The sequence below is a fragment of the Halichoerus grypus genome, chromosome 5 (assembly GCF_964656455.1).
Source record: "Halichoerus grypus chromosome 5, mHalGry1.hap1.1, whole genome shotgun sequence".
Classification (NCBI taxonomy): Eukaryota; Metazoa; Chordata; class Mammalia; order Carnivora; family Phocidae; genus Halichoerus; species Halichoerus grypus.
In genome coordinates, this window is record NC_135716.1 from 158,660,796 (window position 1) to 158,801,930 (window position 141,135).

The 141,135-nt window shown below is 51.4% G+C and overlaps 5 protein-coding genes across 7 annotated transcripts in view; 3 read left to right on the forward strand and 2 right to left on the reverse strand.

Moving 5' to 3' along the window:
• Nucleotides 1-8,218: 8,218 nt before the first annotated feature.
• On the reverse strand, nt 8,219-73,612 carry LOC118552537 (uncharacterized). The gene is made up of 14 exons (XM_078071785.1): nt 73,567-73,612; nt 72,760-73,466; nt 32,587-32,667; nt 32,066-32,191; nt 29,664-30,921; nt 24,845-24,951; nt 22,787-22,908; nt 21,178-21,572; nt 19,192-19,331; nt 16,352-16,502; nt 15,630-15,732; nt 14,219-14,456; nt 10,373-10,790; nt 8,219-9,212 (listed from the first exon to the last, which is right to left on the reverse strand). Exons 1-5 carry the CDS (start codon nt 73,610-73,612, stop codon nt 30,853-30,855), a joined length of 1,029 nt encoding a protein of 342 aa, XP_077927911.1. The 3' UTR covers nt 8,219-9,212; nt 10,373-10,790; nt 14,219-14,456; nt 15,630-15,732; nt 16,352-16,502; nt 19,192-19,331; nt 21,178-21,572; nt 22,787-22,908; nt 24,845-24,951; nt 29,664-30,852.
• On the forward strand, nt 73,549-76,475 carry POU3F1 (POU class 3 homeobox 1). Its single transcript, XM_078073391.1, has one exon. It carries the CDS (start codon nt 73,611-73,613, stop codon nt 74,967-74,969), a length of 1,359 nt encoding a protein of 452 aa, XP_077929517.1. The 5' UTR covers nt 73,549-73,610; the 3' UTR covers nt 74,970-76,475.
• Nucleotides 76,476-93,710: 17,235 nt separating this feature from the next.
• UTP11 (UTP11 small subunit processome component) lies at nt 93,711-103,114 on the reverse strand. Its single transcript, XM_036119033.2, has 8 exons — nt 102,943-103,114; nt 99,497-99,558; nt 98,187-98,289; nt 97,677-97,790; nt 97,087-97,180; nt 96,865-96,995; nt 94,695-94,805; nt 93,711-93,972 (listed from the first exon to the last, which is right to left on the reverse strand). The coding sequence occupies exons 1-8, from the start codon at nt 103,003-103,005 to the stop codon at nt 93,889-93,891; spliced, it is 762 nt and encodes a 253-aa protein (XP_035974926.1). The 5' UTR covers nt 103,006-103,114; the 3' UTR covers nt 93,711-93,888.
• Nucleotides 103,115-107,448: 4,334 nt separating this feature from the next.
• FHL3 (four and a half LIM domains 3) lies at nt 107,449-114,966 on the forward strand. 3 transcript variants are annotated; one of them, XM_036119031.2, is made up of 6 exons: nt 107,449-107,594; nt 112,218-112,391; nt 112,480-112,654; nt 113,612-113,781; nt 113,877-114,063; nt 114,191-114,966. In XM_036119031.2, the coding sequence occupies exons 2-6, from the start codon at nt 112,236-112,238 to the stop codon at nt 114,343-114,345; spliced, it is 843 nt and encodes a 280-aa protein (XP_035974924.1). In that variant the 5' UTR covers nt 107,449-107,594; nt 112,218-112,235; the 3' UTR covers nt 114,346-114,966. The 3 variants fall into 3 exon arrangements, with proteins under 3 accessions (XP_035974924.1, XP_035974923.1, XP_035974925.1); XM_036119030.2 differs by having other exon boundaries at nt 107,451-107,594; nt 112,039-112,391; XM_036119032.2 differs by having other exon boundaries at nt 107,455-107,594; nt 112,151-112,391.
• Nucleotides 114,967-118,743: 3,777 nt separating this feature from the next.
• The window catches only part of SF3A3 (splicing factor 3a subunit 3), a 23,955-nt gene continuing 1,563 nt past the window's right edge, over nt 118,744-141,135 (forward strand). The window contains exons 1-15 of the mRNA XM_036119029.2: nt 118,744-118,952; nt 119,239-119,286; nt 121,448-121,500; nt 121,597-121,702; nt 124,538-124,610; nt 124,971-125,062; nt 126,495-126,577; nt 127,642-127,780; nt 128,485-128,553; nt 128,992-129,059; nt 129,218-129,325; nt 130,295-130,364; nt 132,814-132,978; nt 133,074-133,184; nt 134,301-134,391. Coding sequence (XP_035974922.1) covers nt 118,857-118,952; nt 119,239-119,286; nt 121,448-121,500; nt 121,597-121,702; nt 124,538-124,610; nt 124,971-125,062; nt 126,495-126,577; nt 127,642-127,780; nt 128,485-128,553; nt 128,992-129,059; nt 129,218-129,325; nt 130,295-130,364; nt 132,814-132,978; nt 133,074-133,184; nt 134,301-134,391 — 1,372 coding nt within the window. The 5' untranslated portion in view covers nt 118,744-118,856. The remainder of the gene's footprint in view (nt 118,953-119,238; nt 119,287-121,447; nt 121,501-121,596; nt 121,703-124,537; nt 124,611-124,970; nt 125,063-126,494; nt 126,578-127,641; nt 127,781-128,484; nt 128,554-128,991; nt 129,060-129,217; nt 129,326-130,294; nt 130,365-132,813; nt 132,979-133,073; nt 133,185-134,300; nt 134,392-141,135) is intronic.

Consider the following 141,135-nt stretch of genomic DNA (forward strand, 5'->3'; position numbering starts at 1 on the left):
GCCTTTCTAAGGCCTGCTCCAGGGCTACGCCGTGTGGACAACATCCCAGCATGCACCGAGAAAGACCCAAGTCCACCCTTCAGAGAAGAGGGTGATTTTGTTAGAAGTGCTTGGTGACCAGGTCAGAATCTCCTTCTGTTGGTCTGTCTGTCCCTGTTGCTTTTCTCAGTCTCTGTGACTTTCTTTAATGCCCGCTTGTCTCTGCGTCCTCTCTCCCTTCCCCTCCTCTCTTCTCTCTCCCTCTCGTTCTTTCCTGTATCCACTTCCCACCATGCTATGGGCCCCGAGAAGCCCAAGAGCCTTACCCAAAACCCAGTGGGGACACCCCACCGTCACCCCCCCCACCCCTGCAACCCCCGCGGGTTCTGCCTAGCTCTGCATCGCCCAGAGCACTTTCCAAAGCTGGAAAGTGAGGGAGGGGAGATGCTAGGGAGGAATGTGAGCCTCCTCACAACACTCCTGACGCTGCCCCAGAACCAAGAAAGTGATGTCATGCCAGTGTGAAGGAGGAAAACAAGGGGGTGCAAGAGAATGACAGGGAGGAGGAGGGTGGCTGTCATGTGGCAGAGAAAAGTGTGTGTGAGGGCAGATGGGAGTGAACAGGTGGGGGAGGGTCCGGGGAGGATGTAATCCCAGGACAGACTGGGAGCCAGCCTGAGGGTCTTGTTAAGCCCCAGATGTTCTTTGAAAGTGGTGAGTTATTCTCCTTGTCTCTGGGCCCCAGAGCTTAGCAGAGAGGCCAGGCACATGGAAAGCCCAGGAAACATTTGCTGAGCTGGATCCATAACTCAGAGAACAATACGAACTACGATACAGCCCTGTCCCTTATCAGCACGTGGAGGAAAGGGGCTCCGGACTCTGGACGGCAGCTCTATCCAGGAGGCTGGGGAAGGCAGCCACCAGGAGGCACTGTGGGGAGCACGGTTGTGGCCTTTGGCACCGGGACAAATGCGGTCTGCCCTGCTGGGTTTGGGGCTCTGAGCCCACAGACACCCAGCGTGCCCGGAAAAGGCCAGCAGCTCACAGGTGGATCCATTCATTCGTTATGCAAAGGTATCTCAAGGTGGCTGTTTGTGCAATGCTCTTGGGTGAGGTCTGCTTGCCTCCCTGTGAATGTGGGTGTGGGTGTGGGGTGTGCATGGAGGTAGTGGGCACCAGTGTAGGTCAGTCGGGAGTGGGTGCGGCTGTAGCCCGAGTGGGATGATGAGCATGTGTGGGAAGGACCTGCGCATGCTTGCAGGCTTAAATGGGAACAGCCCAGAGACAGGACAGAGCCGGGACAGTGGGAGGGGGTCCAAGGGCACCCCCCAACACCAAGACTCAGGGCCAGCTCCCACGGCTGCTGCTTCGCTCACTTTCTGCTTTAGCCCAGAGGTGGGGGCATTTTCTCCTAGGGACCACCACCAAGGATTTTGCAGGGCCCCCACAGCTCCTCACGGGGAGGGGCCCCTCCTATCTGAGCCCACGGTTAACCACTTGGCATGAACCACCTGCTTTACCACATGGGCTCAATCCGAAGTTACCAAAAGGTGTTTTAATACATCTGGGTCCGTTAGTACTTCCCACAGTCTCTTCTGGGCTTTTTCGGCTTTGATTTCCAAATCGGTTCTGGCCAACCAGCTGCCCGATGCACAGTAGGCCCCCTGCTAGCCGCACTGCGGGGCACGGTCTCTTCCTGATCTGCACCTCCTGCCCCAAGCTGAGACACGTCTCTAAGCTCCCTCGGCCACTGGGCAGTAACAACTTCCCTTCTTTCCTGACCACATTTCAGTCCTGAATAGCACTCTCCAGCCTCAGGCCTCCCTCCCTGCTTCTCCAAATGCCCCAGCCCCAGGGAGCCGGGGAAGGGCCCCCCCACCCCGATCCCCTAAGAGACCACAGCATTGGCCCCCAGACAGCCTAGAGGAGGCTCCCAGAGAGGTCCCTGGCCTGAGCCCTGGCTGGGACCCAGCCCGGCGCGTAGGGACGCCCCTGCTGTGGCTGGCTGAAGCTTGTTGTCGAAGCCGGCCTGGGGGTGCCTGAGAGCGGGCGGGGAGGGTGGCCTGACAAGGCTCCGAGAGCAGGCACACCCTGGGTGAGGTCATGCCTGCCTCACACCTCTGGTATTCCGGTTGATCGCTATCTCCTCCCGCCGCTGCCTCTGCCCAGATGCGGCCCAAAGAGGTGCTGAGAGCGCACAGCCCCGCTGGAAGCAAGAGGGAGCCGTGGACGCTGAGCCTGGCCTGCTGGTCTGTGGTTCCCACCGCCGCCCCCGCCATTTCTCCCGCCGCCGGGCAGATGGACAGACAGTCAGGGCCTGCTGCCCCGTGGGAGAGATGTCTGCTCCCCAGCACACCACCTCCACTAGGATAAACCCTGTCCCCTGGCTGGCTATCCTCCCTCCCACCGCTCACCTGCTCACCCGGGGAAGCCAGGCTGAGAGGAGGGAGCCCCGGGGGCGGGGGGCAGGTTGCAGAGGGCTTCCCCCTTGGGAACACACCTAGTCGCCTCCCACCCCGCCCTCCAGGCCCGCTCACCTCTACCTCAACCAAACTGGAATCATTCCAGCAGCCTTTATCAATGGGGAAACTGTACAGTTTGTCAGGTAAACTTTTGAGAACTTTTGAGAGGATGAGCATCATCCACTGAGATCACGCGCTGAGTTCGTCCCAGGCAAACTGGATATGACTGCCCTCATGACGGAGGCCCACTGTGGGCCGGAGCCCCAAGAAGGCACATGGGCATTTTAATGAGCTCTGGCTCTGAGAAAACCTGATTCTTTGGCCTGAGGTTCTTGGGAACAAAGAAGTGTCCTGCTCTGGATCCTTTTTCTTTTAATATTTTTTTATTTTTCTTAATTTTTTTTTTTTTAAGTAATTTCTACGCCCAACATGGGGCTCGAATTCATGACCCTGAGATCAAGAGCCATATGTTCTACCGACTAAGCCATTCAGGTGCCCCTTCTTAATAATTTTTTTTTAGCCCTGGACCCTTTGTCTTAATGGAATGGTGGGGTAGGGAGGGGGGCTCCTTCGGGGACAGAAAGGGAGGACAAAGGCCAGCAGATCTCAGGAAACTTGTTTATGTTTCCTGTTCTCTTTATTTTCCTCATCCCTGGACTAGTCCCTGAACCAGGGAAATCGAGGACCTAAAAGGATGGCAGGCCACACTTTTTGGGGGGACATGATCTTCCCGGGTGACTGCTGACTTCCCCTTCCTTCCCATCCTCATACCCCCAACACACACACCCCTCCACTCACTCTCCTTCTGTCTTCCTCATACACGACAGCGAAGCCAGTGGTTCTCCAAGTGTGGTCCCCAATCAGCGGCATTAGCATCACCTGGAGCTCCCTAGAAAAGCAGATTCTTGGGCCCCACCCCAAACCTACTAAAACAGAAACTCTTAGATCTGCATTAGTGGGGAAGCACTGCTCTGCCCTTCTCAAACTTTAATGGATGCACAGATCACCTGGGGATCCCATTAAAATAGAGATTATGGAGAGGATGCAGAGTATGACTCAGAAGGTCTGGGAGGGTCCTGATATTCTGCATTTCTTAGAAGCTCCCAGGTGAGGCAGGTGCTAGTCCACAGACCCCCCTTGGAATAGCAAGGCTCTGGACACCCTGATTCTCAACCCTGGCTGCACTTTAGAATCACCTGGCGAGCCTTTAAAACTACCACTACCTGAGCCTGGTCTCCAGAGATTTGGCTTAATTGACCTGAAGTGAGACTGGGGCATGGGTAGGTCTTTAAATCTCCCCGGGTGATTTTAGTACAATCCAAAGTTCTCAGCCAAGGGTGGTTGACGCACAGACACCCCCCCACCCCCCCTCACCCTCTGTGGTCCTCCCTCTGTCTTCGGTCTTCCAGATGCCCTCCCACATCTCGCAGACATTTGACACACAGAAGCACCAGCACATGGACACACAGAGAGGTGTGAGGACAGACAGAGACTCTGACGCAGAGGAAGCAGGCAGGGGGAGGCTGCAGGCACGAGCCTGCACACGCGGGCAAACGCAGACATGGATAATCCATTTGCACAGTATATGTGTTGTAAAAACCTGCAGGTGTAGAGAGAGACGACACACACGGGCAAGCACACACCCTTCAGGAGCACACACCAGCCGCCGGAGAGTCAAAGACCTCCTCCATCTGTCCCCGGTGCTGTGACTCTTGGTCCCGCCTTTGCTCCAGGCGAGGGGGCCTATGTCTGTCCCTAGCAATCTCAGCAAACAGGGAGCCCGGGCTTAGGGACCCTCCTCTCCGTCAGCACCACGGAAGTACTGTGGCCTGGCCAGAGGCCTCCCGGGGAACCCATTAGTGGCTGGCCGACTCAGCCTCAGGATCTCCCGGGGGTTCAGGAGGCCGACGCGTCCTAGGGGCTGTGGGTGCCTTCAGCCCCTCAGCCCAGCACAGTGCTGCTGTGTTGGGGCCCCCTTTGAGTTTCAAATCCTGCGTCCCGCCCCCTACCCCATGTGCTGGGGCCCTCGGCAGACAGGCCTGATTGATGACTCAGGGGGACTGTGGCTGCCGCAGGCCTATTTTATGATGTCATTAGGCAGCTCCGGCCGCGGGAAGGAATCCCTCCTGACATCATAAAGGACTTGATATTTCGCTAATGTTATCTTGGCGGCGTGTCGCCCTGACATTTTCTCTTTGCAGCGCTCCCCCCAGGACCAGGAGTTGTCTAACTACAGCCTGGAAAAAATGCAAAACAGACAAATGCCCCCTCGGGGGACAGCGGGAGAAAGCTAATAGACCAGTCCCCGGCTCCCCACCCACGGAGGTGGTTTAGGTGGGAAGCATGATGTGTTTGTCAAGGGGGACCCAAGGCTGCCTCCCTACGGCAGCTCTCCCGCCTTGGGCAGGAGGAAGGCAGGTGCTGATGTTCCAGAACCAGCTCTGCCACCCAGAGGCTATGTGACTTGGGCTAAGCCCTCACCCTCCTGCATCGAAGTTAGCCCTTCGCAGGGATTTGGCCCAGACCATTTCAGACGTCTTAGTCTCTGGGGAGGGCAACAGTGCCCCACAGGCAAGAAGGAGGGACCCCACCCTAGGCTCTGATCTGAAATTCTAGACAGCTGCAGGGAGGCTGGGTGGTTTGGTTTTCAAGCTCCCCCCCCCCCCCCAGGAATGGTTTTGGTGAACAGACTCAGAATAGCAAGAGGTTTGGGGGACAGACTCAGAATAGCAAGAGGCTTCCCCAGCCCGAATCCCAGTGTCTTCAAAAGACCAAGACCAGCTGCTGATTGTGAGGAAAAGCTGAGTTGGCACTGGTGCAGTTTGCTTGCCCGGGCCTGGTGAGCAGAAGCCAGCAGAAAGTGCCATCCTCCCCTTCCCAGGTTCGCACAGGTGGCTCAGGCTTGGAAAAGGAGAAAGACCAACAGCCACAGGTATACCTCCTAGATCCACCTCCAAAAGGACCTCGGGCTAAATCAACCAAAAATCTTCTCCCCCCTCCCCTGGCCCGAGCAGCAGTTGCCCACTGCACCCGGACCCCAGAATCCCTGGCAGATGGGCCTCCAGCTGACCACCTCCGGAGACGGGGAGCTCATTCCTTCCCCCAGGCAGCCCAGCCATCTCCCTCCCTGTGGCTTCCCCTGAAGGGTCCAAACTCTGTCTTGTGGGCATGGTGGGAGAGGGCTGCTCCGTCCACCCCAGCACAGCCCTGCCAAGATAGGCACAAACACCTTGCCCCAGCCCCACCCTCCAAGTGTGCAGGAGGAGAAGCCAGGGTTTATGCTCTTTTCAAGGACTGAAGTATCTTCAAAGAGCATAACTGGCCATTTTAACCTGGGGTCCAAGATTAGAACTGCAGTTCAATAGAATGAGTTTCTTCTGTAATCCTGTGTATCTTATGCATTTAAAACACTGTTTGAGAAGGTTCCACAGGCTTCACCAGACTGCTAAAGAAGTCCATGGCATTTGGGGGAAAAAAAAAAAAAAAAAGTTAAGAAGTCTGTTCCAGACTCCAGACAAAGCCACTTTTAGCCATGAATATGTTGTTTGGAAAGATGGCTCTGGCCTGGGTATGTCTCTCACCTCTGGAGAAGCCCCCCCACCCCCCATGTTTGAAGAAACTACTTTAAAGTAAAGGGTAAGACCAAGACCCACTTCCAGGTCTGATCTTCACCATGGTGTTTCTGTGCTCTGAGGTGACTGCACCACCAGACTCCTCGACTCCTGGATCTGAGCAGAAATTGAGGGCACCGCTGAGGGCTGAGCGCTGTCTGAGACGGGCAGGCAAAGAGGGACCGGACCCAATCCCGGCTTTGGCAAGTTCCCACCAGGTAAGTAGGCACACTCCTGCCACACCCTGCTGCCCGCCCTTCCCTAGCACACCAAGGGCTTCCTGCATGCTCAGCTCTGCCCATGCAGCTGCTCCCTGAGCCTGAGTGCCCATCCCGTGCCCTCCTAGTAGCTAACCCTCCCTCAGCCTCCCAGAGCCTGGCTGGACTACCCACTTTGGCCTGAGTGCCCTTATCCCATGAAGAGACCCAGCTGAGGGTGAGCCTCCAAGAAGGACCACCTTGGCCTTGGATGCACTTGTAGCTGTGGTGTATGGAGATAAAAGAGAATGCCAGGGAACAGGACACAGTGATGACTCTCAGGCTGGGTCAGGAATCAGCACTTGGGTGCTTCCTCCTGAGCTGGATGCCCCCAAGCAGGACCACAGGGGCGGGGGGGGCAGGTTTCCTCCCAAGGACCCCCACTGCCTTGCTAAGGAAGTCATTCTGAAGCCACGCTCCCCCCAGAGCTGCCAGAGGATAACCCCTGATTGCCCAAGCTGGTAGATAGCCACTTGACACTCTCTAAAATGATGAGCAGTTCATTCATTCAGCAAAAATTTATTGAGTGCCCATTATTTGCCAGGTGATGGAAACAAAGACAAAAATCCCTGCTCTCAAAGAGCTTACATTCTCAGGGTGCCTCGGTGGCTCAGTCAGTTGGGCTGCCAGCTCTTGATTTCGGCTCAGGTCATGATCTCAGGGTCCTGGGATCAGGCCCTGCATCAGGCTCCATGCTCAGTGAGGAGTCTGCTTGAGATTCTCTCTCTCCCTCTCCCTCTGCCCCTCCCCCCCACTCACGTACTCTCTCTCTCTCTCAAATAAATAAATCTTTATTTTAAAAAAAGAGCTTACATTCTCTTGGGAAGACAAGCAACATAGAATATAAATAGGCAAAAAGTATAGTATGGTATTCCTAGAGTGTTATAAGAGCCATACATAAAACTAAGTCAGAAAGAGCAGGGTGTTCCTCACAAAGAAGGTAACATTTGAGTAAAGACCTGAAGGGGATGATGGAGGGAGCCAGGAGGAGATCTGGGGGAAGAGCATTCCAGCAAAAGACATAGCACATGCAAAGGTCCTGTGGCAGGAATGTGGCTGGCACATTTGGGGAACAAGGAGGGTAGTACGGTTGGAGGGAAGTGAAAGGGAGGAAACAGAGACCCTCACAGGTGGGGAGATTGAGCATGTGGAGCTTGAGGTTGCTGTGATGACCTCGGCTTTCCTCCACAGGAGGTGGGAAGCAGTGAAGGTCCTGAGCAGGCGAGTGATGTACTAGGACTTGAATGTTAACAGGATCAGTGTGGCTGCTACGTAGGGACCAGACCACTGGGGAGCGGGGAGGATGCTGGTGTGCAGCCCTCTGCTGGGAAAGCAGCGGTGGGGATGGCGGCTGGGTTCTGGGTGCGTTCTGAAGGGGAATGAGTTCTGGGTGCATTCTGAAGGGGAATGAGTTCTGGGTGCATTCTGAAGGGGAATGAGTTCTGGGTGCATTCTGAAGGGGAATGAGTTCTGGGTGCGTTCTGAAGGGGAATGAGTTCTGGGTGCATTCTGAAGGGGAATGAGTTCTGGGTGCGTTCTGAAGGGGAATGAGTTCTGGGTGCATTCTGAAGGGGGAATACTCTGAACACTGGGCATTGCTTCCAGCCCTGGCATTATTTCCGCACAACTGACCTACGAAGCAGGTCTTTTGTCCCCATCATAGAAAAGGAAACTCAGGTCCAGAAAGGTCACACAGCCAGTGAGTGAGTCAATGCGAGGTTATCCCAGCCCGAAGCCCGAGTTCTTCACACTCCACTTCGGCACCTGCCTGGGCAGGCTTCCAACAAGGAGGACATCTAGCCAACAGACCCCAAGAGAGGAGAAAAAGTCAGGACACTTACCAGCTGAGAAGTGTCCTTAAAATGTCATCTTACCCAGCTTTTTCTGTACATTAAAGCTCAAATAATACTTATTGGTCTTAAGTGCTTTTATTTTCACTTACACAGTTTCCAACTTCTAATCAATCTTTTTTATTTTAAATTCCATCCAAAACCATCGGTAAAGGGAGAAGACTGTAAGGGGGTGGGGGGAATCATTTGATGATGGCAAGATAAGAACTGAGGCACTGGCATGATCCATCACACTCCTGTTCTGGCACAGCTGTGGGCCAGGCCTTGTGAGCCTGGGGCAGACAGGGAAGACAGTCCCCATCCCTGCGGGGCAGCCGGCACGTGCGGGGAACCATATCCAAGCGAGGCTGCCTGGGAATGACCCGGGCAATTGGGCAGGGAGGTCCAGCCGGGGAAGGCTAGAATCCAAACCCAGGCAGGAGCGGAGGAGCCCCAAGTCACATCCTAGAAAAGTTCCAGCGATGGCAGAGGGACCATCAACAAACAGCTGAGCTGGGGCATACGTGCTCCGAAGTCCAAGCCGACAGATCTTCCAGCAGGTGGTGAGGCCGCCCTTCAGCAGGTAGGAAGAATGGGAGGGACACCGCAAAGGGAAGGAGAAAAAGTCATGAGTTCTCGCTCTCACTGCTGCTGAGGGTGAGGAATAATATGCAGCGGGGGAGGCGACAATTTTAATTTAAAAAGCCAGGAGCAGGCGCCTGGGTGGCTCAGTTGGTTAAGCGTCTGCCTTCGGCTCAGGTCATGATCCCAGGGTCCTGGGATCGAGCCCCGCATCGGGCTCCCTGCTCCGCGGGAAGGCTGCTTCTCCCTTTCCCACTCCCCCTGCTTGTGTTCCCTCTCTCGCTGTGTCTCTCACTGTCAGTTAAATAAATAAAATCTTTAAAAAAATAAAAATTAAAAAATTAAATAAAAATCCAGGAGCCTGTGTGGTTCTGGGGCTGAGTCTACATGTGAGATGGACATAGGGAGCCCCTCTCCAGAGGCTGAAGTGGGCTTCCAAGGCTCATCTGTCCCCTCCACAGCAGCCTGGGCCAGGTCTGCAAGAGTGAGTTGCTAGAAGGGAAGGAAGGAGGAACGGAAAGAAAAATGGAGAGAAAACAGGGAGCTATGGCAGCCACATCCAAGAGTCCATCCTGCTCACCTTGATACAGCCATGCCTGCATGCGGCAGTAGATACCAACACCTTCACAGGTAGATGTACATACCCAGAAATGCACCAGCCGAGAGGCACAGCCATGGAAGCACTCACTAATGCAAGTACAGGGCAGACTTACAGATACTGAGGACACACCGAAGCACAGAGGCCCTGGAAAGGACACACATGCTGAACAGTGACGTTTGCACTGATGCCAACAGAGAGGTGTGGAGCCGTGTCCACAGATACTGACAGAGGTGGCAGACATGCACCAGATGGACGCACCGGTGTGCACACACCTGCACAGATACCCGCGCATACAGGTGGAAATGTATAGACACACATACACGGACATGACAGATGTGTACATGCAAGCAGCTCACCTACACACAGATGTGCAGACACACACAGACACACAGATGTGCACAACTACATAGCTCTGCCTATTCTTATACTGATATGTGATGCATGTATGCACATTTACAAGAACCCACGTTCCCAGATGTATCCTGAGATGCATGCACACACACAAAGGCTCGCTCAAGGACATGCTCAGGCGCCGCCAAGAGCCAGGCACACGCACACAGCTGGGCTCTGTTCTGAGCTCAGCACCCCCGAGCCAGCCAGTTTCGAGCCAGGTGCTCTCCTGACCCACCCCTGCCGGCCACCAAGCCCTGGTTGGCTACCTGGTACTCAGGCCCTCCCACCATGGCTTGTCTGCCCGTTGGCCCCAGGCCAGGCCCCAGGCTCCAGGATGGCAATTGCCCCATTCTCCCAGGTGCCAAGTCAGCCAAATTTCACACCCATAAGTGGAGCCAGGCCAGTGGGGCCTGTTGCAGCCTGCTTGGGGCATCAACGCGGGGGTGGCGGGAGGGAGCCAAGATCCTGTAGTGGCAGAGAGAAGAGCAGCCCCAGCCGCTGCGCAGGCCTGCCTGGCAAGCCTGCTTCCTCTACTCCAAGTCATCCACCCTCTGCAGGCCTCGGGCTCCCCACCTCTGAAATGGGACAGCGTGCCTGTCCCGCGGACTGTGTCAAGGGTACGTATCACCTCCCGGGTGAAAGAGAGGTTTTGCCTCACCTTCTCTTGTCTCTTCCTTACAATAGCTATGCGACACCGGTCGAATCGCCCCTGTGTTACACTAGGGAGCAGAGCTCTGGAAGGGGGAGTCACTTCCCGCAGGGAGCAGACAGGCCGGGAACCCAGGTGCCTGCTGCAAACTCCAGGTCATTCCCCGTCAGTACATACACAGCACAGGAGCTGCTGGAGTCCAATCACTCGCCCACAGCAGACATCATTAATCGATCACAGTCTCTTCTGGGGAATCCGACTTGGCCTGGAAATCCTCCTCCACGCACCACTCCAGGCAGACGTTCGTAATTGGCCAGAGTTGGCAGCCAGGATGAAGCTCACCGCCATGCTGCCACTACCTCTAATTCATCTCATTCAGAGGGCGGATGGGGCGACTGAACGCTTCGGAAGAACACAGGCGATGTGCCTATCAGAGGAATTTTAGCACCGCTTCCAAAGGCTATTGACATCCTAGTCACCCCCCCCCCAAGTCTCACTACCTACACTGGGGTGGGGGTTTAGGGACAGGTCACTGCTGTTGCTCTATTTCACAGAGGGAGACACTGAAGTTCTGGCGAGTGCATCCAGGGTCACACAGCTAAGAGCCAGAGTGGGAGTGGGATTCAATCATTGACTCCTGTCTCAGTGCTCTTTGACCATCCCTGGCCCCAGCCAGACAGGCCAGGCTGGAGGGTGTGGGCCTGGGGCAGCCAGGGAAGGAGGGGGACAAGAGGGGCCAGTCTCCTCCCAGCAGAAAGGAATCAACCCTACAACTAATTGGTTCAGAGTGCTTCTTTTGACCCTAATTAGCTATTTGTCATGTCTCCATTTGCATACCAGAAAAGATGCAAATTTGCATATTTGTAAATGAGGCTGAGCCTGGATGTGGGTTCTGGAAGAGCTTGGCGGTTGCTGGCAGGCAGGGAGGCAGCTGGCTCTTGCCACTGAAGCATGGGCCATGGAGCAAGGAGATTTGGAAGACAGCTCCTTGGCTTGGGGCTGCAAGGTGCTCACAGAGGAGGTCAGACAAGATGGCCCGCTTCGCTCCCTCCCCTGGGGCTAAGTGGTGGGCAGGGAGAATGGGTGAGCCTAACGCTGCTATTTTGATTAGATGAAACAAGGAGGGGGGGAATATAAAGTAATTTCAGGACGCTCTGTGCTGGGAAGCCTTCTGTTCCCGTCCTTGGATAGAATCTGTAACACTTGCAAAGGGGGGGACGTCTCCCTCCACCTCGATAGAGAGGATGAGGTTTGGAAGGGAATGGAGGTCAGGGAGAATCACACCCTCCCTCTCTCTCACACACACACACACACACACACACACACACAACACACACACTCCAGACTCTCAGGTGCACACATACACTTGTACACACACCTACAGTTCACTTGCGCATGCACACATACGCACCACGCACACAAGCCTCTGCCCCCCAGGAGCACCCTCACACACGACACCCCAGACCCCCAGAGATACACACACAGCTCTAACTGGAGAGGCACATTCGCACATGCAGACATTCCCAGACTTCCTGCCACATACACATTCACGCCCTTACACATACAGACACACACTCAAACACTTGAACATAGATGTAGGCATACAGACTCACTTAAGCTGTGCGTAAATATTTACATACACACACACACACACACACACAAGATATACACGAGAACATCCTTGCTAAGACCAAATTCCCTGGCAAATTCTGGAAATTCTGAGCCTTTTGCCAGAGTTTCTGGTGCCTCTATGGGAGGAGACAAAAGAAGCTAGGTGGCCATCCTTCCTAGAAAGGGAGCAGGTGTATCCCCAGGGAAGTGGACCCCAAGGAGGGACTGGTTCTTTCTCTAGGAAAGCAATGACTAGCCAATGCCCCGGTGCCTTCTGGGTTTTTGTCTAGGGCTTCGAGCAGGGTCCGGGCAGGCCTTGACAAGCACGAGAGCATGGGGGGGGGGGTCGGGGGAGCAATGCTATAGTGTTGGGACCTGCCATGCTTTGAGCGAGGAAAGCATCATGCTTCCTACGATTTCCATGTTGACCTCAGCAGCCAGTGTGGAACGAGGTGGCACAAAGCTGCTGCCCCTTCAGGCACGTGGGCGCCAAGAGGCCAAGCTCAAAGGGAGCCCCAGACCCATAAGGCTTCCCAGGATCTGGGGCCCGGGTGCTGGACACGGGGACCTAGAAGCCCAGGGTCAGGGAGCAAAGGCTTCCACCACTGTTCCCATCCCCAGCATCTCCTCCCCAGTGCCTGCCCCCCAAAAGGCAAGCTAAATAGCTCCGTATTTGTAAATTAAATATAGCTGTACTCCAGCTTTCCAAAGAGCTGGGAAGGAGAGAAGGAGAAAGAAAAAGAGAGAGAGGAAGAGAAGAAAAGCTGCCGCCCTCAGGAAAGTCTGGCTGGTACAGATTGCCTGAGTCATGAATATTCATCTGGCGAATGAGGAGAGCAGGAGTCTGCATAACAGCTCCACCCACCCAACTGAAAGAAATGTCACCGCCTTTGCCAATAAAGTGCCAAAGGAAGCCGGTGGAGGCTGCCAGCCAGACGGTGCCAAACTGCTGACTTCCACGCCCAGGCGTGGAGAAAGCACATTGTTTCCGGCCCAAGGAGCCGCCACTCGGGGCTGGGGGAACAGAGCTGGCTGCGCGGAGAGGACCGGGAAGAAAAGTGACACCCGCCACCGCCACCCACGGGAAGCCTGGTGGGCAGCGCGCCTGGGCCACAGCCCTCCCCGGCGCCCCTCCAAAGAGGGGCTCGAGCCAACCGTTCGAAGGCACCCACTCTGGCCGACCAGCGCCCGGCGAGAGCTCCATGAAGGAGTCTCAAGAGGGTCTTCACAACTCCTGGATAGTGACCAGAGGCCAGAGGCTGGGGGACACACTGGGTGTTATTTTGGGGCCTAGAAGGCCACAGTCACCTTGGCCCCATTTTGCAGAAGGGGACACTGCAAATGCAGGTGACTCTTCCCTCTCTGGGTCAATCCTATTGTCTCTTCTTCTGGAAGCTCTCCTCTGACCCCTTTCTCTAAGACAGAGTCTGGCTCTCCATCCTCGGCACCCATCCCCCCAGTCCTGAACACTTGCCTGGATGCCAGTCCTTTTCCTGCCCACGGCTGCTTCCCCACCCCGGGGCTGTGAGCTTGAGGGGCAGGAGCTGTGGCTGACGGATGGGCCTCAAGTGTTGCAGCCCAGCACAAGATACAGAGAAGGCATCTTGAGCAGTTTGGCCAACGGAGGCATTTTCCTCCACCCATTCCCATCCCCAGGCCTTTTCCATAGCCCTGGGTCCTTCCTATCGCCCTGACCTTGCTTGTCAAGTCCCCAGGAGGTCAGGCCTCCTGTCCCAGCAGCTCAGCCTGGGCCCATTGGGATGGGGACAGGTGCTGAGCAGCTGGCCTCCTGTCCCCAGGCCCTGCTCCCCATGAAGAGAGTAGAGAAGTTCCAGTGCCCCTCAGACCCCATCCTCGTGGCGGCACCCACTCCGTGGTGTTACAAACCGGCCTGGCCTGCCCGCAGGTCTACCACAGCTGGCTCTCTCCAGTAATTACCTCGATGAATGGAAGAAGCAGAGCTGGAGAGAGGACGTTCTCTTAGTACAGAAAAGCAATTAGGGCTGTGGGCATCTCCAGAGCCGCTGCTCCAGTCATGTAAAGTTTGGGATGTGTATTTGGGACTTAATGAGGATATTTATGTGTTCGCATCTTACCTTCACAGACTGCTCATTCCAAGCATCCCAAGTACTCTCGGGCCAAGTACACAGCAATACAAGCCAAGGCTCCAAGGGAGAAGTACCGCCCCTGGGTAGCCCCTCTCTCAGGGTTCATGGACCCCCAGAAATCAAGGATGACACCCACCTGGAGCCTGGCTCCCTTCTTCAGCATCCTCGGCAAGTCCATATTCTGCTCAAGGCCTCCGGGGACTGAAACTCCTTTTTTGCCTCCTTCATGGTTAAAATATCAGCAATTGTTGTGAAGTTCTTCCTTGAACTGAGCCAAAATCTGCCTCTTTGCAACATCCCTGAATTGGCCCAAACATTGTCCCTGGGACCACACAGGACATGTCACTCCATCTGTCCCAGGTCAGCCACGAGTCCTGCAGAAGGTAAATGGGTGTTGAATTGAAAAAGTTGCTGTGGTTAAATAAGTTTGGGGGAATTCTACATCGGTTTCCTTGCTGCAGGACTTCTCTGAGCCATGGGGCACCTGGTTGGCTCAGTCAGTTAAGCGTCTGCCTTGGGCTCAGGTCCTGATCCCAGGTCCCCGCTCGGCGGGGAGCCTGCTTCTCCCTCTGCCCCATGCCCATGCTCCCTCTCCCTCTCCCTCTCAAATAAATAAATAAATAAAATCTAAAAATAAATAAAATAAATAAAATAAATCTAAAAATAAAATAAATTAAATAAATTTAAAAAATAAAATAAATTTTAAGAATCTAAAAAAAAAAAAAAGGACTTGCCCAAGCCTTTACTGTGCTCACACGCACTGAGCTGAAGGTGAATGTATTTGCTCACAGAAGCCTTTTCTGTGGCACAACCTCACAGAAACCAGGGTTTCTAGAAACCAGGGTTCTAAAGAGCACATTTTAGGAAACATGGCTTCGGCACGTTAAAAGCAAACATTTAATTCCTTGGCCTGAGCTCCTTCATTTCTCCTCCACTGGGCACGATGCCTGGTCCTCTCCCCACTCTGGTCCCCCACCATAAGCGAACTCTGCCATATGCCCGTGTCCCTCCACAGCTCCAGACAAGCTCTGGCCACCAACTGTCCAGAAGAGCCTTTACCTTCACTATCCAAGACCCCGTTTTCCCACTGATGTGCTCAAAACACCATTGGGAGGATGGGCAGCTGAATCCCACTGAGCGTCATCCCTGAAACTCCTCCCCCCGCCCCTTACAAGCCACGACTGAACCTCAGCTCCTTATTCTGCTCTCAGACCCCACATTTGGAGCCCACAGGCAGACTTTCCGTAGGCCAGGTGTTCCTGCTGTGCCCTCCCTGGACAACAAGATGGTAAGCCACAGTGAGCCCCCAAAATATCTGGGCACCAACTAGTAATTCCCACACGGTCGGGCTTTTTCACACCATCACCCGAAGCATACATTTGTCCCAGCATCTAATCCCCGCAGACCCACCGACGGAGCACTCCGAACATCCTGGGCTCCAGACCCAGAAGTCTTGCGGGGCCAAGACCGTAGTCCACACCTGCACCGGGGGGCCCTGGCTCCACCAGGCCTCCGGTCTCCTGTGCCTTTAATCACTCCCTCCATACCTGCCTTCTCATCATCCTTCAAGTATGTGTTCAAGCCCAGGCATGGAAAAGAGGCTCATCTCACTGGCCCAGTCCAGTAGATTCTAGTGGCTCCCCTGCCTGGCTGTTGGGAAAAAGGCGTCGAAACTTCCTCAGGTTCTGTAGACTGGTTAGTGATGCCCGCTAGTGTTGGGGAGCAGGCAGGGTGGCCCCCACGCCAGTTAATGCCATCCCCCAGCAAAGCTCAGTCCCTTTCCCTCAAATCTACTCCCCCCAGGCTACAACCCTCCTTTCTCCCATAACAAACACCCAACTCCCATACACGCCCACGCGTGGCCCCATTCCCCCACCCAAACGGCTCCCTCCAAGGTCACCAACAGACTCCTATTTGTCAAGTCCTGTACCCTCTCCCTGGTGTGAGTGCCTCTGCAGCATTAGATATGGTTGACCTTTCTCTGGAAATTCACCCCCGCCCCATGGAATTCCAAGGCAATCTATGTCCCTGGTGGTTCCTCGCCCTCCTGACAATTCATGCAGCTCTTCTCCCATCTCATAAATGTGCCATGTTCCAGGGCCCAATTTCCAGCCTTCTGCTGCTCCTGCTGATGCACGCCCTCCCTCTGAGATCTCATCCACAGCTTGGTCCTTGGGAAAAGCCCCCTGTGCCCCTCACATGTGCCCCTAGGATCAGCCCTGCTGCCTACAGGCCACCGCCACAAGCCAAAGATCTGAAAACCCAGCACCTCCTCTCTCCTCCAGGACCGGCTCCCACTCTGGATTTTCCACAATGCATAATCCTCCCAGGCTCCCGGATCAAATTCCTGGCTTGCGTCTTGATTCCTTATCCGCATCCATTAAACCACCACGTGCTGAGTCCTCTTATTTAATATTTATCTAATTTCCAAAATAAAAAATAGCTTTATTATTTATTCTGACTGAAGAAATGATGTATCGTCAGTGTAAAAAAAAAAAATCAAACCAATACTTAAAAGCATGAAAAAGAAAGTAAAAATCACTCAAAATCCTACCACCCAGATATAACCACTCCAGCATTTTGGTGAACAGCCTTCCAGACATATCTCTATGCATATATACACATAGAGATCTATGTATATAATTTATAGATGAGGGATTGTATTATACATACTGTTCTCACTGACACCTGCTTTTCTCTCTCAACAATATGTCATAGACATCTTTCTATGTCAATAAATAGAGCTCTGCAAAATTATTTTAATTACTTCATAGTATTCCATTGTATGTATGTATCGTACTTTATTTAGCTGGGTCTCTATTGATCCTTTAGAATGTTGTCAAGATTTTACTCTCATAAACAATACTGTGGTAAATATCCATGTGCATATCTCGTTGCTTATTTTTTGCAATTATCTCCTTAGGATAAAATCCTACAAATGAAATTGCTGCAATAAGAGTATACTATGTCCAATTGTGTCGCTCTGCCCTTCCACAAATGTACAACAATGTACTTCTCAACAGTGCCCCAGCATGTCTGCCCACACCCTCTTCCAGCCCCAGGTTTCAATGTTTGGCCAAATCAACAGACAGCAAAAGACACCCATTTTTACTGTCTTTGCTTAAATTATTAGTGAAAGTAAATGAGTATCTTCTCATGGGTTTTTTTTTTTTTTGTCATTTGTAATTATTTTCTTTGTGAATTGCCTGTTCGTGTCTTTTGCCCATTTTTCTAATGAGATATTTATCCTTTTCTTAATGAGTGGTAAGAGTTCTTCGCACATTTGAGATCAGATTAAACAATTATCTCTCGTATATGCTTTCCCTTTCCTCACTTTTCTTTTAATGGTCTTTCTGGTACTTAAATTTTTAATCTTCATATATTCAAATGTATCAATCTTTTATTTTATGATTTCTGGATATCCCATCATGCTTAGAAGGAAAGTCCCCACCTTAAAATGACCAAAATAGTCATTTGTATTTATTCATTTGTATTCATGAAGACTCTGTAGTCTTCATGGCTTGGTCTTATTGGAGTAAGATAGAAAACCAGCTTGTGTTGTAATGGCTAGCCCATGCCAACACCATTTATAAAATAGCCCATATTTTCCCAACTCGATAGAAATGCCATTTTATTATATACAAAATTCCTTAAATACTTGGATCCTTTCCAAACTCTCTATTCTGTCCCAGTGATCTGTCTCTGCTTACATAAGAAGTTTAATTATTGTCTCTTTATAAAACATTTTAATATTTGAGAGGGTAAATATTCATCATTTTTCTTTTCAAGAATTTCCCTTAACTACTCTACTTTTTTACTCTTCCAGATTAGCTTTATAATTATTTTTGTCAAATTTTTAAAAAATCCTGTTGGGGTATTGATTGGATTATCTTAATTTTGTACATTAACTTAAGGAGCAGGGACAGACTCATAGCATTAAATCTTTTCACCCAAGAACTAGGGATATTTATCCAAGTCTCTTTTGTATCCCTCAGGAGGGTTTTCTGGTTTTCTTCATGCAAATTCTACATGTTTCTTAAAAAGCTTATTTCCAGGCATTTTGTGTAATTATTTTCTTCTTGACAGTGTGGACAAGGCCTTTTATTTTACCTTCTAGGTAGTCATTTTGTAAAGAGAAAAGCTATTAGTTTTTGTATATTGTTTTATTACTGGCCATTTTACTAAACTTTATTTTTTCTGATTGTTTTCAGGAGATTATCTTGGGTTTTCCAGATAAATAATGATCTTATCTGCAAACTATGATTATTTGCTCTCCTCTTCCAATATGTATCTTTTTCATTTCTTGTCTAATTATAATGCTTAGCACTTTAGGAAAAGTGTTTTTAAAAATACTGATAACAACAGCTGCCACAGTCTAGTTTCTACCTTTAAGAAGAATATATCTAGGGTTTCACCAATCTAATGTCTCCTGTGCATCCTTTCTACTCCTGTGACCACTATCCTCATCCAGCCCATATTAATTTGTCATCCATGTCATCACAAACGGGATGAACAAGGGTACAAGCTTTGAAGTCAGATGACCTGTGTTCAGGTCCTGACTGTCATTTAGCAACCAGACAATCTTGTTACGTTATTCAAGATTATTGAAATTCAAAAAAAATGGGGGGGGGGGTTGTCATAAGGACTAAGTGAGATAATCTACACACTGTGTGCAGTATCTGTAAATTATCATTTTTAGGTCTTAGCCCCCAACTTCTCCTTCCAGTCCCACCTATATCCCACTCTTAGGTTGACCTTCCCCAATACCACTGGGCTCATAGCACTCTACCACACCCTCCCCTGCTCACAAGCCTTCAATTATCCCCCACTGCCTAGAGAATGAAGGTCCAAATTCTAAACCTGTCTGAGATCTTCCATTATTCAACTCCAAACTTTCTTCCAGCCTTACTTCCTGTAGCCTAATGCCACCCCCGCCCATCACACACCCCTCCCAACCCTTTACTCCAGCCTAGATGTTCTCCTCCCTAATGGCTGCCTCATACCAAGCAGGTCCTCACTCTCCACTCAGATCCCTATATCAGCATTTAGTCACAAGTAATACAAAATTAAAATCTAAATGGGTTTAATAAAGTGGATTTAGCAGCTCACTTAATAGAACAGTCCAGATGCAACAGCCTTCAGGCACAGTTTGATCAGGGCTGGAACAACATTTTTCTGTGATGTTTCAGGCTCTTCCCACCTCCATATGTTTACAGTAGTCTCCGGTTGTGTTCCCAGTCACCAGATGCCTGCCAGGAATTAGATCCACAAGCTACCTCGTTCAAATCCAGAGAGATTGGATGTCTTTCTCTAGTCATCTAACAAAAATTCTGACCTTCGTCTCACTGGGCCAATCTAAACCAATCCCCGTGACTGTGTGTTGATTGGTTTAGAACCAACCCATGTGCCAAAAATGGGTCTGGGGGAGAAGGATTATCTTCAATACCTACTAGGACTCCTCTCCAGAGCCACAGACACCATTGGAGATGGGTCCGTTGTTGATGACCTCAACTGCCCTACAACTTCTTCCGCATGACTCTCCTGGGACTCAGGCTTCCTTTAAGGCCCAAGTCAAGCCCCAGAGTTCTGATAATGTGCCCACTCCCTTTTAGCTCCCACAGTCCTTACTCTCTGCTCAACACATGGTGAGCACAGCCATATAGCATTTATTTATAGAGTCATTGTCTATTCCTCCCAATTAGTAATCACAGAACTGATTAATAAAGTCTACAAAACACTTTATACAAGGTAGCCCTTTCGACCTTCACAACAATCCTCTGAGACTCAGAGAGGTTAAGTGGCTTGCCCTATGTCACACAGCCAGAGATTACGTTGCCCCAAACGCCGCTGCAGTAAGCTCATGCTCTCTCTTTCTCTCTCTCTCACACACACACCCCCTGCAAGCCCTCCTCCAACTGCCAACTGAGGCCCGACCCAAAGATGCAGAAACACCCCTGGCACCACCTCCTTTTTCCCCACTTCCCCTCAATTTCTAGAGATCTTCGACTTCCTCCCAAAAGTACAGAGAAAGTTTTCTTGCCAGACAGCAGTTTCTAAGATTTGTGTGACAAGGCCGGGTACAATTCAAATGACTCTGGGTGATTTAATCTGCTTGGGGCTGGGGTGGTAAATCAGTGTGGCCCAGGCTGCCACCGCCGCCCCAGAAACCCACGAGCCAAGCGGCTGGTAGGCGTTTATCTGCAGATCTGCAGGTGCGTGAACCGAGTCCCGGAGAGTTCCCCTCCGCTACACTCGGAATACATTTGGAGGGTCCTACAGCCCACAGCCTCTCCCGGCCTACATGTTCCACCAGGAAATAACATTCCCAAGGATGCAGCCCCAATTCCTCCCTCCCTTCCCCGCCCCCCGCGCTGTCAGAGAAGCTCCCCCCGCCCCCCAGTCCGAGCCCGCACCCGACTTCTCAGGGAAGGAGACCAGCGTGGGTCAAGCTCCCACTGAAACGGCCGCCTCGCTGCCAGGTCCTTGCGCACCCACACACATCCATTACCTCATTTCATCTCCACAACAACTTAATGAGGGAGGCATGTCCGTCCTCAGTTTACAGGTGACTTAATTGAGGTTCAGAGCGATTAAATAACTCGCCCAAGGTCATTACACAGCAAGCAGGGGAGGGCAGAGCCAAGATTCAAATCCAGATTCATAAGACTCCCCAGTCCTCCTCCTGTGGCATCCACCACTCTGTGGAGACCAGGGAGAAAGTAAAGGGTAGCTGCCCCTGGAACCGTGTCGTTTGAGAAAAGAGAGGGAACAGTCCCCGGATGAAGGGGAGTTGTTGCTCGGAGTGAATGAAACAGTAGTTTTTCCCACACAGGAGAGATGGCTAAGGAGAAGGTAGTCACACTTATGAGGCTCCTACTGTATGCGGGGCAGGCGTGCCTACATGGGAGCCACGCGCCAGATGCTCGACACCCAGCATCCTCCCCAGGAGTCCATAAACAGTGGGAGGCTGGTAAATATTTCCCAACCAGCAGGCTGGAAGAAACAAAGAGACCTGACTTGTAGCATTTGCCCGTTTCTGGGGTGTAAATACTCCCACTGCGGCCAACTTGGAGCTACCCATGGGATGGTACTGACCACAGAGTTGAGAAGAGATGCCCTCGGTTGGTTGTGGAACCAGCAGGAACCCACTCCAGCACACCACTGCTGTAAGAGTGGTTTTATTAAACCCACTCAACAGTTGAGATCATACAAAAAGGCACTCGGGCCTGAAATCCATTTCTTTATAACTTTCTAAATCCACGTTCTGCCCACAGCCCCATATTCCCTGAGCCAGGGGCAACACAGGGAGCCAGGACCACCAGCCTCTACTCTCCGAAGGTGGGCAGAGTCCTGTGAAGCCCCGAAGGGCAGAAGGAGACCAGCGGGCCGAAGTCCAGCAGACCGAGGTTCAGCATCAAGGAGAACTTTCTGAATGCCCCTCCAGGCTGCCAGGAAGGCAGCATCTCGTCATGCCTGGCACACAGTGAATACTCAAGAAAGAATGAATGAAGAAATCAGTAATCGAATGAATGACAAAGCCATTACATTGACTCTTCAAACTCACCAAATCCAAAACTGAATTCATTCATTTTCTCTCTTCAGAAATCTATCCCCCCCCTCCCGCCGCCACCCGCAGTGTTTCCTGTCTCAGTGAGGACCACCAAGCCAAAAACCTGGGGGCCCTTGACTCTCCTTCTTCCTCACTCCTCACATGCAAGCAATCAGCAAATCCTATCTCCTCCACGTCCTGGTTCCTCCTGAACAGATGCTGTCCATGACATACCCGCTCTGTCCCGTGCCTCAGACCGCAACCATCTCTCGCCGAGCAGACCCACGGCACACTAACTGCCCTCCTGGCACTCCCCCCAGGCCTGTACCCACTCCCAGCCCCTATCAAATACATCATCAAAGCTGTCCACGTGATCTGTCAAAGTTGCCCCTCTGAGCATGTCCCTCCCAACCCTTCCATGGCTCCCCATTACCCAGAGGATGGAATGGAAGCCCCCTGGTCCTCCAAGGTCTGGCCTCATCTCCGGCTCCCATTTGATCCCTTACCTCCTTGTCTACTACACATCGGTATTGATTCTGGAATAACACCAGACTTCATGGTGTCCTCCCTCCCACCTCCCTTCCCCTCACCTCAAAAACTCCTTTAAGACTGAAGTAAGATGATCTAGAAGATTACTCCCGGGGGCCTTTTCGACTAATATTTCATGATGACTCTAATGCCAAGCACTCCCTTCTGGATTTTATAGTCACCTTCTCTCTTCATGGGACCCTACAAGGGTCTTAAGGGGCCCTCTAGTTCAAGTCCATCGTTTTATAGAAAGAAAATCTAAGGCCCAGAGAGGGAAAGGGATTTGCCCAAGATCACACAGCAAGTCAGCAGTGGCAGAGCAGGGGCAAGAACCAGGCACCTGCATCGCAGCGCAGGGTTCTCTCTTGGCATCACACTCTCCACCCTGATCCCCTGATTCCAACACAATCGTCCTGACTACCCCACCCCGACTCACCTCCCCACACCCAAGCCAGATTAGCATCTTTCCTGCTTTTGCTCACACGGCAACAAGGCCATTCCCTCACCTCCATTTAGCTTCCAGGGCATTCCACCTCCAGGAAGCCCATCCTGGTTATCAAGCCAAACATCCTTCCCCAAACCCCCTGTATTGGTCAGAACCCAGCAACTAGGGTTTGGTTCACTCACAGTGGTCGTGTCTTGCTCCATCTTGCCAAGTAGGACACCCAGTCCTCAGGGCTGACCAATGTCTCATCTTCTTATTTTCCTTCTCCTCCTCCTCCTTCTACATCCTCCAGCTCGATACGCAACTGCTCAAGGTAACAAAGGATAGTGAAAAGAACACGGCGTCTGAGGTCAGGCCCATGCAGGGTCAGATCCCAGTTCTGTATATCCCTGACTGCTCGATCTTAATCCATCTGCGCCTCAACCTTCCTTATCTATAAAATGGGTCCTACCTCCCAGGGTTGCTCTGCAGACTGAATGACGTCACCCACATTACAGGCCTAGTACTAAGTGGGCTCTTGTTAAATGACAGCCTCCTTCCCCACTGCCTTGCTCAGTGAATCCCCAAGACACTCGGAGAGAAAAGCTCCTCTGGGCTGGGAGGCGGGCAGAATTGTGGACCTTTTCTCTCACTCCCATTTTCAACAGGCTATGAGCAGCCTGTGTGCAGAAACGTGGGGCATATCCAACCCCCTTCCCCACCCCCAACAATCTGCTTTAACCTTCCTATCTCAAATGTCTTGTTTATTTTAATATCACCCGTTTCACTTTTCTGTGCATGCAAAAAAAAAAAAATTATAAAAACAGATTTAAGAGGAAAAGAAGTATTTCATGAGGAAAACTGTCTGCAGCCCTGTTTCTCTCTCAGGAAAAAGTGGCTGTGATTCTGGCATGAGAGAGGGAAGCTTAACCACTTCTCTTCACCACAGCTGCCAGGAGAAGTGCATTTCAGAGTGGAACAGAACCTCCAAATGAAACAGTATGTCTCCCAGCCAGGCGCTTCCCGTGCCCAATTCCGCTTGGCAGGTGACACCCCCAGCTCGAGCAGGGATCCAGCCCCGACATGAGCAACTCGTAAGGCTCTCTGTTTCTGCCCACCTCCCGCGCAGAAGAACCAGCCCGGCCAGGCCCTGGCAGGCCACTGACCTCCAGGATGAGGCTCTGAGAGGGAAAGGAGATCACTGGAAAGGGCGTGGACCTGCCTGGCCAGTGGCCAAGGGGACCAGGACCCCTCCCAGTCCCTGAGCATTCAGGGACCAGCCCTTTCCTCTCCCCAGATGAGGGAGGTTTAGCATAAAGATCAGATCCAAGACTGGCTGCTCAAAACAAAGTTCAGAAAACTCGCTACTATTTCCCCTCTTTCAAAGGTGTCATTTCGGAGGGCTACTCTGGATGGAATCCAAGGGTTAAACTCCAGAAGGGCTCTGCCTCCCCCCACAAACCGTCCCCCCCAAAAGATGAAGAACTGAGAAAGCAGAAAATAGCACATGACCTCCAAATATGCACAATAGAGACTGCCCCAGGGCAGAAAGCTGGCTGGGCCAGGACAGTGGTCCCCCTCCCTTATCCCAAATCCCATACCTTTATTAATGTGGCCTAGTGACTTGTACTGAACTTACTGTCCCTTGAACTCTTTTTTTTTTTTTTTAAGATTTTATTTATTTATTTGACAGGGAGAGACAGCCAGAGAGAGAACACAAGCAGGGTAAGTGGGAGAGAGAGGAGCAGGCTTCCCACCGAGCAGGGAGCCTGATGCGGAGCTCGATCCGAGGACCCTGGGATCATGACCTGAGCCGAAGGCAGACGCTTAACGACTGAGCCACCCAGGTGCCCCTGTCCCTTGAACTCTTAAATCCCTTTCAAATTTTATCTAGTAGTCAAGATGGGCCCCAGCATTTATCCCTGTGACATTTCATCATGCTAAATTTCCCTTATCACTCCACATTGTTGAGATCTCTCAGGATCCCGTCTTTCCTATCTGAGCTTTGCTCTGTCCTTTTTCTCTGTTCTATCACCTCCTGCTCTTATAGGCCTACACCCTTTATATCTCCTTTTGGGTCCTTGACATACACTGGTCAGAACACGGTAGAAGGCAGAGCCCCACCGCTGCCTCTGAAGACCTTCGCAGACTGACCCGGTGCCACCTCTATGAACATCCCAAGGTTGTCATTCAGCCAGATGGGAGCCCCCCCATGCCCTCACAGCCATCCACCATGTCCTTGAGAGCAGGAGAGACCCTACCTTGTGTCTCAGGAGGCAGTGTGATATGACAGAAAGTTCCAGGCTTGCGTCCCAGCCCCATCAGTCTTGGGAAAGTCATTTAACTTCCTGGATCCTTCATTTCTCATCTGTAAAATGGAGACCATCACCTCTCGTGCATGACTTGTGAAGATTAAGATCGTATATGTGAAGTAGCCAGCTCACAGCAGGTGCTCAATAAATAACATACCCCTCTCCACTCCACACAAGCTCGTTTTCCTCACCCACCAGTCATGAAAGCCGTCAGGAATCTGAAAGATTTGCCTGGTCTCAGTGAACCCAGGCTGGCTCTAGGAATCACTGACTTCTTTAAGTATCACAGATGTCACCATCCGTACGAGGCCCTCGCGCTAATCTGAGATCAGCCAAAGCCCTGGATCTTTTTTATGCGAACACCTATCAAGGCAGTCTTCCCGTCCTGGATCTGTGCAATTGTTTATTATTTTTTTAAAGATTTATTTATTTATTTGAGAGAGAGAGAGAGAGCACGCGAGGGTGCACCCGCGAGCAGGCGGAGGGGCAGAGCGAGAGGGACAGAGAGAATCTCAAGCAGACTCCCCACCGAGCACAGAGCCCGATAAAGGGCTTGAACTCACAACCCTGAGATCATGACCTAAGCCGAAATCAAGAGTCAGATGCTTAACTGACTGAGCCACCCAGGCGCCCCTATGCAATTGTTTAAATAAAACAATAACAGTAGTAATACAGCCTAATCCTTCCAATCCCACTATGAAATAAAAAGTACCTCCATCTTACCTATGAGGAAATTAAGGTGCAGAGACCTTCGAAAGATCACACAGCGGGAAAGTGTGAAAGCTAAGCACAGCTCTGTCTGACCCCGAACACCATACTCTCAATATTAGACAATATTTCCTAAACGCCGGCCTAAGGGGCGGGGCGGGGGGGTTGTCTCTAGCCCTCTTGCACTTGTCTTTTTGGGCCTCCGCCCTGAGTTCACTTGGTTGAGCACCTTTGGGTCCTGATACTGTCAGCCACAGGGGTGGCCACGCCTCACCCCCACCTCCCGGCAGCTCTGTGCCCACCACCTTCACATAATAAAAGGGACTGGACTCGGGCGCCTGGGTGGCTCAGATGGTTAAGCGTCTGCCTTCAGCTCAGGTCATGATCTCAGGGTCCTGGGATCGAGTCCCGCATCGGGTTCCCTGCTCAGTGCAGAGCCTGCTTCTCCCACTCCCTCTGCTTGTGCTTTTCTGTCTATCTCTCTGTCAAATAAATAAATCTTTAAAAAATAAATAAATAAATAAATAAAAGGGACTGGACTGAGGCACCAAGCCCATTGCTGCCTGAGACCGGGACCAGTGGGTTCTTTGTCTTGGCCCCAGGGGCTGATCTCCACACAGACATCCTAAGCTCCTTGACTCCTGGGCCCTTGACCCCCGCACAGCCTAAGCCCGGGGCTAGCCTGGCCCCTCTTCCCCAGCCCTTCACCAGGACCCAGCCACCTGCTGCCCAGCCCTGAAACCTCTGAACTGACCACTGCCTCCTGAACCCCCAATGGCCAGGATCCCCACCTGCCCAAGGGGCACCCCAAGGCCCCTCCTCCCAGCCACGTTCCAGACTATCCAGATGCCAAGCCCAGCCACCCAGGACAGCTAACCTCCAGCACTGATGACCAGCCTTCACCCCTCTGACTCCTCCTGGCCCAGGGGGCAGACTGGTTGCAGGGTGAGGGAATTCCCTAAGTTTGGGGCCCAGGCTGCCCATGGGAAAAGGAGGGAATGGACCCAGGAAGCTGCCAGGGCTGGGGCTCAGGCCCATGGCCACCAAGGGGACAGCCAGTCAAGGAAAGGACTCCTGGAGATCCCAGGGGGATCTATCGTGGGTCTGTGGGCAGGACCTTGATGATGTCCGGTCTGGATGCCCAGAACCTGAAGCCTCTATCAGAGGACTGCCCCACAGGCCTCAGAGGATGAAGCTTTGGAACAAACCCACCCGCATCCCAAACACAGTCACCCCACAATCAAAAACACAGCCCCTTGACACTCCCATCCCGCAAACACTCGCTTTACAAACCCACTCAAAAAACACACTTTGCAAATCCACTCGGACAGAAGCCCATCCAGTCATTCAATAAACATGGGCCAAGCACCTGCCACCTGCTAGGCGTCATGCTGGGCATGGGGGATACATCAGTAGCCAAACCGGACCAAGGTCCTGCCCCTTGTGAGGTCTCTCATTCTCACAGGGACACCAACGGTAAAAAATGAACTTAAATAGGGGCGCCTGGGTGGCTCAGTCATTGAGCGTCTGCCTTCATGATCCCAGGGTCCTGGGATCGAGCCCCACATCAGGCTCCGTGCTCCACGGGAAGCCTGCTTCTCCCTCTCCCACTCCCCCTGCTTGTGTTCCCTCTCTCACTGTGTCTCTCTCTGTCAAATAAATAAAATCTTTAATAAATAAATAAATAAATAAATAAATAAAGTAAATTATGTAATGTATTGGGAGGTGATAAGGACAGGAGAGAAATTAAAACCAGACAAGGAGAATCAGGGTGCCTAGGAGGAGGCAGGCAGCAATTTTAAGTAGAGTGGTCAGGGCCTCATTACAAAAGGGACACTTGAGACTTCCGTAGCCACATCTACATGGCCCGTGGCTCCTGTGTCGACAGCACAGTTCTAGACATTTCCATTCACATTACCTCCCACAGTCAGGTAGATACTCCCTGTCACAAACGCCAGAAGACCTACTTAGGGAACCAAATACCACAAACCTGAGCCACTCCTGGCAAGAAGGTTGATAAATGTCACCAAGTTCGTGGGGACGCCCACAGGACCCCACTGCCTCTTCCAGCTCATGTCTTCTCCTTCTTCCTCCATGTACTGCCTAAACCCACTGTCCTCACCTCGTCTTCTCCACCTCCCTCCCTGACACCCTGAAATCTGTTCCTCCATCCTCGGAGCTCCCTCAGAACTGCTCCTGGAAAGGGAGGCAACACTCTCTTTCCTAAAAAGTACCTTTCCCTCTCGCCTGGCTTTCCACACCTGATCTGCCCCTCGCTGATGGCCCCTGCCACTGGTCCACATATGGGACTTTCCGATTAACAGCATTTTCAGGAAAGGAAAGAAACGGATACTCAGGAGAACACTTGAAGGAGACGATAGAGTCGTTCATTCATTTGTGTGTTCATTCAGTGCATATGTATTGAACATTCACAAGGACACCTGTGCCAGAGATGATTCTAGTGGGGGAGACACGTGTGAGCAGAGCAGCTAAACATCCTGCCCTCATGGCGTTTACGCTCTGGCAGGGAGAGAGAAACCATAAACAAAATAAATACGTAAACATAGAGTGGCGTTCAATGGTGATCAGTGTTATGGATGAGAGTAAAGTGGAAAAGGGGGGCGGGGCCTGGGTGGCTCAGTTGGTGAAGCGGCTGCCTTTGGCTCATGTCATGATCCCAGGGTCCTGGGATGGAGCCCTGAATCATAGGGCTCCCTGCTCAGTGGGGAGTCTGTTTCTCCCTCTCCCTCTGCTTGCTGCTCCCTGCGCTTGTGCTCTCTCTCTCTGTCAAATAAATAAATAAATAAAATCCTTAAAAATTAATAAGGTGCCTGGGGCACCTGGGTGGCTCAATCGTTGAGCGTCTGTCTTCGGCTCAGGTCATGATCTCAGGGTCCTGGGATCGAGCACCGCATCGGGCTCCCTGCTCAACGGGAAGCCTGCTTCTCCCTCTCCCACTCCCCCTGCTTGTGTTCCCTCTCTCGCTGTGTCTCTCTCTGTCAAATAAATAAAAAAATAAAAATATATAAATAAAGTGGAAAAGGGGTAGGAGGGGGTGCAATTTAAAACAAGGATGTCTTCATGCTCACGAACACTTCCACTAAGCAAAACATACCCACAGATCATTTCTCAAACTCACTGTCACACACACATACACACACACACACACACACTCACACTAGACTCACAGAGTCCTCTCCACCGTGAAAAGTACACTCACACAAACACACCCACACACGCATACACACACACACACACACACAACACACCTCCACATGAACGTGCACACAAACACACTGCACGCGCACACACACACACCCCCCAAGCCCAGCTTACTCAGAAACACCCCCTCATGGTCACCAGAGACTAGAAAGGCAGAGCTGGTAGGACCCTCGGTGGCCAGAAGAAAAGGCAGGCCAGAGAGGGACACCAGCTTGCCCGAGGCTGGCGGCAGGCTGGGTGTGACTCCAGCCCCAAGTTCTTTCCCATACACCACGCTCTCCCCTGTCTCTAGGCCACCGACCTCAGCATGCGACAGAGGTTCCCACACTTGTCAAAACCCACAGGCAAGCACACAGACCTGCGCGCAGGGACACACACGCAGACATGCACATTCACACCAAAACACAAGCCTCATTCCCCTCTTGCAGGCAGCGAGGTGGGGTGATATTTGGACAGCTTCTCACAGTTTTAGCTCATCCCCTTCACGCTCAGCCTCTCACCCCCGCCCCTCCCCCTGCCCATGGCAGCCGTCCCAGGCACCACTGCATTTCCCTGGATGGCATGCATGTCGTACGAAGGCATCATATGTGAATGGGTACATGTGTGGTTTGCAAACGGGGTGGGCACATTTGTAACTATCCATGCATGGGGGGGGCGTTGCCATGTGTGAGTACCTTTATATGTACGTGCAGGTGCACGTCTGTGCACATGTGTGTGCACGCTCCCAGGAAGACAGAGAAATTTATCATCTAAATCTTGCTTCTCGGGGGGATGAAAGCAAAGCAAAGTTCAGGTTTAAATCACACCACCACGGGCAGAAGGGGTTCCCTCGCCTTACATGATTATCTGCGTGCAGTGTGCAGCGGAACGGACTGGCAGGCAGGAGGCGGCGAGCAACCCGTCAGCGGGGAGTCATTTGTTGTCTCCAGGCCCTTGGGACGTGCCGTGGCTGCTCCAGGAGCGGGAGACCGGGAGTGCAGCGGCAAGGAGCCCCTGCCTGTCCCAGGTGCTGGGAGATGGGGGAGGAAGGGGCTGACATCCGGCTCGGGCTTCCCTGTGCTACAGAAAAAGCAGAGACCAGGCAGGAACCTCCAGGCCAGAGAGAAGCCCAGGCTGGAGGGAGGGTCTAGGCAAAAGGTAGAACAGGTCCCAGGGCAGCCCCCACCCTGCCAACCTCTCCCTGACCAGGAAAACACCCACAGGGCTCCGGGAAGTCAGAGCCTGAGGCGTTTGCCTGACTTTTCTCCCTTTCTCCCTGGGTCGGCACCTCTTCCCCATCTCTATCTCCATCCCTCTCTCTTTGTTTTGTGTGATTGCTCTTTGTCTCTCCCTATCTCCCTGTCTCTGGGATTCTTTTATCTCTTTGTGTCTGACCCTTCAGGCTTCTCCCTCCATCTGCCTGTCTTGCCCACTTCAAGTCCCTCGATCAGCTCTAACTTCAAGGCTCCCCTCTGCGGACCCTTGTCACCTGTGACTGTGCTTGTGACACATCACACACCTCCCATAGCATGTCTTCCCCCCTCGAGCCCCTTGTCATTTGGGGGACAGGCTGAGAGAGCCGGGACTGGAAACCCCACTGTACAGATGAGGAAACTGAGCCCCCGGAAACTAGGAGGCTTGCCCAACACCAGGCAGCAGGCATGGGATTAAAAATCCAGGTGTGCTTCCATTGTGTGACCACACCACCTGGAAGCATGAGCAGTTCTCCCCAGTACCCCAGGCCCTAAAGCGAAGAGATTTCAAGAACTCAGTGCCAAAAAACAGCTCATCCCCAGACCAAGCCCTGAAACAGCCTTCAACTCACTAAAAGTCGTACAGAACATAAGCACTGAGATGGGAGGCATGGGGCCTCTGTGTGTCCTCCCACGGACGCCCCATCACCACCCGACTCTGCCCCCAAGTCTGAAGTGTCTGTATGTCCCACATTCCCTGGGCCCACCTGGAATGGATGGGCTTCCTGCTTCTTGAGAAGGTGCCTCTCGAGGTCTCAGTCTTCCCATTTGTACAATGGGAACCGTGGGTCTTGCTCACACTGCTGAGCCAGGCCCCTGCCCCCGAAACACAGCACGTCCTCTTCCTCTCCAGGGCCCCGATCCCTAAAAGACCTCTGACTTCAGCCACCAAGAGCCTTCGGCCACCTCTGAAGGATCCCTGTGCTCCCGTGGGCCCACACTGGCTTTGACCACGTGGGCAGCCCGGCAGCGACCGCGAGGCTGTGGGCCCAGAAACCGAGCCCCATCTGCGGCAAGGTCCACAAGCCTCCCGAAGCCTCCACCGCCGCCTCCAGCCCCCACCCGAGAGGCGTCAGCACCAACGACCCGCCAGGGCCTGCCCATTTTCCTTTCTTTTCATTGCTGGCTCCGCGCGCAGTTATAGAACCAGGTCTCCACAGAGTAATTTACTGGCAGAATCTCTCCCAGAATCCAGCTTGAAACCAAGCTGTAAAAACAGCTTCGAGTGTAAATAATTCATGCAGACAATATGACTTTTTTATGTAAATTCGGTGCATTAACCCTCTATTATAATGATGGACGACAGATAGGGGCGACGTTGCCTTGGTAAGAGCTAATGGATGGCCGCCATAAATTCACTGCACATTTTATTGTGTTGCTGGAAATTGTGCCTTCAGGCAATGCTGTTTACTTTTATGTAAAACTCTAGGTTCCCTAAATATTACAAATATTTTACATCTAGCTCCTCAGCATTTGGGCTCTGCCCACAAATCAAGCTTTCTCCATGTGAGTTGTAATTAAAGGTTTGTTGTTTTTTTTTTTCCTGGGACAATTATCTCCAACTATAAAGAGAAATATTTTTCCCCTTTAGATGTTCCGTCATTGACTTATTAACAAATCCTTTGAAGAAGGAGGTTGTAAGCGACTCGCTGTGGTACTTGGCACGAGTGGGTCGGCAAGAGAAGGGGCGCTGTGGGTCCAAGAGCTTAGTGGCTGGCTTTTATGTCTGCCCGCCACTCTGGTTTATTTACACATATGATATTCTGGGCCTTCCTCCCCTCCCCCTTCCTTTCTATAATTCATGACCACTTTAGCAGGGTAATTCCTCCAGCCACCTTTGCAAGAGATTGGCCCCTTGCAAGCCCCCAGCCCACGCTCCTCTGGGGGTGTAGACGGCGGGGCCTCATGCCTGCAAGGGTCAGAAGCAGAGTCTTCACAGATGGCTGCCCATACACAAGCTGATTCATCCCTCTCTTGCCCCCCAACCCACTCACAAGGCCCAGAGCACCTGGGACGGAAACTCGGGTTTCCTGCATTGATTCCTGTCCAATCCGAGGTGTTGGAGATGCCTTTTTGGCTCAGTCCCTGCCCAGGCAGAAGTCATGAGGATGCCACGGAGTCTTGCCTGAGGGGTCTGGGAAGAGGAAGGCCGAGAGCCTCAGAAGCTTCTTAATGAAGGGAGGCAACAGCTGGAGCAGCAAGCCTCCTTAAAAATAATCCTCACACTTGTTTATTATTGTCATCAATATTAATGGCCACTCTGTTAATATTCATATAGCTGCATTAACATCATCCAGAAGCTCCTGGGATCTCTAAGCACTTCTAATGGCATGTGGATTCTGCCTCCAGGGCCCCCACCTCTCCGCCTGTCCCTCCCCACGGGCATGACACCCATCCAACACAGGTCCCAATCCACCCTCCCCTCTGAGCGGCACCTGCCTTTGCAAAGCCAGAGCTACGCGGGATTTGGGGTCATCTCAAAGTCCCAGGGGCTCTGCTGTGAGGAGGGCACGGCGAGACGTTTCCTACCTCTCCAAGGGGCACAGGAAGCTTCTGACAAAGGTGGCTCAAGAAAGAAAGATAGTTCATTTCCCCCGAAGGGCTCATTTCCTGCAGTAAAAAAAAAAAAAAAAAGACACATTGGTTAAAAACAAAGATGAGGTATCATTTTTCACCCATTAGATTGGCAAAGATAATTATAATAATAATGGCAACAGCAGTGACCAGCTTGCTTCCCATACATGAGCGTTGTGCTTAGCCCTCCGGGCCGGCTCTTACTGAATCTCCTGACACCTTCCAAACACAGACTCTGCTTACCCTCTGACCCAGCAAGTCCATTTTTAGGCATCATCTGCATGTTAATAGTTGAAACCACTGCTCCCTCTAGGTGACACCCTCTTGCTGTTCCCCTCCTCCGCATCCACCTACCCTTCCCCCCTCCAGCCCCTGACCCTGTCTCTTGCCCATTCATCTTCGGACCTCATTGTCACCGCCTCAGAGAAGCCCTCCCTGACTCCCAAGTCTAGGTTACCTTCTCTTGTCTTACTCTCTCACAGCTTGAACTTTTCATTCATGCTTTGAGCACTTTTCCTTTGTACTCCGTATCACGTGCTTCTTGGATCATTATTTGTGTAAGTGCTTAAGACATAAGCTCAGGGCACAAAACCGCTGTCTCCCCTGCTGGCTGGGACTGGATGTCCTGTCTCCTCACTACATCATAAACTCTGTAAAAGCAAGGACTGACCATGTTGTTTTACTCACCCTTTCGATCCCTACCCCGGCCCTGGGTTGGCACATAGAATGCACTGGATAACATCTGTGGCGTGAATGAACGAATGAATGAATGGGTGAATGAATGAATGAAATTCACAAAGATATATGCACATAGAAGTTCATTGCGGGGATATTTATAAAAGCAAAACAATTGGAGGAACACACATCACCATCAGCTGGGGACTGGGTCAGTAAAGTGTGGCACTTCCATGTACATAATGCAGGCATTCAAACTGCGAGGTGGATCTCCATGTATTGATATGAAGGATGTCCATGACATATTGCTGAGTGGGGGGAAAAAAACAGGTGACAGAACAGCATGTGTCGTCTGATCTCACTCAGGGTAGAGCTGCATACGTGGAATCTATTTGTGTATATTTATGCACAGAGAGAAGTCTGGAAGGACGCTCACCAAAATGTTATGTGGTTATCTCTGGATGGTGAAATCTGAGGTGATTTTTACATTTTTCTTTGAACTTTTCCATATTGTCTGAATTTTTTGCAGTGAGCATATGTATCCTTTTTTACAAAATGATAAAACTGCTTTCAAAAGAAAAAAAAGTATAGGTACGTTGGGCAAGTATGGGAGGGGTGCCTTGGGAGGGGCTCCATCCGAGGCCAGGGGGACCAGCCAGAAGCCGGGGCGAGGGGCTATCTCCCCTCTGGCGTGGGCTGGGCACACCCCGGAGGCCCCAGCAGAGAGACATTTAGGGCCAGAACCCCCCACCCCAGCCCTTCTCCGGGCACACCACGCCTGTCCAGAGTGGAGTTTCTAAATAGGGATTTCCACATTTGATTCTTCTGACATGCTTTACCGCCTCAGAGCTGTTTTGCAAAATTCATAGCGGTTTTCACAGGCTCCAAGCTTCCTGGGACCAATTCCATTCTGAACAATAGCGGAGTGTCTGCTTGCGGGCGGGGTCGGCCCACCCCAGAGCAGCCTCCCAGCCTCTGTGAGCTGGGACTGTGGGGCTGAGTGTCGAGGCCACGGCATGAAAATACATGAGCTTGCCCTTGTCCTTGTCCTCGCCCTCCTCCTGTGGAGGCGAGGGAAGGAGAGCAGCTGCCCCCCTCCCTGCCCTCCGGTGCCTGAGGGGGCTCTCCCCCCCAGGAGGTGAGCGAAACAAAGCCCTTCCCAACATCCCTCTCTTTCTACCTGGATCACCTCCTGCGGGGTGACCTAAGAGCCACCTAAAGCCCTCAGAAGCTAATTGACTTGGCCAAGTCAAGGTCACAGGGCAAAATAATGGCAGGGTGCAAGATGGAAACCGGAGTTCCTGCTGCTTGCCCAGTGCATGCCTTAATTTTAAAAAGGCTTGGTGCCCCATTCCTAAGATCAATCCAAGAGGTACAGCAGCACGGTCATTACCCCCAAACGAAGCCACAAAAGACCCATTACTGGGCTCCCTGTCCTTAGCCCTGCCCTCCCTCAGTCAGTACCCAGGATGATTTCTACACAATTTACTCACCAGCCATTCCTCTGCTTAAAAGGTTTCTGTGGCTCCACACTGCCTATTGCGGGGGGGGGGGGGGGGGTAGTCTAAGCTCCTTAGCCTGACACTCAAAGTCTTTTGTGATATGGCCTCAGTAGCACTCTAAGCACACCCATCCCCACTCCTCCCCTGCACACTTGCGCTCCAACCACACTGAATGACTTCAGATTCCCCCAGCTTGCCCTGCTGTCCTACCTCCACACCTTGGCCCATGCTGCTCCCTCCCCACTTCCCCTGGATAATTCCTACTCATCCTCTAGGACCTGGGAGTCACCTCATCTGGGAAGTCTTCCCTAATTCGCCCCTGCTCCCAGGCAGATCCCATCCATCCATGCCTCCTTCAGCTCCCCAGACCCCCGTGTGACTATTCATTCAATTGACACTTTATTCAACAAGTATTAATTGACTACCTACTATGTACTAGCCCTTCTCATGGCATCCACGACACATAGTGTGTGTTTCTGGAAGTTCCTGAAGGGCAGGAATATATTACCAGGGTCCAGCCTCATTCTATTTCCCAACTATGTGGTAAAGGCACAGAGCATCAGCCCCATTTCACAAATCAGAAAATCAGGGATCCCTTGGCAGGCTACAGGCATGGGCAAGAAAAGAAAAGAAAGGGTTTCCTAAAATGCAAACCTCACATGGCTACCCCCAACTGTCAGTGCCTGCCCCGAACTGCCATCCCCAAACATTTCACCTGCTCGCCCCACCTACAGGCCACTGCAAGGTCAGGCCTGGCTCTCTCCCCTCCCTCTGCTACATTCTCCCACCTTCCTAAGCCTTTTATCATTCTTCCCAGACTCCACCTCTTTTCCTGATGGGCCTCTGCACCTGATTTTACCCCCTCCTATGACAATCTTCTGTCTTGTTCATCTTGGTCTCTCAAATGCCTGATACATAGTGAATGCATGAATAAATGAATTAATGAATGATATCTCATAGGTGTTGCAGCCTCAAGACATCTAAAACTCACCACCCTCCCTCCAAAGAGAACCCCTTCCTTCCTCCTTCTGTGTCCACTCTCTCAGTGGACACCTTCATCAACCATCCAATCACTGGGCCACAGATCGGCTGGCACCACAGATCGGGTGGCTTCCCCTCCGCCCCCCCAACTCATTATCTAATCATTTCTGCCTGCTATTGATTCTGACTCAGCAATTGCCTCCCCTTTATCCCCACAGCCTGGGCTCAAGGTTATCCCCCAGCAGCCTGGCCCCCGTGTTTCCCTTCTAGAACTGCCTCCCACTCTAGTCCTTCCTCCTTGCAGAAGCTACAGCGATGCTCCGCTCCGACCCTCACCTTCTTAAAGGTCTTCACTGGCTCCCCATTGTCCTAGTATGTGCCACCCTGGATGATCTACTCCAGGTACCCCGACTCCTGCCAGCTCGCTCCTGCAGGGTCTCCAGCCCATCTACTCCATGTCTGCATTCCTTCAGGCTGGCTCACCCTCTGGGCTTCTTCATCTGCTAACCCCTCCTCATCCTCCAAGATTCGCTCAACAATCGCCTCCTCAGAAAAGCTTTTCCTAACCCCACCTCTGATCCCACAGCATCTCCTACTCAGGGCTGAGTGCCCTTCCTTGCGGCCCCCACCCCCGTGCCATCACCTATTCATGGGTTCATCTCCCCCGCTGCACTGGGGAGCTCCTCGACGGTGGGGCATCCAGTGCCCGGGGACTATTGATTATTGTTGTTTGGGGCACGGTAGGTTTCATTAGTCCCAGCTGACAGACGAGGAAAGCCAGGGGCAGACAGTTGGCGTGACTTTCCCAGGGCCTCAGAGCTGGCCAGCAGTGGAGTCCCAGTGTGACCCCAGCGGTCATTATTTGCAGCGGGCTGTTCTTTCCACTGCATTACAACTCCCTCTCTGAACTGCTCTAGCAAGCATCTCACAAACGCACGTGCACACAAGCACACACACGTTCACACACACACTTCTCCATGTATAGGAATGCACATGGCATATCCAAACACATACAGAGGCGCACACAGCCCTCCTAACACACAGATGCACATACACAGATAGCGGACCCCCCCGGGCATGCCTGATGACCCCCACACACAGGCGCCTACACACAAGCACTCACCGAAGTCTGCATATGAACATGAACATACAGATGTGTGCATGCAGAACCCACATGGATGCACCCAGACACCCAGACAGACAGACACGCACACCTACCCGGTCACAAACACTAAAACGCCTGCAGGCACGGCCCACAGAGATGGGTCGTATACACACATGCGTTCAGAGATGCACACATATAAGTCCACCTGTGTGAGACCAGCGAACAGGCACACACAGACACAGAGATGCCCTCATGTACCCCACCTGTGCCTTCATACACACACGGGCCACACGTGCGTGCGCGCACACACACACACACACACGGACAGATATGCATACCCACAGACCCTCCTAAGAGGCTGCATAGACTTGGGCCGGCATGCACAGAGACCAGTTAGTGAGTGCCAGTGAATGGCACGGGTCAAATGGAGCTGTCTGCTAGGGGCGGGGGGCCTGTCTGAGGTACCTTGGGGCGCTCACATTTTTGCAGCTCAGGAAGGCAGCTGACATACCAGCCCGGCTGTGATGGTATTTTGCATAAATGCTAATGTATTAATTACCATGTACAGTACACAGAGCTGCCATTTAAAAGAAAAAGTTAAGACTTTTTAATTCAAAAGCCCCATGCGGGGTGGGGGTGGGGGGCCTGCCCCACATGGTGGGTGGAAACAGGCAGGGCAGCCGTGCCCACACCCACGGTCCCTGCGCCTGGGTCCCCGCCTGTTGGGGGGCAGCCGGCCAGGCCTCTGCCTCAGGGGGCTTGGTGCTCTTGGGGGGCCATGACGGCGCCTGCGGAGCCCGGAGTCTGGAAGAGGGGTGGGGTGTGGAGGGCAGGGAATGCCTGAGCTGACAGAGGTGTGGTCCTCTGGGGGGAGGGGGCAGGAGCCCATCAGGACTCTTTCCTCCATTCACTGCAAGACAACTGGAGTAACCTTTCAAACCAGTGCATCAGCTTCTGTCCTGGCCTGGCTTTAATCCTTTCAAAGGCTTCCCATCCCTCCTGGAGTCAAGTTCACACTCCCTAGAAGGGCCTGCGGTGCCCGCTCCTCTCCTACCTCCTGAGGCCGCTGCCACCACCCTCCTTCCTCACAAAACACCTAAGCTGGCCGGCCCTTCCGCTCAGCGCCCCCAGGCGGCCGACTCCCGCCGCCATCCTGGGGATCCCCCTGGGCCACCCCACCCCAGAGGAGCCCCCTCTCTCCGGTCGCTCTCCTCTCATCACTGGGGGTTTACGCGACCCTCTTTGTTGATTTTCTTTGCTCAGCACTTCCGGCTGCCCGCACTGTAGAGGCAGCTCTGGGAAGCCGGGTGTTGGCGGCGCCTGCCTCATCCGTACTGCAGCCCCTCGGACGGCGCTCGGCACTTCGCACACGTTCCATTAACCGTTTGTTAAATGAGAGAAGGAGCCGGAATGAGTGAGAGATGCCCTTTCCAGCCAGCCCCACTCGAGATGCGAACTCAGGCAGGAGTGTTCTCTCCACCTGCCTGGCAGGACGGTCCTGGCTCTTCTACCTCCCACGGTGGACTCGTGTCCCAGAGCACCAGCATCCCGTGACATTCTGGAGACCAGTGTTGAGGGCCCCTGAGCCCTCCCTGCCCCCCGTCACATGAAGGGAACCTCGAGTGATGCTTTAAGCAGCTGCAACAAGTCGCTCCTCAGTCTCTCCCTACTTTCATATCCACCGTCTCACACGAGCCCTGCCATCGGAAGAAATTCAGGTTCCGGGCCGTAGGCGATTCACCTCGAGTCCCACAGCTGGCCGAAGGAGGCAGGATTGAAATCCATGTCTGCTGCCCGATGCGGGACTTCCTCCAGTGTACCACTGACCTCTCCCCTGCACCCTCGGGGATGCTCCTGGCAGCTGAGGCACAACAGCGACGGAAGGCCCCAAACGTGCCTCATGCACCACACCTCCTGCTCGCAGGGGCAGGGCAGCCAAGGGGGTTGTGCCAGGCAGGTGAAGAAAGTACCTGGGACCAAGCCGGCTCACCTCCAAACACAGTGGATGCTGTGCTGCTCCACCCCTCCCAACCCCAGCATCTTCTCCTCATGCCCAATCCAGGCCACACCTCCATCATCTCTCATTTATACTCCTGTGACAGCCTGCTATCCAGACCCTCAGATCTGCCCTCCGCCCAAAGCCATCTTCCCTCAGCTCAAATCCTATTTCCCTCTCCAATGACTTCCCCACTCCCCATACCAGCTCCCCCTGTTACTGCCCTTAAAGTGGTTTGTAAATGTGCATAATGGTTAAAAATGCGCACTGAGTTCAAATCCTGGCTCTGCCACGTCCTAGCTGTGTGGCCTTGAGCGAGTCACCCAACCTCTCTGTACCTCAACTGCCTAATCTATACAATGGGCATGATCACCATATTGCCCTCAGAGGGGTGTTGTAAGGATGAAATGAGTTAAAATGTATAAAGCACCAAAAACAGTGCCTAGAATCTGAAAAGCCCAGATGTAAGAGTTTGTTGTTATTTGCAATTGGTTTTTGCAATTATTGGATTCCTGTCTTTCCTCTCCGTGGAATTATAAACTCCAGGAGGATGGGGAGATTGTGCAGAGGCTGCTTTGAAGCAACTCCAGCCCTGGCTCCCTGCAGCCTTTGTGCTACTTTCTCCCTCCTGGCTGGGTGTGGGCCGGGGACGGGGTGAGGGGGGGGCGAGAAGAAGAGCATGCCCTCAGCAGGAAATGCTGTCGGCCTCGAGTTCCAGCCCTGATGGAAATGAGAGGCGGCAGCCAGAGAGGACCGCTCCCCGGGGAGGGCTGTGTAGGGGCTGTACCCTGCAGAGCCCCAAGTTCCCTGGGAGCCCCCAGCTCCCTTTGTCCCAAGGTCAGGAGCAGCTGACCAGCCGTGGGGGAGTTCCGCTGCCCTGCTCCGGCCAGCAGTCCAGATGTGCATGTTTGCCCAGACGAGCCCGGGCTCTGAAGGAGCCTTGTTGGGCATCATGAAAGGGGGCTTGTGTGAGGCAGACGGCCTCCGCACCCCAGCCCGCCTGCCTCCAAGACAGCGAGCAGGAATGCAGCCCGCAGGAAGCCCTTCCTACCGGGCCTGCCAAGTGCCCTTCTCGTGCCGTGAGAGGTCAGGGCCACTGCCAGGAGTGGGTGTAACATGCCAAGTGTGGACTAGATGTCTGGGTTCTGGTCCTTCCTTAGTTTCCTCTCCTGTAAGCTGGGGGAGGCCCCAACCTCTCCCCCCACTCGGTGGGGGTGGGGGGACAGTATGTGGAGTATGGGAAGCCTATAGCCTAGTAGGCAGAATAGCAGCGTGGCTAAGAGCTCTGGAGTCAGGAAGGCCAGCAAAGAATTTTCACATCTGTGGACCTCAGTTTTTCACCTGTAAACGAGGATCATGCCTACTGCCTCCTGGGGTTGTCCTGGGGATGAAATGACATAATGGGAAGGAAGGACGGAGCATGTGCTGATGCAGAATAGGTCCTCAATAGCCCTGTGTTCTCGCTCCTTCTCTATTCACTGGGCTCCAAAACAGGGGATCTGAGGTTATTGCCTGCACTGAGGGTGTGGGCTCCTTCCTCCCACTGTCCCAGAAGAAAAGCCACAGCCAGAGGCCCCCACGCCAGGCATGGTGCCAAGCATCTGGGCAGCCTGCATGTCAGGCATAGGACTATTTCCAAGTAGAAAAGTTTCTGCTCCCCACCGTAGTCCCTGGGCACAGCTGGTACCTGGGCAAAGGGAGTCTGGGATGTCCAGATACAGCCCATCCTTGTGGCCAGTCCAGCCCTGGGCAGCGCCAGGCCCTGCGTTCAGCTGGTTTGCCAGGCAGTGCCGTCCTTGAACACAGTTGGTCACTGGGCAATGTTAGTCTCCAGACATAGATGGCCCCTGGAAACAGTCTTTGAGCACAGATTACATACAGTCAGTCCCTGGGCACAGACGTTCTCTGGCATAATCAGTCCCTGGGCGTGAGTGGCCCATGCGTCCAGCCAGCCCTCAGGCAGCCATGGAAGACAAAGTCAGTCCCAGGGCAAAGATGAGCCACAGACATAGTAAGTCCTCCAAGGGTCTCAGAGAGTAGTCGTTCCCCAGAGAACAGTTGCTTCTGGGCTCAGTTGGTCCTTGGGCACTGTGGGTCCCTGGGCATTGTCATTCCATAGGCATGGTCAGTCCCTGGAGATGGCCGCTTCCTGGGCACAGTTGCCCCCCCGCCCCAGGGCACAACAATCCCTAGGCATGGGCAGTGGTCAGTCTCTGGACTCCGTTGTTTCTCGGTTCAATTGGTCCCTTGGAGACAGTCAGTCTTTGACCTTAGGACAAACTGGGCCCCGACACAGTCTCTCGAGATCCCCCCCTTGATTAACATGCTTAGACCCATCGCCCCTCTCCTTTGTGGCCCCCATCCCTACTCTTAGGGCCTGAAGAACTGGGACCCACAAAGGGGATAGGAAGGATCCTCTGGGGTCCCAAAAGCCCTGGCATGACCTGTTTTGTGGCAGGTGGAGGAGGCAGGCTAGGAGAATGGTGGGGAGAGAACCAGGCCAGGAGAAGCAGAGAACTAGCTCTCTCGAGCAGGTTGCCTCAGTGCAGGGGTGGGGGTAGAACACATGGTAGAAAAGGCCCTGGCCTGGAGCGGGAGACCCTCCTTCTCTCTACCCTCCCTTCTCTGTGTTCTCTAGATATACAGAATGGATCCCACAGGCCTGTGGAAGGAGCATGGGTTGGCCTGCTACTGAATGTCCGCCTGCCCATGGGGACAGGTGCTTGACGAGTTTCTTCTAGTTCTGAGGAATTCATTCCCAACCAGGTGGCCGTCCCTGTTCACTCACCAGTATACTCACAGCCTTGGGCATGGGAAGGGGGAGGTGGCCAGTCCTGGGTATTGTCAGTTCTGGGCAACCGCTGGTGCTGGCTTTCTGACTCTTCCTGGGTCTGATCAGTCCTGCAGCTCCAAACCTATACAAGCCAGCTGGGAACTGAACAGCAAGCCCTGGGGGTGGGGCTCCAGCCCACATGGAGGCCCCGTCCCCAAGCCTGTTTGGTACTCATTCCCTTCAGCCCACGTTATTCTCTGAAGGGGGCATGGTTTCTGTAGGATGATAATGTGATGTGACATCCCATTAGCCAGCACCTGCCCTTTCTGCCCACCTTCCTCCCCCAGCCCCCATGCGCATCAATGTTTAATTGAATTGCCAGTGTAGTGGTACAAGTCACATCTGTTTTGGGGTCTGGGAATGAAGTGAGCAACACTCGCCAGTCACCCATTACAGGGGGCACCACCCACACATGAACCCCACCATCCCAGACAAGCCCATGCTCAGGGACCATTCTAGATCCGCACACTTGGATATCCCCTGGGTTTGCACCCTCAACAAGAAACTGAAGGCAAAGCTGACTTCTAGGACAGGAATGTAAGGGAAGAGCACGTGGCAAGGGGATTCTATGGGGACGGAGAAGGGAAATTGACGACAGGGTGCTCTGGCAGAATTGGCTAAGCTAGGACTCCCCAGCTGAGGTCTTCCAGCTGCAGACCCCCAGGGTGCAAGGGCTGGCCCCTGTGAGGTTAGTAATAATCTACTTACACTTTCTCTCTCACTGGCATCCCAACCAAAGCCATTTGACCAGGGAGTCCAGGAGAAGAACTTCCACAGGGAGCCAAAAACCCTAAGGCTGAAGAGACAAACAGACTTAAACTAGGTCAATCCAGTTCAGGCTGGTCCCAACTGGCTGCAACTAGATCTAACTGATCCAAGCTGACTCGAGTCACACCAGACCGGTCGGGGCCAATTCAAAATGTGTGGAGCTGGCCAAGACTCAGGGAAGTCGAATCCAACTGGTTGTGACCTGCTCACACCACCTGGAGCCCTGGGAAGGCCAGCAACTCAACACCCACTTCTTTTTGTGCTGCCCTTTGCGTGGTAGAGCTTTACGTGTCCCTTCCTCTGAAAACTGCTTGAATCCTTTTGTGTTCACTATGATTTGTTTTTATTTTAATTCCAGTATCGTTAACATACAGTGTTATAATGAATGTTTTAATCCAAGCATCACATCACAGTCGGAGGATGTAACACATATATCTTTCCTGCTATTAAGGTGATTACTTGGTTAAGTGCAAGAGTTGTCAACAACGTGGGTTCAAGTCTCCACTGCACTTTCCCGGTTGTGAGATCTTGAGCAAGTTACCTACTCTTGCTTACTCTGTCTCTCGTGTAAAAAATTCAGCTCATTATAGGACTTGCCTCAGAGAGAACAGTTTTGAAAATTAAGATTATATATAGGGGCACTGTGACTGGCATGTAATAACCACTCAGTACATAGAAGTTATTCGTATCTTATTATTATTCCTTGGCTCTGACTTCACACAGCACAGCCTCAGATGACCAAGAGTCAGAGTCCTACAGTGCCGCTGCCTCAGTATGCGAACTTGGATAATTCACTCGAGTTCTCTAAAGCCTCAGTTTCCCCAGTTGAAAATGAGAGCACTAACACCTGCCTCAAGGGTCATTTTGAGGATTAAATAAAATGAACCAAGCACTTAGCACCATGTCTGGGACATGGTAAACACAGTACTCCATATATATTAGCTATTACTATATTAATGACCAACACTTAAATAATGTTAATTCTGTACTAAATGTTCTATGTATGTTCACTCAATTAATCCTTAGAACAACCCTAAGAAGTAGGTTCTAGTATGATCCCCAATTTCAGCAGAGGAATCATGAGGCACGAAACAGATTCTGAAATATTTTAGGAAGGAAAGGAAATTATGCATTTGTCAAGGTGGAGGGCAGTGAGAGATTGAGCAGAGGACAAGTCTTGGGAGTCAGATGGTGATCAAAAAGCAGGCAGGCTTTGAAGTCACGTCCCCAGCTCAAACAGTTTCTAGGCCTCAGTCTCCTCATCCCTCAGATGGGAATAATAATCCTTATCTCAGAGAATTGTGAGAATCAAATTAGATACCATTTATAGCTTGCACATAGTAGGTGCTCAAAAATGGAAGTTCCCTCTCTTCTTTTCTTCCACAACAACATTAGGCATTCAAAATGGTGTGCACGTGCACAGTGACATTTGTCTGGGGTGACCCCTGTATAGCACACCATCTTCACATGACATCTGCCCATGTGTGCTGTCCATCTCTAATGTGGCATCTGATCCAAGCTGCCTGTGTCTTACAGCAATTCCATCTGGAACACATGGCTTCCAGGTCACCATGGCAAGGAAAAAGAGCTGGAATGTCACCCACCAGCTCTTCAATGTTTCATTCCAGAATGTCACATATAACTTCAGCTCACAGACCACTGGCCAGATTGGTCACATGGTTCTGCCAGGACACAAGGAAGCCGGGAAATATGAGGATCACATGAATTCAATAAGAAGTACATGTCTCTGCCATAGGATGAAGCTATCCATCCCAGTTGGGCTGCATCATTAAAGGTCTAATACCCAACCTGAAGAAGCTGATGGTTCTGAGAGCTCTACTAGTCTCAAGCCATATCTAGAGTGCTACATCCAGTTCTAGGTGTTGTATTTTCAGAGACCTCCAGACACATGGGATTCCCAACAAAAGAGGATACCAAATCAAAGACGGGGCTTGAATTCTAGTCTTGTGAGGAAGAGTTGAAAAGATGTTTGGCCTGGAAGTGAAGAGGCCTCAGATATCTAGTTTCAGATTCTTAAAAAAGCTGTCATGGAATATAAAAGAATGAAACTACTCTGTGGGGCTCCATAGGCAGAGCCCAGACCAGTGGAAGTTACATGGACAAGTCCAAGAGGGACATTCGGGGCTGAGCACAGGAGAGAGTGAATTCCCTGTCCCAAGCACATGCAGAATATGCAAACAGAGTCCAGAAAGCCACTTGGTTGGGATGCTATAGAAGAATTCAGGTATCTGAAGGAGTTGGAATAGACATCCAGTAAGAGTCTTTACAGATAGACTTCAGATGGCACGGGTAGGGAACACAGCTCATTCAGACTCTAAGCTTAGTCTCATGAGGAATCAGGAAGGACGCCAGCCCTCAGAGCCCCTGTTAGGTTAAGCTAAGCTTTGCTACAGGAACAGCACCAAAAACAAAAAACAAAAGTTCCATGGTTTAACAAATAAATACAGGTTCATTTCTCTGGGGCAGGATGGACTGTCCAGACGTGTTGTCCCTGGACTCCTCCCCCATGCTCCTCTGGTGAGAAGCCCTGCCGTCTGGGTGCCTCCCACTCTCAGGGACACTTATGAAGGACACCCAACGTGAAAACAAATAAAAGTAAATCACCCCATCAGAGCTATAAGTAATAATCAATAATTCAAAGCCTTGATAAAGTCTTGCTGGAGAGCGTGTCAGAGAGAAGGCACGGGCTGAGTTTCATGGTTAATTCAATGTCAATTAGCTGATTGCTAACTTCCCTCCAGCGAAATCGCATGCAGTGCAGGGGAGAGAAATCAAACGTGCTCTCGCTTTAACAAGCCTGGTGTTTCAATCAATCATCTCTGGCCGCGGGCTCAGAACCAATGCCAACAGACGTTCCTTCACAGTTTTATCAACCATTTCTGCATGTCACTGTGTTTTCAGCTGTCCTTAATTGTCCCAGGACCATCTCTGGGAACCAGGGCTTCTTGAAATCCAAAGTCAGGAAAGCAGCTTTCTGCTTTCTGGAAGGTGTGGGACCCCCACAGCTCCCTAAACTCAGTTTCCTCAAGATAATCTCTTCCTCCGAGGGATACTGTGATCAGTCAGTGTGACAATGCAGGTAAAGTAAAGAGCAGGCAGACTGGTGCATAGTAGGTACTCAATTAGGGTAGTTTTCCTCTGCCCTCATTCAAATCCTGGGGTGGGTACATCGCTCACCTCCATACCTCCAAGCCCCTGTAAGAGGCCGTGGCCGCCTTCAGCACCATGGCCAGAGTCTCTGCCCCAGAGGCTGGAGAAGGGAGGGGAGGAGCAGGATGGGAAGATGCTGCAGGGCTCAGAGCTGGACGTCGGGGAAAAATCAGTGTGACGGGAGCCTGGGAATCACTGAGGCACACTGCTTCCCTTTGCATTGGAGAGAACAGGCCAGAGAGGGTGAGGAACTTGCCCATAATCACAAAGATGCCAGGTCTCCTGGCTAAGCATCTCTACATCTCATGCTGTCCTACAGATAGAAAGGTCAGGATTCTGAGTCCCCTCCTCCTTCCTGGGAATCCCTAGAGGGTAGAATCCGGGAGGGGAGTTACTGATGTACAGGGAGACCCAGGAAAGGGCTGCCTGAGGGAACAGATGGCTGCAGGAGACCTGGGCTCTCCCTGGGGGTTCCGCCCCGGTCTGGAATTCCTGGAAAGCGTCCTCAGCTTACCTCTTGTCCCCACAGTTCTGAGTTGGAGGTTTAATAGGTCATTCCCATGCCTAGCACTGTGCATGACACTGCAGAGTAGGTAGGAAGGCTCTGACACACATCCAGCACCTTCTCTTGGAAGGCAGACATACACCTCTCACAAGTGTGCAGCATGCTGTGATGGTTAGTTTTATGTGTCAACTTGACTGGGCTAAGGGATGCCCGGAGAGCTGGTGAAACATTATTTCTAGATGTGTCTCCCAGAAGCGATTAGCATTTGAATTGGCAAAGTAAAGAAGATCATCCTCACCCTGGCAAGGGGACATCAACCAGCCCACTGAAGGCCTGAATAGAACAAAAAGGCAGAGGAAGGGCAAATTTGCTCTCTGGTGAGCTCAGACATCCATCTTCTCCCACCCTTGGACATCCATGCTTCTGATTCTTGGGCCTTCAGACTTGGACTAGGACTTGGCTCTCCTGCTCCTCAGGCCTCTGGGTTTGGACTGGAACAACTCCACCAGCTTTCCTGGGCCTCCAGTCTGCAGATGGCAAACAGGTCCTTGGACTTAGCCTCTATAACTGCATGAGCCAACCCTCCTAATAAATCTCTTTCTGTGTATTTATATATATCCTATTGTTCTGTTTCTCCAGAGACCCTGAGCTGTACACATGTCCAGACCTTGTGGACTGTGCCCAGGTGTGTAATGACTACAGATATTTTGTCCTAGGCAAGACTGAGAATGTTCCTTCTGTGACACACAGGTCCCGCAGACCCCCTCTCCTTCCCCAGGGGGTGCAGGAAGGCCACCCTCCCCAATCTCCTCTCTCCCAAGCTGCCCTTGGGTTTGGATCCTAGCTCCACCATGTACTAGCTGTGGGATGCTGAAAAGCTACTGAAACTCTCAGAGCCCCAGATTCTTCATGTAAAAAGTGAGGATCATGAGAGTACCGAAATCATCAACTGTTGAGGGGATTAAATGAGATAACTCACGTAAAGTGCTTAGCATGGTGCCCAGTAGAGAATATGTGTTTCATAAATAGTAGTGACCTTTTCTTAGTAAAAGTTTCTCTTGGAAAAATTCCAAGCCTTCAGCATATCCCAGGAGGTCTGTCCACAGCAAAATTAGTATGAAAACACTCAAGGGGCCCCTGGACCCTGGGCGCCCCCGGGCCAGACGGTGTGAGGCTCAGTCTGAGGCTGTGTTCAGGCGTTAGTGCTGGGCCAGGTTCAGGGCCAGTCTGGGCCTGAGCTAGGGCTCTGTGTGAGGTCAGAGTTCAGGCTCAGCCAGGGCCTAATCAGGAGTCCACCACTGACTCATAACACAGCCTTGGGAAAGTGTCTTCCCTATTGGCCTCAGTTCCCTCGCCCATAAAATGGAACAACAACCCCGGCCCAGCGTGCCTCACGGAGGTGTTAGGAAGGTGCCATCAAATCATGCACTCGAAGGCTCATGTAACCTCAGAGATCAGCTTCACTGCTCAGCGTTACCTGTATTTCTCTGGACCCCAGACCTGCTGGGTGGGAGATTGCTCTCCTTGTTTCCAAGCGTCCATGGTGGAAGCCATTCCCAGGATCAGAGCAATCAGGCAGGGGACCGGGGTGCAGGGAGGGGGACCCCCAAGGCTCTGCTGTTCTTCCCAGGAGCTGGGAACAGAAGGCTTAGAATTCACTGCGCACATATTTGCTGACTTCTCTGCACTCTGCCAGCTTCAGGCATTCACTTCCCAGAAGTTTATTTGAGGAGACGCAGATGAGCCGGATTTGGGTTCAGCAGACCTGCCCAGACAAACAGGCTGAGCCCTTTCTCACTCCCTCTCTCACACACATTCCACCTCGCTCAGTTTCTCTTTGTCTGTCTGTCTCTCCTTGACGACCTGCTCCTTGGTCTCTCTTGCTCCTGGTGCTGTTTATTCTCCATTTGATCCCCTGCTCCAGATTCAATCCCTGCCCTTCTCAGCCCCGCTTTGTGCCCTGGGAGGCTGACCCCGGCAGACTGTGTGGCCTGGGTGCCCCTTGGTGGGGTTCAGCTGGCGGGAGACACTGGCAGAGATTACTGGGAGGGGGGAGGAGGTCAGGGATTCCTTCCCCATTCCCTCTCTCCTGGGCAACATTTTTAACAGTAGCTATGTTTCTCCATGACTACAGTTTGCACCAGGCATCCGTCCTCCACAGCACCCGCCCTTGCTGGGCTGCAAGAGCACCATCTCCCCCACCTCGCCCCACCAGCCCTAAAGGTGGTTAGGGCTTTGGACTCTTGCCAGCCTCCAGGGCTTCACCATCCCCTGTTGCTCCCTAAACTCCGCCCAGGCCTTGTAAATAACCCATCCATTACAGTCTCTACACGGGAATGATTTGAGGTGAATTCTGCTTCCTGCCAGGACCCTAACCAAACACTCCTCAACCCCTTCCACACTCTTCTGCAACCTCAATATTCCTCACCTTCTCTCTGCTCAAGTTCTCCTGAACCCAGGGTGGGAAATATTAAGATTGCTTCTGTCACATCCTTTAGTGGAGGCCACTCCAGGGGGGTGCCTTTACACACACACACACACACACACACACACACACACACACACACACCCCACAGACCCAAGAGCCCCTTCTCATCTTCCCAGCAGGTCAGGGAGAACTAAGGACAGCTTGGAACTCAGAGTCAGAAGAGCTGGGTTATAGCACCCCCTTTGCCACAAACCAGCTAAAGCATTTAATAACCTTCATCTCCTCCCATAGAACATAAAGAAACACACACTTCTCAAGCTGTTAGAAGATCTGGTGGGCTGACGAACGTGTATGTGGTTTGCAAACTGTAACCACGACACAGCAATGAGAAATTATTACCGAGTCCCGACAAGGAGCCAACAAGACTGCGGCCTCTGTAAGTGGGGCAAAGGACAGCAGACCTACAGGACAGCCACCACCTGGCGACCACAGCCGCTCCCTGCCCCATGCGCAAGAAGGAGCCATTGCTCTTCCAAGGCTAGTGATCTTGAGGTTAAGGTTGGAGCTGGACTAAGCTGAAACTGGGGGTGAGGCTGTGCTTGAAATTCAGGCTGGGATCAGATTTGGGATGGGGCTGAGGTCTGGTTAGTGAGGCTGAGGTCGAGGTTGGATGTGTGTTCTAACTAGGGCTGAGATCCGAGTCGGAGGTGGCTTAGGGGTTGTGGCCGGAGTTGGATGTTGAGCTGTGTCTGGGGGTGAAGGAGCTGAGACCAGCACTGAGCTGGGGCCTGGGCACAAGCTGCCAGAACCCTCCCTGCCCACGCAGACCTCCGCTGGGCTGTGGGACTCTAACTGACCTGCACAGTGGAGATGTGGGGATGCTGACCGCTCCTCCTTCCCCACCCTGGGGGGACTACCTCATTCATTTATTATTCCATTCATCCATTCAATGAAAAACATATTATTTACCACCTGTTACATGCTGAATACTGTACCAGATGCTGGAAATGCACCGGTAAGCCAAGCAGATGTGGCCACTACCCTCACAGAGCTTACATTTTAAAAGGGAAGAAACACAAGAACCTGACAACCACAGAACTGGATGTATAATTACAAGTGAGCAAAGGGCTATGAATCAAAGGCCAGGGAGCCATGCGTTAGAGAGCACAGCACATGAAGGGCCATGGAAGGCCACTGAATATTGATAAAAACGCCCAACACCTTTCAAAGTTCATATAGGGGAACAGATGAGAGAGGGATTGACTCCAGCTGGTAACCAAGGAATGCTTCATGGAAGAGGCTGCATTGTGCAGGTTCTCCACAGTCTCCTCCATCCATGACACTGGGAGGCAGTGGATGCAATGGATCTGAAGTCAGTAACCCTGGACTCAAAGCCAGACTACCTAGGTACAAATCAGTTGAGCTGGGTAGCCTTGGAGAAGTAACTTCCCCTCTCTGAGCCTCCATCCTATTCTGTACGATGGAGACAGTATTTCCTACTTTGTGGGCTTGTGTGAGGAATCAAGATGATATGTGTCAAGTTCCCAGCACATGTGAGGTGCTCAGTTAATGTCATCTCCCCCCCCTTTCCAAGGCAAGGAGGATAGCAGGAGCTCAGTGCGAGCAGCCGACACCCCACGGGCGACCACGCAGGGTCCAGATCTTCAGGCTCCAGCTTTCACCCCGACAGGCCCAGGCGTGATTTCTCCCCGGAGTTCCTGCTCCCCAGAGTGCAGGCGTGATTTACACAGCCATCGGGACAACTCCAAATTGGACTAAAACCTAATGACTGGAAACGAGACGAGTAATGAAATTCTACGCAGAAAATTTACGGGGGAGATTTATTAGGTAGGTTTTATTTACGATGCTGAGCACTTAGGGCTCAGGGTGGGGTGTGGCATCAGAAGAATAAATCCAGTCCGAATACCCCCGGCCGGTATCACCTCCTCACTCAGCCGTCCTAGACGCCTGATAGGTAGGAAAGCCTTGCAGCATCCCCGGTACCCACTGAATTCACAACCTCCCCTTGCCTGCCAGGCTCTTTCCTGCTTTACCGCCTCATCTCCGTCCCACCAGCCTCTCCAGATCCCAGACCTCTCACCGTCTTTGGGAAAATAGCTGTTTCGTTCTGGGGCAGGCTGTGCCTGGAGGCTGGACCTCAGAAGCACAGGGGGAGGGACTGGAAGGCAGAAGCTTCAGTGCTTAGCCCCTAATGAGCCGGATCTCGGAACAAGTCTTCCCTGAGGTGCGAGGGGGCAGGCAGAGCGGGCCGCAGAAACCCAAGGAGAAGGATGGTGCCATTCCAGACCAGCAGTGGGCAGGACTTTCTTGCAGTTGGGATGAGGGAACAGCTGGTAGGAGTCTAGAGGAGACACAGCCAATTCTGTGCTGCATCTGGGTCTACAAGGTGCCAAAAAACCCAGTCAAGACTGCAAGACTGTTTTTAGCTACAGAAAGTGGAGTCCTCTCCCGCTGCCTCCCCTCACATCTGTCCCTCTCCTAAGCAGAGGGCAAAGTTGCTGCCTCTCTTCACCCTCTCTGTGCCTCCTCCTCGAAAACACCCACCCGCCTTTTCTTTCCTCCACCTGCTTCTCTAGGCTCCAATAACTCTGCCCTATTTTCCCCTCCATTCACCTTACTCCAAGCATAGTGGCCTCCTTGTTGCTCAAACATGCCCAGTAAAGTTCCTGCCTCAGGACTTTTGCACTGCCTAGAATGCTCTTCCCTCTGCCCCAAGAAACAGCATAGCTTGCTCCCTCATTTCCTTAAACAGCACCCTCTCAGAGAAGTCTGACAGGTTCCTGACTCATTAAAATTTCAACCTCCTCCTGGATACTCCCCATCCCCCTTCCCTGCTTTATTTTTTTCTCCTAAACATGTATCACTAAATGTACTGTATTTCTTTATCTTGTTCACTGTATGCCTCCTCCACGAGAACATAAGCTCCAAGAGGACAAAGATTTTTGTCCGTTGTGCTTGCCACTGTCATCCGCAGCTCCTAACGCAGAGCAGGACATGTGGAAGGCACCGGTACTTTGCTGGGCGATCGCACCTCGCCCCTAACAACAATAAAGTGCCCCTCATGCAGTGTACAAACGGGTATGTACAGTGTGCCAAGCACGGTGCCGAGGGGTCCCTGTCACTGCCTCCATGAGTGGCCGCTCCTGGGCCAGGTACCGGGGGCACCAGGTGAATCAGACCCAGGCACGGTGCCCGAGGAGCTCCCAGTCTGGGGGTGGGGGGCAGGAGAAATCCAGACTTGAGAAGAGCAGTCCCATGTGTTCAAAGCACAGCCCCTGGGAGACAACAGAGGAAGTCAGCCAGGGAGGCCCGGGTGCCGGGACAGCTAGAAGGACTCCTGTGGGAGGCAGGCCCAGGCGGCCCTCAGAGCCATACAGAAACGCTCCCGCAGCCGGCGGTGGAGGCCACAGAGCCAGGGAGGGGGCTCAGTTCTGCCATCTGCCAGCTGTGGGACTTCAGAGGCTCCTCCACCTTTCTGTACCTCATCTGTAAAATGGGAATAATGCAGCACCTACTCACTGCATGGCTGTGAAGATGAATGGAGTGAGTAAAGCTCTTTGAACAGACCCAGAACATAATTAATAAGCACACAATAAGTGCTGGCTATCATTATCACTACTTTTATTATTGTTAATGAAAATTGACAAAGTGAAAGAGAAAAGAATTCTGAGGAGCAACTGGGCAGAGGTTAAAGGCAGAAGCACAGCACGCTCAAGGTGAGAGAAAAGCCTTCCACGCCAGCCTCAGGACTGTGCTGGTCAAAGTCTACCCCTGCACCCCGGTTTGTGGGGGCGGGGAAGGGCCTGATTTGCAACATTTGTCCATTTCTGTGGGGTAAATACTCCCACCGAGGCCAATTTCAAACTACCAAGTGCCATCACGGAACAGGAAGTTGGGAAGAGATGCACAATGGGTCCCTGCAGGCCCACACACTGACCTCAGCCTGCAGGGAGGCTCAGAAGGATGGCGTCCATCCACCCCATCCCACCCCAATCCCTGACAGGGCCAGCTCCATCTGTACCCTGCCCTTGGCCCTCGAGTTAGGCTCTAGAAGGGAAAATGATGAGGCTCTGGGGTGGGGGGCAGGGAGAGACCAGCTCTGATGTGGCCTGAGGTCCATGTGTGGCTGGACCTGAGAGGTCCCTGCTCCAGGGAATTTTGGGAACCAGTGTGTGTGTGTCTCCTCTCTCCCTGTGTCACACACACATGCACACCACCCCTGAATCCTCAGCCCTGAGCCCCATGCCACCTGGATATGAGCACATCTGCCTCTGGGGAGGCCAAGGTGATTGGAGCCCTTGGAATCCTAGAGGAGTCAGGGAGGGGTCTTCCCAGAGGTCTACCTCCCACACATATTCCCCGCAGAGAGCCCCAGTCTCCCGCTGTGGGCTCAGATGGGGGAAGCTCTGGAGAGCAACTTCAGAGGCTTGGGGCTGGGCCAGCCCCCACAGAGCAGCTCTACTGACTGGGGAGGGGCCCTGGAGCTCAGGCTTTGCCACCTTGCTCCCTCCCTCCCACCCACCCTCCCCAGCAGGTTATCAGCGTGAAAACAGGAAGGCTGCCAGTGCTATTAATAATACATGAAGCCAGCTCTGCCCCCGATCAGGCGGGCAGGCAGAGGCGGAAAGGCAGCTCCAGCCCCCAGGGAGGGAGAGCGCCAGGCTGCTGGGGGCCTGCCTGGCGGGGCCATGGGAGGTGGGCAGGGGTAGGGGGAGCCGCGCTCTTCCTTCTCCCATTTGCTTTGTGCATGTCCAACACTCCAGGCCAGACACCGGCGCTCCCTCCATTTTGTTGATTGTCATTTCCCCTCCTCAGAAACACTGCCTGGGGTCCTGCAGAAGCCGCGGCCAGTGGAGAAAACCTTCTGGTCTGGGAAACAGGAGACCCGGGCTCTGGGACTTGGGAGGCCACAAAGGGTCAGAGGAATAACACAAGCTTTGCTGTCAAAGCTGAATCTTGGCCCAAGCCCACCTACTGGGTGACTTCAGAGAAACCACTTCACCTCTCTGAACCTCTGATTCTTCATCTACAAAATCAGAGACTACTAAGGAACTGCTGAGAATAAACAAAAGGATAAGCGTTAAACTGCTGCTGGTTCACAGTAGTTACTCAATACATGGCAGCGGGGCAGTATTATTTCTATGACCATGAACTTGGGCAAGTTTCTTTCTTCCGTGAGCCGTGATCTTCACATCTATACAATGAGGAGGCTGAACCGGGTGATCTCCGAGAACCCTCCAAGTGCCGGTGGGATTTCCATGACTACAGGGTGAGAAACCCCAGGCCAGAGATGGGGTCTCAGAAGCCCCCGAGACACCGCAGCCCTCTGGTAGCCCCCACTCTGGAAATGCTATCCCTGCCCCCAGAATGCACCTGCACTAAGACCCAGGATGTCTGGTGTCTGGTCCACTCTAGCCTCCATTTCCCTAGCTATGATGTAGGGACAGCAAGCCTGTCTTAGCTCCCTGAGGAAGGGGTGAGCAGAGGGCAGGTCCAGGAGGGGAGAGGAAAAAGCCAGAGTGTCCTGGGGAGACCAAGGCAGCCCTGATTCTGAGTCATCAGCAGAGAATCACAGTGAGCTCAGGGCTCGGGGGATCACCAACCCTTTCCACCTGCACTCACTCATTCATTCATTCCACAAATACTCCTGGAGCCCCCTCAAGGTTTTGGTAGCAGCTCTCTGCCCTGATTCCTCCTCTGCCCTGATTCCTCCCTCTGCCTTCTGTTTGTCCCTCTGAGGCTCCTTCACAAGCTCCTTTTCCTCAACTAGCCCTTTAAAGGAAGGGGTTCCCTGAGTTCTGTTCTTGACCCTTTCTTCTTCTCACACCCACTCTCCCCGGACCTTCCCCTCCCCCCACAGACTCATCTCTCCCAACAACCCCAGACCTCCTTCCCCAGAGTGGATTTCCCTCCAGCTCCAGACCCGTGGATGCAACTGCATCTCCATGCTCATACTTCACGGGCACCTCAAACTCAGCAAGACCCGAGTCCAACTCACCGTCCGCACCAGCCCCTCCCTAATCCGGTCTCTCTGTCCTCCTGCACCTCCTCTGAGCCCTACACACACCCTGGGCTTCAGCCCCAGGGCTCCCTCCTGCTCCACCCAGCTCCCCACAGCTGCCTGCAGACTCACCCGAAGTATTGCCCATAGAGAAGCAAAGGTCATTTCAGCCCTTGGTTCCAAAAAGCCAAGGGAACCCTGGCCTTGGAATCAGAAGAAAAAGGTTCAAGCCCTGGCTGTGTGCTTCCTAACACTGCCTCCCAGAGGGCCTCCCAGAGCCTCCACTTCTGCAGATGGGGATGACAACACACCTGCCTCATGCTGCGGGGTCCTCGTAAGGATTAAGTGATCGGCTGCGGAGGACGCATTTAGCATGTGCCAAGAACACATCAACAGGCATCAAGTCTGATGACGACGATGGTGGCGGCGGTGGTGAAAGTCTACTCACTACCAAGCCTCAGGCTGGAAACACAGAAATAAACACAGACCTAGCCCTTGAGGAGCTTGCAGTCAAGCAGGAGAGTCTGTCATACAAAATAATAATAATAATAACTATAAAGGAAGCAATGAATGCTTACACACTTGTAGGAACAATGAGCCATTTGGGTGCTCAGAGGAGTGTAGAACTAACTCTGCCTGAGAGTCAGGGGCTCTGCACAGGGAGAGGGCATTTGAGCTGGGACCAGAGAGATAAGGTAGGAGTTCCCCAAGCAGAGAAAAGGCAGACCAGCATCCCAGGCTCCAAAGTCCCAATCATTCTGAACAAGGTGCCCCTTCTAAGGAATACAGAGGATAGAGAAACTAGTCAGAGCCCAGAGAGCACTCTTACCCCCATCGTGGTGGGCAGGTGGGTGGGCAGGTGGGTCAAAGGCAACTCAGCACAGCCTGAGCTGCCCCAGGTGCCAAAGAGCAGAGACCCTTACAGGGTGGCTCACCCAGCAGAGGGCTCTGCAATTTGCTCCAGCCCCCATGTCGAGTTTCTAGGGTTCCTCTCTCCCTTCTGCTGTCTTCCCAAACCCAAGGTCTGTGAGGTTTGGTCTCCTCACTCACGGCCACGACGGGCTCCCTGTGCCCCACACTCAGCCCCAGGCACCGTGCAGAGCAGTGTCCTACCTAGCCGCACAGTGCTCTTGCCTGAGCCCTGGGAAGACCACACCCCCCTATCCCTATAGGCTCATTTCCCTCCACCCCTGCCCCAGGGTCTCCTATGCGCCTGTGAGCCTGGATGCACAGGGGAGGGGACAACCAACGGCAGCTGAGTCCCTGTGCCTGGAAATCTCCAGCACTCAGAAAATCAGAGATGCCAGAAAACCAGTCTGCTGCCTCTCCACAGCCAGGCCCCCTCTCCCCAGTGTGACAACTGTGTTTCCTGAGCGACCAAAGGGGGAAGAAAGAGGCTTGCAGACAGGACCTGGAGTGGGCAGAGTGTAGATTCTGGCTTCAGACAGTCCTCAGCTCTTCCCAGCTCAGCCCCTGCCTGGCTGTGTGACCTTGGGCACAATTTTATCTTTCTGGATCTCAGTGTTGTCATCGGTAACTTTCAGTCACTCGACCAAGATTCGTTGACCATCTATTCTATTCTGGGCCTAATTCTAGGAACAGGGGCTATTTTGGTGAATAAGACAGACCAAGTTCTGGCTTCATAAGGTTTACATTCCTTTTTTCCCAAAGATTTTCTTTACTTATTTGAGAGAGAGGGAGAGAGAGCACAAATGGGCAGGGGGGAGGGAGAAGCAGGTTGCCGGCTGAGCAGGGAGCCTGAAGTGGGGCCTGATCCCAAGACCCTGGGATCACAACCTGAGCCCAAGGCAGACACCTAACTGACTGAGCCACCCAGGCGCCCCGACAAGGCTTACATTCTAACTGGTAAAACAAACAATCAAAATGCAACCAATTGAATAGGTAATGTAATGTTACATGAGGGTAAATGCTCTGCCCAAGGAATTAGAAAGGAACTGGCAGCCATGTGTTTTAGCCAGGGTGGACAGAAAAGGCCACCCTGAGAAGGAGAAACTAGAGAAGAAATCTGAATCAAGTGACGGAGTGAGCATGTGAAGAGCTGCGGAAATCACTCTTGGCAGACGGAACAGCAAGTGCAAAGGCCCTGAGGTAGGAATGAACTTAGCAAGTTTAAGGAGTTCCAGGGTGGCCAGTGTGACTGGAACATGGGAACAAGGGAGAGGATAATAGGAGAAAAGATCTGCAAGGAAGATCTTTTCAGAGCCCTCAAAGCCATGGTAAGCACTTAGGTTTCACCCTGTGTGAGCATTTAAAGGTTGCAAGCAGAAGAGGAACATGACCCATCCAAAATTTAAAAGGATCCTTCTGGCTATTATGGCAACAACAGACTCTGGGGCAGCACTGTCCAGTGGAAATACTATGCAAGCACACATGTAATTTATAATTTTCTAACTGCCACTTACAAAAAAAAAAAAGAAAGAAACAAGTGAAATTAATTTTAATAATATATTTTATTTCATCCAAAATATTATCATCTTAATATATCACCTATATTAAAAAATTATTAGAGATATTATATATATATATATATATGTATTTTTTTTTATACCAAGTGTCTGATATCCAGTGCATACTTTGTACTTGCAGCACATCTCCATTTGGACTAGTCACATTCCAAGTGCCCACCAGCGGCATGGGGACAGTGTGAGGGACAGTGGAGCTCTAGAGGGTCAGGAGTGAAAACAGGACGGCCAGGTAAAAGGCAGCTGCCAGGTACAGAAAGGCGGGGCTCAGAACTGAGTGGCAGCTGTGGAAGGAGCTAGATCACTGGGCTCAGAGCCAGGGGCTCCTCCTTAGAACCTCAGTGACCTCTCTTCTGATCGCTTAGAGACCCAAAGAGGCTAGCCCCTGGCCCCCAATGACAGAACCGGGGTCAAGGGTATGATCTTGGAGCAGCTGTCACCTCTGAGATAGTCCCACCCTGAGCAAGCACAGCCCCACTGCCTGCAGATGCCGCCAAGACTGCTGGGACCTGTCCGGTCCCCTGGCCCTGGACCCCAAGGATGGGGGAGAAAAGAGGCTTGAGCTCAGCCTAGGAACTAGACACCGGAGCCTAGGGCTCCCTCAGCCTAGAAGCAGCGTGTGGCTGGGGGCCGCCCCCTTGGCCTTGTCTGCAAAGTGAGGGGCTTGCAGAGCACGAGTTACAGGCATGCGGGGCAACACGCGAGACCCCTTGCTGACCTAAGGAAGTAACTGTTCGCCTGGCATGTGTGTGCCTCTTAGACGCAGGCCAGGGCCGTCTCACCAGCCTGCAGGAGCGGGTGTTCTTCTACGGATAACAACAATAATATTCAGGATAGCGAACACTCATGGGCCACCTTGTGTCAAAATCAGCCTCTTCAAACCTGCTGAGCACCTCCCCTGTGCCAGGCAGCACGCTGGGGCCCTGGCCCTTGAGCTTACCCACAGGAAACAGGTTCCCCGTGATTTCTCTCCTGGGGGTGGGGAGAGAGTTTCTGCCCAGGATGGAGGTGGCTGGACGGTCAACCCCTCCTGCTCCTACTTCTCCCAGATCTACACAGACACCCGCGTGCAGAATCCAGCCTAGTCCGTGGGGATGAGGATTAAGACAAAAATAAGGCTGTTGGGGAGTGGAGCTGAGCGGCACCCAGGCTGGGGCCCAAGAGTTAGACTGAGTGCCACGGGTCGGATTCCCTGGAAATGCTCCGAGACTATGAGCTTTGCATGAAGGCGATTTACCGTCCTGTACTCTTGGGAACAAGGGCAAGACAGGGAAGCAGCACTGGGCAAAGGGAGAAATGCCCGGGCAGCTCACTCACACCACAGGAGCCGGGCTCATGGGGAGCTCTAGAGCTGGGACGGTCCTTCACAAGTGTCCCAAGTTGAAACAAGGGGACCTGACCTTTGCACACCCCTCACCAACTGACCAGCCACTCGATGCAGGCTGCCCTCAGGGAGGGGGCATAAATTCGGGCAACGTGCCACCAAGTCACCAAAAGCAATTCTCAGAGACGGATTCAGCCAGCAGCCGTCAACAGCCCACATGACAACAGTCTGGCAGCCTGGGGACAGGAGACAGAGGACAAGAGAGAGAGGCCTCCTGACCTGGATGGCTTCCTCCTCCTTGGACGAGGAGCAACAATGCCATGGTAGCAGGAGCATCAAGCACCAGGCAGCCAACTCCATAAATGGCCACTGAGCACAGCCAGGGAAGGTTTGGTCACCTGAGGGACCCAGGCCCAGCAAAGGGCTCTGTCTCTAAATCCCCGCAGGGTGGGGGCCCCTCCTGGCCGGTCCTCAGGTCCCCATCCCAGTTTTGCAGCTCCCCTCCCCCACTGCTCCCCACAACAGAACACATCCCTGCCCCCATCCAAGTCCTTCTCAGCGGGCTATTGTGAGGCTTGAATGAGCTTAAGCAAGTGGAAAAGTTTTGTTCACTGTTGGTGCTATCCACATGGGAGGGGGCTGTTATTAAGCTCTACACTTCCTGCCTTTGGAAGAGCTGTTCCCCTGGGCCCACAGCTTTCTTCCCTTGCCCTGGCCTTCCCTCCCCTGGCCATTCTCTTAGCCCTTCAAATCTTCCTTCTCCCACCTGATTCTGTCTTGGTCTTTCTCTCTCTCTCTCTCTCTTTGAAACTCAATCTCTACATCCCTCTGCCTCTCCGTGTCAGTCTGTCCTCCTTTGGGTCTTTGTCTATGGCCCCTCCTACCACAGTTTCACCTCCAACCAGGGCAGCTCAGAGCCACCCCACAGATGTTTGCCGCCCATCTCTCCAAGCCCAGGTCTGGGGGGAACGGGGGGGGGGCAGGGGGGGCTTCAACTCTTGGTTCGCAGCAGCTCCTCAGCTCAGAGCTCAGCCGGCCACCTCTCCTGAGTCCCCGTCCCCCCACTCGGCACCTGCTCTTGCCGACAGGGCGGCCAGCCCCTGCCCCTGGTTTCCCAGCCTGTTTGTTTAACTACAGCAGTGTGGAGAGGCTCCACAGCGACACGACTTTCCCACTCCCGACGCCCGGTGCTGGCAAGCGGCCAGCAGCTCCTGCAGCAGTGCAGGCAGGCCGCCAAGCAGCAAGGCCCCGCCCCTGGGGCAGCACAGCCTCCTCCAGGCTGGGCCACAGTGAGGGTCACAAGCCTGGCCCAGCAGGGGTAGGAGCGGCATGCAAGATCCCCCTTCCCCAGGGCCCCAGGGTGCCCAAGCCTGGCAGCTTCTGACAACCCCACAGCCAAGACAGAGCTTTTCCTTCTTGGCGCAATAGAAAAGGGAGCCCCACTTCTCAAGGAGCTTCTCTAAGAACCAGGTGGGGAGAGGAAATAACATAAACAAAAGGGTCACAAATGTATAAACACTGAAAAGCTCTCCAACAACATGAAGCATAACTGAACCAGTGACTATGATAGGCATTCAGTATGCAGTGTGTCAGGTAGATGGGTGGGTGGGTGGGTTGGATGGATGGATGGATGAACAGACAGACGGGTGAATGGGGGAATAGGTGGATGGATGGACGGATGGGTGGGTGGATGAACAGGTGGGTGGGTAGGTGGATGGATGGATGGGTAGGTGCCTAGGTAGGTGGATGGACAGATGGGTGGGTGGATGAGCAGGTGGGTGGGTGGATGGATGGATGGATGGTTGGACAGACAGACAGGTGAATAGAGGAATAGGTGGATGGATGGGTGGGTGGGTGGATGGATGGATGGATGGGTAGGTGCCTGGGTAGATGGATAGATATGGGTGGGTGGGTAGATGAGTTGGTTGGGTGGATAGGTAAATGGATGGAGTCATGGTTTGCAGGTTAGCAAGCCCATCAGTATCAGACCTCCCTTCTCCTTCGACCCACCCAGAAAACTCCCTTTGCCAGATTTCTTTATTCACCAAAGACTGACTAAAGCACCAGACTCCCTCCTTGGCCTCTGAATTTCAAGCAAATTTTCTAATTCCTCTTCCTGTCCCTTTTCCTATGGGAGAGAGTGAAGAGCCCAGCTCACAGACACAGGGTGGGTGGGTGGTCAGGAACTAAGACGCCCACTGTGGCTGAGGCCTGTACCCTGACTATCTTAAGGAAAGGACAGAGGAAGTCAGGTAGGGTAAGCACCACCCATGCTGCCTCCAGCAGAGTTAGCAAAGCACAGGGAGTGTTTTGGGACAGGGCCATCAGACAGCAGGAATGGCACCTTGTTTTCTCCCTGCCAGGAGCCTCAGCCCCAAGCTGAGACTGGGCTCCCTGAGCAGAGCCCGGAGGACAGGGCTTGAGCCATGCAGGGGGCTGGAGGGAGCCAGGACCTAAGCGGCAGAAGGGGAGGACAGGGAAGATGTGGCTGAGAGCCCCAGGGAGAGGAAGTTCTGAGGCAGGCCTAGCTGGATGGGATTAACGGAGGCACCTCAACCTCTCTAGCTGCAGTCTGCTGGGAAGCTTCCAGGAAGCTCAGGGCCTGACCCTGAGCAAGGTCCAGCCAGAACCTGAAAAATTCTGGAGCAGAGATGTTCTCAGGACCACCCTGCCTCACCCACTGTGGGGATCCTGGTCTTTCTGGGTGGCAGAAGCTAGGTGCCCCGATATGGCTGGGAGATGGGAAGAGACTGGAGGAATCAAAAGGAGCCCAGCTGTCTCCGCAGGCTTCCCCAACCCTTGTGTTGTTGCGGAGATGAAAAAAAGTAAGATATGTAAAATGCTTAGAAACAGAGTCTATGCTCACTAAGTGTTCAGCCGTCAGTACCTAGGATGGTACCTGGCACAACGTGGGCACGAAATATTTGTTGAGTTAATGTCTAAATGAATGTAGACCTTGAGGGTGTTATGCTAAATAAAATAAGTCAGACAGGAAAAAACAAAAACCATATGGTTTTGCTTATATGTGCAATCTAAAAAACAAAGCAAACGAACAAACAAAACTCATAAATACAGAGAACAGAATAGCGGTTGCCAGGAGGTGGCAGCATGGGGGGTGCACGAAATGGGTGAAGGGAGTCAAGAGGTAGAAGCTCCTAGCTATAAAATAAATAAGTCATGGGGATGTCATGCACAGCATGATGACTATAGTCAATAATATTGTACTGCATATTTGAAAGTTGCCAAGAGAGTAAATTCTAAAAGTTCTCATCGCAAGAAAAAAAAAATTGTGACTTTGTATGGTGATGAATGGTAACTAGACTTGTGGTGATCATGGCCCAGTGTATGTGAATATCGAATCATTATGCTCTCCGAAACTAATATATACATATTTTTTTAATCGAGACATAATTTAAATATATATGTATAAAGGAAATTTTCTGTACTCCCCCCAAAAAAAGGTATGAATGAATGAGTGAATCTTGCTCCCACTTAGCTACTCTACTTCAAACATTAGAAGATATAAATCAATATTGTCTCTATAGCTACCAAGGAAGATGTACACATTAAGCCCATTCCAACCCCAGGGCCTTTGCACTTGTTGTCCCTTCTGCCAGGAGTGATTTGCCTCACATCTTCACATGGTTCACGCCCCCACTTGATTCCAGTCTCTGCTGCTGGAAATGAGAAAGGGCCCTTATCATTGTCTGCTCATAGAGCTCCCCCTCTCCCCAAAGTTGTCTTTCCTTCCCCAGTCAAGGACTCTCACCAAGTACACATACACATACATACACACATCTAGGCAATCCTAACAAGAGAGTTTCAGTGCCCCCACCCTACCCAGAGCTAGAACTTGAGCCATAGGGGCTCTGGCCTGGCAGATGATCCCTCCCATGCACTGGTGACCATTTGTGTCCATGCAAGGGCTCACCCAACCCACAGAGGAGGCCACACCCTGTCCCCAACCACACCTCCCCTCCCAATTAGCCTTGGCAAAAACCATGGTAGCATGCAAACAGTAGAGTCCAATAGACCAGAATTTAAGAATCCTTGCTCTACCACTTGAGGGAAAAAAAAAAATCTTTTATTGAGCACTTACTGTGCGCCAGCCTCTTTGCTAATCTCCCTACACACTTGAGCTCATTTAACCCCCACAACAATTAGGCAAGGTAGGTGTTACCTTTATTTCACACCTGGCTGAGACAAAAGAAACTGGCTAAGTGCTAGGGCTATGGAATGAGGAAGAGCTGGGTTCAAATCTGAGCTCCTCCACTCACTTGCTGTGTGGCCTTGGGCAAGTCACTGCAGCTCTGTGTGTCTCTGCTCCCTCCTCTGTAATGAGGAGATAAGACAGTCACTGCCTTTGATCCTGCTGAGGATCAAAGGAGGTAATGGATGAAAGTGCCGCACGGTGCCAGGCATGCAACCTTCAGTGAAGGTCGGGGCCTGCCCTTCCCTCCTTATCTCGCCAGCTCCCCTGCCAAGGTTTGCAGGCTGGGACTGGTCTTCCCCATGGTGCCAGGCACAGGGCTGGGCACAGCCAGCACACAGAATATTCTTGCTGATTGGCAGATTTTCCCAAGGCCTTGATTGCAGAGAGCACTCCCTCTCCAGAGCACCCCAGCAGGGGACTCTTGCCCTGGGCAGCACCAGGGGGAGGAGCTCTGGAGGGAGTTCCCCTCCTACCTCTGATCCTCTGCCTTGTTTGGAAGCCCTCCACCACCATGTGTCCTACCCTGAACCCCAGATCCTGCCCTGGTTCCTCAGGTCTGAGTTCCTACCTAGAAAGCTTGGCTGGCACCCTGGGTTCTCCAAGACAGGCCACCCACAGTCTCGCCAGTCACTCACCCCAGTGCCTGGAGCTCTGACCCTGCCCCAGCCCCTCTGCTGGACCCTGCCGTGTGCTGACAAACACCCCCCACTCCTACCAGCTGCCCAAATCACCCACGCCAGAACCCTGGGCTCCGGTCTGCCCACAACTCAACCCTCTAGCCACCACCCACTTATCCACAGCTGTCAGTTTCATCCCACCCAATAGCCCACACGTGCACACTCCGAGCCTACAGCCAGTCCCCACTAGCCATGCCCTCAGCAGGACCCGGAAGCCCGGCAGAAAAATCACTGAGGCACTTTGACATGAATCAAAGACACTCATAAATAAATATGTGTAAATCACATGCAAACCAAGGTGGGAATCTACATCTTTCATTGCTGGATCAGCATCTCCCAGTCCCAGGGAGGCTGCCTGCGGCGCAGGGGCTTTGGAACGAGAGCCCTCTCATCTAGGGGTCCACTGAACAATCCCAGATTCATCATCTGAGATTCTCGAACTTCCAAGTCAGGAATATCAACCACCATTTGCTGAGTGCCTACTGCATGCATTCTCCCAGACGTTAGCTCCTGCAGACACTGAGCCAGCGTGGGAAGTACTTAAAGTAGCACCGGGCGCCCAGTAAGCACCCGCCACATTTGGACAACGATCACTAATCTCATCTTGGAGCTTCAGGTTCTTCTGAGTGCTTTGGTGAGGCTGCAATGTATGAACCCAGGTAGGAGCACTTAGCACAGTTTCTGCGCATAGTAAGCACTCAATAAATCTTCGCTATTATTAAATAGCTTGTGTCTATGCAAACACGTTCTGGAAAGACATAGCCAGTAGGAGTAGTTACGAGGGGTGAGGCAGAGAGATTAATGAAGGGCTTCCACTTTCCGTTTCATGTATTTCTGAGGTAAAGGATTTTTACAAAAACATGAGTCTGTATTGCCTTTATCATCAGCAAAAACTATAAAGATGTTCCTATTTGGTGGAATAAAAGCTATCAAGGCAAAGACCCTGTCCTGGGAGCTACCTCCCCACCATTCTGCACCTCTCTCCAATCTCCTGGGAATCCACATCCCTCTGAACCTGGCAGATGCCAGGTAGGTTCGACCAGGGGGAACAGTTTGCTCTGGACACAACATTTATATTCATAACACCTTACATGACATCCCGTCTGGCAGGAAAAGTGAAACTAGGAACCCTGGAACTTTCCCGAACACCAGCTAAGCCCAGCCTTGGTTCTCCCACCTGCCGACAAGGATTGGACCCACGGCAGGGAACTCCTTGCTTAGATTCAGTCCCATCCCCATAGTCCACAGAGAGGCTGTTACATCTGGATTCACCTTTGCTGCTCTTTGCTCCCATCAGCAGCCCCCCTGGTACATCTTTCCCCTGGTCATGGATAGAGAACGATGGGCAGGACCAGGCCCTTGTCCAGGGTGCCCTGGGCCTGGGACCCAGCACCCCGTGGCTTGAGTCACCTCACCAGGTACGAACAAGAAGATACGCCCTCTTCTCTGAAGCCCACTTCTTCTAAGACCGAAAGCCAGTGTCTACTTCCTTCTGATACTAAAAGCCCGTATCCACCATTTCCAAGTCCCCACCCCACCTCCATTTACAAAAAGAAGGAAATGAGATCACAGTGGCACACCCACGTGCTCATTTAGCAGACGTTCTTGACTGGTACCACTACAGACCAGGAACTGGGCTGGGTGCTAGAGAGACAGAGACGAAACAGAGCCAGCTGCCCCCAGGATCTCCCAGCCCCGGAGGACAAAGAGACGCCCAGAGGGGAACGACGGTGCAGGCCCAGAAATGCTACCGCCGAGGTGGTCCGCACAATACAGCATGGAAGCAGGGCCAAGGTCATGGTTTCGTTTAGAGTGGGAGCAAGAAGACTTCCCAGAGCACAGGACCCTTGAACTAGGACTTGAAGAATGGGGGGAGGAAGCATTCCATGGAGAAAGAACTGCGCGTGCAAAGCTAGGGCACCCTAAGGGCCCCGTGTGTTTGTGGGAACAGAAACTCCGTGCTGCTGGATACAGAGGGTTGGCAGAGGCAGGACCCCTGGGGACTTTGGACTTAACAATGTACACAGTAAGGAGCAGTGGAAGGCTTCTCGGGAGACAAGTGACATGTCTGAGTTGTGTCTTGGGGGAGCACTCTGATTTGACTCAACACAGGGACTGGAGGAAGGGAGACTCATCCTAGACATCCTAGACCAGCCCCCAGATTTTCTGACTTATCTACGCCCCTTACACATTCTTTCAACATTACTCTCCTGGAGCCACTGAGGTGTAGGCTTTGGCTCTCCCTTAAGGTGCCCAGAGCCAACAGGCCAATGGGCCTACAAAGGGAGGTAGACTGAGGCACTCTACCTAAGGGTCCTTGCCTGGTCGAAAGGAGAGCAGGTCCGTGAGTCTGCCATATACTCTTTTCTCAGCCACAAACCAAAGTTGAGGCTCGAGGGTGATTTTATCTGCGATGACAAGTCCAGCCCCGGGCTCAGACAGGTATTATTCCGGGCTCGGCAGACATCCCCAAGTCAGACAGATGTCCAGGGCTCAAACAGACATTGCCCCCAGGCCAGGAAGATGTTGCACCAGGCCCGGGCAGATGCTGTGCCAGGTTCAGACACATGTCCTGGGCCCAGACAGAAGCTGTCCCGGGGCCAGATAATGTGCCGGGCTCAGCCAGGTGTCCCAGCCTCAAACAGATGTTGTCTCTAGCTCAGGCAGATGCTATCCTAAGCTCAGACAGATGTCTGCCACCAGACATACATAAAGATGCTAAGAGGTCCCTGGGAAAATATAATTCCTAAATCCTCCTTCGCCACTTCCACCCTCCACCTGCTACCCTCAAGAAAGCTGAGGACAGCCAACACGGAGCCCGACCAACTCTCTCCGGAGCCCCCAACTTGTAACAGCCAAGGAGCCCTACCATTCTGTCCCTGCCTCGGACTCCAGGCGAATCTATTACGCGGAGGGGAGGAAGGCACATACAGCAGGGCGACGAATGGGACATATGCACATGAGTACAGGGTATCTGTGCCATGGCAGACAGTCACGCCCAGGCTCCCCGAGCTGACTGCAGGCAGACGGGGCTAGGGGGGCTAAAGGAAAGAGTGGGTGGATGTGAGGACCAAGCCCACTAAGTCTTACTTCTAACTCACACTCTGAGCCTGGCTGGAAGGAAAAAGTCCCGTGACCTCATCCCCATACTCCTATCTCTGCCCAACACCCTAAAACTGTCATTACTCGCTCATTTGAGGGTAATTACTTCTCCAGAGCTGGGCAGCATTAGGCTAGGGAGAGGGGAATAGGAAGCTGGCCCAGTGTGGGCATAAAGTGGGAGACCGTCCATTCATCAGCTTGGTCTTCCAGCTTGGCTGGAAGAATGACCCTCCTTCTCCCAGAGCCTTCACAGGGGCAGCCCGGATCAGGAAGGAAAGAGACCTTTCCCCTCACAACCACAGAGCTCCTGTCAGGAGCTAGAGTTGTGTGTACTTCAGCTGTGCAGAAGTGGGGGTTCAGGAATGGTGGGGTGCTGGATGTTCCTGGTCCATGGGTGGAGGAGGCAGCCTCTAGGGGTGGAATGGGGAGAGGTGTTTCAGTGAGAGCTTAACCCCCCCATCTGCCCCGGAAGGGGGGTGGCAGGGCTGGGGGCTCCCTCCGGACTCAGTCACTCTGAGCAGAGCTGGGGACCAAGCGGTTAGTGAATATGTAAATTAACCTTGAGCCAACCCCCAGCAGGTGAAGTTGGGACCTTCCTCCAGCTCTCTAGAGCTTCCTGGAAGCTGAGAAGGGTGAGGGGTGGTCTTTGAACCCACTCTCAAACAGAAACACTTTCTGACACAATTACAAACACTAATGCACACACATTAACACCAACCAAGCACAGGGACCCTAACACAAGCACACAAATACTTTAGGGACATCTATGAAGTACAAACACACGAATTCATGCAAGGCCACCAACACACAGTCATCACACACACAAGCACACCAAGCCCCACACACACTATTGTAAACACTGTACCACACACAAACACAAGGGAACCCCCTTCTTCCCCTGCACCCCACCCAACCTGCCCACTCCCCACCTTCAGTCAGGGCACAGAGTCAACACCGGGGGTCCGGAAGGCACCTCACTCTTCTGATGAAGGTGACAAAGACTTCAATTATCATTCACTGCTCCCACCCCACCCTGTGGTGGTGAATTTTGCAGCCATCCAGATAAAAAGTGTGTTTTAAAAAAAAAAGTAAAAAAAGAAATAAAGAAACTCAAACCCAGCCCCAGCCTTTCAGAGTGATTAATCCCCGCTAATGATTTACCGATTTGCAGAGAGCGTGTTCTGCATAACCGGATTGTGGGCATTAACACCAGCTCAGAGGCTGCCAGTCTGCTAAAAATGAAAGTAAATTTTAAGAGCAGTTGACCACCCCTAATTTGAATATTCTACTGATGCCCTGGGAGGACCCCCACCCCCACCCACAGGCTCAGGGGCTGAGGCAGCGGGAAAAAATGCAAGGAAAGGTTCATCCCTAAGAGATAGTTCACCTTCCATCCCTCCTTCCCTTCCCCCAGACTGAGAAATAGGGACCCTTAGATTAAATTGGTGCAGCTGTTGCTTCCTCCTTTACCACAGGCAGCAGCACCCCTCCCGCCCCTCCCTTCCTCTTCACCAGGCTCCTGGCTCCTTCATAGGCACCTGGAGGGGTTGAGTACAGAGGGGAAGAGGTGAGGGCTTGACAGCTCAGAATAGTGCTCCTATGCCATGTGGGAGAGCTTTCTGGATGGTGGCAGGCACTGTGAATCTGGCTAGCTGGCACCAACATGCACGGAGGCGGCGGACGGACACAGGGACCCCAGCACTGCCCCAGGTGGGCATCTGTGACCACACGACCCTGCCAGACTCTTTTCCAGGAAGAGCAGGGTGTGGGCGTGGTCGCTCCCGACACCGCTGAGCAAGAACTGGTTGGGGAGCAGGCAGGTTCCACTCCTGCTCACACAGCCTCTTACTCACCCCAAGCAGCCGGGGCAAAAAACCAAGTCACACTTTCCAAATTTCCATCAGGGCAGTGATCTCATCTCGCCTTCACAAGCAACCTACCAGGGACCTCCCTGCCCAGTTTACAGATGAGGATACTGAGGCTGAGACTGGTCCGATGTCATCCAGCAGGCCTGAGTCTGAGCCAAGAGAGAACCCAGGACCCTTTGACACTCTGAAAATGCAGGATCCAGGGTGTGAGGAGAAGACTGGCTGTTGAGTGCTGGCCTCGTCCTGTCCCCCCACTCCCAGCCGGGCCTGTCCCCTACCACCAAACCCTCAAAGCCCATGCACACAGGAGGGTATCCTAGGACACCTGCTCCCATAGTAGCCCTTCCCGCGGGCCCAGATCTGCCTCTCCCTAGCTTCTCTTGGCACTCATGACTTAACAGCAAGGAATTCAGGGGGAGGGTCCTGGAGCCTGTGTTCCCCCCAGCAGCGAAAGGCCTTGGGTCTGCAGATGCACCTGCTCCCAGCATTTCCTGAACTCCAAGTACCCACTGACTGGACTGACAAGACACAGCACAGGGACTCAGAGGCCAAGGGGGGAAGCAGCCAGCCCCAGCCGACCCCTCTTCCTCCCTCCCAGGTCTTGCTCGGTGTGCCGATGTGTTGGCTTGCCCGTCTGGGGCGTGTGCCTGGAATATTACAGTCCACATGTGGCTGCGCGAGTGCTGATAGTGAGTGTGCTTGTCTTCTAGAGGCCGTGTCCGAATCTCTCAGGCAGGAGTGTGAATGTAGATCAGAGTTGGTGTCTGTGACTCAGGGCTTTGCAGAAGGAACACGTGGGACTGGAGTTCATCCCTGCAGAGCCTCCCCTGCCGCCCCTCCGGCGGCGCGAACCCCCACAGGGAGGGCCCCATCTGCTGGAGGCTCGGTGACCTGTGTCAAATGAGCAGGCGCTCGGTCACACTCCAGAGCCTGGAGGAGGCCGCACTGCTCTGGGAAAGCCCGGGCAGCTCCAGGGCTGGGGGCAGGCTGAGCAGGGGCCCCGCTGGGGAGGGAGGCCCACGAGCCTCTGAGACTGGCGGCGGCCTCGCTGGGAGCTGCCTTCCACAGACAAGGAAAGTGAAGAAGAAAAAATAAAAATAGGAAAAGAGGGGCGCCTGGGTGGCTCAGTCGTTAAGCATCTGCCTTCGGCTCAGGTCATGATCCCAGGGTCCTGGGATCGAGCCCCACATCGGGCTGTCTGCTCAGCGGGAAGCCTGCTTCTCCCTCTCCCACTCCCCCTGCTTGTGTTCCCTCTCTCGCTGTGTCTCTCTCTGTCAAATAAATAAATAAAATCTTTTAAAAAAAAAATAGGAAAAGAAAGGGCTTCCCTGCTTCCTTGGGACCCACACTGCTGCTGAATGGCACGGGCCAAACTCTGAGCTGGGCACGAGCCCTCCTCTGCCTTCTGATCCGTTGTGTGGGATATATTAGTTCCTTGGGTGGGGGGGGATACATCTGTGTGTCTCCGTAATGTGCAGGCTTGGCCTCTTTGTATCTGAGCACTGGGGGAGAGAGTGTGAGTGTGTTGGTGTGTTCACATTTGCGAACACCAGGGTGTGCCTATATGTAGGAACTGGCCTGCCAGGTGAGAGCTTCCATGCTTGTGACCCCTGGGCCTGCAGGTCTCCTTTATTTCTGTGTCATGAAGGAATGTCTACTCGAGCCTACTGCAGCCTGTGTGCATGTTCTGGGTGCATTTCCTTTGGGACGCATGTCTGTTTATTGTTGTGTGTCGGTTTGTATGACTATGAATTCCAGCCTAATAGGATGACTCCATGTGTCCCTACTGTGCATCTGGATGTTTGTCCCTAGGCTAAATTGCATGTCTGTATCTGTGTGTTGTATGTGTGAATGCACATCCATCCACATGCCTAAACCATTCGGCGTCTGCGTGGGTCAGGTGGGCATCCGAAGGCCATGCCCCAATTTCTCCCCACCGGCTCTCTAAGGGTGGGGCTCCCGGAGAGAGGGGCTGTTGAACTGCAGGCATCCCTGCCAATGGGCATGTCACAGCCCCCGGGGGTCCTACCCAGAACCTCCAGGAGCAGAAGCAAGAAGGATGTCAAGACCTCTGGGGGGAGCCTAACTCTCAAATACAAGAAAATGTTGACTCCAGACTAAATCCATGCATTGGAGAGTCTAAAACTTCCACAACAGAGAAAGGAATGTTGCCCTTCCCTAGTCCACACTGCCAGCCCCGAGGCAGTATCCAACACTAGAGCTCCGGAGCTGTCCTGAGAAGCAGGCATTGCTGTCCTGTTTTAAAATGACAGAACTGAGGCTACAACCAGCAAAACAGCAAAGTCACAGGGCTGCCGGGGTGGGGGGGGGGGAATGGAGGGGAGACTGGGAAGGAGACTTGCTGGCTGACAAGCTGGTAACCTAGGAGCCTGGCTCTGCTGCAGACACCTCTCAATTCAGCACACACCTGGGAACCTGGCTTCAGAAGCCCCAGCTGGCCCTGGCCTGCCCCCGGAGAGCTACCAGAGATGGGGCTGTGGGTTCTCTCTGCTGCGACAGCCAAAGCCACTGCCCTACCAGCGCCTGCCCCCACCCCACAGCAATGGGAGCAAGCATGATGAAGAGTGGGACCTTCGTAGGTTCTGCTGCCTCGGACAAGCTCAGTTTCTTCATCTCCACCCCAGGGATAATACTCTCAGGGCCCTTCTACAGGGCTGAGAGGTGCAGGTAAAATGTGAATGAATGCAAAAGCACTCGATAAAGCATCGTGCCCATGGATCACTGTTCTTCAAATCTCAGTGGCAATTCAAAGGCTGGACATCGTAACACCTGACCGCTGTCCAGACACTTCCCTTCCTCCAACAGGAACTGAGAGATTCATAGAATCAGACCATCACAGCTACAAGGGACTGAGAGGTCAGCTGCTCCAAACCTCCACAACCTCACTCGACGGATAACGAAACTGAGATTTGTTTAGAAAGGGGGAGTGACATGCCTGTTCACCGGGCACTCATAATAGAAACAACCAGAGTAAAAGCCCTTCCTGAGAGCTTTCACCCCCCATTGTCTCAGATCACCCACTGAGTACCCTCAGTGAGGCAGGTGGGCTGCCTATGGTAATGTTAGTCCCAATTTACAGGGAGGAAAACCAAGAGCTACAGAGACTGGACCAGAGTTATTCTTGCCCAGAAAGATGGCAGCAGGCCCAGGCAGGAAGCCCAAGCTTCAGTGTCATGCTGGCCTGCTTAGGACTGGCGAGAGAGGAGTCTTCACTACAGAATTCCCACCTTGGCCCTACTTCCTGAGCCTGGGGAAGGGGCCAGGAAGGCAAGTGCTTTATGATCTTATGGAGGAAAGGTGACTCAAGGTGACCACATCTTGGGCCAGAGTCCAGGAAAGCCAAGCATCCCTAGCTGGGTTCAGACACAGAGTTCCATCGCAGCTCTTGCAGCAAGGGTGGTACCCAGGAAGACTGCTCAGGACAGTGGCCAACGACCACACAAGGACCGTGCCTTGTTCCACTCCCCATCCCTTGAGGGCTAGCCAGAGGCTGGTCTATGGGTGTTCAGGGCCTGGAGGAGCAATCTGTACCCAGGATGACCCCTGTCACTGTGGACTCTGCCCCAGCCACCCTGAGGACCAGTCCCACTGCAGCTGCCATCTGAGCCCCCATCACCCTTATTCACTCACTGAGGCTCTATTTACAGTCCTAACTTGCCCAGTAGGGTCTAACTGGACCCGCAGCTCAGTTCTGTGATCTGAGACCCCAGGGCCCTTACCTCCAATGGGCCCATTGGAGGTAAGACCGGGGGGGGGGGGGGGGGGGGGGGGGGGGGGGAAGAAGTGAGCTGTCAGCTGGAAGACTCCCTGAGACTCAAGCCTCAGTGCAGGAAAGAGGTAGAGGTTACAGCTTGCTACACTTGGCCTCCAGCCCAGTGTGGGGCTTAGAAGCACAGAGTAGCTGCGCTGAGGTGCAAGTCCACTCAGGATTTTCAAGGAGTCCTCAAAGAGCTGGGGAGAAGAGGAGATCCCCGAATCGCACACCTCACCTTTCTATATGTGCTGCCGAAGCGAGCACACACCTCACCTTTCTAACAAGGCTTCCTCCATCTCAATTCCCTTTTCAGCTCCCCCCCCCCCCCGCCCCCCGCAAGTCCGTTAAGCTCCAGCGCAGAGCTCCAGGCGAGGCTGGACAGCTCCTGGCCTGCACGCAGGATTTCTGGAGCCGCCCTTCCCCAAGTCCATGCCACTCCTCACCGGGAGCAAGTTTCGCGTCCGGGCGTGACCCCGTCATGACCCCGGCCAATGAGCCGGTCACGCAGAGGGAAGGAGCGAGAAGGCTGTAGCGGCGTGGGACAGATACCCGTGGGCCCAGTATGTCCACCACCCCCGTCGGCGGCGTTTTCCCCGGAGCCTCGGTCTGCACCTCGAGGTCCTCTCCCTCGGGAAGCCTGGAACGCGGCCTGGTTACGGGAGCTCCCGTCTCCCCGCAGCATCGCCCGCGCGGTACTCACCTGGTCCGCGGAGCCCGGGAGAAGGAGAACCCGCATGAGGCGGGAAGCCAGGGCTGGTCGGGCGTAGGTCGGCGGAGTTGCGACGCTGGGTCTAGAAGGAGAAGAGGGAAAACGAGACGGGCCGGGGAGGCGCGCAGAGGAGAGCTCGGTGCCGGCTGGAAGCCGCGGGAGGCGAGGCGGCCGAGGAGAGCAGCCGCGCCGGAACCGAGCCGGGACCCGCGCCGCCTCCCGCTCGCAGCCGCCGAGACCCGCGGGAATCCCGGCCCGCCGGCAGCGGCACTGCGGAGGGAAGAGCGCGGGGCTGAGCTGCTTCTCGGAGCCCGAGCGCCTCCCGGAGCCCGCAATCCCCGCCGCCGCCTCTTGGCCGCCCGGGCAGGAGACGGGCGGGAATTCAGTTCGCGTGGAGTGTGGGACCTGCCGGGCTCCGAATCTCCTGAGCCGCGGGTAAGCGGGGCCCACGCAGCCAGGACGAGAGGGGGTGCGGTCCCAGTGCCACCCCCGCGCCACTCCCCACGTGGCGGCCGCGCCCCCGGGGCGTGAGTAGGTACGCGGACGGTAGGGGGGCCGTGAATGAAGCCCCAGCGGCCAATCAGCACGGTCGGCGCGCGGGACCCCGGGAGCGAGGCCCAATGGCGAGCTCTGGGCGGCCGGGCCGGGCGGCAGGCGGACGCGGGGGGCGGGGGCCGTGGCCGGGGGGCGGGAGGCGGCTCCGCGGGCAGCCAATGGGCGGCGGGTGGGGTGGGGCTCCGGAGCGCCGAGCGGGTCGGGGCTTTAAGCCGGCGGAGCGCGGCGGCGGGGCCCGCAGACGGAGCGGAGCGGCGGCGGCGGCGCGGCGCAGGGCGCGGGGCGGCATGGCCACCACCGCGCAGTACCTGCCGCGGGGCCCCGGCGGCGGAGCCGGGGGCACGGGACCGCTTATGCACCCGGACGCCGCGGCGGCAGCGGCGGCGGCGGCGGCCGCCGAGCGGCTGCACGCGGGGGCCGCGTACCGCGAAGTGCAGAAGCTGATGCACCACGAGTGGCTGGGCGCGGGCGCGGGCCACCCCGTGGGCCTAGCGCACCCCCAGTGGCTACCCACGGGAGGAGGAGGCGGCGGCGACTGGGCCGGGGGCCCGCACCTGGAACACGGCAAGGCGGGCGGCGGCGGTACCGGCCGAGCCGACGACGGCGGCGGCGGCGGAGGAAGTTTCCACGCGCGCCTGGTGCACCAGGGAGCGGCCCACGCGGGCGCTGCATGGGCGCAGGGCGGCACGGCGCACCACTTGGGCCCGGCCATGTCGCCGTCCCCAGGGGCCGGCGGGGGCCACCAGCCCCAGCCGCTCGGGCTGTACGCGCAGGCGGCCTACCCGGGGGGCGGCGGCGGCGGCCTGGCCGGGATGCTGGCGGCGGGCGGCGGCGGTGCGGGGCCCGGCCTGCACCACGCGCTGCACGAGGACGGCCACGAGGCGCAGCTGGAGCCGTCGCCTCCGCCGCACCTGGGCGCCCACGGACACGCACACGGACATGCACACGCGGGCGGCCTGCACGCGGCGGCGGCGCACCTGCACCCAGGCGCGGGCGGCGGTGGCTCGTCGGTGGGCGAGCACTCGGACGAGGACGCGCCCAGCTCGGACGACCTGGAGCAGTTCGCCAAGCAGTTCAAGCAGCGGCGCATCAAGCTGGGCTTCACGCAGGCCGACGTGGGGCTGGCGCTGGGCACGCTGTACGGTAACGTGTTCTCGCAGACCACCATCTGCCGCTTCGAGGCCCTGCAGCTGAGCTTCAAGAACATGTGCAAGCTCAAGCCGCTGCTCAACAAGTGGCTGGAGGAGACCGACTCGTCCAGCGGCAGCCCCACCAACCTGGACAAGATCGCGGCGCAGGGCCGCAAGCGCAAGAAGCGCACGTCCATCGAGGTGGGGGTCAAAGGCGCGCTCGAGAGCCACTTTCTCAAGTGCCCCAAGCCCTCGGCGCACGAGATCACCGGCCTGGCCGACAGTCTGCAGCTGGAGAAGGAGGTGGTGCGCGTCTGGTTCTGCAACCGGCGGCAGAAGGAGAAGCGCATGACCCCGGCGGCGGGCGCCGGCCACCCGCCCATGGACGACGTTTACGCACCGGGCGAGCTGGGGCCGGGCGGGGGCGGTGCGTCGCCGCCCTCGGCGCCCCCGCCGCCCCCGCCGGCTGCGCTGCACCACCACCACCACCACACACTGCCCGGCTCGGTGCAGTGACCCCGCGGGCCGGGCCCCAGCCGGCGCGCGGCGAGGCGCCGCGCGGCCTGAACTCTTTTTGTTCGGTTGCTTTGGATTTTACAAAAAGCCCAGAAACTTTCGAACAAAACCAAACACCCGGACGACCCTCTCTGGCGAGCGGCTGCGTCGCCCGAGCCCCGGGAGAGAGGAGCGAAGATCCGGAACGCGCCAACTCACCCCGGGCATCCTGCCCGCCGCCTGCTCCCTGCCCCCATCCCCTCGACGACCCCCGCCCCTGCCCCCCGGGCTGTTCGGGGCCGGATCCCGGCAGCGGCCTCCCCACAGCGACAGGTAACGCGGTACGGGGTTAGGGATTCCCTGGGAGAGAGGACGAAGAGAGGAGGGTTCCCTGTCCCTCTCCCCGGCGCGGACTCCCGAGCCTGCGGGTCGAGGGTGGGGGACTGTCACTTAATTCGCTCCACGCTTCTTTTCTCCCACAAGGATGCACCCCATCCCCCTCACCCTTCCTCCGGGCTTGGTTTTTTACGGTTTTTATTTATTCATGGAGCCTCCCGGCTCCTGGGGTCCTTCTAACTCCGCCCGCGCCCTTAATTTAAATCGCTGTATACTGTATTTATCGGGGCCCCGGAGGGGAGGCCGCGAGAGCCGCGTCTGTGTATAAAAGCAGGAAATAGCCAAAGCTTTAATCTAGCCTAATTTATTTTTTTCCCTTACCATCCCTTGCCCTACCCACTAAAAAGCAAAACAAAAACAAAAAAAAAAAAACTAACAAAAAAAAATTCGAGTGTTCATTTTTCGTTTCGTTTTATCCGAGCTGCGATTCGGTTCCCGGCCACGCGGGAGGGGTCTGCGCTCCCACACACAGCCCCCGGGAAGAGGCTTCTGCCCCGCCGCAGACTGACCGCTGCACAGCTGGGCCCCCGCTCCCCGCGGGGCCCTGCCCTCCTGGCCACCGACAAACGAAACTTGAAAAAGTTGGAGATATTTTTTAACCAGCTGTAGAAATAAGCCGTTCCCCTGAGAACCTTCTGCCTGATTCCCTGCAGCTTCCGCCTGCTCCCTTTCCAGCCCCACCTGGGATGCGGGATGCTGGGGCGGCCAGGAGAGAAATTCCCCAAGTTTGGGGTGAGGTGGGAACCATGTAAATATGTGAGATATGTACACACATTTTTGTGCTTGGTTTTTATTTTTGGTTTTTCCGGGCTGCCCTCCATCCCCATCCGAGAGGATTTTGTACACCGAATAATCCGAAAAAAAAAAATATTTTAATATGATTTCCAGATTTCTGACCCATCTCTATTTATTTTCTGGATGTGTTTGGAGCTTCCCCCTTCTCCATTTCTTGTTCTGTTTGTTACAGTTTGGATTTAAATTTTGTTATTTTATTTTTATTATTTTTCAGAACAATGTTTTGGTGCATTCTTTGTATCTTTATTGCAAAAAAAAAATAATGTAGACTGGGAAGTTCCCTTTATATTTATGTTATAGTAAATATTTTATTACTCACATAAACATGTACCCCAGGGCTGTGTCCTGTCCTTTTTACTACCAGGGTTGGGTCGGTGTGCGGGTAAAGTGTTGGGATACCCTGGCTAACCTCCCCTGAAGTCCTGGCCACACTATCTTGGAGGAAGGTGACCACGCAGACCTTCTTTCAGGCCAGTATGAGGACTGCCTCTTACTTGGGCAACAGTTGGACCCCTGCCTCAGGCGAGTGAGCGTAGGGAAGATGAAGCTGCCTCGTGTCCCCTCTCGTAAACAGACTATCCTGAGACCAGACCAGGGCCTCCGACACTACAGACACCACACTGAATTTGGGACAGCCATTCCTCAGGCACAATTCAACTGCTTCTCAGCCAAGGAAGAAGCCTGCCTCACCTGGACCACCAGCCTGGCGTCTCTGTGTTCCCCACCCAAGACGCCAGGCCCCGGCTTCGGTTTCACTTTGCGCTCCATGCGTGGAGTCCAGGCCAGCTCTACCCTTCCAGGACATGGGGCGGTTGGAAGTGGGGTCAGGCCACACCAGCCTGCCCCAGCTGGCTCTCCACCCACAAACACATGGTGCCCAAACCTAACCTGGATCCACTGGGAGTCCTAACAGCTTCCACAGCGGTCCTGCAGGAATTAAGTGGGCCTGGGGAGAGAGTCCTGCCTGTTTGCTTTGGCAAAGCCGGTCCCACTCCTCTGCAAACAAGCCACCTGGCCCAACTTCCCTCGTGGAGGAAAGAGGGCACAGACAACTGTGCCCCCACAAAGCCCTTCAATCTCTCCAGGGATGGGTACCCAAGGAACCCCCCCACTCAGGGAGTGATGCATATGCCTAAAGGAAGATTCGGTGGTTGTGCAGCCCTGACGGGCGGCGGGGGGTGGGGGGGAGACATAGTCTCAGACATCTCCCCTCCCAAGCTTTCAGCCCCAACGTCTCCCCCTCCCTAGAGTCCTGATGGTGGGAGCAGATCTGAGTTCCAAGACCAAAGCCCAAGGTTACCTATGTCCCAGTCAAGATCCTCTTTTCCCTTTAAAGCAACTTTTAAAGATACAAATAAAATAGCTCTTCCTGCTTCCTCCCTAGATGCAGTTCCTTTCCCTCCTCAGGAGAAACCACATGAGGTTTCTCTCACTCTTCGTGGACACAAAGCCTGAAGCAGCACAACCACTTGATGGGGGGAGAAAGTTGTGTCCCTAGTGAGTGTGTGTGTGTGTGTGTGTGTGTGGCCCCCTCCTTCCAGGAATTGGCCCAAGCCCAGGGCTGGGAGAGGACTTGGCTCCAGCCGATGCATCTTGGGCACCCAGATAGGTGTTCCCAGGCCTCCAGCTTGGTGGTCCCTGGCCAGGCTGAGGCTTTGGGATGATGGTACCATGCTGAGAGTTCCCGGTGACTTTCTGGGCTCTGACCCTCAGTCTCAGGAGGAATTATCTCTGCAAGGACAAAGGCCGCCAAGATTTTCCAAGGCTCAGCCTCTCACCGCTGCTTTCTGTTTCCTCCCTCCTTCAGTCCAGCCTAGTGGGCGATGAGCCCTGTGATGGGCACCCGTGTCCCAGCCATCGCCCACCCTGGCGGGCCAGTGAGCCTCCCCAGGCTTACAGACGGGGCCGGGGATATCACGGCCAGGTGACAGCGTGGCCTCCATTTCCTGCTCCACTAAGTACAGAACTTCAGATCAGTCCCACACTCCCCCACACTCTCTACTTATTTCTCCATTCCTGGATTTGTCCCAACCTCGGGGCCCTGAAATGGAAGCAAGCGAAGCTCAGAGCTCCCTGCTGCCTGTTCCGCCCTGAGCCTCAGCAGGTTTGGAGGTTGGAAAGGCGACAGGGAAGACGGGGGCCTTTCACTGGCCTCTGCCTGCAGCTGACACCAATTGATTGATTGATTTCCTAATTGTCTGCTTAATCCCGTACAAGAGGGTGGATTTATTATTTAAGCAAGTCAACTCAAAAAACAACAAAACAATGTGGCCTCCCAAGAGCCAGCAGCAGCTGAGAAGTAGAACAAAAAAGTGGGAAGAAAAAAAAAAGTGGAAACGAGGACGGAAGAAAAGCTTCCACTTTGTGAAGATTTTACTTAATGAGACAGCAGCCTGGGACAGCTACCCAGTGACCAACCCCTTGGTCACAGAAGTCCCCAGGGCTCCTTTCCCCAGTCTCCAGCCTGGGGAGGGGGGCGGTAGGAACCTCAGCACATTTGACTGTGTAAGGAGAAACCAGAGGGAGAGAGAGATTTTGCCCTGGAGTCTTACTCCCTGGCTAGAGTACGGTTTAGGAACAGTCTCTCCACCCCGTATGGATGTGGAGCCACCTGCTCACTCCAAGAGCCTCCACTCTCCTCGTTCAAGAGAGGCAGATGGCCCCGGCATCAACCTGCAAGGGAGCCCAAGCGTTCCCCAGCAGAGTGGCCATCCTCTGATCCCATCTCTCTCCCCTTCTCACTTGAAGAAAATTATTGTCCGTGATCATGTGGCCACAGATTGTGTTCGTTAAGAGAGCGTCACTCTCCCCATGGGAACCTCTGTGTGTTGGTGTGTGAAGTTGTGTGTGTACCACTGTGCCTGCAAATCCAGAGCCACTCCCAGAGATCGGAAAGGGAAGGCCATGCTACACCAAGAATGCTTTGAGCTGGGAGAACACTGGCAGTGTGGGCGCTGGCTAAAACCGGAAGAAGGAAGGTGGCCATTGTGGTCACCTGTGCGCACCAAGGCAAACACAGAAGGGACCTGGCCCTAAACCCCAAGGACGTCTGTATTCTCCCCCACCTCCTGGCCCAGGAGGTTGTGCTAGCTCGTATGTGGCATGGCTCAGGTCCTGTGCAATCATCCCTTGGCCCCAGGACCTGACTGGGTATCCACAGGACTAGCTGACTCCCAACCACAGCTACCCACACCTAGAGCTGTTTGGAATCGAGTCTCCTCTGGAGGGGCTCTGGGCCTGTGTGTGGGAGGGTCAAGAGTCCAGTGATGACCCAGGTCCAAGCTTTCCCCAGCAGGGCTTGAGCTCCAGAAAGCTCTAGATACGAGACCCACCTGAGCAGCGGTAGGAGTGAGAGTAGGTTGGTTATCTGGCCCAGCGGCTCCGCCTAAGCTTAGCAAACAGGAGTCACCCGGGGCCTCCAGCTTAGGGACTGAAGCCAGAGGAGCCAGCAGTCTTGTCCCTGCCTGGCATATTTGAAGGCACTGGAGCCAGTGTTTGGCCGGCCCTTTGGGGCTCCATGTGGGAGGACTGCCCTCTATTGGTCCCTGAGCCTGGACATGGCCAACCTCACAACTGAGCATCCCCCCAAAGTTTGGCTTCAAGTTGGCTACTCTATGGGGGGTGCCAGGTAGAGCAGAGGCAACTGTCACCTCCAAGAAAGCAAGCCCGCGTCACACACACACAGGCTTGCCTACACCCTTCCCTCACCCACCACCCCACTCATTCCCCCAGCCATTCCCAGGAATCACCATCACACCACCTCCTGTCTCTCTCCCACTCGCACCCATCCCCAGCCCTCCTCCCCTCAGCCAACTAAAGCCCCGAGCATGCCCTTGCCAGCTTGCCCCCTCGCACACATGCTCACACACTCGCAGTCACACCCATACCACCGTGATGCTGCCCAGTACCAGCCCTGTGGTCTCTGGCACCAAGCTCTCCAGAGCTACCTGGCGCTTGTAAACATTTGATTTAACACACACAACCATGCTCTGCAGCATTGGACCAGGGCCCTTTCTCTCAGAATTTGCAAGCACTTACCCCACAAACTGCTTTCCAATCCCTGCCCATCATTGTTCCCGGCTCCTCCCAGATCTCTCCTGCTCCCTTCAGATAATTAAAGTTAGGCTGTGTGTTTGTATGTATGTGTGATCTTATTTTTTAAACACACACCCCCACACGTACATATGCGTGTATATATACAAACACACAGCAATTAGATCTATCCATTCCTGCCGTCGTCCCTCTTGTGCAGTAAAACCTCAGCTATGCACATGTCCCTACATCACCACGCGATGAACCATCACCTAGTCATGGACTCCTGATGTCACGCACACACACACACACACACATACACACACTGACACTTTCACACAGTTACACCCACCCCCAGCTTCCTGGTGTTTCTCCAGGGGCAGGACCCACCTCCCACCCACCTCCAGGGCATCTGAATGGGCTCCCTTCAGATGAGCTAAGTACCAGGAGGGCTCTGCTTCCACGCCCCCCACGCATACACCCAGTGGACATGTCTTTAGCTGAGCCTGACCAGGGTGGGTCTGGGTATTATTAGGCTGCAGAGACAGCACTGAGGCATATGGTCTCGTACACAAGAAATAATGTTCATGTTAAATCAGACCTCATGCATAATGCATGGTGCCTGATCTCACATTATTTTGGGTGTTCGTCAAAATCAGTGTTCTTTCTTGTGAGGGCTCCTGAAAAGAAGGGGGAAAGACGTTTGCTAATTGCACCCGCAGCCTGGACCCAGGGAGCCCAGAGTGCCCCGGGAGCGCCCCTCTGGTCCCACGTCAACCACCAGCGGGTCTCGTCCCTCTGTCCCCTCTGTCCCCTCCGTCTTTCCCCGTGGAAGGAGGGGCTGACTGGGGTTTGTAGCAGGCGTGAGGCCCCGTGTTATTTTTATTTCTTTTCTCTCAGCTCTCTGTCCCTGGAGGGTTCTGGGGAATAGCAGTGGCTCTGTCGTTCTCACACCCGATTCATTTGCCGTTTTATGAACTCCCCGTTGATTCATCGCCTCCCTAAGTCAATGATTCACTCCTGATGGCTTTTCAGAAATCCTTCTTCAAAGGCTCCAGATTATTCAGCTCTGAACAGGAGCAGACCTGGACCCTGCGCAGTTACTGCTCTCCTTGCTTCGGGTGGGAAATTGTCACCGTCCTTGGCCTTTCCCTGGGGCTGGCCGCCCTGGGAGGACTGAGTGCTCCCTCCATGCGGAAGCTGCTAGAGTTGACCCCAGCAGCTTGTGGACAGCTTGTGGCTCTCCAGGAAGGCCCCCTCCAGCCGTTGTGGATCACCTGCCTTCTCCCATTGTCATCAAAGTCCCTAGGGAAGCTCTCTGTGTCTTATGGGAGGCTAAGAGCAGACTGGTGACGCACAAGATCTGTAGGACCAGACAGATCTGGGTACAAATCCTGGCTCTCCCTCTTTTCAGCTGTGTGACTTTAGGCCAGCTACTTACCCTTTCTGTGCCTTGGTTCCCTGATACATTGACAAGGGCAATTCCTACATCATAGAGCTATTTTGAGAATTAAGTGGGATGATGTACATAGAGTGCTTGGCATAAGTAGGTGATGAACGAAAGCTGTTTTATTGTGGGGCCGATGCAGGGCATTGTACAGAAACAAGTGAACGGGAAAGAAAACCAAAATGTAATGAACTTTGACCATGGCCCCCACTCTGTCCAAGGCATTCTGACGTACTAGTTATCCAGCACTTACTTCGTACTTACTTTCATTATCTCGCATTAATTACTCTATTTTGCAGATGAGCAAACTGGTACCCAGCGAGTTTTAGAGACCTGTCCAAGGCAGCATGACTAGTTAACGATAAAAGCTGAAATAAAACCTACTTCATCTGACACCTGAGTCCATGTTCTATTTACACTCCCTGCTGGGGCGAATAGCAGCATCCAGTGCTTGGGGCATGTGTCCAAAGCAGAAGAGGTTCCAGAACTCAAGACTGGGCCAGAGAGAGAAGCTTGGAGACAAAGGGTGTGGGAGCTAATTGACTAGGATCTGCTCCCCTCCCCACCACCTTGCCATCAGGTAAATCCCATGAGGCTCAGGGAAGTTGGATGCCTTGCCTGGGATCACCCAAGAGGTCAGGAAGTCCACCTGATGCGTCCATTCAGAGAGCTGCATACTGAGCAACCGAATATAGTGGCAAAGAACGTGGGCCCTGGTATCCACCCAGGCTTTCATTCTGGCTACACCACTTGCTGCCCATGGGACCCCGGGCAAGCTGCTAATGCTCTCCATACCTCAGTTTCCTCATCTATCAAAAGAAAATGATAGTACCTGCCTGGCAGGATTGCTGAGAAATTATATACATAAACACTTAAAAGAGTGCCTGGCATGTTGTAAGTATACATTAAATGTCAGCTATAAAATTAATTTTATATGTACAATATATATTATTATATTATTGCTGGGCTGAATCAGTGTGGAAAAACCATGCCTAGTGCTTTTATTCCCCCCCAGAATTATTGCTCTTTGTTCTCAAAACCACTCTGGAAAGACAAGTTCAAGCTCTCCATCCCCACTCCACAGATTAGGAAATAGAGACCCAAGAATGTTGAGGGACTTGCCCAAAAGGACCCAGGAAATTAGTAGCAGGTGCAGTCTCCCAACTTATCCCCCACTTCTGCCTCTTCATGGTAACCCTATGTCCCCAAGAATGTGCACTGAGCCCCTTCTATGGCTCTGTGTATGATCTGGGGAGATAGCACCCACATGGTCAGAGAAAACCTCATAGATGGTGGTACCATTAATTAAGCTGGGTCATGAAGAATGAATAGGGGTTTACCTTGGGGCTCTTTGCTCAAGGCCTGATCCCGAGGAGGCAAAACCACTCAGCCCCAGTGCCCTCAAGACCCCACTCATTGCCCCTTCCTGAACCTTCATGCTTCTTGCTGCCCTGCCCAGGACCCTTCCATCAATGGGCTCCCACCTCCTCCTCTGATCCCAGCACAGAAGACTCAACTCAGGATTAAGACCCCTAGACCCTGTGGAGCCACCTACCATGAGACTAAATCTGACTATAGATTCCTTCAGACCCCAACTCCTGGTTCTACTGCCACCCTACCCAGAGGTTGATCACCAAACTATGCCACAGGGCATCCTAACATCAAAGGTGGGGTCCAGGTACCTGAGTTCAGGCCACTGTCCATCTTTGGTATAACCCAAGTTGGGTCATCTCTGGAGTTCAATATATGAAGTGGGCATTCCCTCATTTATCCATCCATCCATCCATCCTTCCATCCATCTATCCATCCATCCTACACCCATCCACTAGCTCATCCATTCATCAATCCACCCATCCACTCATCCATTCATCCATGCAACCCTCAACCACCTCTTCAACCACCCACCCATTCATCTACCCAACCATCCACCATCCATCCACTCATCCAATCATCCAATTTAACAATCAGGCCCTATGTTGAGCACTGGGAACACAGAGATAAATCAGACCAGACCCCTGTCCTTAAAACACTCCTGGATTAGCTTCTTACCCTCCCTACCTCTCAGTCATGTAGGGTAGGCATGTGAGGACCCAAGTGAGATCATTGTTTGGGAGGAAACAACGAAGTCTATTGTTACATCTATGCATCTTGTGTATCAGAGCATTGAGAACCCCCATGCCCCATTCATTTCTTCAGGGCCCCACAGAAGATGCAGTCAGTATGGCCTCTGCATGGCCCTAGGAGGCCCTTAGTTCTGATTTCTCACTCCAGGGATGCCAAGTGCTGACCTGAACTAGAGAGATTTCAAAGGAAGTAGAGGACAGGAAGGTGCTTATAAACATAACTTCTGCCAAGGCCAAAGATCACCAGTGGGACTCAGTTTTTCTACCAGAAATGGCAGCAGCATCTCAACACCAGGGACATACAGAGAAATGTTCTGGTCCCAGGCCTGTCACCACCTAGCTGTGTGACCTTAAGTAAGTCCCTGCCATTTTCTCTGACCTCAATTTCCCCACCAGTGTAGTGTGAGGGGTGGTCTACGGATTCTCTCAGCTCTGAGGTGGCCCCTCTCAAGTATTGCTTCCCTTCTAGCCTGGGTGGGCCTGCCCCTCTGACAATGGGGCCTCTCTGAGCGGCCCACACATGAGGAGGGGTAGACGATGACGTGGTTGGTGTCCATGGCCCAGAGTCCTCTGACTATTCAACACCCGCCACACCCCCCGACACAAACAACCCTTAGTCGCCTCCCCCTCCCACCCCCCAGAATCTGGGCACAGCTGGGGCTTGCTATGCCCTGGCCACCCCATGAATCACCCCTCTATGGTCCCGCGGGGGAGTGGTCCAGGGAGCATCCTACGCCCCCCATGGGGTGAGGGCCAGAATCACAGCCCTCAAGTAGGCAGTGTCCACAGGAACAATGGGGGCCTGTAGCTCACAGCAGGAATGCAGCCATTGTCCTGCCCTGGCCCCCAACCCCAAGGCCTCAGGTCCCCAGGCCGGGCAGCCTGGCGTGGGTCGGTGCGTCAGGCACTCGTGTGCCAGGGCCAGGACACATGGCCTGCCGGTTCCCCTCTCTGGGCAGGCGGGTGGGTGGGCCAATGGGCCAGACCCCATCTCCACACCCAGCCTCACAAAGGATCCCGTGCATGGGGTGAAGAGAAGCAAGACAGGGCCCAAAGAAGCCAAGCCAGCCTCTGACCCACCCATCCCTGGGGTACTTGGAGCAGACTCAGAGAAGGGGCCCTGCAACTCTGAGACCCAAGCTATACATCACAGTGGGGAGGGGGACCACATTAGAATAATGCAGGATTCGAGTGGGGTTGCTATAGCGACGTATTAGGGCAATACATCTAGGGAGCCCCGGCCCCTTGGTGATGTATGACTCTGCTTAGCTGAGGGGAGCAGGGGGAGGGGATCTATCCCGCCCCTCCAAGGGGAGAGCAGACACCAAACATTCTCTTCACTGGGGGAGAACATCTGCCTTGGACTCCAAAAATAGGCTTCTTAGAATCCTGTCAAGACTGAAAGAGATGCTCTGCCAACCCAACCTCCAACAACCCCACCTTAGTCCATGCTCTACTTGGCTTCAGCTTCAAATCCCAGCTCCAACCTCAGCCTCAGCCCCGCTGTGCCCCGTGCCAACCTCAGCCCCAGCCTCCGTCCCAGCCCCTCCAAGCTCTGTCCTTTCTGCTTCAGTGCTAAGGACCATTCCTGCACTATCTCCCTAGCATCCGATGGGATTAACAGAACTATACTGGGGGGGGGGGAGTGAGGGGGGACAAAAAAAGGGAATAGAGGAGAAGGAGGTGGAAATGTCCAGAAATGCTCCTCAGCCAAACCACTCAAAGCTGTTAATTTGAGAGATGCCTAGAGAATAAGTGTGAGGTCACACATGCCATCCCCTTCTCACCCACAGGCCTCCTCGTGCCAATATCCGGGCACTCATCCCCATCTAATCCCAGGTCTGGAAATTTAACTTCCCTCCACATAGTACCAGGGCCACCAAAGGGGTGCAGGGTAGACTAGCCCCAGAGAAAGAAAAATTGTATGGGGCTCCCCACAAAGGAGAGCTCATTTAAAAACCTTCATGTAATGTTTGTAATGTTATTTGCCAAAGTCAGACCACGGGCTCCCTTTCAAACCGCTGTATCAAGTCATTCGTAGTGGCTTTGTCCCAGCTCAGAGGCCTTGGCCCCCAACCCCTTGGAGACTTCAGGGAAGACTCTCCTGAGATAGCCCCCTTTGCTACATCCACCTGAGCATCTTGGTGAGGAAGAGGACAGATAACCCCATTTAACAGTCAGAGGTGTGCGTATGAGTATCTCCCTGTCTCTCTGTATCTGGACTCTCCCTCCGCGTACCCTTGTCTGTGTGTAGCTCTTACTGGGCACATGTGTATGTGTTGGTGCACACGTGTGTGTGCACGTACCTTGCCTCCTCACTGAATGGTAATTTTTGTTAACTCCATTGATCATAATAATTACACCACCCAAAAGAAGTCTTCCTTTTTCCTTTTGAAAGTGCCCCCCTGGCCCTGTGCCAGAGAGGAGGATGTGGCTCCAGCAGGAGGTGGAGATGCTGACCAGAGAAGTCACCCCCTCTCCCACAGACGACACAGGTCATACGGTAAGCCAGGGGAGGAACTGTTGCCCTCTCCATGGGCACACGTGTCCACCCCTCCCCTGAAGACATGTGCACAGACACACATGCATGCCCCTGTGTGGGCCCTATGCTGGTGGTGTCCCCACAGCTGAAACTAGGTCCATCCTTGATTGGGTGTTTCTTCTCTCACCGTCCTTCATCCTCCGGGTGCCTCCTTGCTCACACTCGCACACATACATGCATACACATACATAATACACACACACACAGTGGAGCAAAGAGAAAGGGAAGGGAGAAACTAAAAGAAGGTAGGTAAAGACAGAATGTGTGTGCCCAGAGGGCAGTGCCTGGGGCGGGGGTGGCAGGGTGCCCAGGGCACTGAGTGGGCAGGAGAGCTTCATGGCTTCCTCTCTTCCCTAGCCAGCGACCAAAGGTCAGCCCCGGCGGCTCAGCCACGTGCAGTCCATCCACCCCCATCAAGTCATGTGAGGCCGGGACCAAATCTTCATCAACATGCCATTGTCCTACAGGGCCCAGCCTTGGGCTGAACTGGACCAGCCCCCTCCAGCCCAAGACTAGTCAGTGCCCCTCCAGAACCTATAGTCTCCACCTGAGGGGACCCTCTGAGTGGGGTCTTTCAGCCCCTACCTGGGTGATGCTCCCTGGGATCCTATCCCTCTTTGGGACTTTCCATTCCCTTCTGAGAAATGGGAAGAAGCCAGCTTTCCATTTGCACTGAGAGTGCCTGACTGGGAGCCACGGAATAGGGGGAGGAAGGGCCCTCTTCCTCATGTTCCCTTCAAGGGGGCACGTACACCATCCCATGTCACCCCCTCCCTGCCCATTCCCCCAAATGCTCTGGAGGGGAAAGAGAGTGAAGCAGAAAGGATTGAAGAGTTGCCCTGAAGGTCATCTTGCACGTCAGCACTAGGAGGGGCCCCAGAGCTCCTTGCGTCCTGGCTCCCAGCCTGGACCACAACACAGGCTCCATTGACTCCTGGGCACCCTTTTTCCCAAGATGCACGCAAAGCTGTGGGCTTGTGGTTCCTGCCCACGGGCCCCTGGTCCCACAGGGCTCCATGGAGCCTGGCCCCACAGGACCCACCCAGGGAAAGAGGCCAGAGCTGGCTGGCTGGCTGGCCGTGGGTGGACACAGCTCCCAAGGGGCTGGCCTTCTTCCGAAGAAGGAAGGGACGTATACGGCACCGACACAAGAATCTCTTGGATCTGGGCTCAAGGCCTTCATGGCCAACCTCCAGACCCTGTCCTACCCAGCCTGGCATGGAGCCAAAGATATCGGGGACCTGGCTAGGACAGATTCTTCGCCAGCACCACCTGTACCCACCCCTTATTCCTTGCAAAAACAGGGAACCCCCTGCCCCCCCCCCCCCCCCCCACTGAGACGAAACCTGGGGCAAAGCCGCCCTGGCCCACCCTCCGTCTCCTGAAGGGAAGTCCAGGAGAGGGAAGATGGTGTGTCTGGGGGAGGGGGATTGGAGGAAAGCTGGGGCCAGGAAGGGGAGGGCTGTCCCAGCAGGATGACAGAGAGATGATTAAACCCACAGAGAAGATTGATAAGGGAGCTGAACAGCTGCAGCTCTGCAAGGTGGGCTGGGGACAAATCTCATCTTGTCCTGGCAGCATTCAGAGCACTGGGGGGAGGGGGGGCCTGGGCCAGCCAGGATGAGCTCATGACCTCCACAAGCTCCCAGGGCAGGGATGGGGGGCGGGGGGCTGCTCCCACCTTCTTCCCCTCAAGGCCTCTGATGGTGGCTCCCAGAACCCCGGCCCCATTCCTGCCACCCTCCCTGCTTAACACCACAGTGCACCTTCTCACCGGCGCCCCCTTCACCCCCAGCGTCTCTGCCACAGCCCTCACTCTCGTTATTATTAGATGTGATTTACAGCGGAAACGCTGAGTCAGACAAACTGAGACTCCCCAGACAGAAGCGGTGGCAGAGGAGAGTCCAGGGAAGGCAGCCCTCTCTGGACAACGTCCTCGGAAGACAGCGAGGAGGTGGGGCTCCAAGAGGAGCTGGAGGTTCATCTCTCCCGTTTCTCCTGTCTGCTCCAGGCCCAAGATCCTCCCCTGGGTCTCTTGGACATCCAGACCCCTTTTCCGACCCCCACCCAGCCCCTTGGCCTAATCCTGTCAGCCCAGATCTGCCTGGGCAAGTCAGAGAGAACAGCCCAGGGATCCCGAAGTCTTAAAATCCAGGTGGTTCTACTGAGCCATTTCCTCAAACCAGGGCTCGTGGTTCAGAAGGCAGCCCGATTCCCAGAGATGGAGACAGGCAGCAAAAGTGCACTGTTGGGGTCCCAGCCCCCCACTCCGCAAGCAGCGAACACGGCACGGTGCGTTCATGTGGGCGTCCAAAGGCACAGGAACGCGCGGGGAGCACACACTCCTGCTTCCACCTTGCTTAGAAGAGCTCAGTGGGCAGGTCCATCCTCACTCCCTGGGTCTCTGACTCCCTGGCAGGGAGGAACTGGGCATTGTTGCCAAAAATAAACGTTCCCTCTCCCGCTCCCTGGCTCTCAGCTCCCGCTCATTAGGATGCGTGGCGTTTGGCTGCGGTCCCACACCTTGCAGCTCATTATAAATATGCAGTCGCTGCTGGCGCTACCCCAATCATCTCTGCAATCAGAGCTTTTAATTAGGTTAATTAAATTGTATCAAATCTCGCAGGGACGCAGTTCACTGATGCTGATGAGGCAGCCAAAACAGACCCCAGCTCCTCCGCTAATGAAGGCCGCTGCCTGCCTGCACAGTGAGGGAGCCCGAGCGCATAATAAACGGGCGCGTCCTCTGGGAGGAGCCGCTGCCCAGGCCCAGCTCTGGGGGCCTAGCAGGGAGTCTACACCAAGCCCACCAGGCTCCAGCTGCAGCAGACACTCCCACCCGGGGGACCATCCCCTTCACTTGAGAACTAACTGGGGCAGCTTTGGGAGCCCGGGCAGGTGGGCAGTGTCAGGGCCCCGAGCACCTGCCACTTCTACATGGGAAACTGGGTGTGCCCCCAAGATCCACTGATTGCATCTGAGGTTCCCGCTTTACCTCTTCCCCAGAATGGCCCAACAAGGCCAGGACCCCATCTCTTACACACACACACACACACACTTAGCCCTGTCACTGCCCCTCTCAATTGTCTGATTAGCCAGAGAGGCCAGGCTGGGACTGGAAAGCTCACCCAGCCATCGCTGGCCTAGTCTCCATCTGCCGTGGAGGCCATCTGCCCGTCGGGGGGCAGGCGGGGAGCGGTTTATAATGCTACCAGCCAGTAACAGGAGGGGGTGGCCCCCCAGTCTCCACGTGCCAGATGGATCCTGCAGCTTCCCACCTACCATTCCACCTAAAGAGCCCTCTCTAAGGGAGGGACTTGCCCTCGACCTCCTGGGATCAAATTAGCTAGAGATGTGAGATGGCTTCCTTCCCCAGCCCCTGCCGCTCCTGAGCTGACCGACCCCGTCCCTTGGCAATACTATTGGCTCCAGAGCCAGAGGGCTCTGCAAAGTCTCTCCCCTGCCTTTAAGCAGGAAAGCAAATGCTGCCACCTCCAAAGGGGCTGTCCCCAACACTCTACTCGCCCTAGCTCCAACCCCCACCTCTTAACCCCTCTGTCACTGGTGTCTGTGGCTGAGCAGCTGAGGAGAGGGGACGGGGAAATTTCCAGTGCTCTCGGGACATGTTGTTTCTGCTGTAAACGCTGGGGTTTTTTTTTTTTGTTTTTTGGGTGTTTTTTTGGTTTGGAAAGGTTTTTTTTCCACTCAGTAATGTAAAAACATGAAACCTGAAACCAACCCCCCACATTTGTCACCTCAAAAGAGAAGCCTTTGGGGTAACTGGGAGAAAGCTGTAAATGAGTCAGGCTGATTCATGGCGGGGGGGGGGGGTGCTGCCCAGCTGCCTCCGGGGCACCACAATTTCATTAACACTTATGATCTGAGCATGGCCGTCAGGTGACAGACAACAGGAGGAATGGAAAGGGCTTCCTTCCCACCCTTAACCCCAAACACAGCAGTCCCCAGATCAACTCCTCTTGCCTAGAAATAGCCAGGTCCTGGGCTCTGTTCTGGCCCAACGTCTACTACCACTAAAGCAGGGTGCTCAGGATGGTACCACAGCCCCAGCACCAAGCACTTTGTTCCCCTGACACGAGAGAGGAAACGGCTCTCGTCATTATCAGGGCTATCAAGTGAAGCAGACAAGACTGGACACAGACAACTAGGTAAACTTTGGTTACAAGAGATACAAAGGAGACAGAACTCTCCAAATATAACAATGGTGGGTCCAGGAATGAGGAACATGGAGATTCCATACAGGGAGTCTGAAGAAGCCGGAGAGATTTTTTCTTTTCCTCTCCGACCAGAGCAGTTTAGGAAAGAACAAGCAGAAACATGACCCGGGCAGCCTCTTCAGCTTCCACACTCTAAGGGGTGGACTTGGGAAAGCCAGCGCTGCCTCTTGGGGCTTTGAAGCTTCTCTCCAATTCTTCCCTGCACTTTCTGATGAGACAGACCCACAGAGCTGGGTGGGAGCCCCACCGACAGGGAGGCCCGGTGACCGGCTCAGCAAGAGCGCGCGCACCCTCTCACCCCAGGAGGCAGCCGCCCAAGCCCAAGAAACCTGCCAGCTCAGCCCCAACAGTACTCCAGGTCCACCCCCAACTCCTCAACTCACCTGGGACTTTGGGCCAAGACTCCCACCCAAGCTTCGCCCGCCCCCCCTTGCCCAACACCCTGTGCACAAGGCTGTGAACCGACGCGCTGGGAGAGCTTGAGGATGGAGGCCAGCACCGCACACCCACTTGCCTCACCAGTTCAAGTCCCAACAGGCCCTGGCCTCACCGGCCTCCACAGGCAGGCAGAGCAAGTCTGCGTCTACTGGCTGCCTTCCCTGCTGGAGGACGTGCAGCTCTAATTGTTCACTGCCCCACAGCCAGCAGCAGGGGAGAGACAGCGAGCTAGACACAAACCCTCACGACTGCACGTGGGGAGACCCCTACCATTTCCCGGTGGAACCACCCTCCATGTGGGACTCAGTGACAAGCTTCCTCCATGGGCCTCACTAGAAATGTGAGGGGAAAGCCCTTTCCTGCCCAGTCCTTGTTTTGGGGTCACACTAATCTCAAAGTGGGGGAACAGGCGTGGAGAAAATCTTTTTTCCCAAGAGCTCTCCCCTATGGCATTAAATCCAGTAAATAAATAGGCAGTAAGCACCAATGGAGCACAGGATGCTTCCAACAGAAGCCAAGAGTGCTAAGAGGGTAGACACCAGCACCCAGAGAAATAACCCCAGCAAAGGGGCAGCAGCTCCACCTACTGGGCCTTTTCCTACCCTGTTGCCAGGAATCCATTCCCTCCAGAGTCAAAAAAAAGATTGAATCCAAGAATAAAGCTGGGGCTTGACACTCTCCGGCTTGAGTCAGAAGGGCTCTAAGAAGGGGCAACAGAGTAGGACTAAGGCAGGATAGTTGGGTTCTCTGCTGGGAAGACCTGGGTGCTCCACATCAGCTATTGTAACTGATACTTTGGAGACCTCACTTGTACAAGAGACCTGAACCACACAAGTTCTGACTCAGAGAAATGCTTTCCACCTCCATAGGCTGCCCACATTCATTCCCCTTGGCCCAGCCAGAGCAGGTTGCTACCAAGAGCCCAAACCAGCCGTTGGGCCTGGAAGGGTGGATCCTAAGGAAACAACAGTCTCTCCCCTTCCCAAGCAATGAGCCAGGAGTCTGAGGTCCCACTGAGCACCAAAGCATAAAGTCCTGGCCTGTTTTCAGGACCCATGAGGCTGGAGCATCTGTCTTGGGTTAATCTCAAGGGGCAGCCAATCTCTCCTTGGGCCTCAGAGATGGCCCTCAGTGTAACAGCAATTCAGGACAGCTAGTTTTATCCCCTTAAAGCTCTCTACCTCCACCCTGGCACTTACGGGACTCCAAGAGATGGACTTTCCTGCTCCATTTGGCCTGTGCACATGCCTCTTCAAGCATCACTGTGTACCTATAGAACATGTGAGGACTTCGCGTCACCTGTGGACGTGAAACCCTGGTGGTGTGTTCATGTACCAGAGAGCAAATAGATGTGCATGCACCTGTGTTTATGAAGCCTGAGCTCTACGTATCTTGTATGTCTATTAATGTGAGACCCGATCAAGTGTATGTACCTTTGTGTAAATGTAAGCTTCCAAAAAAAGGCATTAGGTATACTCCTTACCTCCTACCCAGTAGGGACAAGGGACAGAGCCAGAGCAGCAGTATCAAGCTGTTCTGTGCCAGGAACAGACTGCTGCTCAGTCCTCCCACCCCTCTGTCCAACACCCATGGGATAAGTCCCTTCCCTGGCTCAGGACTCAGCCCCCCAGATCCCCATGTCATAAGACCATCAACATGTACTTAGCTCACCCCACCTCCCCAAGAAGTAAACACACAGACTGGGAAGCACTTCCTTCCTTAAGGCAAAAGCTGCTAAGCTTCTATTCCCCAGCCCTTCTTCCTATTTTCCAGGGCTCCCAGATCTAAATCCCACTGGGTACACCCTAAGGAAACAGGCTTTCATTTTAGGCTTTGTACAGGACCCTAGCAGTCATAGGAACATATTAAGTTTTAATGATGATTTTTCTTCCTTCCTTCCTTCCTCCCTCCCTCCCTCTTTAAAATCCGGGCCCAGCTGTTCCCCCCCCCCCCCGGAGGGTGACGTGTAAGCAAGCCTCCCAGAACCCTGTTCCTCCCACATTTGCTCCAAGCATGCTCAGTCCTGTCTTGACAGCCTCAGCCTACCACCCCTACATGGGCAGGGAAGGGTGAGACTCTGGGAAGAAAGCTGCTACACATGCCCTGGAGTCCCTATCTCCAGGGCAAAGGCCTGTATCGAGCCATTTATAGCCTTGGAATCATGAGTTGGCCAGAAGTGCAGAGGGCAGGAACAGAGAGCCAGATCTGTCTGATCTGAGCTTCATTAATAAGGAGGTGCCACTGTGGGTTTCTATCTGTACCTATAAAGTGTAAGAGAAAAAAATTCCTCCTTTGCTAATTTATGAAGCCATCTGAGTATCTAATAAACACAGAAGGAAGGAGGGTAAAATCAGTCTACCCACTACATAAAACATGCAAACAATAAAAATATTTTAATTTTTACTGTGAACATATATTACTTTTAAAAAATTTAGTGATGTAACAAAATGGAAGGGCTAATTTAAGTAAAAAGGATATGAAATTGTTTGCTATAATTGTAACTACAAAACACAAAAATAAAGCAAAAAAAAACAGAACATGCCTTTACAGAATGGAGGGAATAAACCAGAACGTTCACATTATTGTTCACCTCCAATACCCTAGCTCCTAGCACTGATAACTACTTGGTGTTCTTCAGTGAGTATTGGGATTAGAGATGAGTTCATTCCAAATTTGCCATAATGAGATTATATAACTTTCATCGTGAAGAAAATATACAGGTATATAAAAATAAGACTGATTTCATACCCCAAAAACAGTAAGACAAGGGAAGGGGCTTTAATGTTATTCACAGAAACGTATCAAATGCCAGATCTATAATAAAGTTACAAACAGAAAAAACCATGTCGTTCAGACTACTGGAATGTGAAGTTACTGGGGGAAAAAACAGAATTATTCTCCATGTGGAATGACAAAGCTTATCTATACCACTTCAACGTTTTCGACGACTCTGGAATTTGTAAATAGCTGGAGAGTTCACTGTTTGTTTCTTCACCTTCACCTTCTGAGTTTTATCCTACAAAAGAGTAAAAAGGTTACCAGTAAATAGCAGGAGAGCATTTTGTAAAACAGGAAGGTTAATAAACTACCTATTAGAAAGGCCCTAATTTAGCCCTTCTCAAAGTGCAGGAGAGACAAGGCCCACAACCCTAAAGTATCCCCAGATGCAATGAATCATTTTCTCTCCTGGGAATCTAGAATGCTCCTAGTGTGTAGAAGATCTTGGAAAAACTGAGGAGAGAGGTACTCAAATCATTTTTTTGTAGGGCACATTCTCACACGGAACCCTTGCTGAGAAAGGCAGATCTGAATGATCTGCAAAGCTGAAGAATCTGACATTTAAAGGAACGACAAGAATATGAACGGGGCATCGTATAATCCCTAGCTGTGCTATTTAACTACACAATGTTGTCTATTTTTAAACACCAATACACTGTTTTGTTAACCTATTTAAATGTTACACATAGCTGCTCATAAGCTATAAAGTTCATATGCTACCTGATCCTACCCTTTGCTGGTCCAAAGCACTGACTAATAAGCCCCTTATTACCCTTCTTAATCAAGGAACATTTCAACACTGTCAGAGTAATAGACACTGGCTCAAACCACTGCCCCTGAGGAGCAGACATTTTCACTGGGGTTGATTTACACACAGCTGAAATCCAGTTCCAGTTAAGACCTTTACAAGGGGAAGGGAAAAAAAAACAAAAAGGAAGGGCTAAGGCTCTCTCTCCTCACCAGAAGATCTTTGCGTGTTTGAATTTTCTGTGCAATAACAAACAATTTCTTCTCACGTTCAATCCGCTGTGTCAGGCAGTTATACTGCTTTTGCCTTTCTTTAGCTATCCGCTGTGGAAGAAACACACATTTTCAATAAAATTAACAAGATAAAAATGAATAAAAAACTGCTTTTTAATCCACTTAAGTCCAAACGCATAAATGGTTTCATCAACTCCCTTCTTACTCAGAATCAACACAACAAGGGACTATAAAGTTGTCCATTTTAGGAACACCACATTCTAGAGCTAAACAGAACCTTGGAGACTTGCCCAGGGACACGTGGTTCACCTGGAACAGAGTCAGGACTGTCCCGCGAGTCTCACGGATCCCAGGAATCTTTCCACTACTACACTAAGCTGTTCAACCTCTGTGTGAGCGTCCCAGTTACCTAAGGCAATGCAGGAATGAACCAGTCCTGGAAACCCGACACAATGTGAACAAAGGACAGAAAGGCCACTGGGCAGTGTGCTGGTGTCTGAGAACCACAGAACTCAGAGAGAAGGACTTTTTCGGTAGAAGTTGACCTGAGAATACTCCCTGCTGAATACCCCTCAAAGGCCAGTGGTCCTTAAATTTGGGGGAATCATAAACCCCTGAGAAACTCATGAAAGCTTTGGATTCTTCCTTAAAATAAATATGTATGTGTGTTGGTACAAATCTGTGCAAACATATATACCTATTTGCACAAAATGTCAGTGTGGAAAGAGAGCGTTCAGACTTCCTAAAGCCCATCCACAGACTGCCCACCCCTCCAAGTTACAGGTTAAAAATTCCCTTGCAATCCACCCACCAGTAGTCTTAATGAAAATATTTTTGCTCTCAACAAAACAACTGAAAGAAACAATACCACTCGACAAAAATGGCAAGATCCAAACCTTCCCAACTTCTCAAAAGGCATGTTGGTGAACTACTCTGTTTGGAGCACTAATCTCTTTAGGGACTACCACAACACTTGAGAAGTGTTAGTGACACAGCTAATTGAAAATACAACTAATTGACAAACAGGGTTATCATGAGAACATTAGTCAGCCGGCTCCTCAGCTGGAAGTGTTATCTACAAGAGGGGACTATTACTGGGCTTCAGATTTAAACAATTCACCAATTCTAGCACAGTCTCACAGCAGTGGTTTCAGACAGCTTTTGTTTTCACTTTATTACACAGACTGTCAAATTTATGGGATTACCCAATATAGTCAAACTAATTAGGGGTATTTATATTACTACAGCAAGTTTAGCTGCCTCTGAGCTAGAGAAACTGCTGTGAAATTAAACATTGGAAGCAAAGCTGATGCGGTGTAAATGATTCAAATCAAAACAGAACAGCTGTCTGCTTGAAACACATTGACAGCATTTTTTTAAATCAATCAGTCAGAAGTGAGAGTTCAACTCCAGAAGGCTTTGAGAAAAAGCATGTCTTCTGCACAAACCCAGTTCCAGCTACGGAAAGCACCATAAAGAAAAGTCAATACAAGATTTTGGTTACAAATGCTTAATATGGGGGCGCGTGGGTGGCTCAGTCGTTAAGTGTCTGCCTTCGGCTCAGGTCATGATCCTGGGGTCTGGGATTGAGCCCTACATCAGGCTCCCTGCTCAGCAGGAAGCCTGCTTCTCCCTCTCCCACTCTCCCTGCCTGTGTTCCTTCTCTCGCTTTGTCGCTCTCTGTCAAATAAATAAAATCTTAAAAAAAGATGCATAATATGTAAAGACTTTTTGAGATATATATTTGCTGCTAAAGATTCAATATCAGAATATACCAAATCCCTTAATCTTCAGTGTCCCCTCCTCTCTCTGCATCAGTCACAAGCCTTAAAAGCACAAAGCCCAGAGTGAGAGGTGGGATTCAAATGCAAATCTAAAAGCCACACCCTAAGCTGCCCACCACTAGGCCACAAGTCCCCCAACCTTAAAAACCAAGGGACAACAACAAAAAAAGAACCCTCCTCCACTCCCATCCCCATCATCAAATCTTCCTTCCACTTTTCTAAGGGAACTTCATGAGTTTTCCTCAAATTACTGTAGTAAACGCAGTGGAAAAAAACAAAACAAAAACAAAAAACAAAACCCAAAACAAACAAACAAACCCTAGATTCTCCTAAGCTCAGACCCGAAAAACAACGGAGGAAATTACCTTCAGTCGAGTCTGCTGGGTAACCCCCTTCACTTTCTCCTTCTGCAAGGTCTCTATTGTGGGTCTGTTAAAGACTCTGTCAACTAGTTCCGGGGCTGTTCGCAGGTGAGTGGCAACATCAAACTGCTCAACTGAAAGTCAAGACAATTCTTAAGGCACCATCTAACACCAAACACAGACCAACATGCTAGACTGTCCCAGAAACCCTCAAACATTTCATACCTTCCTTTTTGGTGTCAAAAAAAAATACATGCTTATTCTGCTGCTTCCCCTGGAAATCCAGCAGATGGAGCTCTGATTTTAGTCTTTCAATTTTCTAGAATACAGAACATGATCTCATTTTACATTGGGTTCGTCCAGGGTATCAGAAATGAATGTGCCCAAGTTTAAACCATTTCACATCATTATCACGAGCCACCAAAAAATGTGCCTCATTCTTTTAAAGGAAAAGACGACTAAAATTTACCAAGCACCAACCACACGTCACGTACTGGGCTACACATTCCACAAAACTCACTTAACATTCCCATGAAATAGAAATGAGGAACCAATCTCTCAAAAAAGGTTAATTTGTCCATAATCATGGGGCTAATAAATGGCAGAGCCAGAATTCAAACCTAAGTGAGTCTCATTTCCAAACTTGAACTCTTTCCACTCCACCATACTGACTATACTTCTAAATCATTATCACCATCAAGAAGTACTTTAAGTCTGTAAATGCCAGAAGAAATCAACTTATAATTTGAGACCAGTGAATTTGCATTTTTCTTAAATAACAAAAATACAACAGAACAAAGGGTTCCAATTATTACCTTAGCTTCTGCAACCCTTTTCATTTCTATGTATTTGACATCCTGGGTTCTCATCAGTTTGAGTTGTTCTGGAGTTACTTCTTCCTTAGTCTCCTTAATAACGTGAACTCCATCCTAAAAACCAAATTTAAGACATACATTCCCTATTAAATTAAAATCACGAATAAGTCGTTAACATAGCCCATGATTGGAACAAAGACAACCAAATGCCATATGCCACAGCGGTCCAATGCACTAAGCCCCTGAGATGCATGTTCAATTTAGCACCCTGTCATCCATTCTCATCCACTCTAAGAACAGCTCCAAGCATAAGACAACTCAGATTCCAGAGCAGAAATGCATGCTGTTCAGGAAGGGGCAGTTTGCCTTGGATACTGACCAAGAACACCTGGACCAACTGGAGAAGGGCTAAATAAAGGCCAAGGATCCTTCCTCTCCATCTCTTCCCCCATCCTTATTTCCTTTAATGACGTGGAGCTCAGAATACCAACTGATCCATAAGGCACCCACCTGGAGTTTAACCCGAGTCATTTTATAGTAGAATTCATCTGGATTTTTTTCAAGAGCCTTCTTCCGTAGAGCTCTGAGGTATTCCTGCTTTTTCCGGTAGTCACTAAAAGGTTAAATGAGGTTCATAGCAAAAACAAAAACAAAAAACCCACAATGAGCAAACTTTACAAGCATCTAAAGTTTAAACAAAATGAAACCCAAAAAAGCCAAAGCAATGACTAGATTTGATCCAGACTCCATAGCCACTGATGTTGAGCTACGGTCTCTGTAGGCTCCTCTCCTAACCCAAGATTCACCTGAAATTAACATCTCACATCTATTAGTGTCATTTACCTCATTACAGGGACACACCAAACAAAGCACACATTAAAGCTCATCAGACAGGGTTTTAAAGCAAGCTTGGGCACCAAGTGACCAAATAAGATTCAGAAACTCCACAGTGCAACAGAGCACACTAACTAGAATCATGACTCTGGAGCCAGACTATCTGGATGAAAACCTGGACTCCACCATTTCTGGCTAAGTAATCCTGGGTAAGTTATTTAACCAAACTGTATCTCAATTTAATCTGTAAAATGGGTGTGATAATAATAGCATCCCAGAAGGCTGTTGGGAGGAATACATAAGTGTAAAATTGCAAGTCTCCTAGAACACTGCCTGGTGCAATAACAGCACTCAGTTATCATTATTAGCCTTAAAAACTCTGGGACCCAGAGCAATCCACTTAATCCATCACCATCTGTACCAGGAGCACAAAAGGACCTCAGCTGACAAGCATAGCATGGTTAACAAACAATTATAAAGTATTCTGCAAATAAAGTGCTAAAGGAGAAGAATGGGGGTAATTGTTTTATAAAATGTTTTCAGAGTTCATTATCACCCACGCTCAGTCTTATGAATCCATCTTTCACATCTCTTCATTCCACACGACACACGCAGTGATGTGAGAGACTCAACAACTGGAATTTTAGATTATATCTTGCATTTCAAAAAAAGAGAGAAAAAAAGATTCAGCTTTTGGCTCAAACACCAAGGCAGGAACAAATCAAAGCCACTCTGAGAAAACTAACTAGAGCAACATAATAAAAAAAAAAAATTTCACAATGCAACTACAGTTAAATAAATTACGCTCTGCCCAAACAAAGAGAGATGTTTAGGGTCACAGACAAGTATGTGACAGGTTGCCAGAGTTTGGGCCATTTTATCAATGGCAAGAAATTATCCCCTGTCAGACACTTGGGCAATTCAGCTGCAGTGCAGGGAAGCTGTCAGCTTTCTTGGCAGCAACCCTACCAGAACACTGAACTCACTCTGCACGAAGTTTGTAATCTTTCTTTTTCTCCAACAGGCCCAGATGTTTTCGAAAGCCGGGCTAGAAGACAAAAGGAAAAAAAAAGTGCTTAGTTCCCTCAGCAAACACATACCCAAATCAACATGACACCTGACAGGAACAAGAGTCTCTGGAGTGCTCAGTAAATCCATGTCCTTGGAGCCAACGTGCTACCCTGTTCCCTCCCCTCCCGCAACTGGGCTCTGCCCCAGGATGAGAGGTACCATACAGACGCCAGAGAGGTCACAAGCACTGCCATAGTAGGCTTCCTGGCCTATTAAGGACAGAGAGAGGCAACAATGACTCGGCACTAAGCAAGCAGTTGCCAGCTGTACTAAAATTACTACAGACTTAATCCAAGGGTTTACAAAATACTATGAAGGGAAAACATAATGACAGGGAGGCAACTGTGGCAAGGGCACTAAATTTAGTCTGGAGAAGGGGGTTCAAATCCAAGCTTTACCTCTTAACAACCTGTGACCTTGGGCAAGTCACTTAACTTCTCTGAGCTGCTGTTTCCTAACTATAAAATGAGAATAGCTGTACCTGCTTCTCATGGTTATTCATGAGGATTAAATGAGCGTCTGTGAGTGGTAGTGCCTGCACATGGCCTGGCACAAAGCAGGTACCCAGCACATTACTGTTACTATTATACCTTTGGTAAGAAGTATGAGAGAAAAAACCAAGTGTGACACAAAATACTTTCTCTGACACAGAACTTGGATAGCATGGAAGGCACAAGGATTACATCTTGGTATTATCTTTCTACAAGCTATTTGTTGAGCAATTAATACATGTCTGTCTGTGCCCACATAACAGGCCACGTTTATTAAGCGCTTACTCTGTTACAAAGCAATCTGCTATGCTTGTTACATACAATCTCATTTAATCCCCACAACAAACAAGGGAAGTAGATAAAACACACAACTGTTACCCCAATTTTCCAAAAGGGGAATGAGGCTTGCCCAAGAACACAGAATAATTGGCAAAGCTAGAACTAGAACCCATTCCATATGCGGCCACAGTCTGTGCTCTTCCCCACCACACGAGACTGCCTCCTCTTCTGCTCTGAATAATCTCAATTTTTTTTAAAGATTTTATTTATTTGACAGAGAGAGACACAGCGAGAGAGAGAACACAAGCAAGGGGAGTGGGAGAGGGAGAAGCAGACTTCCCGCTGGGCAGGGAGCCCTATGCGGGGCTCGATCCCAGGACTCTGGGATCATGACCTGAGCCGAAGGCAGACGCTTAACAACTGAGCCACCCAGGCGCCCCTGAATAATCTCAATTTTTGAAGAAGTACATACACTTCTCTACGTTTCAACTTGTCTAATAATTTAGATGAGATTTTTAAGTCACATTTTTTATCCTTGAAATGATGCAATAAATTACTCAATAATTAAAATAACACCAGAACTAAAAACAAAACAAACCAAAAAAAAAAACACAACAAACAAAACACAAGAAACAGGTGTTGGTGAGGATATGGAGAGAAAGGAACCCTCTTGCAGTGTTGCTAGGAATGCAAACTGGTGCAGCCACTATGGAAAACAGTATGGAGGTTCCTCAAAAGTTAAACATGGAACTACCCTATGATCCAGAAATCGCACTACCGGGTATCTACCCAAAAAATACAAAAACACTAATTCAAAGGGATCTGTATTATAGGAGACCTAGCACTGCATCTGAAATAGCTCACCTAAGTACACCTACCCTCTCCATACAAAACATCTTTGGTATCGCACCCACCACCTCAGTGAAGGATCTACAGGATAAAGTCCAAACTTGACCCAAACATGGAGTGCTCTTACCAACACGTTTACCCGCCTCGCCAGGATGGCCTTCTCCTCACCTCTCCCACAAACACCCTCTATTCCTACTCAGACATGACCATGTCATGCTTATGGCCAGCCACAGAAGCCCTGTCTTCTCTGTTAATCCAAATCAACTACCTACAACTGTGACTTTGGACACATTATTCAATCTTTTTAAGCATCAGAGTCCTCATTTGGAAAATGAGGATAACAATCCACCTCACAGACATGCTGTAGATTTAAATGACATAATCCTGTACAGCTGTTGGGCTGTACCTAGCATCCTGTAAGTGCTCAAAAAGCTGTTATCATTGCCTTTCAAGTCCAGCAAGTTCCATCGTGATGCTTTCCCTCATCATCGCTACTCTTCCACTTCAAATTCTTCATTTGGCATTTTTCATGTGCCATCTCTTATAAAGGTGCCTCTTTATTCATCTTTTAGTGGCCCCTGGATTCAAAACATGCAGCCTGATTCCTGGCTTTGCTGCTTGCCAGCTACCGCTGTACGTCTTTGGGCAAGTTAATCTATCTGAGCCTTAGTTTCCCTATCTGCAAATGTGAGAAAATAGTAATACCTACATCCACACAGTGTCGAGAGTTAAATGAGATGACAGTAAATTTGACAGCACTTTATCTGGCTCCGGCTCACAACAATTTCTATCGCTACTTTTACACAGGTCCACAAATAGGCTCAAACAAGGTGGCAAATTACACTATTGCTCCCAGCACACCACGGAGCACACAATAAGTGCACAATAAATGTCTGGGCAGCAAGACTGAACTGTGGTCAAGAGGCCTTAGTTCCATCCCATCAGTCAGCAACACAACTTTGGTCGCGTCCTCCTCTCTCTCTTCCCCAACTGCGAAATGAAGTTGGACCAGATATGCCTAAGGGCCTTTCTGGATTGGTTATGATGTAATTTCTAAGCACAGTGGAATGGATACACTGATTCTTCATATACTTAACTAATTTCTATTCAACCTCCTCAACACAGACACACCCTCCACGGAAGTCCTACAACTGTTTATCCACCTGAATTTGGTGTTTGTGACTCGGCAAGTCACTTCAGCTCCTGGGACCTCAGCTTCCTCATCTGTATAATGGGGATGGAAAAAAACAAAAAAACAAAATTACAGTGTGAGACATAAACAAAAAGCGTATGTGGAAGATCTTCATGGATTTTGCACAAAGCCCACGCCTGACGGTGTTAACAACGTTATCATCACCAATTTCTTCGGTCACAGCCCCCTTACGCAGCGGACAGGGCTGAACGCCCACAGATGGGGGTTCCAGTTCCAGCCGGTGTGCGCTTTGACCTCACCTTCCCCCCAGAAGGTCAAGCACTTTACACACAGTGTCTCACCCAATTCCCTCAATGAAACCTCGCAAGACAGCCCGTGTTCCTTCCAGAGTGAGAATAACGACCCCCCCACCTCGCCAGGCCGCGAGGCTCCGCCCTAGGCACGCCGGCGTCGTTAGGACACACTTGCTTATATTTACATGCCCCCTCGACGTACACAAGGAACCAGGGCCCGCAGGTGGAGAGAGGGAGAGAGCGAGGGTAGCACACGAGGCCACGGGCCGGCGCTTGTGGGGCCTGTGCGGTCCTACCTGGCTTCGCTCTCGGTGTTCCCGCTGCCGGGATTTAGCCGCCTTCCGAAAAGCCGCCGCCATGTCTGCTCACGCCTGGAAAAGCTCAGTAGACAACGCCGGTCTCGCACCGCCTCAGCCGCCGCGTCCACCGACCCTACCGGAAATAGGCCAGGACCCCGGATGCTTAGAACGGCCCACTTCCTCTCCGCAGCCTATCCGGCGCCTGCCTTTCCGGAACTACGTCATCCAGCAGAGGCGTCCAGCTCCAAGCTGCTTCTGGGAAATGTAGTTTTCTAGGTCTAGTCCCGTGACTCTGCAAGAGTCAGTTCTTATTCGCCAGAACTTGTGCACGTTTACCGAGATCTCGTTTTCGCGTTCGGTTTCGCGTTGGCACCTGGGAACACGTGGCTGGCACTGCCCTCGGGCTGAGCTGTGCTTGGAGTGTGCGCATGCGCAGTCACCTACCGCTCTGCTCCACTTACCCTATTTACGTGGTGCGTTTAAAGGTACGAGTCGTGTGAATTTTACGGTGTACCGGAAAGAGCACTCTATAGTCTGACAGGAGACCTTAAAACCATGTTTGGCTCTGCCACTTACCGGCTGTGTGACTTTTGACAGGTCTTTTGACTTTAATGAGCATCATTTTTCTCGTCCATAAAACAAGGATAATAATAGTGTGCTCTGCTTGCTTCACAGGACCGTCAAGAGGCTCACAGTTGAATGGAGGAGTTCTATCCGGGCAGTAGTTAAAAACTTTGAGTCCCTCACACCCTCAGGGAATGGCTGTCTGACAGAATGAGTGTCAGAGGCAGTACAATGTAACGATTAGGACCAAAAACCATAGAGGTGTGTTCTAATCCTAACTGCCACCAGCCAAGGCAAAATTAGCTTCAACGAACCTCCATCTCCCCATCTAAAATGTTAATAATTATAGTATACCCACGGAATGGTTGTAAGGATTAAACGAACTAATATGTTTAAAGTGCTTAATGCTGTGTTCACCCCTTAAACGAGTTCACAATCAATTGGAGCAATGGTTGTTGTTATTACTAAACCTACCAGTAAGGATAGAGAGAGGGTTGGGCACAGCAGGACACTTCAGAGGCATTTGGTTTCTTTTCCATCACATGAAGCTAACCCTCAGCGAGTTCTGTAATTGCACCCATTTGTCATGACAGAGCTCACCGCTCCAGCCGAGGCGCTCTGAGGAAATCCTCTCCTCAGTCCCCAGAGGTGCCTGGAGTCCAGTGGACGGGTGGGCATGACAAAGCTGAAAGTGCTGAGATCTGCCATGTGAAAAGTTTTTTCCTGCCTCAGTCTGAGCCTTTTGCCCAATTCAGGTCACAGACATTAACAAACTTCCACCTCATTTGTGACTTAACCATTGAAAGACAAGGCCCTTCATGATTTGGCCCACTATTCCAGCCTCAGCTCGGTTCAGGGGACCCAGGAATCAGCCTTGGATTTGAATCGCACATCCACCACTATCAGCTTGGATTTGGGGCCACATTGTCAAATTCTCTGAGCCCCACATCCTACTCTATCAAATAGTGATAATAATATAACCAACTCATATGGCTTTTGTGAGAACCGAAGGAGGCAATGACTAGCACTTAGCATGGTGCCCTGCATGTAGTGGGCATTTAACAGGTTAGCTCTCCCACTTCACCCCCCCAACCCTGCATACTTTGTAGAAGTCACTCACTTCACCCTCTACACCCACAGAGGCTTGGGGTCAGGAGAATAGTGTTTCTGGGCAATCTGTAAGAGGGTGTCTGCAAGCCATGAGGCCTGGCAGGGGCTCCAGGCAGCCCAATGGGTAAGAGTGGGCAATATGCCCAGAGAAGGAAGGAAGTTTTCTCACTGGGGAAAGGAGGGCTTGTGATCACAAGCATCAGGGAGTGATTCAGCACCCAGAGGAAACCATGAGAGGCCTGTCAGTTGTCACTCAGGGCCTCCTTTTAAAAAATGCTTCCAAGATGAGAGAACAGCCAGGAGACCCGGAGCAAACCCCCTTCCACCATGAGATAAGGAAGGGTGTGTGGGTGGGCGAAGGGACAGCCAGATCCCACTCACCCAAGGCTAGTCATCCAGCGATCAGTCTCTTCTTCCAGTCCCCGCTCAGACACACCTGTTCCCTAGAGGCGGGGGGAGGACTGATGGGAAATGGGAACAGGGAGTCCATGTGGCTGATCCCTAGACCTCCCTGGGGCACGTAGTCCTCCTGGGCTAAGGGAAATGTGAGCCCACTGCGGAGCTGGAAATGGAGAGGGGAAAGGACATAGCTCCTGCCCTACACCAGCGTCTCTCCCCCAGGCTGGGTCAAGCCAGAAATCTAATTTTCTCTGGCCTCCAGACTTCCAGTCCAAGCAGCAGAACCTTAACACTTGGCCGTGAAAGGGAATGTGTTGCACCAGGCGAGTCCCACATATTCAATACCTACTGTGTACTCTCCTCCAATACTCATGAGAATGCTGGGAGACAGGGAGTCAAGCACTCTTAACGTATGAGCAGACTGAGGTGTAAAGAGGTTGAGTGACAAAAGAGGCTGCAGGGCCTGCCAGTTAAGCCCTTTTTGGCATAAGGAGCTTTGACATTTGATTGTGTGGATTTGAATCCAGCCTTTGCCATTATTAGCTGTGTTGCCCTTGGCAGGTTACTTACTCTCTCTGTACCTCCATTTTCTCATCCTTAAAATGGGGCAAGAATACACATTTCATACAGTTGTCGGATAATCAAGAACATTAATTCTGTGAAGCGTTATATGCAAAGTGCTTAGACAGGGACTGGTGCAAAGAACTCAGGAAATCCTGGCTCTTATTAAGGCTGTTCAGCAGAGATTCAAGCCATGAGGAAATACCAGAGACCCCAACTCTACCTTTGATCTAGCACCTTCCTTATTCAGTCATAATCCTTCCCTCTCTGAAAGCTGCTCATCTTTACCCTCCCCTCACCCAGAACAGACCCCTCCTTGTCATCTACTCCAACCAGGCAATCTTCCCTGCCCTCCCCAGGGCTAGGAGTCGCCTACACCTACAAGACAAAGCCCAGAGAAAGGGCCTACCCATGGGCAAGTATCTGTGATCCAAACTGGGGTAGAGGGGAGTTGAAACTGAAGCAGTGTCTGTCATTGTCATTCATTCATTCATCAGATATTTATTATGTGCCAAACTTTGGGGTAGGTACTGGGAATGTGGTAGTGAACAAGAAGGACTCAGTCCCTGTCCGCAAGGCACTGACAATCTAGGCATCAGGAACAATCATAAATCAATTAGTTTGATTTTGGAAGGAAACCTGGCCTCCAGGGTGAGTTGGGACCCAGGAAGGCAGGCATATGATTCAGAGATGGGAGAGGAAGCTATTCAGGAACCCCAGCCTGGGAGGGAATGAGTCTCTGCTCTGAGAACTTGGCTGGACCCAGCCTGAGGGATGGGAGAACCTCTGTGGGCACCTGAATCTCTACTCTAGATGCTGAGGTTATTTCTAGGGTTGGTTTGTTGTCTCTTGTTTTGCAAACAGCACAGCAGAGCCTCCTCCTCCCTCCCCCACCCTTCTAGATGAGGCTATTTATGCCTAGTGACAAGCCTGAGGATCCCAGGGGGGTTGGCCTCAAGGACCTGGAGGGGCCTTGTGTCCCTGGCAGGCGCCAGTCCTCCCTCCCAGGCACAGGGAGGAAGCCAGAGGATTGGAAACTGTAGAGGTGGGGGAGGAGAGGTTCCCTCCACTTCCCTCCAACAACCCTGCAGTGCCGATCGGAGCACACTCTTCACACCCCTCCCTGAGAAACTCAAAAAACCATGGGGCCAAGGATTAGGGTCTCCCCTGGGCTTCAAAGGTCAAACTATTCCTGGGCACTGTGGAAACCAAGGCCAAACTTCTCTGCCCCAGGGTGCAGCTGGAGGTGAGGAGGTGGTTACTTCTGTTTTTGCCACTCAGAGTTGTGAAATCAAGCCCTTTGAAAGTCAAGGCCCTGTCTGGGGTTGGGGGTCCTTGTTTCCAGAGAACACCTTGGTTCCCACTGACAGGGCCGGGACAGCAGAATCTAAACCACCCCCTCCTCCAGGCTTGATTAATTCCTCTTTTACAAACTCGGTCTAGGTGTGACCCCAGGGGGTAAGCTGGAAGGGGGGGGGAAGAGACACGAAGAGGCCATCAGGACTCTTGGTCCCCAAGGGACCTTGGTCGGCTGGGTCCTGTACCCCTTGCTTGAGATGGAGTACAGCAGTCTCTCGCTGGCTGCCAGTGGGAGTGGGGGGGGGGGAGGCAGGGGGAGAGGACGGGGAAAGCGAGGAGGGGACGGGGGCGGGGTCCTGGCCGCCCGTAAAGGTTGAGAGAGCCGGGTTAGACTGGGCCGGCCGAGGGGGCCTGGAGCGGGCTCCAGCCCACAGAGGAGGTGTGGGCGGGGTCTGGCCCCCCGCCTGCGGGATGCGGGGCCGGGGCGGGGTCCGCACCCCGCGGGCAGGGGCGGCCGGGGGCGGGGTCCGGGCGGGGCGGGCCCCGCGCGCACTTCCTCGGGGAGGGGTTGGGGCCGCGCTCCCACTCGCCCACACAGTCCGTGTGCAGCCAGCAGCTTTGCGGAGCTCGCTCGGCCCCCGCTCTGCCCGGCCCGCAGGTACGAGCCGCCGAGGGACGCGCGGCCCGGCTTCCCCGCTCCCGCCGCCCGCTTCGAGGTGAGCTCCCCGCCGAACCCGGCTCCGAATCCCGGCTCCCGGCCCCGCCGCCGCCCCCTGCTCCCCACTCGGGTCCGGCCGCGATGACCGGGGGCGCGCTGGGAGCGGGCGGCGCGGGGTGCGCTGAGCCCCTGAGGGCGCCCCCCGGATCGCACCGATCCTGGCCGCCCGGCGGGGCGGGGGCTGCTCCGAGACTTGAGCGGGGGAGGGGGCCAAGTTTGAAACGGAGAAGCCAGAGTAGAGCGAGGGACCGGGAGGATTCGAGAAACTGAGGCTCCCAGAAAGCCCGGTGGAGCGAGACCAAGACTGGGACACGAGCGACAGGCTTAGACAGGAGGCTGCAGGGATACCCGAGGAAGGGACAGAGAGTTGGCCGTAGAGTCACCGAGAGGCAGACACGAGGCATTGGGACCGACCCAGGTTTTGTGGAGCGAAGCATTTGAAGGAGAAGCATACATTGATCCCAGTGAACACGTTGTAACGCCCTTCCCGGGGCTTTGCAGGGTCCTGGGCAAGTGAGGGGCCCTGAAGCCTAAGCTTCGTTAGCCTCGTGATAGATCAGCCTCTGTGAGGCCTATAGAGCCGTCCAGAAACTGGAGACAGACACTCAGGAACAGAGGTGCTAAGAGAGAGAAGGGGTGGGAACCCCTTGGAGACACTCAGATACCAAGATTTGGGTGTACAGAGGTAGAAATCCGCAGAGGGGGGCCGTTGGGAGATAACCAGCCAGAGATACACGCAAAACATAAAGACAGCTGAAGTGTGCAGAGACAGACACGCTGAGTGGGGCAGAGCTGGCTTTGATGGAGGCGCACTGACAGCTTCCCAGACAGACCTGGAAAGGCTCAGGCCTGAAAGACTGGGAAGCAAGGATGTGGGGAAACAGAAACTCTGGGCCAGCCAGGCCCCTGTGAGGCAGAGGACCTGAGACAGACCGAGATCAAAAAGGAGCCCCAGGCATATACCAAGACAGCCCCAACTTATTTTTAAACTCAAATCTTGGACGCTGCTTCAGCCCTGGGGGACCGAGGGTGAATGAACTGTTCCTCTCCTGTCCCCAAGGCAGCTGCTGGATCCTGCTTCCCACCCCCCTGCCCCTAAACTGCTCTGACTCCCAGGCCCCATGGGGGGAGGGAAAGGGAGAAAGGAGAGTTTGGGGTTGGTGCCTGATAGCAGGAGGTGGGGGGTGGGGGGAGTTAGGTTTCTCCCCTTAAATCTCCTGTCAGTTCCTGGGAGCTGGGGGAGGGGTCTGATCTGATCCTGACTCACAGCTGTGGGGCCTGGCCAGGGTCCTCCTGGACAGTGCAGGGTGGAGGGGGGCAAAGGAGTTGAGCGGTTGGCATGGGTAGTTGGAAAGGCTTCTGGGTGTCTTCCAACAGCAGAGTTAGCAGCTGGGGGAGAAGAGTGAGACTCCAGTGCTAGTGACCTCACCGAGTATCTCCTGTACCCCTGCTCTTAAGTGTTGACCACCCCCTTTATCACCACTGCAGCATTTTTGGGGAGAAAAACAGGAAAGGGCTCCAGGCTGGAAAGCAGAGAACCTGGCCTCTCTGAGACTTGAGTGACCTTGGGCCTGGCTTGTCCCTGGTTTCTGTGCTCAACTGTAAAATGGGGATGATAGCCTATCCTGCCTGCCTTTTGTGAGATCTGGTGAGATGGTGGATGGGATGGCGCTTCGTGAGAGACAGGGCAGCATGCAGGTGTGTGTACTTGTGTACCTGTGTGAGGGGTCTCCCTGGGGTCAGGCTGGCCCCACTGATCTCTCCTCAGCCAGCCCCACGGCCTGAGCGTCTTCACTTCCCCCAGCAGAACTGGCGGGAGGTGGGGGTCCCTCTTTGTTCTATCCCTGGGTCTACCACGAGAATGTCCAGGTCAAAACCCAGGCCAGCTCCCTGACCCAGGCCTGGCTCAGAAACTTGTCTGACCCCTGTGTGAGCGAGGGGCTAATAATAAAAACGCCGACGGCTACCATTTACTGACTACTCACTTTCTGCCAGGTGCTTTCCAAGCACCATTTCAGCCTGACAACAACCCCAGGAGTAGGAGGTAGGCTTAGATAAGAAAACAGGCCCAGGGACCTTAAGTGACTTGCCCAAGATCACCCAGCTAGTAAGCGAAGAAGTCAGGATTCAGACCCACATGCCACATTTGGGCCTCTGTACTCCACATGTTGCAGCCATTTATCCAGCCATTCCGAGCTCTGGGAGGTTCACTGGGATGTGCCAGATGTGTGTCTGGGTCAGGTGTAGGGGTGGAGTGTGTGTGTGTGTGTGTTTATTGGTGGGAGCAGGGGCTGAGAGCCATCTGGCAGACTGGGCAGTCTCCCCTGCACCTCCCCCCCACCCCACCAGCCATAAAGGAATATAAGACTGGTTCTCTTCAGTCCCCTAGCCCTGCCAGGGAAAGTGGGAGGGAGGTGGGGAGGGAGGGGGATGGGCAGGGACAGGTGGGCCTTGATAATGCCCTTCACTCTGTCCTCATTGGAGCGCAGCTGGACAGACTAGGGGACTGGGGGATTCTGGGAAGGAAACAGAAGCCATGCCCATACCCTATTTGGGGTGCCCCTGTCTCAGAGTGGTGACTGCCTCCCAGGGGGTGGTCCCAGGGCTAGCCTGGGCCTGGGAAGGTGATGGCTGCTGTGGGCCAAGCCAGGAAGGAAGGAAAAGACTCGGGGCACTCCCGGACACACCATGGCCACACACTCCACCTGTGTGGCCCCCTGCTGCCCAGTGGCTGACAGCCCAAGCAACCCTCAGATGTTGGGCCAGAGGAAACCCAGGCCTGACTGGTGGGGAGCGGACCAAGAAGGAGGGCTACCCTCGACCCTACAGCATAGCCCTGCCCCAGAATCACCTCTCTGAAGACCCCAGCCCCTGGAGGCCTCCTGGCCTGGCCTGGGGTACGAACTTCGTATCTTCCCCCGCTGTACAGAGGGGCAGCTTTGAGTTCACAAACCATCCCTTCAAGAGCCAGGCCCTCCAGGCTTGGGGCGTTTGCTGGCGCCTGGAGTCTGAACTCCAAGCCAGAGCAACGTTTCTTGGCCAGAATTTCTCACTGGGGGTGGCTGAGAAAAGGAGCACTTTTCCTTCAACTCGAGCCTGGGCAGGCTCTGGGGACTGCCAGTTACTGGGGGTGTGTGTGGGGGGAGGGTAGTGGGTTGGTGGGTTCCTTTGTCCTCTCCAGGTTCCTCTGCAGCTGTGAGAACATCCCCTCCCTATGAGTCCTGGTGGTGTCTCTCCACCCAGCCTGGGATCCCAGCCCTTAGAGAGCAGGCTTCATGATGGAGGACGTTGGGGGTGGGGAGCTCTGAATCTGGGGCTAGAGACTGGAGTCAGGGGCAGCAGAAGGGACTGGGAACCCCATTTCCCTGCCCCCCCCCACTCCCCATGCTCCTGTTCCAGAGGCAGCTGTGTGGATGACCTCATCCCGCAAACATGCTTTGTTCCTGAGAAAATGGAAAGTGTCTGAGGTTTGGTGGGGGCTGGGTGTCTGCAGCAGCAACCCTCAGGGCTCCCCCCGTGCCTGACTCCCCACCCAAGAGGGGGCCTGATTGGGGAGAAAATGTCTTCTGTGGCTCCCACTCTCTCACCCTCCACGCCGCCTACCCCAAACCCTCAGAAACCGGAAAAGCTGGGGAGAGGCTGTTTCTCCCAGAGGCAGGGGGAGGGAAATAATGACCCAGGCGATTGGAAAGATGGGCCAGGAGTGATGCCTGGAGGGGCATGCTGCGTAATCCCTGTCTTTAGTTCCCCTCTCCCTCCCCAGGCATCTCATCTCGGTTCCCTTTTCTCGCCCCTGTGGCTGGCCAAACCCGACATCTGGCCGTTGTCGTGCTGCCACAGCTGCTGTGCAGGCCAAGGCTGGTGTGACCAGAGACCCAGCAGGGGCTGCAGGGGGCTGAGGGCAGAGGGTCCAGCTGGGGAAGCTTGGCTGTGTCCAGCTTGCAGGACTTCCTTCCTGCTTAAACCTAGCCTGAGCCTCTGAAGTCCTTGCTTGGGCTGACTCTCCCAGACAGACGGACGGACGGAGGCCCGAGGTGACTTCCATCTCCACCATTCAGGGCTCAACATCCCTCTAACATTCCACTGGCTCCTGGACCGGGAGAGGGCGGACACAGCCCATTCACATCCCTAAGCTCCTCATTCCGAGCTCTGGGTAGAGGTTCCTTTTTCCATATCCCTCAGGCCCCTTCCTGGGAGTCAGGAGAGGGTGGGAGTGCTGTTCCTTCGGGATAGAGAGTGGGGTGGCTCCCTGCCCCGGCTCTTGTCCCCTTGGGGACAGTAGGGACAGTGGAAGCTAAACTCAGGCTGGGGCAGGAAATGAGTCACTGACCCAGGAAAAGCCCCCTCCCCCAGATCTGCCAGGGCCCAGATAAGAAAACAACTTCTGCTTCCTGATTTTTTCCTGACCCCTTCTCTCCCGCCCCACATGCTGTTAAATACAGAAATAAACATGCAGGACTCCTGGGTTTCCAGAAGCACCCCCTTCTTCATCGCCCGCTGTTCGGACCTGGCATTTCTTAGGCCTGGTCTCTTGCTCTTTCTTTTAACGCAAAGAGCTTTTGCAAGGGGCTAAGCCACAGCCCCTCTGGGTGATGCGTGCCCCACCTTTGGCGCCTGGCAGGGCTCACTCACAGCCACCATGAGCGAGGCCTTTGACTGTGCAAAATGCAGCGAGTCCCTGTATGGCCGCAAATACATCCAGACGGACAACGGCCCCTACTGTGTGCCCTGCTATGACAGCACCTTCGCCAACACCTGTGCCGAGTGCCAGCAGCTTATCGGGCATGACTCCAGGGTAAGGGCTGGACCAGAGCGGGCAAGGAGTGGGTGGAGGCTGGGACGGAGGGGCAAAGGTGCCAGCGCCCCTGCCATGCTCCCTGCAGGAGCTGTTCTATGAAGACCGCCACTTCCACGAGGGCTGCTTCCGCTGCTGCCGCTGCCAGCGCTCCCTGGCCGACGAGCCCTTCACCTGCCAGGACAGCGAGCTGCTCTGCAATGACTGCTACTGCAGCGCCTTCTCGTCGCAGTGCTCGGCCTGCGGCGAGACCGTCATGCCCGGTACGTGCCCGGGGACGCTGTGCGCGTGCCGCCCGACGCAGGCTCGTGCGTGGCCGAGGGACGGGCACCTGTACGGTACATCCAGGGAGGCTTAGTGTTATAAAGACCTGCACGCACGGCGTCTTTTTGGAACTTGAGCGCATACGGGATCGGTCCTGCCTGTATGCTCCTGGGATATTAGCGTGCGCGGGGACTGGCACACCCAAGTATACGCACGAGCGCTTAGCACACGCAGGAACGGACCCGCTTGGTATGTTCCTGAGGGTTTAGCGTGTGCACCTGTGGGCTTACCATGTAGGGCAGACTGACAAGCTTGAGACACACCCGGGGGCTCAGCATGCATGAACACCTGCGTGTTTGGTACATGTTCGAGCGAGGAGTCCAATGAGACTGTCATGCTTGGCGCATCGGGGCTTGGTGTATGTAGAGACAGATCAACAGGGCCTAACATGTGTCGTGACCTGCGTGCCTCATAGATATGTGAGGGCTGAGGACAGGTGGAGAATGACATGATCAGGAGACACCAAGGCTTCACATGTACTGAATCCATCAGGTCCAGGGCATTAGAACTCTGTCGGGGGTCTTTGTGGGTGTGGCTAAAGCCATCATGTCTGGTGTAGAAGGACTTAGTGTGAACTGAGTCATCATGCCTGCGACATGGAGGCCTGGTGTATGCTGACATAGTCATATCTAGCACATGTGGGGACTTCACATATGCCAGATCCTCGCATCTAGATTATGGGGGCCTAGCATGTGCCCAGTCATGTGTGTAGCATGTGCGGTGTTGGGGGTGGAGGGTCGCATGTGCCATGTAGGTGGCAAGGGTCCTGCTCCATGTGCGTGGATGCCACCCTGCTTAGGCTCTGGGAACAGCAGGGACTCTCCTCAGGGGTTAGCAGAGGGTGGCCCTCAGGAGCTTGGGACACAGCCTCTGAGTGGGACCCCTGTTCCCCACAGGGTCCCGGAAGCTGGAATACGGAGGCCAGACATGGCATGAGCACTGCTTCCTGTGCAGCGGCTGTGAACAGCCGCTGGGCTCCCGTTCCTTTGTGCCCGACAAGGGCGCTCACTACTGCGTGCCCTGCTATGAGAACAAGTTCGCTCCTCGCTGCGCCCGCTGCAGCAAGGTGGGGGCTGGGCCAGTGGGGTGGAGGGTGAGCAAGGCTCCGTGCCGGGGTGGGGATCGCCACTCCCCTCCCGCTGACCGATGCTGCCCCCACAGACGCTGACACAAGGTGGCGTGACCTACCGTGACCAGCCCTGGCATCGAGAATGCCTAGTCTGCACAGGGTGCCAGACGCCCCTCGCAGGGCAGCAGTTCACCTCCCGGGATGATGATCCCTACTGTGTGGCCTGTTTTGGAGAACTCTTTGCACCCAAGTGCAGCAGCTGCAAGCGCCCCATCACAGGTGGGACAAAGGGTCAAAGAGCATGGCGGGTAGGGTGCAAGCAAGGGAATGGGATCTGGTATTGGGCGAGGCTGAGGGGCAGGACTGCGCTCCGGATCCACAGAGCTAACCTCCAGCCTCCCTCCAGGACTCGGTGGAGGCAAGTACGTGTCCTTTGAAGACCGCCACTGGCACCACAGCTGCTTCTCCTGCGCCCGCTGCTCTACCTCCCTGGTGGGCCAGGGCTTCGTGCCGGACGGAGACCAAGTGCTGTGTCAGGGCTGCAGCCAGGCAGGGCCCTGAGCCAGGACTCCTGGGCCCAGGGCCTCCCCAACCAGGGCTCCAGGACTGAGGCTCCTTCTCCACACCACCTTTGGGACCCAGCCCCTCCCCAAACTGGGGCTCCTCCTGGGCTCCAGGAGTCAGCTTCCCTGCTCCCGCATCCCCAAACCGGTACTCCCTGACCCAGGGCCCCCCAACCTGGATCCTTATGGAGCCTCCATGATTCAAGCCTGGACTCCAGAATTCAGCCCTCTCCTCACGGTCTGGGTCCCAGACCAGGCCCTCTCCCCAAATCAAGGCTCTAGACCCAACCCTCCAAACTGGACGCTGGGACCCAGGCCCCCTTCAATCTAGACTTCTTTCCAGAGACTTCAGGTCTTCTGTGAGTGCCTCAAAAGTGGACTCTCCTCAGGCTTGATCCTCCCCACCCCCAACCCACCCTATCCCCGGGGCTGGGGCTCTCTGGGCCGCGAATCAGGGGTTCACTGTTTAAGGGGATCCTAGAGCACAGGGTTTTGCCCAGTCTGTGTCTGTCGAGTGTTTTCTCATTTCATTTGAGCTCCATTTTTGCCGAGAGATGGGCAGAGGGGTGGGATGGTTCACCCCCCCCTTCCAGATTCTGCAATAAAGCAGTGTGAGGAAGCGAAGGCCTCTGTGTGTTTGTCTGGGGGTGGCGGGGGTGGCGGGGGTGGCGGGGGAAGGAAGGTTCCCTCACAGACCGCGAGACTCAGGCTCTTCCAGACCTCCTCTGCGCAGGGCAAAGGAGGAAGCTGCTGGGCCACGGGGTGGGAAATCTCCGGAGAACGGGGATCCCCGCCGCTGCTACCGTCCCTCTCAGGCTTAGCCAGCCTCCCCGGGGCTGGCAAAGGGCTTTTTCCTCCGGGTGGGGGAGGGAGGGGTTTGGGGGAGGTCCCGGACGGGAGTGGAGTTGGCAGTGGGTTCCCCGGTCCAGTACAAACCGCCCCCCTCCCTTAGCAGCCCTTCCCAAATCCCGCAGAGCACCCGATGCGGATTCCCAGTCTGGGCCCAGACCCCCAGTCCCCTTCCCCCTCTTCCCGAGGATTAGCGGAGGCGGCCCGGGATCCGCTCGCGGCCGCACGTTTTTTTGCCAAAAAAGGCAAGGATGCAGCTGCACGCGCCGCGGGAACATCTGGATCCGATTCCCGGCATGAATGGGTCACGGCCCCGCCCCCCCGTGATTCAGGGGCGGAGGCGGGAATGAGCGAGGGGGGCTGTCCCCCAAAGTGGAGAGATGGGGCGGAGCGCTGCTCCCCTCTGCCGGCGTCCGACGCCGGCTGCCCCAGCCCCGCCCTCGGCTCCCGACAGTCGGAGGCGCACTGGTGCGCACTCGCGAGGCGCGCGGCTTAGGGAGCTCTTGGTCCCTCCCGCCGCCTCCTGGGGTGGGGGACCGGCGCCACGGTGCGGGTGGACCCTCGCGTCCCCTGGGGGAGGGGCCCTCGGGTCCGGCCGACCCGCGTGATCATCTGTATCTCATACTAAATCCTCCCAGAAATCCTATGGGGCGCGCATTTTTCCGTTTCACAGAGGTGGAGACTCCACTTGTCAGTTCCCCAAAGCCACCTAGGTAATCATAGGTGGATTCCTTTCAGACTGCCTCCCGGGCCCGATTCGAATCCTAAACTTTCTGGGGCTGTGGTTGACGTTTTCAACAAACCTTTACAAATACCCACCACGTGTGCTTATAATTAGTAATTACATGTTTACATTTTTGTCTCTTTCTCCCACCGGCTTCTACGAGGACTGCGCTCGCGCCTGCCTTGCTCACCCTACTATTCTCAGCTCCCGGCACTTACTACTTGTTCAATAAATACTTGTTGAGGAAGAGTAGTCCAAGCATGGAAAACAGCTGGTGCAAAGAACCGGAGGCCTGAAAAAAACATATGGCGCTTTGGGGAAGCAGCAGATAATTTCATTTGGAGGAAGTGCCAAGAGACTAAAATGGCAGGCAGAGGCCAGGTCACAAAAAATCAAATGCCAAGTTAAACAGACCTCACCCTGAGGGAAAAGCAGCCAGTGGAAATGTTCAAGCAGGGGCATAAGATGATCACTCTGGCTACAGCATGAATAATGGATTGCAGGGGTAAGATGAACAGGCTCTGTTGGAAGCTGGTGCACTGGTGGAGGAGAGAGAGAAAGAAGCCAGTGGCATCGGGGTGGAAAAGACAGGACTTGGTGACTGGCTCGAGGGACTGGAGAAGGAGAAGGTTTTAGGGGAAGGGAGGTGAATGGTTTTGCTTAAGTGGTCCACCCCCCTAAGAGGAAGAGATACACAGTTACCGTGTCACTGATTTCAAGAGTAACATTTTTCAGATTTAACATCTTGGAAACCCAGATGCATTATATAATAGAAGATGTGACATAGTTTAATAATTTTTCCTTTCTTTCTTAGTGGGACATAAAATAATGGTGGAGTTAACATTTGATAGCATCTCATATTTGATGAAATATGGTAGATCCCAAACCCTACCAAACACACACACTCTCTCTCTCTCTCTCTCTCTCTCTCTCTCCTACCCTCTGGTGAGTTTTGCCAGGGGTGCTATCTAAGGTTGAAATCTTGCTTACATTTTTAGGTATAAATATAACCCTCACAACACCCCATGAGCAGGCAAGACAAGAGTCATTATCCCTTTGTTATTTTTCAAACTTTAAAAAACAAAAACCAATGCATTCTTATTGTAGAAAAATTGGAGAATTACAAAAAGTAAAGAGAATAGGTAAATCGCTAATAATTCCTTGACATATTATAGCCTCCTGGTTCTTTTTTGTAAGCATGCATGTGCATATATGTATTTTCATTTTGAGTTTTAAGTTTATTTTTTAAAATGCAAAAGTGGGACGCCTGGGTGGCTCAAATGGTTTAAGTGGCTGCCTTTGGCTCAGGTCATGATCCCAGGGTCCTGGGGTCGGGCTCCCTGCTCAGTGCAGAGCCTGCTTCTCCCTCTCCCTCTGCCATTCCCTCTGCTTGTGCTCTCTGGCCCTATCTCTCTGTCAAATAAATAAATAAATAAATAAATAAATAAATCTTTAAAAAAAATAAAATAAAATGCAAAAGTAATATACGTATATGTTAAGGAAAAAACCTTTCATTCTGGGTATACACAAAGAAAAGTTTCCTGTACCAGATCTTCTGAGGTATCTCCTCATAAACAACCACTGTTTACTGTTTCTTGGATATCCTCACAGAAATAATCTCTTTGTGCATCTATTTTTATACACATTATTATGTGTCTAGATCTTTTTCACTTTGTGTGGCCATCTTTCCATTGAGTTCATATAGATTTTTTTTTAACAGCTTTATTGAGGGATAAGTTACATACCATAAAATTCACCCACTTTGAGTGTACAACTCAATTACTTTGAGCAAATTTAATAGAGTTGCGGAAGAACTATCTCCACAATCCAATTTTAGAATATTTCCATCACCACCAAATTTGCTGTCACTTCCAATCTCATTTCCAGCCACAAACAACCACTCATCTACTTTCTGTCTCCATAGATTTGCCTTTCTGGACATTTCATCTCGATATGCCCTATGTCATTTTTTGTGTAGGGCTTCTTTTTCTTAGCATGATGTTTTCATGGTTCGTCCATACTGTAGCATTCCTTTACTGCTGAATAATAGCCCACTGTATGGATATACCACATTTTGTTTAACCATCCATCAGTTAATGGATGTCGGGGCTGCGACAGTTTTGTTGATTATAAATGATACCACTATGACCGTCTGAATATATGGACATGTTTTAATTTCCGTACCTAGAAACTTGATTCATTCTTTTTTTATGGCTGTATAGCATTTCGCTGCTTGGATGTACCATTTTTTTTTTTTTAAGATTTTATTTATTTATTTGACAGAGAGAGACACAGCAAGAGAGGGAACACAAGCAGGGGGAGTGGGAGAGGGAGAAGCAGGCTTCCCACGGAGCAGGGAGCCGGATGCGGGGCTTGATCCCAGGACGCTGGGATCATGACCTGAGCCGAAGGCAGATTCTTAACGGCTGAGCCACCCAGGCGCCCCCACATGTGAATTTCTTAAAAAAAAAAAAAAAAAGGATTACTGACAAGGACACCGAGGTCTAGAGAAGGGAAAAACGTTGACTGAGTCACCCTGAAAGCTAAGGACTCAAGGTCCGGTCCCCCAACTCCCATACAGGTTCTTCAACTACTCCTCAGTCTGTAATGTCCCTGCCTGCCCCGCTGGCCTCATAAAACCCTGGGAAGCCGGCCCCTTCACCTCAGATTCCTGAATTTCTGTACGCCCCCTAGAGGCACCTGGAAATCGCTCTGCATCCCTCCACCACACCTCCGGCCAGCAGGGGGCACTGCTGCCACCTCGATAGCACAAATTGGGTTCACTTTGTGATGCTCCCTTTTCTTCGAGCCCCGAGGCACTTCCGGCACCGCGGAACTTTGGTGCAGCCGGACGCTCAACGTGGGGCGCGGGCGCGCAAAGCGGCAGGAGTCGTTTCCGGCCGTGTCGGTGGTCGAGGTGCAGCGGCGGAGGAAAAATGGAGACAATTCTGGAGCAGCAGCGGCGGTATCATGAGGAAAAGGAACGGCTCATGGACGTCATGGCCAAAGAGATGCTCACTAAGAAGTCCACGGTGAGTGGGGTTTGGGCAGAGGCTACGTCGAGGCTGGGCCCCATCCCGGTGTTTAACCTCGGAGAGCTTTCTTTGGTCCCGAGACCCTCCCGCGCCCCACCCCCGGCTCCCTCCGGGGCTCCCTCTCAGAGCTGCGGCCGTGGTAAACGCCCCCCGAGGCCCAGCGCCCCCCGAGGCCTCGGCTGCCGCCGCTGAGACCCGGGCGGGTAAGCTCCGCCCTCGGGCGGCCTTTCCACCTTCAGAACTCCGATTAACGGCGTCTGTGTCACCGTTTGCTTTTCTCCAGCTCCGGGACCAGATCAATTCTGACCACCGCACACGGGCCATGCAAGATGTGAGTGCCCCGTTGTCCGCTTCTCTTTGGGTCGGGATGAGGTGGAAAAGAGAGGGGAGGCGGGGTGCGGGGTCTCAACATGAGCCCTGGCCAAAAGTAGCCAGATTGACCAGTCGCGGGTTGTCTGCCTGGAGATGTCCTCGCGGCTACCAAACCCGAGGGTGCTGAACTGCCCTTCCTCACCTCTGTGAATGGGACCTCTTATTCATACCATCCTGTTGCCCCATGATGTACAAAGAATAGTTATTAGGAGTCAGTGGCCCAGACGCAAAAGGTACCATCCTTTCTCCCCCCACCCCCCAAATGCTGGGCATTAGTGTTTTCCTCCCAGAATACCGTTTTGAAGTTATTTTGACGTACCAAACTACGTTTTCTTAGTAATAGTTTAATTTCTTACTTTTAGGAAGTTAATCAAAATGTTGATACTTATTGCGGAATGATAGGTAAATGAGGGTTATTATACAGTGCTCTTTATTCTTGCGTGTATTTGAAATCTGTTTAGGAAGGATTGAAAGACCTAATCAGAGTTTCAGATTTGCAGGAGATAATTAGTATTATTAGCCTCTAGTTCCTTATTTAAATCCCCAAATCCAAAATATTGTGGAAACAAAGTTTCTTTGTGGTATGGGGTGGGGTGGGGGTTGTACTTACTTGGCACAAAATCTGACTTGATCTCATTTGGCAGCAAAACCTGACCTTAACAGATAAGCTTTTTATGGTCTTTATCCCACTTAGTAAATAATGCATAATTTTCACTGCAGAATTGTGTTCCAGATTCCAGTAGGGATGGCACATGATATATAATACCTTTTCCAACTTAAAAATTCCAAATTCTGAGGCAGATCTGGCCCCAAAAGTTTTGAAAAAGGGACTAGGTACCGTACTATCTTGAGTTTGAATTCAAAGTTAGCTGTGAGATTTTATTTAGCTTATACACTCAGTCAAGCTTTTTCAAGTAGTGAAAATCATCCTGGGCTACGCTTTTATCTTTGAGGGTCTTAGGTGGGAATGGGAACTGCTGTTTAGCAGAGGGTGACTCTTCTTTTTTTTTTTTTTAAGATTTTATTTATTTGACAGAGAGAGACACAGTCAGAGAAGGAATACAAGCGGGGGAGTGGGAGAGGGAGAAGCAGGCTTCCTGCTGAGCAGGGAGCCCGATGCGGGGCTCGATCCCAGGACCCTGGGATCATGACCTGAGCCGAAGGCAGACGCTTAACGACTGAGCCACCTAGGCGCCCCTCAGAGGGTGACTTTTATGTGGCTCTCTGACTCTTGTAAGGACAGTTAAGTTTTATTATTTATCAGTAATAAATATAGAAACACTCCACCCTTCAAAAGGTGTCACTTAGGTAGTCTTCACCTTGACCTGTTTTAAAAACTAACCAGTGGTGTCTATTAAAGGTACCAGAAAGCTGGGGCGCCAGGGAGGCTCAGTCGGTTAAGCGGCTGCCTTCGGCTCAGGTCATGATCTCAGGGTCCTGGGATCGAGTCCCGCATGGGGCTCCTTGCTCAGCAGAGAGCCTGCTTCTCCCTCTCCCACTGCCTGCCTGCCGCTCCCTCGCTTGTGCTCTCTCTCTCTCACTATCTCCCTCTCTCTGTGTCAAATAAATAAATAAAATATTTTTTTAAAAAAGGTACCAGAAAGCACAGGAACTTTTTTTTTGAGGGGGGGGAGGGGCAGAGAGAGGGAGAGAGAATCCCAAGGAGGCTCCATGCCCAGCGCAGAGCCCATCACAGGCTCGATTTCACAACCCTAAGATCATGAGTTGTGCCAAAATCAGGAGTCAGATGCTTAACCAACGCCACCCAGGCTCCCCCAAAAAGCACAGGAACTTTTTTTTTTTTAAAGATTTTATTTATTTATTTGACACACAGAGACAGCTAGAGAGGGAACACAAGCAGAAGGAGTGGGAGAGGGAGAAGCAGGCTCCCGGCTGAGCAGGGAGCCCGATGTGGGGCTCGATCCCAGGACCCTGGGATCATGACCTGAGCCGAAGGCAGATGCTTAACAACTGAGCCACCCAGGCGTCCCAGCACAGGAACTTTTAACACTACGTCTCTCAAGGTTTCCCTGGGCTTTGACTAGTGAGCCCTGTTGGTTGCTTAGCCCTATAGTTGTACAGATTGCTTTTTTCTGATGGGTTTTGTGTTTGCCTTTCAGAGGTATATGGAAGTCAGTGGGAACCTGCGGGATTTGTATGATGATAAGGATGGGTAAGTGATAGTCACTTCTAGTCCGGAAGTTAGTGCCTCTGAGGGGCTATGATTAAAGGACTGATTTTGTGCACTATGTTCTTTGGATTTTTCCAGGTTACGAAAGGAGGAACTCAATGCCATTTCAGGACCCAATGAATTTGCCGAGTTTTATAATAGACTCAAGCAAATAAAGGAATTCCATCGGAAACACCCAAATGAGGTATGAGACTCAGAAAGTATTTTTTCCAAACCTGCCTGAAGAGCATACTAAAGGAAAGGTGTAAGGAGAATGGAGATGTAGGGGCGCCTGGGTGGCTCAGTCGTTAAGCGTCTGCCTTTGGCTCAGGTCATGATCCCAGGGTCCTGGGATCGAGTCCCGCATCGGGCTCCCTGCTCCACGGGAAGCCTGCTTCTCCCTCTCCCACTCCCTCTGCTTGTGTTCCTGCTCTCGCTATCTCTCTCTCTGTCAAATAAGTAAATAAAATCTTTAAAAAAAAAAAAAAAGGAGAATGGAGATGCACCATTCAGATGTCCTTTCAAAAGAACCTACCGTTTAGCTGCAAGGAGCATAATTAGCTGATATCCTACAACTCCAGTGCTTTCAGTTTCCGCCTCATCTTTAGGCCAAGGCCATGCTCTTCCTGGGTAGCCCCAGCCAGTAACTGAGCACAAATGAGGATACTGTGGTCTGGCTATTTCCATTCAATGCAAGACTCTTGTAATGAGTAGTCTGCTCCACAGCTCCTCACTGGGAGGATAGATAAAGCCTTTGTCTGAATCACAATGTAGGCTCTCCCTGCCCAATCATGCTCTCATAAAGGTTTTTATCTTTCACAGGCATTACCCCCAATAAACTCCTTGCGCTCCTAACTCTGTCTTGAAATCTGCTACCTAGGGGATCCAACTAACACAAAGAGGCTCTACTCACTTGCAGTGATCATTACACTGTCAGGGCTTAGCCCAGAGGCCAACTCTTTCATGAAATATCTTTCCTAGTCCACTCCTCTCTTCCAATTAATCTTTATGATCTGATTATATCTTATGACAATGAATGTGTACCCCACTGAATTGTAATAGTATAAGGAGCAGGGATTATATCCCAATTATCTAGAAGCCGTTGAACATCTTGAACAGCTGACCAGAGTTCTAGGGGGGGAAAGAGAGCAAGACCATGGCTATAGCGGATGTGGAGAGGGATGGGTCATAGATTATTCTGAGCTTTCATGACTGTGTAACTGGAAAGTTGTTTGTTCCCTTGGGGGAAGTAAAGAGGTAACCCATTTAGAGTGGGAATGAATCTTTATATATGTAGCTTTTTAGGTGATGTTATAAAGGTAGAAGTGTCCTGTGAGTTGTAGAAGTTAGGTGACTGGGGTTAGGCAAGAGATTTTAAAAAAGCTTGTGCTTTGGAGAATTATCTCATAGACTTGATGGTTGAAGCCATGAATCGTAGGGTTTTGGGAAAGAGACAATGCAAAGGTAGACTCAGAGGTGCTCCACGTGCTGTGAGGGTGTACTGATGACAATAAGGTACTTAAGTGAAACGGAGCCTGGGAATACTTCAATCACAGAGGTCAAACGACAGCTCTAGGGCATGTCTTACTGAAGCTAAGCAAAACCATTTCAGAAAGGAGGCCGCTGGCATCAGCTGTTGTTGACTGGTAACTGCCAGGATTGCTGCCTCATTGAAGCAGTGGGAATGGAAATGTGGTCATGGGCAAAAGTGGGTCATGGGGAAGCAGAAGTATGGATGGGGGGGGGGGGACAGGCATTTAAAAGCCTAGCAGATTGGCGCCTGAGTGGCTCAGTCAATTGAGCGTCTGCCTTCAGCTCAGGTCATGGTCCCAGGGTCCTGGGATCGAGCCCTGCATCGGGCTCCCTGCTCAGCAGGAAGCCTGCTTCTCCCTCTCACACTCCCTCTGCTTATGTTGTCTCTCTCGCTGTGTCTGTCTCTGTCAAATAAATATATAAAATCTTTTAAAAAATAAAATAAAAAATAAAAAAAATTAAAGCTTGGCAGAGAAAAGGAGAGGCAGGAGGATCATAAGGAAGCTAAGGAACATGTGCATGTTTAAGGGCACAGGTAGAGAGAGGAGGAGACTGGAAATACCAGAAAGAAGACATTGAAGTTAAGGGAAAGGAGATGAGGGTGCTTTCTCACACCAGCAGAAGGCTTCCCACCCCTTTGAAGCATCGAGAGTGAAGTCTTTTGCTAACTAAGAGAGAAGACATGAGTACCATTCTGATGTGTTAACTTTATTCCAGCCTTGGTAGAAAGGTGATGAGAAATAGATGGTTTTAAGAAATGATTGGAAGGATGCCCAAGATAGACTAAGTGAGGGGGAAAAAGGCCAATTATGTGAAAAAAAATACTTTGCACGTGCCTGTATGTGCTTGTACATATGCATGTATTTAAATATACAGAAGAGTGGTTTGCAAATTTTGCAAGATATGTTTGAATCCTCTGGGGATTTTTACTTTTTTAAAGATTTGATTTTTTTTTTTTTTAAAGATTTTATTTATTTATTTGAGACAGAGAGAATGAGAGAGAGAGAGCACATGAGAGGGGGGAGGGTCAGAGGAAGAAGCAGGCTCCCCGCCGAGCAGGGAGCCCGATGCGGGACTCGATCCAGGGACTCCAGGATCATGACCTGAGCCGAAGGCAGTCGCTTAACCAACTGAGCCACCCAGGCGCCCTAAAGATTTGATTTTTTAAAATACTCCCAGGTGATCCTAATGTTGAGCAAAATTTGGAAACAGCTGGTATAAAAAGGTATCTTAACAGTGCTTACCTATTTGCAGCAGAATTAATAAAGGGGGAGTTTGGTTTTGCATTTTGTGTTTTGAGTTTTTGTGAGCATGTGTTACTTCAGGCGTTTTTAATTAAACAGTACAAAAAAAGAGAAAAAAGCAAGGTAATTGCAGAATAATAGTAGGCTCCTAATGAAAAATCAAGTCCTCAAATGTCAGAAGGCTAACTTACTATACAGTCCATTTCTGCAACATTGGAACTTGTTTGTTAAAAATCCACCTGAATTTTTCTTTTTTCCCTCAGATCTGTGTGCCAATGTCAGTGGAATTTGAGGAGCTTCTGAAGGCTCGAGAGAATCCAAGTGAAGAGGCACAAAGTAAGTAGGGTTCAGCATTTGTCTCTAGCACTAACAAAAGTGCAGGTTAATGACAGAGCTAAGATTTTCCCTGAGGGCCCTAGAAAACAGAGCCCCAGAGAAATTTATAGCCAGGTTCTCTCTTTGCTGGTTTCTAGGCCTAATTGACATCCTAAATTGGCCCTGGACAAAATAATCATTTTGTATTACCCTCGCTCAAATTCACTGGCCTGGAAAACTGAGGTCTGTTCACTCCATGAGCATAGGACATTTGGGTGAAAGGCTGTGTCATGAAACAGAGAACTAGCAGTCCATTTGAAAAGCCACGTCCAAGAAAGTGGTCTTTAATGTCTGAATCACGGATATCTTTGATTCTTTCAGACTTGGTCGAGTTCACAGATGAAGAGGGATATGGTCGTTACCTGGACCTCCATGACTGTTACCTCAAATACATTAACCTGAAGGCCTCAGAGGTAGGACCAGTGGCAGGGGCGGGGGGGAATGGGTCTGATTCTGGGAGTGGGTTAGGATGTCAGGCTTTCTGGACAGAAAGCAATTAGACTGTCTTCCTTGTGTTTTGTAACCCTTATAAAAGGCGTAATGGGCTTTCTTAGAATGAAATAATATGCAAAATGAAAGATTTTTATAGTGAATACGGCAATCTTACTTTATTTTTAGTTTTTAAATTTTTTTTTAAAGATTTATTTACTTAGAGAGAGAGCGCATGCGTGCGTGCATGCATGCACAGGGTAGGGACAGACAGAGAATCTCAAGCAGGCTCGATCTCCTGACCTTGAGATCATAACCTGAGCCAAAACTAAGAGTCAGACACTCAACTGACTGAGCCACCCAGGTGCCCCTATTTATTTTTAATTTTTTAAGTAAACTCTACACCCAACATGGGCCTTAAACGCATAACCCTGAGATCAAGAGTCACATGCTCTATCAACTGAGCCAGCCGGGCGCCCCAAGCATACTGTTTTCTTAATAAAAGTTATTGCTAATTAATGCAAGCATATTTTGCTTTTATAAACATAAAATATTGTTTTTAAAAACTCACAAATACATATTGAGCCCCTGTGTTAGGCACACATAGTACTAGGTATGTGAAAAATATAAAAACATAATCTCTGCCAGCAAAAGGCTACTTAGTGTCTTTTATCACAAGAGTTGAGATTGAATGTGACAATCTCAGGTTACAAGGACATGTATGATTAAGTTCCTCATGGAGTTGTGAGGAAATGTCCCAAAAGTTCAGTGACTGTACTTTAAGCTCCAAGAGGGCAGGTCCTGGGGCGCCTGGGTGGCTCAGTTGTTAAGCGTCTGCCTTCGGCTCAGGTCATGATCCGAGTCCTGGGATCGAGCCCCGCATCAGGGTCCCTGCTCCGCGGGAAGCCTGCTTCTCCCTCTGCTGGTCCCCTTGCTTGTGTTCCTTCTCTCGCTGTCTCTGTCAAAAAATAATAAAAATCTTAAAAAAAAAAAAAAAGGGCAGGTCCTGTATCTGTCTTGTTCTCATCTGTATCCATGTACTCGGTCCAAAGATGTTCAGTAAGTGACGGCATGAGTGAACAAATGGCACCTTCAGGACCTCGGTGTAGGATATAGTGGGTGTCAGAGCCTTCAGCCTTGCATGCAGTTAGGGTTGGACAAATCTTTCTTTCATTTACTGTTTATTGACTCGATCTTTATTTTGCAGAGTTAATTACATGTCTAAGAGTCTACTCAGTGCAGTGCAATTAACACCCCAGGTAGTGTAGGAATTAAATGATGGGCGAGAAAAAGACTAAGATGAGCCGGGCCTTGTTACTTTATTAGACAACACTCAGTTTTGATCTCATTTATTTGAGACTATAATGAAACTTGGTGCAAACCCCTAACTGGATCTCTTGTCATTTCTCTTTTCAGAAGCTGGATTATATCACATATCTATCCATCTTTGACCAGTTATTTGACATTCCTAAAGAAAGGAAGAATGCCGAATATAAGAGGTAGGCATTGCTAGCCTCTAGGCCTGTCCTGGATTTGATTAGAAGGTTATTTAATGTAAAGATTTGATGGCAGAGTTCTGAATTTTATTGCCTGAAAGAAGGACACAAATGACTTCCAGGTTTATTGGAGGATAGGGATTTTGAATGCCATAGTTTTAAACATTTGTCATACTCTGGCTCTGGAAGAATGTGCATCTGTTGGCACATCTGTGATCTTACGCCCATGCTGTTCTCTTAAATTTGTCTCATTGTAGAAGGAAGTCTCATTCAGGGATCTGTGTCTTTGGAGTTTAACAAGAAAAAGATTAGCATTTCTCATTGTGACTGAAGTAAGGTGCTTGGCTGTGATGTATAGATGGAAAATTTTGTTTGTGTTTTTATGCCCCTGGTTAGTGATCTGTACTACTGATTTTCTCTCTTTTTCTCATTTTCTTTTTAACTAAAATCTTTTATGTGAGTTAAGATTTTAGTATTTGAAATTATGTCATGAGGATGAAATGAGATCAGAAAGTGTGGAATCAAGATGACAGGAAAGGGGCGCCTGGGTGGCTCAGTCGTTAAGCGTCTGCCTTCGGCTCAGGTCGTGATCCCGGGGTCCTAGGATCGAGCCCCACATCAGGCTCCCTGCTCCGTGGGGAAGCCTGCTTCTCCCTCTCCTACTCCCCCTGCTTGTGTTCCCTCTCTCGCTATGTCTCTCTCTGTCAAATAAATAAATAAAATCTTAAAAAAAGATGAGGGCGCCTGGGTGGCTCAGTTGTTTAAGCGACTGCCTTCGGCTCAGGTCGTGATCCTGGAGTGCCGGGATCGAGCCCCACATCGGGCTCCCTGCTCAGCAGGGAGTCTGCTTCTCCCTCTGACTCTCCCTCCTCTCATGCTCTCTTATCATTATCTCTCTCAATTAAAAAAAAAAAAAAAAAGATGACAGGAAAAAATTCAATTGCAAACTCATTCTAAAAATTAGTATTATTACTTTTAAAAACTGGTGTCACTGGAATTATATTTTACAGAGCATAATAATATATAAAAAGTACAAATTCTGCTTTCTCTGTATTGTTCCTTTTTAGATACCTGGAGATGCTGCTTGAGTACCTTCAAGATTACACAGATCGAGTGAAGCCCCTCCAGGATCAGAATGAACTTTTTGGGAAGATTCAGAACGAATTTGAGAAGAAATGGGAGAATGGTACCTTTCCTGGATGGCCGGTGAGCTTCAGTGGGGTTGGGGAGAGGACATGCAGAGGAATTGAATTAATTGTTGTACTTGAATATTGAGCCTCCACCTTAGGGCATTAGCTGCTGATCCCTCGGGATCAGTTGTGACTATGAGGTGTCCTCTGCCACGTATGTCAGGTTTTCTTCCCGTGTGTACTTTGGAATGAGATTTGTCAGGGCATTCTTGCCATTGGCTGAGCCCAGCATTTTTGCCAACTATGTCATTACTGCTGTGTGGTTCCTATTGACTTAAAACTGAAAAGATTATGTGCTAGAATCTCCATCATGTATTTTCACTCCTGGTGATAAACTTGAGTTTTCCTGAACTCTCAGGGAGAGAATGAACCATCTTGTCTTTGGCTCTGCTCTTATGGGAATTTAATTCATAGTCACGCATGTGTATTAGAAAGAGGCCATCTGGGACACCTGGGTGGCTCAGTCAGTTAAGCGTCTGCCTCCGGCTCAAGTCATGATGTCAGGGTCCTGGGATCGAGTCCCGCATTGGGCTCCCTGCTCAGCGGGGAACCTGCTTCTCCCTCTGCTGCTCCCCCTGCTTGTGTTTCCTCTCTCTCTGACAAATAAATAAATAAAATTGTTAAAAAAAAAAAAAAAAAGACCATCTACCACCTGGTAACGTAGATAGATGGCTCTCTTGTCTTCGTTCTAAACCTGGATCTTACTGTTCTTCTTTCCAGAAAGAGACAAGCAGTGCCCTGACTCATGCTGGAGCCCATCTTGATCTTTCTGCATTCTCCTCCTGGGAGGTATATTTTCTTTAGTAACTGTACTGGTCTCACCTGTTCACTCCTCAGAGAAACCACTCAATTTCCTGTTTCAAATGCCATGGATGTATTACGATGAGACACCAGTTCCTAGGACCAGGCATCTACAAAGAACATGGAAAGATAAAGCTAAAAAGAAAAAAAAAACTTACCCAATTGCTTTGAAAACTGTAAAATAATTCTAACTATATGAAACTATAGTGGAGGTTATCATTACCAGTATGATTACATATGAACTTGACCACAGAGTCAGTCCTTTGGAGAGTTTGAACTTAGTGCTAGGTATTGGCTATGTGATGTATGGTTTTGCCATAGCTTCAAGAACACCCAGACACCCCCCTGCAAAGACCTAAGTTTAAGCATTTGTTGTTTCTCAAAATCTACTTATATCAAATTGTAACTTGGCTCTTTTTTATGTAGGAGTTGGCCTCCCTGGGTCTGGACAGATTGAAATCTGCACTCTTAGCTTTAGGCTTGAAGTGTGGTGGGTAAGAGACTGCTTTTTCTATCAGAATTGTCCTATTTTACTGTATGTTTGCACAATAACTGACTCTGATTCCATTCTTTCCATTATCCTGCACTGCAAAAATATGCAGGCCTGTATGGTAGAGTAACTCTGAAACCCTTTCCCCTCCTGTCTCCTTAGGACCCTAGAAGAGCGAGCCCAGAGGCTCTTCAGCACCAAAGGAAAGTCCCTGGAATCACTTGACACCTCCCTGTTTGCCAAAAATCCCAAGTCAAAAGGCACCAAGCGGTGAGTGGCTGGGGTGGCACCTCTGTGGACAGTTTTAAGATTTTATTCCCATGCAGAATTTGTACCACAGCAGCCTGTTTTATTGACATTATTGATTCAGAGAGATCCAGTTTGCCTTTTTTCTCTGCAAATGGTAGAGTGCTGTCATTGTTATACACCAAGGACAGTCTACTCTATTCTGGTGATTGAGAGCGAGTTAATGTTGAAACGGCTATAGGTACTTTTTGTTACCTCAGGAGGCTATGGAGCCTAAATAGGTTCCAAAAATATTTTTCTAAGTTTATTTTTACTAATGACAATTGAATCTTTTTTTAATTGAAGTATAGTTGACACACAATGTTACATTAGTTTGAGGTGTACAACATAGTGATTTGACAACTCTATACGTTATGCTGTGCTCATCACAAGCATACCTACCATCTGTCACCATAGAACACTATTAAAGTGCCATTGGCTATGTTCCCTGTGCTGTACCTTTCATCCCTGTGGTTGAATCTCTTCTTGAGCCACATGCTTATACAGGGTATTTTTTTAATATGTGTTATGTAATTCTGAAAAGTAGTTGTTACCCTGATTTTTTGCAGAAAAGGACTCAGAATAAGTTATGGAATGTGCCCACTATCTTAGAGTTACTAAGTATTAAGGATCAGAATTTGTGCCGAAGTCTGCCTGTCCCAGAGCTTGTCTCCTATACCACATGTTCTTTGTAGATTATAATGATGGAAATTTAAGTATCTTGATGTGTTTTATGTCTTCTAGAATGAGGTCTTGGAATGCATGGAAGCTTCCATGCATTCCAAGAAATAACCTTAATACTTCCGTCAGCAAGTCCTGAGCTGAACAAAGCATTTGCTTTCACAGCATGACATTTGTCACATGCTTGTAGTTTTTAATGCACCCTTGGAATAAATGTTCCAAGGCGTTGGGTAAAAGAATCCTTGAGGGATATAGCTTGTTTCTTGTTTCCAGAGACACTGAGAGGAACAAAGACATTGCGTTCTTAGAAGCCCAGATCTATGAATATGTAGAGATTCTTGGGGTAAGTAATGAACTCTGCTGAGAGCAGTAAATACTACAAGGTATGGGAATCAGAGAAATGTGAACTCATGGGATTTTTTTTTTTTTAGGAGCGAAAGAGGAAGGGTGGGTGTTAAACTATTTCAGCAGAAAATAGGGTTCTCTCAGGTACTTGACCCTTCAGTGAGGTCCTGTTCTGTTCATAGGTGCCTGTTGTTATGTGATATTCCCAGGGTTGCCCAATTTCCATGAGGCCAAGCAGAGAGAGTAGACTCCCCTCTCAGTGTAGTATCCAGAATGGTGTAGATTCTTTGCATTCCAGAATATACCTAGAAGTTCCCGAATATACCTAGGAGATGGAAGCAGATACTCAAAAGGCATTAGGAGAAAGTCTACTTACAGCAGCTTTTCAGGTATAACTTATTACGAAAAGACAATACTTACATATTCAGAAGATAGCGGGGAATTTGCTAGGGCTAGAATGTTAGTGGTACAAAGCTGGCTATGAGCTGCTTCTTGAATATTCTTTTAAGAAAGCTGAAGGGTGGGTTGAGAGTGGAAAAAGGCCTCACCGGACAGGATGCTTATCTCAGAGAAAAAGGAGGAGGAATACAAGGGAAATCACTCTTTCAGGGAAGAGAAGGTAGAAGAAAGGGCAGCACACATCCAAAGAAGATGGTCAGTATCTCTGGGAGTCCTGCAGAAGATCAGCTTTTCAGAGAATGTCTGCTTTGTACAATTTTCAGCTGCTCTCAGAGCCTTTCCCTTTATTTATTTATTTTTTTTCTTAAAGATTTTATTTATTCATTTGAGACGCAGATACAGAGAGAGAGAGAGCATGAGCAAGGAGAGAGGCAGAGGGAGAGGGAGAAGCAGGCTCCCCGCTGAGCCAGGAGCCCGACATGGGGCTTGATCCCAGGACCCTGGGATCATGACCTGAGCCGAAGGCAGACGCTTAACTATCTGAGCCACCCAGGCGCCCCGCCTTTCCCTTTATTGATGTTCAGATGGCATTTTGAGTGATGGTTCTGGCTCAGATAACCTGTTTACATGTCTCTGTCAGTTGCATGGATGTTTTCATTCTGCCTTTGTTTGAGGACCATGCATATAATAGCATAGAACTCATCACCTGTTGGTTCGCAACTGCTTTCCTAGCTAGAATGTTGGACACTGGGGGCACTAATATTCTCCACAGTGAACTTGGCTGTGCTAGTATGGGCAGCAGTCTGAGTTGCTAGTCCTCTGAAGATGATTGGGAGGCTAATTTGTACCCATGACCTGAGATGCACCCACTACTTTCTCCCTCCTTTGAGAGCATTTTGCTTTCCCTGCCAGGAGGTGGCACCACTCTCTAGAATTCCAGCCAGAATGGTTTTCAGGAGTTGCTCCTGTTATGTACTGATAGGATTTTTATTCTTGTCTCACCATTTATTGATACCTGTTGGTTTCCAGACGTTTGCTCAATCCTTGGATACAGTAGTGAATATGACATGTCTCTTGACCTTGAAAAGGCTACTTTGTGGTTGGGGGAGATAAATGATTGCAGCACAATCTGATGCCTGCTACAACACATTGAGACTATGTTTTCTAAGTAGAAAGAGGGAGAAAGAATGTTCTGGGAAGGAGAGGGGCACCTGAGTGGCTCAGTCGTTAAGAGTCTGCCTTCAGCTCAGGTCATGGTCCCAGGGTCCTGCGATCGAGCCCCACATCGGGCTCCCTACTCAGCGGAAAGCCTGCTTCTCCCTCTCCCACTCCCCCTGCTTGTGTTTCCTCTCTCACTGTGTCTCTCTCTGTCAAATAAATAATTAAAAAAAAAAAAAAAAAAAAAAAAGAATGTTCTAGGAAGCAAAAACAGGAAGGATGAAGGTAAGACATCATGGAGAGAAAGTAGATATTAGAAAATAATGAGAAGAAAACCAGTGTGTGTGGAGTGTGCCTTATAAGGGAGGGAGTGGTCAGAGAATAATTTGGAGAGTTATGTTGGAGATTTGGACTTTGTTCTTTAAATAGTAGAAAGACAATCAAAATTTTTTAAACAGAGTGTACCATTAGATTGGGGTTTTTTAAAAGTACATAAATTTGGGGAAAAAATGGAAGTTGGACTGGGATGAGGAGAGACTCAGGGCAAGTAAGAAGGTTGTCATCTTGGTGAGGAAGAAGAAAGGACTGGGTAAGGAAATATTTTTAGAGACAGAAAAGACTTTGTTCTCTTTTGTTCTGCAATAGTCCGTGGCCTCAGATGAGTATCTTAGGCAAGTGACCTAAAATCTTTGACTTTTTCCTTCGGGATCAGGGAGAGCCTATTGGTAAGATAAGGAGTTTTGATATGAAGGCAAGATTGTCCCTTTATTGTACAAGTAAGAAAACCGTATCCTTGGAAGTGAGGGGTCAGCAAGGGTTGTAGAAAATTGCCCTTCTTGTTTTGCACTACTTTTTTCTGACTTCCCTTTTCATTTCTGGACCTGACTTAGGAACAGCGACATCTCACTCATGAAAATGTACAGCGCAAGCAGGCAAGGACCGGAGAAGAGCGAGAAGAAGAAGAGGAAGAGCAGATCAGTGAGAGTGAAAGTGAAGACGAAGAGAATGAGATCATTTACAACCCCAAGAACCTGCCCCTCGGCTGGGATGGCAAAGTACGTGCCAGCATTACCACCTTCCTTTCCATTGCCCATTCAGGAAGCAGATGCAGACATGAGTCTAATACTGTTTCCTATCTGATTTCTTTTAGCCTATTCCCTACTGGCTGTATAAGCTTCATGGTCTAAACATCAACTATAACTGTGAGATTTGTGGAAATTACACCTACCGAGGTCCCAAGGCCTTCCAGCGGCACTTTGCTGTAAGGAATTCAGAGCCATTTCTCCTGGAAATTGAAGTGTGAAACACACAGCTTTCAGAGAGGATAAGAACAGCCTGAGAAGAGCACTAGTATCCAGAGCTTAAGAGAAGCAAGGAGTGGATCTAAAGTCAAGCATGTGGCATTTGACCTCTGGCACCGTGCTAGCCTAGAATAATGCCTAAGATGGTTTCTGGAGGCATTCTGGCACTCTGCTATTTGAACCTCATTTCCGTTTGCTGTTGCTTGTTCTTGCACTTCTCTCATTTTATCTTTCTCTCAGTACCTTAGACCATCCTCACTTCTGTACCCACTGCTAGTACATAGGACCAAAGAAGGGACTGGCTGCCTCCTTTTTTGTGTCTTAAATGGGCCTTTTCTTCTTTGAAAAATAAGAACTAAGGATAACGTTTATCAAGCAATTCTTGAGACAAGGCATTATCTGGGTAGTACTCCAGGAAGTGGATTCACCCTTGTTGTGTTTCTTTGATTCTTAGTACTTGGAAGGAAGTTTTACAAATGGAAAAGATTTGCTAGACCAAGGGTAGAGAATGTATATGAACTCTTTGCTCCCTCCCTCAGACATCCATATCACTAACTGATCCTGGGTCTTTTCTATTGAACCCCTGAGTCATCTCTGAATTTTTCTCAGTACTACCTCCAATGCATTGGAATTTGCAGCCAGGATAAAGCCCATGCCATTTGCCATCCCTGAGCCCAAACTGTCATTGTCTCTCCATGCTCTTTTTCACATCCTTCCCCCTTACTTACAGAGGTGACCTGCCATCAGTAACGCTTACTCATGCTGGTGGGGGGGGCTGCATGGGAGGTCACTGGTTAATTAGAGTTGTGGTGTTTTTCTGTGGTCTTGACCCAGGTTTTGTCTGGACTATTATTGGATCTGGATCTTGGTTTGAGAAACCAGCCCAGTGAGGAAAACAATGCAATGCTGCTGCTTATCAGTCATGGCCAGCTGTTTACAAACGTGGCCACAGAAGGAAGGCTGCCATTAGGTGGAGTCTTTTGCAAAGGGTCAGGTTAGGGTTTATGTTAGGAGTTCGTGCTCTGTGTTTAGTTATACCTATTTCACATGGTTCTTTTGCTTCTCCCCTCTCCCAGGAGTGGCGTCATGCCCATGGCATGAGGTGTTTGGGCATCCCAAACACTGCCCACTTTGCTAATGTGACCCAGATCGAAGATGCCGTCTCCTGTAAGTATGCTTTATTTATGGTTCCTATGCACCAGATCCAGTGGCCACTCGTACAGCTCACAGCCCCCAATATTCTGGTGTATCCAGGTCTAGGGGCAGAAGGTTGTGGATGTGTAAAAGCTTCTACAGTCACACAATAACTACATTTTTGAGGGGCATGGGTTGGCCAGCATACTGATTGTTTCCCTCTTGAGGAGAGCCCTGTGCTAACTATAAAACAGGCCTGTTCACTGGGGCCTTGGAACTCCTTTGTATGGAAGATTTTGAGTGAATGGGTATATATGTTTTTCTGAATTGATGTTAGTGGTTTAGGAACTGCAGATATTAAGGGGAAAATAGAAATGGGCTCAGTAAGCTGACTTCTGAGGTGACAGGGCAGATGCACGGAAACAGGGTAGCAAAATACCTTTTGTAGAAAGAGCTGAGTGGAGTGCGTGTTGGGAAATGTGTTGTTAAAGCACTCAGTGACCTCTGTCACGCTCCCTGTTGGCCTGGCAGCGGTAACTTTTCCTGCCATTAGCATCACCCTTGAAGGCTTTCTCTTTCTTTCTAGTTTGTCTCTTCTCTGTTGTGTTTTCACTTTGAGCTGGCTAGACTGAGAAGAAAGGAGTCCTGCCACTCCGCTTTGTGAAATTTCAGACAGTCACCCCCGGGTTCATATCACACCGCTCAGCTGGTTGGCCAGCTGACTCCTTTGGCCCCTTCTCTGGGGTTCTTCACATCCATTGCAGAGCCAAATTAGAAACGACCTTCTAAAGAGCTCCCTGAACCGTGGTGAGCTCGCTTACCCATGGTGAGCATTGAGTGACACAAAGTTGTCGAATCCTATGTCGTACACCTGAAGCCAACAGAATGTCGTATGTCAGTTATACAATTACCATGCAGTAGTACCGGGCGGGGGGGGGGGGGGTTGCGGGAAAGCCTCCCTGATCCTGATTTAGCCTGTGGATTTGGGGGACTTTTTTTATTGAGTTTTTTATATGCAGTCAGCTTTGGGGACTTCCCACTTTCTTGTCTTTCCTTACTCATTTACAAGTCAGGATCATATAGTATCTCCAGTCAGAATTATAATCTGTTTCATTATCAGATCATCCAGTTCACTTCTAATTTACTTTTCATTTTTGCCCTTCACTTTGTTGAGAGGAAATTAAAATAGTAATGAAATGTCTGGAATCATAACACTGTATTTTGAGTGCAGTCTCATTTTAAGATGTATTTTCCAGATGTGTACCACTAGTAAGTAGGTCACAGTTCATTTTTTGTGTATTTTTTTATGTCCTGCAATTTGCCTGACTTAATTTATTATTTCTGATACCTTCAGATTGATGTTGACATCATTTTAAGCTTACAGTCATGCCAACTGCTAAAACAAAAGTGATAGTTTTATTAATTTTGTTTGTTTCATGGATAGTATTCTAAGCATTTTCTCCAAGTCTTATGTTAAATTAAATCAAAGTAGGTTATAGGTCATCCTTAACCTGGCTGGTGTTTTCAAAGGAAGTGATTCTTGTGCATCTACACTGATTTTAAGATTGATTCATGGTTTTATTAATCACATTCCACAAGAGAAAGATTGTATTTTTACCATTTTTTATGGGGCATTGGATTAAACAGCATTCCTAGATTCTTTCATACTGGTGGTAGATACTCTTAATGCAGTTATTTATCCTATTAGGATTCTCTTTAGAAGTTTTATATTATGTTCATAAAAAAGAGGTGCTTCTTGTTTTCCTTTGAATCACTTGTCAGGTTGAGGGATCAAAGCCGTTTTTAGGACATAAAATGGATGGGATTACACGCAACATTCTCTTCTGTCATTTGAAACTGTTTATATTTAAGTAGAGATTACTTCTTCATACAAAGGGACCAGCCTAAAAAGATTCTCCAGTTAATAACCCGTACAATTCCATGATTTATTATGACAAAGTGGAAACCAAGTGCTTCATTTCTCTTGTTTTATTTTTCCTGCCAGTACTTTCTATAATCTTACAGTTTTTTAAATTCCTTTCTTAAGTCTTTAGGTGAGAACTTTCTTCTCTTTGTTTCTTTATTCTTTTTAATCCAGGCGTTTAAACTAGATGTTATTCTTTTAAAAATCCATTAGGGATATCCATTATTGATATGTTATATTTAGAGCTTTATTTATTAAAGATGTTATTTCTGATTCTTAAATTATTTAAAAGAGTATTTTTAATTATATAGTTGATTGAGGTAGGAGGTCACCCACATTTTCAGAAGAGGAAAGTTAGGTAACTTTTTCAAGGTCCCATAGCTTGTAAATGGGAAAAAGCCAGGGATCAAACTCTTTCCACAATGCTATACTGCCTTCTTTCAATCACCCTCACCAAATAGATTTTTTTTTTTTAAGATTGTATTTATTTATTTGTCAGAGCGAGAGTGCACACAAGCAGGGGGACCAGCAGGCAGAGGCAGAAGCAGACTCCTTGCTGAGCAGGGAGCCCGATGCTGGGCTAGATCCCAGAACCCTGAGATCATGACCTGAGCCGAAAGCAGATGCTTAACAGACTGAGCCACCCAGGCATCCCACCAAGTAGATTTTTTTGAAGAGTTCATCATCAGAGCACCTGGCTGGCTCCATCGAAAGAGCATGTGACTCTTGATCTCGAGGTTGTGCGTTTGAGCCCCATGTTGGGTGTAGAGATTATTTAAATAAATAAAATTTTTAGAAAATAAAAATAGTTGGGACCCCTCAGTGGCTCAGTCGGTTGAGCATCTGCCTTTGTCTCAGGTCATGATCCCAGGGTCCTGGGATCGAGCCCCACGTCGGGCTCCCTGCTCAGTGGGGAGCCTGCTGCTCCCTCTGCTTGTGTGCACGCATGCTTGCTCTCTCACTCTCTCTCTCTCTCTCTGAATAATAAATAAATAAATATTTTACTTTATTTTTTTTTTTTAAAGACGTTATTTATTTATTTGACAGAGAGCAAGAGAGAACACAAGCAGGGGGAATGGGAGATGGAGAAGCAGGCTTCCCACCGAGCAGAGAGCCCGACGCGGGGCTCGAGCCCAGGATCCTGGGATCATGACCTGAGTCAAAGGCAGATGCCTAACAACTGAGCCACCCAGGCGCCCCAACAAATATTTTTAAAAATAAATAAAAATAGTTAATCATTAAGTTGATTCCAGGAAGAAATAACATGCATTCTCTCCTTGGTCATACCTAGATTTTTAGAAAAACTTATATTTTTCCAGAACATTGTTGGCAGGTTCATGATTATTCCATTCTTCCATTATCCAAATTATTTTCAGAATCTACCTCTTCTTTTTTTTTTGAGAGAGTGTGTGCAAGCTGGAGACTACAGGAGGGGCAAAGGGAGAGAGAGAGAATCCTAAGCAGACTCCACACCCAGTGCAGAGCCCAATGGAGGGCTCAGTCTCCCAACCCTGAGATCGTGACCTGAGCCGAGATCAAGAGTTGGACTCAACTGACTGAGCCACCCAGGCTCCCCCAGAATCTATCTCTTTGATTCAGATGCCTCAATTAATCAATTTCTCTCATACACATGTTTTTATTAATGCCACTTCTTTGATTTGTTGCAGTATTTCCATCCATCATGACTTTCCTTAGTATTTTTAGTTTCTCTGTATAACAGTTATAGTTTTACTTCTACCTCAGTATCATTTCGTTCTTTCACTTTTTTACCTCACCCTCAACAGATCGTAGACTTACTACAAATTTATCATCACCTCTCCCCTTCTCATTTCCTCAGGCATTGTTCCTCCTTTTGAGTATCCTAGATTAACTCTCTGGCTTCCTTTCAGACTTTCAGTGATTGTACACACATTGGCTCCCACTAGATTGTGACAGGCTTTATCCCAGGTGTCTCACTAGTAGTAAGCAATTAATTACTGAATGGGGGTTAATTCTGTTATGGTGTAGAGTTTCTACAATTTTTCTTCATTTCCTGTTGGTGGTAGAATTCCTTTTTATTAAACCTGGATTGTCTTTTTTTTTTTTAAGATTCTGAAGTAGACATCTTAGGAATATTTGGTTATAAGGAAGAAAGCCTATTAAAACTAACTCAGTGCCTTCCACCCTTTTTGCAAGAATATGCTTATTCATCTGTGGTTTTCTCTGTACATACACCTCCTCCACTTTCTTATATCTTTTCACCTGAGTTCACCTGTGGACAACCCTAGCCCTGCTCTGATGGCCCTTCCTCAGTTTTCAGAGCCTGCTGTCGTCCAGCTCCGTCGGGTCTCAGTGTCCCCGTTTATAGGACTGGGGGGAGACAGTAGGGAGATGCAGCTGGGTCCAGTGCCATCTGTAGTCCAGTCAGCTGGGTCTCCAGTAGTCGGCGGCACAAGTGGTTGCTGCTCCTTCCAGAACACATTGAGAAGACATGTTCCTTAATAAGAGGGTGGGCAGGGAAGTAACCATTGCCATAGCTTTTATGCTGGATTTACTTGTTGGTCTTTGTTTTAGATCATTCTGTTGAAGTTTTTCTTCTGGAGTTTTTAGCCAGGAGGGAGGGATTTGGCACCGTCATTTAAACTATAGTTACGTGTTTTTAATCTAAATTTTATTTTTATCATCATCGTCGTTATTATTATTACTGTTTTAGAGAGCGTACACGTGCACACAGACACACAAATGGGTGGGGTGGGGGTAAAGGGAAAGGAAGAGTGAGAATCTTATTTTTTTTTTTAAAGATTTTATTTATTTATTTGACAGAGAGAGAGAGACAGTGAGAGAGGGAACACAAGCAGGGGGAGTGGGAGAGGCAGAAGCAGGCTTCCCACTGGGCAGGGAGCCCGATGTAGGGCTCGATCCCAGGGTACTGGGATCATGACCTGAGCCGAAGGCAGATGCTTAACGACTGAGCCACCCAGGCGCCCCAAGAGTGAGAATCTTAAGCTCCACGTATGGAGCCCGATGCGGGGCTTGATCTCAAGATCCTGAGATCATGACCTGAGCTGAAATCAAGAGCCAGACACTTAACTGACTGAGCCACCCAGGCACCCGTATTTTTGTGTTTTTTTTAAGTTGAAAAAACAACTAAGAAAGAGTCCTGTGAAATTGCCACCAGAGATCCCCATGATTTAGATGGGTGGTCACCATTGACCGGTATTCACTAGGTATAAATTTATCTAACTTATAAACTAATAGCATCAAGTTCAGTTACCACCATGTTGTCTACAATAATAGCATAAGAAATTTAAATGTTGTAATGAACTCTGTGGACATTGCCAATGAGAGCAGTGACTTTGCTAAAATCATGATATCCTATGTCTCTGGCTTTATATTGGGTCAGCTAGCTCACCAAAAACAGGAAATTCAATTCGTTTGCTTCACTTACTCTTAGCAAATCCACATTGGCGCCCAGAGGTGATCCCATTCTTTTCTAATTGTTTCCAGATCTCTCTGAAAAATAATATCCCCCTTACTGTTCCATAGTTTCCTACATCCATTTTTTTTCCTTAAAAAAATCGTGACAGCCCCCCAAAAAGAAAAAGCAATCACAACAGCATTTCCAATCTCCAGTATTTTAGTACCACTCTGGATTGGATTCTTGAGTGGCCTGGACATAGAATGTGACAAGATTCTGCCCTGGTTCCTTGTAGCACATGAGAAATTTTGTGTTCACGTGTGATGTGCATATTGTCTGGGCCTGAAGACTTCAGCTCATTTGAAGCAATGAGCAAGGAGGGAAAGGATGAAGAGGCAAGCATCTGTACCCCAGGGACAGAGCTAAGCACTTTCTCCTATATTGTCTCCTGTTTCATCCCCCGTCTTAGGAATAAGCTTGCTCTCTATGGTATTTCTTCCACTCTTGCCAAGTTTTTTTTTTTTAATATTTCTAGTTTTTATTTATTTATTTATTTTTTAAAAGATTTTGTCCATTTATTTGACAGCACACACACAAGCAGGCAGAGAGAGAGGGAGAAGCAGGTTCCCTGCTAAGCAGGGAGCCCGATGTGGGGCTCGACCCCAGGACCCCGGGATCATGACCTGAGCCGAAGGCAGACGCCCAACCAACTGAGCTACCCAGGCGCCCACTAGTTTTTATTTAAATTTTAGTTCATTAATACATAGCATCAAAGTAATTTCAGAAGTAGAATTTAGTGATTCATCTCTTACATATAACACCCACTGCTCATCACAGTATATAATCTTGTCAAGTTTAGAGTTGCTCTACTTGGTGGGAAATGTGGAAGCATCTAGGAATCAATATTCCTAATACTGGTAATATTTTACCTCTCTCCCTCTGTGGGCCTGTCCTAGCCATTCTGTGTGGATCTCTGTTCTGCGAGTGCACCTTCTGACACCAGTCTGACAGCGTTAGGGCTCTCTTTTCTGGTTCAGTGCCTGTCCTGCCTTGTGAATATGTGCTTGCTCCCTCTGAAGCTGTGGTCATTTCTGGAAGCGTCTGCTCCCTTTCATCTTCGTCAGGATACTTTTACTGAACTGTCAGGGTTCTTGTTTTAAAATCTCCAGTGTTTGCTGAGCCATCTTATCTGTCAGATTCTTTGGCCATGATATTTCACCTCTTTTTCTTTTTTTTTTTCCTCCTCTGAAGCTTTTGAAGTCTGCACACCAGGCTTTAAACAAACATACTTGACCATGTCTAGTGTTCCCTTTCTCTTCTGTAATGAACTTTAAGACCATAATGTCACTTTCTCCCATAATTCCCATATGTTGTACCACATTAACTTCTTTCTTTGAGGGTATATCAGTTCTCTGTTCTAAGAGGTCTTAGTTATATTTGGTCCAACTTTTCTTTT

Coding starts and splice junctions, on each gene's coding strand:
- POU3F1 (XM_078073391.1), top strand. CDS start 73,611: ATGGCCACCACCGCGCAGTACCTGCCGCGGGGCCCCGGCGGCGGAGCC.
- LOC118552537 (XM_078071785.1), bottom strand. CDS start 73,612: ATGCCGCCCCGCGCCCTGCGCCGCGCCGCCGCCGCCGCTCCGCTCC. Junction 32,192..32,586: donor TTCCTGTGCCCCTTGGAGAG/GTAGGAAACGTC, acceptor TCCTCTTCCCAG/ACCCCTCAGGCAAGACTCCG. Junction 30,922..32,065: donor AACCCGAGTTTCCGTCCCAG/GTGCTCTGGGCC, acceptor GAGGTCTTTTAG/GGATCGGGGCCCTGGAGAGG.
- UTP11 (XM_036119033.2), bottom strand. CDS start 103,005: ATGGCGGCGGCTTTTCGGAAGGCGGCTAAATCCCGGCAGCGGGAACAC. Junction 98,290..99,496: donor GATTACAAACTTCGTGCAGA/GTGAGTTCAGTG, acceptor TTAACCTTTTAG/TGACTACCGGAAAAAGCAGG. Junction 94,806..96,864: donor CCCAGCAGACTCGACTGAAG/GTAATTTCCTCC, acceptor TTTCTTCCACAG/CGGATAGCTAAAGAAAGGCA.
- FHL3 (XM_036119031.2), top strand. CDS start 112,236: ATGAGCGAGGCCTTTGACTGTGCAAAATGCAGCGAGTCCCTGTATGGC. Junction 113,782..113,876: donor GCTGCGCCCGCTGCAGCAAG/GTGGGGGCTGGG, acceptor CTGCCCCCACAG/ACGCTGACACAAGGTGGCGT. Junction 114,064..114,190: donor CTGCAAGCGCCCCATCACAG/GTGGGACAAAGG, acceptor GCCTCCCTCCAG/GACTCGGTGGAGGCAAGTAC.